This window comes from Channa argus, chromosome 4 (assembly GCF_033026475.1).
Source record: "Channa argus isolate prfri chromosome 4, Channa argus male v1.0, whole genome shotgun sequence".
NCBI classification, from domain to species: Eukaryota; Metazoa; Chordata; class Actinopteri; order Anabantiformes; family Channidae; genus Channa; species Channa argus.
In genome coordinates this window covers 3611551-3755729 of record NC_090200.1, presented here as the reverse complement: position 1 = coordinate 3755729, position 144179 = coordinate 3611551, and positions in this window count along the sequence as shown.

The following is a 144179-nucleotide window of genomic DNA, read 5'->3' as shown; positions in this document are numbered from 1 at the left end:
ACCCTGCATTTCGTTGCCCCTCTCCCCCACCGTCATCAGGATGCTATCAATAGCCAGACACCTGTTTCCTGCCAACGCTAGCTAGGCCCTCTATGGCTGCACCTGTATGTGCTTACACAAGACCCTCAAGAGGAGTATTTATGTGGATGGGACTGCAGGGCTGATATCAGGCTCTGCTAATGCAATCACAGGAAGGACAGGGAACACTTGACGAGTGTGAAGCAAGCCAACGGTGGGGTGAATTCACTCAAATCAAGTCAGGATGTGGATTTTCAAAAGAAGCTCAAACGGGAAATCTTTTGACCCTAAAATGACTATTCAGATGATTAAAATGATTGGTATGCGTGCATCTAATCTTAGATGAAAAGGGACAATGAACACAACTACAAGCATCCAAGGATTTGTCCAGATGTTGAGATTTCTGGCACATTCACAATATTCATTCAAAAGTAGCCTGCTCTGTTTTCCTGTTCACCACCAACCTATCCCAGCACTGTCGACTAAAACCACTCACCTAAAGGGATATTCATTTGCACACAATTGTTGAAGATGTCAAAATGGCAAATTATTTGGCATTATATAATTTTAGACTATTGCAGGTGCAACTTACTCTCGTAGATCAGTACATTATTTTTCGTGAAAACGCCTGAAATGCATTACATTTTACATCAGAACAACAACAACAGTTACTTTCTGTTTCTGCAGGCAACTACTAGTTTAGTGTATGCTGTTCTTGCCAGAGTCAGCCAGCTTGGCAACCGGTCAACCATTTGCTATATTAAACTAGCAGGAGCCATTCACTGAGGAAAACCATGGTAGAAACTAGTACAAAAAGCCTATGCCTGCATCAGGCCTGTCCGCTAACCCTAATATCAACTTACAGTCTCCTTAAGATGGTTATGGCTCAACAGTTTGTGTTGAGAGCGCCAGTGCAGAATTAGTGTGTGTGCATATGCAGAGAGTTGAAGAGCTTTACTTCGTTAACACCTGCTTTTATGCTGTTTATGTGCAAATAAACTATTTTAAAAATGTTTTTCATGCTTAACAAATTGCCATGTGCTGTATCTTTACTCTTAATTAACTCATTTGTAATGTTATATTGTTATGTAGTAGTTAACAATAGTTAAATTACTTCAGTGGCAGCATAGCGGATGAGCGCCACTGCTGCAGAGTCACTGTTACAATCCATTTCATTCTGCTGACATGATGTGAACGCAGCCTAAGACATAAGTTCAAAACTAAAGAAAATGTTCTCAAACTTATCAGGGGTTTTGCCAAATTGATCAACGAGTTTCAACTGCCAGTGATTTTGCAAGATCGTTGTTGTTTGGTTTCTCAGTGCTCGGATTCATATTCATTCTGCTTGTGGCACTAGTCTGGCTAACCTTAGACGATGGGTCGCTCTTCTGTTCATCCAGCAACAGTTTTTCTACTCTATTTTTAATCCGGATCACATGTTCTTCATGAAAAGCCTCCTGCCTCAGACTTCTTATTATGGGCTACTTGACTTGACTTAACAGTTAACCTCTCACTCTGGATGGCCATTAAGCCTGTCATTTGCTTTGAACAGAACTGAGAGCGGCTCATTAAGACACAAACTCTGCAATGTCAACAATAGGTGATGACTGCCTGCCTCAACTCAAAGTACAGGCAGCTGTTCAACCAGTCTCCCACTCAGCCAGCCATCCATTACCTCTAAACCAAACAGAGTTCCAGGAATCGAGGAACAAACTGCAGAGTCAAGCATGGAAGAGCAGGTGATTAATGCCAACACAGTGTTTCCCTGTTTGTGGCCAAAGTGTTATTGATTTGATTTTGGAAGGGCGAGAAAAGGTTAGCGTTTGCAGGTCGTGGTTGGGAGGAGAAATGACCCCTCCCTTCTCAGTAGGAGCTTCTGAAGCGGTCAACCAGGAAATGGAGACAATCCCCAGCCAGCCACCAAGCGACGTTCTGTCCTTTACACCGTCAATATGTGTGAAGAGGACATTCACCGGGTATCGAGTGCCACGTACTGTTTACACCTAAGAGCCATTATAAGTTTTAAATGTCCAAATTGCCAAGACGGGGTGCGAGGTGGAGGACGCAGGTTAATGTAGCTGTGGGTTTTAGCTGTGACCCATTTTCCAGCAAGTATGTCGTATATGTTTAAACCAGTGCAAACTGAGTTCACTGAGTGAAATCAGTTCACAGCAGGAGAAGCAGCACCAGTGGCCACATTAGTGACACACCACTAAGATTTAGGGTTGGAGCAATTTTATTACTATATTATTAGTTTGATGGAAGATAATGGTTTTTCTTTCTCTTATAAAAGCAGCTTTGCTAAAATCACACTCAGCCTATTCTGTCTTAAATAAATACTTAGTTGATAAGTCCGTTTCCTCATGCTGTACTTGAGTACAATTTTCATGTACTTTCACTTATTTTAAGTTGTACTTTAGAGCATTTCAGTGGGGAATATAATATCTTTTACTTCATTATACGTATTTAACAGCTTTGCAAAAGCTGATTAAAAAAGAAAGACTGCACCTAAAGTAACAAAGGTTTTTGGTCTAATTGCAAGAAAAAAAAACTGCTTGCTCTCTTTTTCACTCCAAGTTACAGCACAAATGTGAAGTTGGTTTACTTTTATAAAGCTGAGTATCACTGCTGTTTAGCCCCAAGGGTTTCCTTTTATTCTGCCACTAACTAAAAGGTCTATTAGTAAATAGAGCAACTGAAATGAATAATGAAATCAGGTTTTTGCAGCGGTTCCCTTGTTGAATCTGTACAGGAATCAAACTAAAGAACACCTGAACATGCTCTGCAGAAACTTCATTAACGAGGCACACGTGGAACACATCTGGACTCGACTTCATGGAGTTCAATTGTGTTAAATACTTTTCCAAGTACTGTTTGCACTTAAAGTTTTAGTGCATGTGCTTCAACTTGAGTAAAAGACTTAGAAGTGGTACTTGTACTTATAGTGGGTTACTTTTTTAGGCACATGTTTGGCACTTTAACTTTAGCATTGAGCTTGTGTACTTCAGCTGCATCTGAATAAAAGTAGTGGAAAGGAAAATCAGGTTTGCAGCATGGAATGTGTAACCTCAAATGTAGCCTTTGTAACAGAAATAAGAGAAATTAAAAAGCTCCAAAGCATAAAAACATTACTAAATGAGATTCATCCAAAGCAGGGTAAGACATGTTCCCTTATACATCAGGTACATGACACGTTCACACTCCCAGAGTGGAGTTAATTTTCATACCCTCTCTGCCCTCCATCCTTTCCCCCCTCTCCATTCTCTGTCATTTTCAGGGGAAAAGGTGCCATAGCCATATGACAGTAATTAACAACTGACAAAAATATCCCCTCCCTTAACATGAGGTGGGAAATCACAAAGGCCTGAGTTATTTTCTCATTAATTTATCAGCCCTGCTCTTTTACGCTCTGAGACAGCAACGCGAACCTGAGGTACGAGCTTAATAAGGCTCCATACTGTTTGTTTGTGTGGGCGGAGAAGTATTGCTGTCGCCGTACAGTGTCATCCCTCTGGTTAACTTGACTGTAGATCACCTCGTCAGTATTCAGCATCATAACTGTCAGTAGAGATACTATTACTCTTGGTTATACTGCAAGATGTATGGATCTTGCCTGTGCCACCTTCACTAGGTCTAAATTTGCAATACATTTGTGCTTAATTAATCTTTAAAATATTAAAAGTTAGTTTGTGTGTGTGTGTATATATATATATATATGTATGTATATATATATATATATATATATATATATATATATATATATATATATATATATATATATATATATATATATATATAGTCCTGTATATTTCATGGGTCTGTGAATACAAGTTGCGTTTTGTGGTACAATGAACCATAAGTTATTTATAATGCATTTTTATGCTGTAAGTTAAGACTTGACCAATCACATGTTTACTCAAAATGCCTATTCATCAGGTCATATCTATTAGTGTTGCTAGAACTGGAAACACATTAATCCTAAATGACATTGAAAGTATGATTTTAATGATGGTGTTCAAAGGGTGACGTCACCAAAAACACGACACAAAAGAACTTCCATATGCCTTTCGTATAATAAATGACCTCTCTTTTTGTAGTTGTAAAAAACATCCAGATGACATGATCTGGAGGAGTTCTCAGTTCAGAGGATGTCATCTCATTGCTCATATCACATAGATAGTCTTGGTCCACCTGCTTATCTAGAAGTCCTCCAGATGACAGCATCTTAACTCCTGAGGATTAAAAAACTCCTCCAAATGATGTCACACTTTTTTTGTAAACCCAATCTGATCCCATCATGATCTCCGTGAGCCAATCATCTTATTGCTTTTAGCTCTTTAATTCTGCTTCTTCCTCTGCTGCTGTCAGCTCGGAGTTCTCTTCGCGTTTTTAGGAATTAGCCCTGTGTGGTTGCCGCCCTTCACATGCGCCAGTTTTATGTAACGTTTTGGTTGAAACATTACACTTGTCGTTCCCAAAAAATGACCTTGTTTTTTTTATGTATAGTATCAGAGTTGTGGTCGTGTTTCCTTTTTTCTTGGGTTCAGTGTGTTGTCCATGATGCTTCTCTCGTAACGTTTGTAACTTTAGGTAGATTTCTTGTCCTCTATTTCTCTGCAAAAAGGGAGACCAAGAAGTGGGCGAAGTGCAGGCTTACCAAACCACTCAAATGTCGCCATTTGTTAGCGTCTGTCATTTAAAATTTGTGCAAGTTAGTAATTTGTGGAATATGTACACACTCAGGGACAGACAGATGGTTTGACATTCACAGATAACAGGCTTTCTTCCCTCACTCTGTCTATTTGGCTACCTTTGTTCCCCTAAACCTTCCTTCTGTCTTAGTCAATGATCAGATTTGACTGATTTTTGAGTTCAGTTAGCACATTTAAACAGCATTTGAACATAAATTTGCAGGATGGCACCTCATATTGTAGAAAATCGGACACACACCAAGCGTCAACCTGATAATTTGAGTCCAAAGCCTTTTCTCCCTCATAACTCTGTTGTATTCTTTCTCTCGCACTCTTCTGCCATTCTGGCTACATCTCTCTCACTGCCGGAGAGCCAGACAAAGCCTCATCACAGCCATAACTACACACACACAGTAAGAAACACACATCCTGGATGCCTCAGGGAAGCCAGAGTTTGTCATTCATATGTTTATTTAACAAGAGCTTCACTGGCACATGAATATCAGCTTTAAGTCAAGGTAAAAAGGCCGATATTTGCACTAAACATTACCCCACTGCCCCGCCATCCCCTCGCTTGCATCTGAGGTGTGTGGCATGAGACTGGGAGGATAGATGACATTACGCCTGCATATTTAAAGCCACCTAAATGTGTGGAGCAGGTGGCGCACAATGCACTCTTGTTGTTATTTGGTTCGCACAGTCAAGATGGCAGATTTCATAATGCTTTCGAATGGCACATAACAGGGAGAAGCCTCACAGGACTGCCAAGAACAATTTCACCAGGAGCCAAAGAGGAGCAGCAGGCTGCAGCCCGTACCTTTTTCAACAAAGAGAAAGAGGACGGAGGGATGTCTCGAAATGCACAGTGTGGGATAGTAAATCACCTTTTAACTATCAAGTTTGCTGAATTCGAGTAAGCTTGTTAGTAACAGGAAAACTGCAAGTGAATGAGTCATATCTCTCTCAGCAAAGTGAAATATTTAAATATCCAATTAGAAATATGAATAAATTATCTTCACATGAAAACGATTGAAGCAATGTCAACAAAGTGGAGATTTGACGATTTAAAATTTTGCAAACGGTAAATTGTTTTCCACAAAAATGTCAATGAAAGCAACATATAAACCAGCTCTCGCATGTATTTTAGATCAAGTTTGAAGTGAGGAGTTGAGTGCAAATATTAAAATTTTAAAGGAAACACATGAGATAAGAAGTGTATGAAATGAACCAACAACTTAAATGATCTTTACGTAATTAAAAGACAAACTCAAACACTACATGTGACTCTCCAGACTTACAGAAAAACCACCACCTTTTTCCTATAGCCCTCAAAATGAATGTTTAAAAAATAAGTTTGTCTCAAACTGACAGTCTCCTTCCTGACGGTCTCTTGGCAAAGTCTCCTTGCTCCACGGAGGAACTCGGCAGGGACTCGTGTCTCATCCGCCCGTTCAAATAAGCCCACAGATGTCAAGAGGACTCCCCCACCAACACCACCGCACACACACACACACTCGACCCACCTCCAACACTGTTTGTAATGAAATCTAACACTTGGAAGAGGAGAAGTGGACCGACCACCTGTGCATCCAATTGTTCAGCATTCGCAGACACACAGGAGAGAAAAGAGAGAAGAGGAAGAGGGGGAGAATGGGTAGAGGAATCAAAGCTGCACACAAACAAACAGGCGAGCAGGAAGACGAAGAAACGAAGGCAGAGCATTTAGGACGTTTCAAGAAACCAAATGAGTTCACAGATTGTTTCAAAGTTCGTGCACAAACTCGACAAATATGCGACAAGAACAAGGCAGCAACTCCTTGTGAGGATGTCGTTAACACTGTCCCATTCATTATTACGAGCAGTTTAAAAACAAAGTACAACCAGTACAACAAAACTGTAAAAAAACACTTTTAAACTCAAAGGTGTATTATTATTATTATACAGTATTAGATATATTGTAGCCTCAGAGTATAAGTTATAGTTCTGGATACTCTAAACATTAACATGTCTGCTGGAATGCAGTTTCAAACACTTTATGTGTTGCTTTGAGGGTGTTTTTGTTTTGTTCAGCATTGCCTAGAAACTGCAAAGTGCTAAGCTAAGTAAGTTAAACCTGCTTAAAGACGAACTCTTTGCACTTAAGTGTAATTGTAATGTTTCTGCCCATTGCTAGTTCTTTTGTTTTTTCTTACATTAACTATAAGTCCACTTATTTTAATTTTTTATTTACATTTTTATATTTGCTATTTTGTTAGTTTTGAAACAAGGCCTAATTTTATTTTAAATCTTATTCTTTATAGTGAATTTCATTTTGATTTTATTTTCATTTATTTGTTTCATTTCAGTTTAAGTTCCTGTTTTTTTACTATAATAACCTTGTTGAGCTGCATATAAATACACACTCTCTTACTCTTTCTTTGCAGTGAACTGTGATTACAGACAATTGTGTGCTGACTCTGTGGATAAACCTCTGGATAATCTGGTTTAGATAATCCGGCTAATGTGCTGATTAGTTTAACACTGCCTGACTTGCTGCCCGGTGGTATTTGTCGCGGCACTGTTATGTCAGATCTCAGCAGTTAACTTAACAAGAGTGAAGTGCTTTATAACTGTTGGAAAGTAAGAGAATGACACCCACTGAAATTATAATGTATGAATGAATGTTGCAACAAGGATAAAATGAGGCAGAAAGACACTATAGACTGAGATGAGATGCATTCATGAGCACTGCACCTTGTAAACACACACAGTGTACACACACACACACACACACACACTTACACACAAAAAGGGAACAATAGTTTCTTTGAAACAAAGCTATAAAGAGACAGAGAATGGCTATAGAAAGATGCCAGTGAGCGCACATGCAAACACACAAAGCAACACACTTGCAATCACACACCCACACAAACACACCTACTCAGACTCTCTCCCTGTTTCTCACACACGCAAACAAGAAAGGAACAGCAACTACTTAGAAATGAGCCCTGACATTGCTTGTCACAGTCAGAGGCCTTGATCAGGATTTGCTCACAGGACCTCCTACTCAGCACACACAAACAGGCACAAGATTCAGGGAGGGAGAGGGGGGTAAAAAGCTGAGGGCCATGTTGGAGGAAAAGAGGGAACCCAGCAACATCTGCAGTCTCCGTTGTTGATAGCGTTGCTGCCAGCTTGGAGTCAGATCACAGGGCCGGGGATGCTGCAGTCTGGGCTCTACCTCTTGGCCAACCTCCCCCCTCCTCAGATCCATACTTCCAAACCTCCTAGCTACCACCTGTTAGTTAATTTGCAGCGACGAAAAGGACACCGTGATACTCTGAAGTCAAACTTCTCCTCTGTTTTTCTTTGTTTGCATCGCTCTGCATCTTCTCTCTTGCTTTGACTCGGAAGTGTGGTACACCCACAACAGTTTTTCTAGACTTGGAAAGGTTCAGGGCTATGTTTTTCCCTATCTTTCCCCTGAGTTGAGGCTTTGATGTGAGAAGACTGGAGTCACAAATCCTTGTCCATTTACCATCAGAGAGCATCCCCTAACTCAGGGCTTGGCACAACCCCACATGGCTAACGATTTGAGATACTTTAATTAGGCCAAAATGTGTCTAAAGATGCAGTTGCGCCCCCAGACTTCCACGTCGTTCCCGTGCTAAAGAGATAAATCGACTAAATTTCTACGTAGCAGAGCTTTTAGAGGACTATTTTCTCTCGTTTCATGTCTTTCAGCGATTGGTAATTCCCTGCTGGAGGGCCTCATGTGGGTGTGGCTCACATTTTTGGAGAAATGCTATTGGATCTGATGCATCACAGCGGCTCAGCTGATGATTTGGTAAAAATCAAAAGCTCTGTATGTGTTCTTTTGATTTTCAAGATCTATATATAAATGCAGCAAAGCAAAGATATCCTGAAGATGTGCTCTCTACCCCAAACAGACCATCTACTGCGAAATAACAGAGCTTTTAATTTCCTGCTTCTAGTTTTAAAGTGTTGGTCAGATGGTTGTTGTTTACAGACATGATCACTTGAGTTCTAACCTAAACATGGGGTGTTAATGTAAATAACATGAGGGACACTTTGTTTAACCTTTCCACTTAAGTTATGTTGATTCCACTTTAATAGCCACAGGCAATCTCAGTACACTATTAAGTATAGGGTTACTTGTTACAGTGCTGACAGTTTTAATTTGGTTTTTAAAGTAGGCCTTAACAGAAAAGTTAGAAGACAACAAAGTATGATCACCAACCTGAATTATCCTGGTCTCTTAAGAGGTTTAAATAATTAAAGCAGCATGGCAAACTGTGTTTTTTTGTGTTTTATAACCCAAAAAATGGAGAAAAGCTTTGAACTTTTGGATCCTGCAGAATCTCAGCTCTGGGATAACACATAGTCTGATTGCTGGAGTTGTTGCAGGTGAATGGAAAGACTGAAGTAGCAGAGCGACTGACCAAAGCAGCTAAACTCACACACCTCACACAAACCTTAAAGTCCAAACCTGCGGTTCCCTTTTTCTTGCAACAAACATCAAGTTCACAAAGTTATATGTCGACGCTGTGAGTTACAATCTTACGTCCGTGTGGATTTCCAGCAATACATAGCATGCTTTTTTGTGTCAACATAGATTTTTCTCTCCCCCTCCACCCCACTCCCGTTTTAATAGAGGAGTGGATGCTTCAAAGCCCCTGTTTGCCCAAAGCAAGCTTGAAATTCTTGTCTTTCAAAGCGCCATACCTTCTTTGTAGCTCCGATCCCCTGTCTGATCGGGTAAGGGCGAAGTAGAGACGGAAACTTCTGAAGGTACCGAAGGTAGCACATGAAATCCCACCCCCCAACGTAGGTGTGTGAAGTTCTGATAGTCGTGTCAGACTTGCAATCGATACGATACCCCCCCTTAAGCCTGAAAAGTATGTGTTTGTACAGCCAAAGACAAGGTATTTCCAGACCTTAAATCAAAGGCCTCTTCTTTACAGATCGGGCGCCAGACAACTTTCTCCAAGCCAGGCCAAACAACAGTGCAACAACTTCTGAAAAGTGTTCACAGAAGCCTCGAGTTGTTGTTACATCCCGTCTTCTGCTGTCTGCTCAATTACAAGTTGTTGTTTCTTTCTCTGTGTCTGGCTGTCGCCCTTTCTGTCTATCTCTCGCTGTCTCACTCTCCTCTCAGACTACTGTGAGGTGTTAAAAAGGAACCAACGGGGGATCTGTGCTCCATTATGCAGGTCTGTTCCTGCACTGTCTGTTGCTGCCTCTTCGCACCTCATATTGCATTTTTGCCCGTCGAGACACACACAGTTTTTGACACACATACACACACACAGACACCACACTTAATGCAGAGAGAATCGAACTTTGTCTGCCTCTGTGTATCTTGTGCCAGGTGTAAGGCTAAAAGGTGCCTAACTCCTTCTCCACCCCCTTAGGCCATATAGGCATGTTGGAAAAGAAAAGAAAAGTGGTTGTATGATCCAGGCAGCCATTACACGCTGTGTGGGCGATGCTGCTGCCTGTTTTTTTGTTTGTCTCTGGCCTGCTTTTGCAGAAATGGATGGAGTCTAACTGTTAGAGTAAAGGTGCTACATGTAGCCTGGCATTTGAAACAATCAATATATCATTGTCAGATTAATTGTGATACCTTGGTGTGATTGCACCATCAGAGAAATAAGACCAAGGTGGAGATGACTCGTAAGGGGGTCTTGTATTTCAAACTGTGATAATGTGACTCGTAGTGTTTTACAAAAGTCAAGATATAAAACTTGATTTGCTTTTTTTTTTTCATCCAATTTTCTTTTCTGCTGTGTGGTAATAGTAAAAATGTTATTCTAGTCCAAACCTAACGATTATCATTTTATTATATAGTCATAGAATTATTATTACATGTGCTATTATAGCCTTGAAATATATTGAGAAAATACTTAATGTCGCCTTTTTCTAATAAATCAAATATATGGACCAGCTTGTTGGAGTAGTCATACATAAAGTTTCAGGCTTTTGATGCTGATCGTGTTCATAATGTTATAGTACATTAGGTTCAATAATATGCAATTTTTAGGTTGTTGTTTATGGTTTTGTGACAGTATTGCCTCTTTTTGGCATTCTTGCACAGCTCTTTCCTGTCATTTTGTGTCTTTTAACTGAGGTCTTTCAAACAAGATGAACAGTGATTTCAGAGGCTCCAGCCCAGGGGCCACCTTACTTCTCATTGCCCAGTAGACCCAGTCACTAGTCCATCGATCCCTATGACTGAGCTGCACTGCCAGGAAATAAGAGTTGACATTAACCACCATGGCCACATCCAAACCTACTTGTTCAACTCAACAGGAGCCGCCGTACCCTTCCATGCCTTGTATGAATAATATATAGTGCCCCCAATACCTGTTTGTATGTGTGCATACAAGGTCTTGCAGGCCAAGCTCTCACACACATTAAAACACACTCGGAGTCGATGAAGGAAAGCAGCCAGCGAGCCTGGCCTCTGAGGCCTGACCCTGCACATATTTGTACACGCACAAACTTCATATGAACACACGTGTGCGCACACACACACCCACACACACATACACAAGGCTTTACAACCATAGACATGCATGCACTTTTACACACAACACACCTACATTCTCGCACAGGCACACAACCCTAAATACGGATAGAAGCATAGAAAACTTACACTTACACAGAAATCCAGTAGAGACACGTTGCACATAAACACAACAAAAGCACACACAAATACACACTGGCGAACAAAGCCCACACACATCCACTGTGTACCTTGGAGGCAAGGTTGGGGGTTGAAGTGAGCACTGCTGGCAATAAGGTGAGCAGCTGTGCAGTGCCGTGGATGAAAGACGAGCATCAGGAGGCCTGCACTGTGTGTCCGTGTGTGTGTGGATGTGTAAGGAGAATGTGTGTGTTTAAGAGTGAATCTGTGTGAGTTCAGTGTATTTTACAGTGGAGAGAGAAGATGTGCAGGGCTGTACAGTGTCAGTGAATGTGTGTGCGCTTTTATGGAGTCCGTGTTGCAAATGCTCTTTGTTTTTCAGAAAATCTTTTTTTTTTCTGTGTGTTTGTTGGACTATGTGCACTGTGCATCAGTGATTATCTCAACTTTTACTCAGGTTCTCGAGTGCAGTTTCATAGCTGCCGGTGTTATTTGAGTATTACAACAACATTGTGAATGCATAACTTTGCATATTTGAGGTACAGGTTTAATTATGTGGTTATGTAAGGAAGCTAAGTACATCCTCCAATTTATTTAGTGTTGGAGACCCCTTTCACTGAAGCATGTGTAATGTTTTTCTTCATTTTTCTTCATTTCTAGACCAGTCTGCATTTGTGTATGTACGTGTGCTTTGTGTGGTGCAGGGTTGGGGGGAGTGGTGCGCCACGCCTGGAGCCATTCCCTCCTTCCATGCAACCTGAATCCTTTTGGAAAAGGGAAGTGGAGTGTGTACAAGTGAGATGATCAAATAAAGCAGCTGGATTTGTCTCCCCTGTCTGTAACATGAATATTAAGCACATTAGGATCATGGGAGGAAGTAAATATGTCACACCCTTAATCCCCAGTCATCTGCTGGTCAGTTTGGGTTTGTCACAACTGAAAAGATGTGTATTTACTCAAACATGTGAGGCGTTTAGGTGAAGCTTTCATCCAGAGTGACTCTGTGATTGTAACAGTAAAGGAAGGCAACGGTGTCCCACCCCCACACATCTTCTAGCCAATGCAGGCTTCCTAAAGGCCAATCAGTAACAAAAATGTCAGTTTGTGCTGAAGTGTAATTGTGGCCTTGTCCCTTGACAAGACATGTAATCTCCAAAATGCAGAAATCCTTCTTTTGTCTAATAAGGGTTTTTTGAAATAAAACTAAGCAGATAATTAGTAAGTTAATACTATAGGATAAATGAATGAATTGAATAAGCCCCAAATAAGAAACCTTTAAACCTACGTTTGTAACATTACAAAGCAGCCAGAATCAGTGCTCAGTTGCTGCGCCTCTGCATGTATTTCCATCCATGATTGTGTTTCCTCTGTGCCCCTTTGTGTTGTTAGTTTCTGTCTTTGCACACACGTGAATTTCAACCGCACAGATGGGTTAGTGTTGTAGGTGTGAAGAGCAGAGACAGAGAGGAGAAAGGTGAGGCCACGAAGGACGGCCGCATGTTGGCGTTCGGCACTGATTAGCATTAACTTCCACGTTTCCCTCCTGCCTCCGACTGCTTTGAATCACTTCGGTCCTCTAAAAATAGACAATCAAAACCAGAGATCAACAAGAAAGTTGAAGGAAGTGGAATTAAGAGGACAGTTCAGCTTTAATGGGTTTGTGAAGGCAACACAGCGCTGCTGATAGGCAGCATTTTACTTACATGGTGTGAAATTCTCTGAAGCGGCCTTTAGGTCACCATGTGAAACTAAAAGTCTCCAATGAAAGTCTGTGATATTTGCTAACACAGGGAAGCATGGCAGAAGACAGAAGACTAGCCGCCCTCATATTGCAGGTTGACATGGCTAATATCTCTCTCTTAATGGAGAATATCATTGCCAATATGTTGATTAGATACACAGAAACACAGATCAGATGTTCACACAGAAATAAAGTCTTGAACAACAAAGCAGAAATGCTACCCTCCTGAGCGTTTGCTTCCTCTCGGCGTCTATTTTCTCCTGCTCCCAGCCTCTCCTGGCTGGTGCGTACGCCACACAGCAAGACGACCTGTGCAACACCTTCCCCAGGCCAGATGGCGGTGTCGAAGGCGACAGGAGCAGCAGAAATCTGCCAGAGCAATCTGCTGCGAGCAGGTGTCGGCTAATTGTCTCTGAGAGCCGAGGCAGCGGCGGGCGCGTGCCAGCGCTACCTGAGTGGAAACAAATATCTTCATTTACCCACGCTTTGTTGAGGGAGCGCGCTTCCAAGCTCTGAAACATAATAGGCCGAGCCCAAAAGAGAGGGGAGAATGGCGGGCTGGAGCAGACGGCCACAGAAGTGTACCTTTTGTCAAACAGAAAAGAAGCCACAATAAGTCTCGGGGCAAAACAGCCTTGACTATCAGAATCATGCTTATGTGGATACAGGAGGAAGAGGAAGACTTTTATTCAGAGTTTGATTTAAGGAAATAATTTTTTACAACTGTTTTTTTCTTCTTATTTAAGAGCTTAACTGTATGTTATAATTACACAGTTTCAAGTTTGTGTGGCGTCTCCCTTATTATACCCACAAAGCCCTCAGCCAGTTCACACATGGGTAAGGAGAGCGAATTCCACATCCACTCTGTGTTTTATTCAGGTGCCGGCTCGCTGCTTCATAGACTGACATTCCCATTGTGTATTTAGAGGGAAGGAGGGGCTCCGGGATGGGATGTTCACTCTGACAACAGAGTTTCTGTTCCTTGTCAAGAGATCTTTCAGACGGAGCCGTCTGACCATAGACAGGGAAGCAAAGTGCCTCTAATTTAAGTGGTTCTCTTTTCACAGACTTGTCAGAGATCTCTGTAAATGTTCTGATCATTTCTGGAAACTTTTATATGTTTATTTTGATTATTTAGGATTTTATTTCCTTCTTTGGGTCACATGTAGATGCTGTGAGCTTAATTTTGCACCAGCTCCAGACTGAAACTATACCAAAACACCCTATAGCCTGCAATAAGTGACTGGGTAATTGCTGTCTGTCCCACTTTTACTCCCTCCACCTGCAAAGAAAACCTATAGCTGATGGAATAAGTTTATAGCCCTTGAAATGTAGGAAATAACTCCAAAAAAGTTAATTACAGCAGTGAATTTATGAAACCCCACCAGGGGTTCACTGGACATCATGGTTTGACGACATGTCATGGTGGAAGAACATCAGTGAGTGGGAATTTCTTTTTGAGCTATGGGACTGCTGCTCCTGCTGCTGCCGCCGCCCATTGCATCAGTCCAGATGCGTCCTACAGAGCGCTCCCTGCTATGGGAGAAGCGAGACCAGCTCTATTTTTAAATCTCAAATAGGAGTCGAGTCCTTAAAAGCTTCCCACGATACTGATTGATCCCCTGACCCAGCTCTCCTCAGGCTTTCCCCTGGTCCATTAAGAGCTCTGTCACCAGAGGAGTTATTACATTACCATGTGTGGCCTCTGTTGTTTCTGAAGCAGGAAGTGCCCAGTCAGGTTTAAGTGTGCTGTTTCCCTAGAAGCCCCCGTTGAGATCGGAGTTTAACCCCACTTCCTGCCTGTTTGCAGCTTGTACACTTAAACGTCGTGGTTCAAACTTCTACAACTTTAGTCCAGTCATGTGTCTTGCTTCTTTTTAAACCGAACTGCATGATTCAGCTGAGTGTCATGTAAAAAGAGAACAAAAATAGCCGGTACTTTATACAAAGCACAAATTTCCCGTGATAAGACCAAGTCTGCAGGGACAGTTGCTATTAAGAGTATAGATACAGCACATTCATACTGTTTAACTATTCTAATTGTTTACTCTTCTCCTTCAAGTTGGATGTCCATCATTATCGAAACTACGGGACATAACTTTTCACTGACATTTTCTAACAGAAAAATGTTTCAAAACATATCCTACTGTAAAGAGATGATATGGAGGTGTGACCTTCTCACCAATCAGAGACTTAAAATTAAAATTAAAAATTAAAATTAAAATTTTTATATATATATATATATATATATATATATATATATATATATATATATATATGAATGTGTGTGAAGAAGCTGGTTGCAGTGGTGTGTGAAGCAAATATATATATATTATATATATTTATTATACTATACTGCAACCAGCTTCAGCACACACATATAGAGCAGAGCATAGAGAATCACACATTTTGTTAGGGAGCACATAGAAAAACATTTGGGTAAACCCTGTCTCCCATCCAGTCATTTACAACAGTTTTTACTCCTTCTCTTTGTACATTTGAGTGTCACTTTACTAGGGGCCCCTAAAATACAGTGTTGATTCAGTTATTTTACACCAGTTTTTATGTGACAGGCTTTATTGTGCGTTATGTTGTAGCTCATTCCTCAGCACCCTACAACAGCTAACTGGTGTGTAATTACAGCTTGTAGTGAGCAGCCAGACGGAGCGATATGTGAATGAGAATCTGCAGGAGCGTTTGATTTATGTAGCCTTACCGTGCTGTATGCTGGGTATCAAAGTTCCTGCTCACCTTACTCCTCTCTACATGAAGGTGATCCGTGAGCTCGGGATCATGGTTCGGCTCATGTCGGACCAGGATGAGAAAGACATTCCCATTTGTGTTCCACTCCCTTTCTCCTCTCCCATGCTGAGTAATGGGAATAAATTCTGAATCTGTCCCAAAAATGCAATAATATCTAGCACCAATAGCTCTTGACCCAGAAGAGACAGAAAAATGTATAAAACAAACCATCCATGCAGAAAAAATGCGGCTTTAAGAGAGTGAATACTTGAAGGTGACCCCTGGCTCAGTGAAATGCGGTAGATCACTTGTGATGGAGCTTTTACTTGTCAGATGATAAGTGCATCAGAACAGGGTTAAATACACAGACAGCTTTTGCAGTTATTAATACTTGTTGCATGCAAACTGAGCCAAATATTAGATTAAACAACTCAGACTAACAATTTAACAATCTACTTTGGAAACTTTGTTGCTATATTTGGACATTAAGCAAAATAAACTAATGTATTATCAAATTGGGGCTCTGCTGTGTGCACTTGATCTACTGTCCCTGTTACCTGATAATCAACAGTAATCAGTTATAGTAAATAAATAGTAAGTATCAGAATACTGCTAAGTGTAACAACTCAAAAACCTGCAACTTGGCCTAATCTTTGGTGGTAAACCCGCATGATAAACCTACTGACCTACTTACAAAGTACTGTGCAGACATGATTTGACCTCAGACACAAAGACAGGCAGTGTCCGCTTGACCAGCTCCCTGAAACTGCTCCTTTATTTCTTCAATTGCTGGATCAGCAGAGCCAGCGACTCCTCAAAGACATGTTAAGCAGCCCCGGCACCAAGCAGTGAAGCCTTCCATGTTTCCTCCGTCTTCTCAGTACAGGATGCACCCATTCTTCTACTAAACCATTAGCTCCAGGTGCTTGCATGTTTGTGTCACACTTAATGCTTCGCCTTCTACCTATAGTTTATTTGCACTGTTTTGAGGAAAGTGAAAATGTAGATCTTACGATGTATTTATTTATTTTTTTGATAACCTTGGAAACACACCCATGTAACATCAAAAATATATTCCACCTGCATACTACAGACATTTTGAGTCTACCTTTGCTGCACCTTTACTAATTTCTAAACAAATACACATTAAGTTGGTCCAAAAAGTTGACAATCCAACCAGACACCTGCTTCACATCCTCTGGCAGTTGTTTTTATTTTCAGTTTAATGTATTTTACATTTTCTAATATGCTTCTTTTCATAATCGAAGTATGATGACGGTGCCATAAGCTCGCCGAACGGCACAGCTGTGTGTGCCAGCGCGCTCGGCTGGAGATGAATCAGTGTGTTTAACTGTTTGTCCTCACAGTACCTTCGCTGCATCAGAACAAGTCAAGTGCACAGATCCAGTATGGCGTCATCTGCCCGGCGCTCGGCGCAGGTGCTGCACGAGAAATGCAGCAGTTTATAGTGGTAAATCCGCTTAAATGTAAGGAATGCGGAGCAAAACCATCGCTGTTTAGTCGCTGATAAAGGCTGAACCATCATTTCAAATTACTTGAATGTATTTTTTATTCTAAATTGAGGGGTAAAACGATTCTATCATGTATTTATGCCTTGAGTATGTTGTTCAACACACGTTTGTAATTTCCAGTTCCAGCTTGGCATTAGTTTTTGCTCTCTTTCCGAAAGCAAAGATGTTGTGGTTCTTCGGTGATCTTAAATTAGGACAAAACTCCTCGGTCATTTCCAGCGAAGGTTTATAGACCGAGTCATCATGGGGGAATGAACTTTCTGAAAAATGTTTTTTTCCCTTAAGTGTAGTGGGTTGAAGTGGTGCAGTAAGTTATGAAGAAACAGACAGTTCCCTGGAACATAAAGTCTCCCAAAAGTACTTTTCTCTCTAAGTACTTTTATGGATATAACCTAACACTTAGTGGTGGAAGAAGCATGCAGATCACACTTAAGGAAAAGCCTCCATATTACAGTATAGAAGTGCCCTTGTTACAAGTAGTAATTTAAATATAGCTCAGGACTTTGATATTTCGTGAACTAATACAAAAGCTTAATGAGTCTCTTTTTTGTTTGTTTTTTTTCTTTTGTTGTTTTGCTCAGGACACAAGCCACAACCAATCACTTTCTGGACACTGCCCACTGATGAGCAGTAGCAGCGAAACCACTGATGAATTTTCATCTGCTAATTGCTGATGCGTCGGCACTGTCGTCGTCACCATTTGCTCTTGTGAAAATAGAGAATAAAATGTATTCATGTCGCCCGCTTTGCCCTTTGCGTCAGCCTTCGTTTTACCAATCGCTTGTGGCCGAGAGACCTTAACAGGCCGCGCGTTGGACATCAAACACAGCCTTTGGTGTGACCTTTGGTTGCCCCCGAGGGCACTTTTGACCAGACGGGCTGTTTAAAACCGGTACTTCATACACAGATGGAGTTACCTCATCTATAAAAACGTCTAACACTATTATTGTAAAAGCTAATAACAGGTTTAATACAGGTGCTAGAGCAGAGAAGGGGTCGAGCTTTAATTGTCCATGTTGTAGAAGGTTTGTGTGACCTTTTCAGCTGAGGATGGATGACTTCATGATTGAAAATTGCCTCTCAGCTTGTTTGATGCATGAGGAAAACCCTTAGGTGCTGCTCTTGTGCGCAAATTTCATTTGGCGATCACCAGTAAGCTGTTGTATTAGCACGTGTTGTAAACTTTATTAGACCATTGTTACTTTGAAATGCCTGCATTCAATTTGTGAATAAATTCAAAGTACACAACTCATTTATTGAGACCTGACAGTTATCATCATGCCCTCCAACACATCCTGACAAATAAAGCTAATTTCTGTCCTGTCCAGCATCTGTTTTCTAGTCTTTACTCAAATAGCTTTTGATAGAAAGTAAAAATGTTTGATTCCTTTCCACTCTGAAAATGCAAAAAACTGTGTGCTCTGTACAGTGCTCTGTACTGGGCTAAATTGACTAGCATAGCTCAGTAGTCTCTTTTGGATAAGACAGTTAACTACTGGATCACATCTGCAACATTTGTCTAAAACCCAGCCTCCAAACATTGTGTGTTCCTTTTATTTACCGACTTTTACATAGGATCTCCCCATTTTTGTGAGTCTTCATAATAACCTTTGTATCAGAAAGTTAAACCTGTGCTTCTCTGCCTTTTACATTAATTTTGCTCCCTTGTTCTAAGCCCTTGTTCACACTCTGGCTTGTTAACGCTGCCTTAAAAAGACACAAGACTTGAGCTTTTCTCCTCAGCGTACAGTGCTGGTTAACTGATGGCTCTACAGTCCACCCCTACTCAATTTGACTCCCACTGTGCCTCCGAACATACACACTAACTCTCTGTACTTCCTTCCACAACGATTTCCTTCCCTGGCCTCTTAAGAGCTACATGGCGATTATACAATACCTCACAGTTGGCTGGAAGCCGCTGCGCTTTGTGTGACTTAAGAGGGAAGGATGGAATAGAGTCAAACAGTCATTTCACTCTCCGCTGACTCTTTGGCCTACAGATGAAATGTGCTCCCTCAGTAGAGCTGGCTGCTTTCTTTTCCAGCTCACTTTCTCTACATCGCTCACACTCCGAGAAAAGTTCAGCAGTATTGAGGTGCTTGGGATAATCAACAAAAATCTAGAAATTAGGACTCACAGATTTTTCTGGTTCTAGTTGCACCTGGACTGGATTATTATCAACCACAACACTTGTCAGCAGGGTGATCCCTGATCCTCATCGCCTGCACTTCTGTCTGCTTTGGCTCTTAGTGATGTCTGTACTTGTTTGAGTCCTGCTAAAACCGCTCTGGCTTTCTACTGTACTGTACACTCTGCACACATTGGTACAAAGCTACAAATACACACTTTTCCAACTGCAACAATTAAAGTTGCACCTGTGTTTCCTCACCTGACACCGCATTCCCCATAAAAATAAGTCCCCGTCGATTTGTAATGGTCTTTTCTGTATGAGCACCATTAAAAACCAGAGCCCCGTTACCCGACTGTATCACCCATTGACCCTATAGCACTACGGGGAATTTGTGTGACTCAATTGTTTAGAGAAAGGTGAAATGTTTATTCCTATTAGCCGCCTTCCACACGAGATACAGTATTGAACCAGTAGAATGTATGATCGGCTATCACAAATTACAGCTGCTGTGTCTACGTGGCTCTGCTCCAGTGCTGCCGAGGCATCAGCGAGCGGTGCGGGGACATGCAAACACAGCCTAGGAAGAACAAAAATCAATGCAGTCTAGTCAGATGTTAGGTAAGTTGTCCCCGACGTTTGCTTTAGGGACATGAACAGTTGTTTAATAAGACCCCGAGCATCTCCAATCAATAGGAGCCTTTCATTTCTCCGTTTTGAAATCAATGGGGCTGCTTGATGCAACATTGCTAAGTTCTTGAGAGGTGTCTTCATCGCTGGACCACACAACCATTGCTGCTGCACTTTACTTGGATTTTGATTTTTTTCTTTTTTTACTCCAATACTTTTTGAAGTATTGGAGTACATGTAGCCCCTGTGTTCATCAGTGGCATAAAGAGGTTACACTCCAAGAGGAACCTGCAGTAAGTGCAACACTGGAGTCAACTGAGATTCATAAATCTGTCAGTGCAGGAAATTAATGAGTGAATGTGTCAAACCTAACAACAAGTGTATTAGATGTGTTTCCTGTCTAAGAATTTGTGACTGAAATATATATATGGAAGGTGAGTTTATGTTTCAGTCTTTTGTTTCCAGTACTGGTGCAGCATCTTAGACAGAAGTGGAAATGAAGCAAAAATGCCTCGTTCAAAGTAATTGAAATACTAAATAAATAACAATAGTGGAAGTGTGAGTATCCTTTTAGTAGAATAGATATCAGAAAAAAAGGAAATTACATGTGTACTGTATTCTTGTTTCTTGTTTGTTGGTGTCATCAAAACTGCAAGATCAAGTGCTTTTCAAAGACCATTTAAATCCTCTGAACTGTGTGTTTGTGCACACATCACCTCCACTCACACAGAGAAAGGATGAAAAAAGCACGTCATCAGAAGCATAACCTGCTCTGAATGTCACAAAATCTGCCATTTACTGTATTTTAATTTGTCTCTTGGCCTCTGCCTTATCCACCTTCCTTCCTCCCCTGCCCTCCCCCTCTTCCGCCCTCATATTGATGTGAGCCCCCCTGTCGAGTCCCTTGCACTACCAGGTATGACTAACTGCTATCTTGTTCCCGCGAATCTTTTGTCATTTATCTTGCTCCGCTATGCTGGCCGACTGACTGCACAGCACGACAGCGTGGGGTGACAATAATTTGCACTGATCGGACCCCTCTGCCTACCCTGCTGTTACAAATGGCAATCGATTATCATGCGGTAGTACTATCGACTGTCCAACACTCGTTTGTGTGTGTGTGTGTGTTGGGACTAGGTGTGTGTTTGTACTTGGTGAAGTGTAGCGACTTCTGCAACTGCAGATTCATCTTTTGCTGTTACACATGAACAGACAGCGACGAATTGAAATATAACATTTTCAATATGTCTATTGAATTGTGAGTGCTCACATTGAAAGAAACACTACTGCATTTGATGTGTTCCATCAAAACACAGGCAGAGCTGGTGATCTCACAGGCCAAAGAGTGCTAGTTTCTGCACTTTTACTTATTTTCGATTGCTAAGGAAGTGCTTGTCATTTTGCAGGGCTCACTTCAGATAGCGTGGAGAAGGGAGTTTAGTGTGTGTTTGTGGATTTATCGGTTAATATTGTGACAAAGCTAGAAATTGCATCAACATCAGGCTTTGATCGTATCCTAATAGGAGCTGGAATACAATTCAGACCCATTCATGTGGTGCTTTTTTTCAGCACATTCAACCAGGACATTCAAATGTAAAGGATGTCCAACTCGACACCTTTTCGTTTTTCTCTGATCTGCCAAAGTCTGTGCAGGAGCTACAGAAGTGATAAAAACTGAAACTTCAGTGTGATAAGCTGTAAAATTAGTTTCAACTGATGAGTTTGTCACACTCTTTATATCTCAGTTTACAACCTTCCCAGTAGACTGTGTGGCACCACATGTGCCTTTTGATTAGCTATTGTATGACTTCGTCTGACAGAGATTTTTCGATTGCAGTAAATCTTTTTAGCTTCACTGCTTTAAAGTTAACTAAGCTCTCAGGTATTTTCCCTTCTCATCACAGAGTGGCTAAACCGGCCCCGTTTCTTCTGGGCATCAAACTTTGGAATATATATGTAAAGGTACCATCAGGACCCTGTGCAGCTGCACCACACTGTCTATATTCCGGCTGTATCTACTACCTCGCCAGCAGTGTGACTTGAACATTGGCGTCCCGCAAATAGAGTGTGTATAATATTGATGACTGGGATATGTGTGGTTTAATCAGCACTATCGACCCACTCGGCACCGTTGCCTTGTGCAGCCAGGGTGGAGGAGCGCTTAAAACAAGAGGGAGCGTTTGATTCCCCTGTCGGAGCTACATTAACGGCGCCCGGGCCCTCCCCACTCGGCACTACTCTCTCCACCTCTCCTGTAACTGCATTGTGCTTTCGCCCAATCAATACTTGCAGCAATTGCTCAAATTAAAAGGAAAAAATAGGTTTGCTGAATCCTCACCCGGTGGCTTCCAGCGGACTCCTGGCGGCCACTGTGGATGGCAGAGCACTTACAGGAAGTGGGGGGGAAAGGTGTTCGAAGGGCTGATTGATGGGCTGTCTCAGCATGGTGCTCACCCACTCAGACATTGAGGCTGCCAACTCCCTCTTTGTGCAAGACTGCTGATGCACAGTTCCTCCATCAGTGAAAACATCCAGTAGCTCCTTATTTGCACATGTACAAAGTGTCCATTTGAATATTGGCCATTTTCAGAGGCTTATATTTATTCTATCACGCAGCATTTTATAACTTTTATAATAGTTGTACTTGTCATACTTCTTCTCTGTCTGCAGGTTTACAGGCAACAGTGGATGTTTCAAACGCATCAACATGCAAAATCTATATTGATACAGGTAATTTGAGGTATAGTTGTCGTCTGTTTCCCTTTCTCCACCTTTTTTTTTTTTTTTTTTTTACTCAGACGATAATCACTCAGTCAACACCTTTTGAAGTCAGGAGAAGTTCAAAGCAGGTGTCAGCGAGGTTGTGGAAGACAACCCCTTCGTGTTCCAGTCGTAATGTAATTGGTGCTGTCTACTGTCGGGCATGAGCTGAAGGAACGTGTATCGCAGTAATGTGTTCCAGGCACCACAAATACACATTTATGTGCATACACGCACACGCACGGCGCATCAAACAGACGGTGTCGAATCACCGATGGGTGGGTGTTTGGCTCAGGAATGCAATTACTGTGGTATGAAGAGAGCAGCATACATGGAAAACACATTTGGTGCAGTAGGGTGAGCTGGTTTACTTTGCTGTAGGTCTTACAAGGTGGTACAGGCAACTTTTTTTTCATACGCTGTGAGAGGGAACAAATGTCCAAGTGTAACTATATCAGCCTGGATGTACACACACTGTTTACTGTACGGTATAGCGTTACTGCAGTGTTTTTAACTTTTGTAGCCGGCAATGGATGGTTTTATGTGTCTTAGTGGAATTTAGTGCAGTTTAGTCTGTTGTGTCAGTTTTTTGAGTATAATTTATTGCATCACCGTCTTCTTGTTACAGCAGCACAACTTGCAGAGCTGTGTGTCCTTCTGCCGCTACTTTGTACAAATATACACTTCACACATCAGTGTTTATTTAGTTTTTTTTCCTGATTACTGATTTTCTTATTTTTGTTTTTCTTGGAAAACACCTCGTACATTTCTCTCATGTGTAAATGTGAAGTGCCGATTGTGTGATGTGAAAAATAGGAGAAATCATAGTTGTCATATTTGCTCTGAGGATGACAAATTAACATGTAGTTGTAACATGTTTTAAAACTTAAAAGATAACCTGAAGGGAAATGAAACACTTTAGTTTAACATTTCTTTGTCCCTCTATACATGTGTGGTATATGTGTCCTCCTTTAGTCCTATAACAATGCTTGCTCTCAACCCCTTCAGACCAGCATCCGGTGGGAAAAAAACAACTCGAGTCAAAAGGCCCATTCCCTAACCCTGATAAATTGCATGTAACCTGATTACAATGAGACGATTATACCTTATTAGCAAGGATATTATGGCGTCTTCTTACTGGGCCTCATTATATAGACTCACATCTGTGACTGAACGTTAGCACTTCCTTTCTTCCAATGTGCATGTGTGACCTGCCATTACTTCAGCCGGAGGAAGAGGTTGGAGGGTGGGGGGTGGGGGGTAGAAGGCTGATCAAGATTCATATGGTTTAGTCTTTTGCAGGCAATTAAGTCCAGAGTCTCTATGATTCGACTTTAACACTTATATTTTATGCATTCTTCTGAAACTCTTATTCTGAGCTGCTCACTGTGAACAGGAAACCTTAGAAAGCTTGGAATCACGGGCAAATAATCAGGGTGTAGAGGTAGTGCACTATTTCTGTGATCAGCTGTGATCAATGAATTTGATAGGAGAGGGATTTAAAAAGGACTAGAAAGAAAGGATATTTTATATTTTAGTGTCAAAAATCAAAGCGCATTTGAGAATTGTAGAAACCCAGCATGGTCCAGCACAAGTCCAGCATAAAGTTTGAGTGAAAATTGCTAAGGTTCTAAGAATCTAAAATATTACAGTTCAGGTTTTAGGGACATCACACGCATTGTTTGGTAGTTTTGAGTCCGCTTCTGGAAATTTTAAATGTGTTCTTGTCATTTTGTGTGTTTTTGGTCATTCTATCTAAATATTTCTTTCGGTTATTTTACATCAGTTTCTATCTGTTTCAGGTCATTTGTGTCCAGTGTGTGTCATTTTGTCAATTTGAAATCTTTTAGTGGTCATGGTGCATTTCCTTCTGGCCATTTTTTAATTGAGCTCTCAAGAAATACAAACAACTAATTCAGACAAGGGCTCACGGGCCCCATGACCTCTCATGCCCCATAGCTTTGTCACTCTGTCTTTGTTTAAATGCCCTAACATTTACATGTGCTTGAATTGTTATCTGTAGCCCAAAAGCATCCTGGGAAATGCTGGAAAATGAACCAAAGTGGATGTAGTTGAAACATCTTGAAAGATTTAAAAAAAGCGAATCAGTAGGTCTCCACAAATTGACCAACTAACTAACTGTGTATCTGTTGCAGTTTTATTGTAACTACTCGTGTAGCACCTGCTGAGGTTCGGTGTTTAGCACGTCCCATTGCACTGGGCAGCTTGCAAGTCTAAATGTGTGTAATCATCTGAATGCAAAGCAGGACACTGCTGCAGAAGAATGTGCGTGCTCAGCAAACCTTCCTCGGATAAATAAAGGTTTAAAAAAACATCTAGATAATAGCCGTCCATGATTACAGAGGCGTTTTGCAGCAGCACAGCCCTTAGATGGGTGCATGTGTGTTGTGCAACTGCTTCACCACCGACAACATTTTCTTCCGTGTCAGCCGCCAAAATGAGAGCAACTGCCATATAATCTGTTTTTAATAGATGCTAATGCAGGAACACCTGTCATAGCAGCGACAGCATTTTCCCCCCAATATAATCCTAAGAAGATTACACATGTTGGGAGCAGGTATTCCTGGATTAATTATTGACAGACTGTGAATTATGTGCTATACCCAAATGTATTTTGGTAATGTGTTTGTATACAGTACGCCTGCGGTTGTAGTCTTAGTTAATGCTATCCTCAGCCATAATAGGCTTCTCAGGAGATAGCAGACTCACCTCATTTGACTTTAATTTACAAGTGTGGAGCCAGTTGTGATGAGGCTGCTCGTACCATCTGCACCGAAAAGCTTTTTGATTCACTGTGACTGAAACTTTGGTCAGGCTAAAAAGTTCCCGATCACAGTTTGATAATGTCATTCAGCAAACACAAGATGTCAAGTGGTATTTTGTGGGATTTTCTTCCCGTTTTTGAAAATCAGTCCAATATCTTGCACATCCGAGTGTCTTGTGTTTTTACTATTTAGCAGTGGTTGTGCCATGCTTAGATTTTGAACGAGAATTTGTAGCTGTAATTTAGTAAGAGAGGCTTTTCACTGTGATCCTTCCATCGTGTCATGTTAAGATGTTTTTGTCAAAGTTAACCAAGCAGTAGAACATTATACAGCAAACCAGTGTTGCCAAGTTAAATGTAAACTTTAGCCTTCACTTTAGTTACTGTCACAGTATTTCACAGTACCGTTTTACATATTCAAAGTCCAAGATGCATAACTGGGAAAAGACGTAGCAGCAGGTATGGAAATATTATTAATATTATAATAATAATCTCGTTTTTTCCCGCTCTTTTCCCGGCACACTGCTGTTAGGATATTACCTTCTTTAAAGTTATAACTTTTCTGCTTTAGCTCCACCCCTTTCACCACTTTCACTCTGCTTCACTTCCTCCCTCCCGGCTGTTCAAGCACCCCCCCTTTCCCCGGATGACAGCCGGAGCTGCAAATTAGGCTCCACCTGACAAGCCACTCGGGGGGGGGGGGGTATAGGTACAGCAGAATTGGGGGTGAATGGGGAGGATGGAGGGGATCTGCTATTTTAAACCTTCTAAGAAGCTCATTAAGCAAAGGTGTGATCAGCACGCCTCCGCTTAGGTGATGCTACCAGCTTCCACACCTTTGCTTGCCACACCGCAAGCAAGTCAATTTTATTCACTGTTAAAGGAAGAGGAGGAGGAGGAGGAAGAGGAGAGAGCATGTGTGTAGCAGGTGGGAGAGAGCAAACTTAGCCAACAGGCCCTTTCGTTTCTCCCCTCTATCTCCCAGAAGGCTCACCTCCACTTTCAATTGTCAGACTTGTTAGTGAGGCTGTCTGACATCGGGGCCGTCAAGTTAGCGGCTGGATTGCACTTCATGACGTGTGGTATGATAATAATTTTACCTTTTCACTGAGAGGGGAGGGGGTTGATTTTCTCTTCATAATCCCCCTCAGCCCAAAGCCCCCTCCCACCCCCCCACCCCTTTTTTTTTTACCTCTGCTGGTGAATTATTATTTTTTTCTTTTTCATTCTGACTTGCCTTGTAGCGGCATCCTTATTCCCAGCAGCACAGGAATCACGCGCCAAGGAGACGTTGACGGATGTCTCCTTCCATCCGGCGGAGAGCTGTCGCCCCGGACAACACCAGCAATGACGAGGAGACTCTGACACGCTCTACTCCAACTCCCGTCTCTTGACGCGAGCCTCCTGCCGCCATTTCAAGAGTGCACCGCCACCGGGGAGGATACTGGGATACGCTGCAGTGATTCACCTATTACAACTGGCTTTGGAAATGTGTCAAACACACACAGACACACACACACACCTTGACTGAGGCGTACACACATACACGCACCTCCTGGATAAGCTGCTGCCAGGAACAGCAGAGGGGAGAGGCCTCGTGTGCACAGAGCAGATGTACGAGACAGGAGGGAAAGAAATGAAAAACAGACAGCAAGTGTGTGTTATTCCACAGACAGCTGAGAAATACACACGGATGTCTAAATCTACCTTCTTCCCACGAACACAATGGAGAGATTACTCGCAAACTGCCAGGTAGACAACAAGACGTGAGCTGTCAAACCTCTCGTAGCTCACTGCCGTGAGAGCTAATCAGGTTTGAAGCACACCCAGGTACACTATCTTTTGCTTTTGAGTGTGCACGTTTCCCGACATTAATCCCCCCTAAGCCTTTGCAGCTAATGTAATCTAATTAATGACTGTTTTCCTGAGCCTGCTGCAAACTTGAACTTCACAGACTGTGCATCCACGTTGCATTTAACTGAGGTGTCCGCCCACAGAGGCAACAAATATTCTAATTTCAACACAGTTTGTCCAGCTATTCGCAACTGAGTCGGTTATTTATTGACCCATTTAATATTTAATGCCATCATATAGAAGAAAATGTTTCTCAAATTTCCTGAAAACTTCATCTGGCACGTGTAGCATGAAGTCCATCTGAAAGTGCAATGAGGGATTTGTTGCAGGCAGATTTTGGCACATCATGGCCAAGTAGGCCATATTTCATTTTCCTAAGTTGCAAACGGAAGCATGGTGTGCCGGTTGTGTTAATTAGTGTAATTTGTGCTGGCTGTTGTCCGGTCTTTCAAACCACTCCTGGAAACAAGCAAAGAAGCAAACAAGGATCTAAAGTTTATTAGGAATTAGACAATGCGCTCCACCGTTGGACACCCGGATGTGATTTACCTTTACAAAACCTGTTTCTCGGCATCAGGAGAGCAACGTAATAGTTAAAGTGGAAACATATTGTCTTTGCACAGAACGACACTTCAAAACGTCTCGATGTCTGACAGCAAAGAGAGAGCACCTGTGTGTGTACATTTGGAAAACCCCATTCCTCCAGCTCTCTGTCACAATGCATGGAAGCATCAGTCTGTGCTAAACTGCAATTTTCACGAGAAGTTGGTAATTGCTAGTTATTTCCAGCATATTTGGAGGAATAATAAGTAGTGTTAATTTAGAGCCACAGAGCCAGAGGGGCTCCTTGTGCTGCAAGTAGCAGGCACCAGTTGTGCTGTAAATATAAATAATTTAACACATTCAGATTAGGTTCTGTACCTTAAGCATGGGGTCTCTGAATATTTTATTAAAACTTTCATATGTCATAAAACAACACCAGGTTGTTACACTTGACTTTTTTGCAGCTTGCTGCACTACTTTCTGGATGTTTGGAAAGTGTTTGGGATGAAATTCAAGATTAGATTAACTTTGCCTTACAAACGCATAGAAAGCAGGAATGTATCAGATTTTACTTTAGTTAGAAGCAGTTTACTCCATCCTTAAAGTAAAAGCACAAACCTGACCTAAACTTTTCCCTTTATGATGATGAGATGTAACTTTTTTCCTTCCTGCTCTGCCTTTCCACTCTGACCTTTGTAGCCAGCACTGTATACTTTTTTATTCTATGACAGGAACTGTCACCATGGATTGAAGTGGCACACCACTGTGGAGCAAAATAGATTTTCCGTTCACACAAACACTATTATCCACGGCAGGTCTCTCCTCCCTGGCTCATCCTGTGAGCCCCTTCTCCCTCCCTTAGCAATTTCCACAAACAAACATTTTTTCCTCGCTCTGTACAAAATAGATCAAGAAAACACACAATTATCTCTAAAAACTGGAACAGATTTTTATTAAATTAACCTTATTAGTGCATTACGGTAAGCAAATGCCAAAAAAAGGAGTTCCTCATTTGCATTAAGATAGATTTTTCAGGTTGGCTGCACAATTTAATTAAAGAAAAGATTAAGAATCATTAACCAAGCTGCTCTACCTTGCAGTAGCGACAGCCTCACATCTGACTCAGGTTAACAGAAACCCAGATGGTGGCTCTCTAACTGTTGAATCTCCGTAACCGAGTCAGAATGATCCCATTAGTTTCCAGGGGTGGGGAGGGGGAGGAAAAGTGAGGGAATTCTGGAAATTTGCGATACTTGCACATGGTGCAGTAGCCAGCCAAGTTTCATATGAGGTCCCCGGTTGACTTTCTGATTTCTGTGTGGCTGGGGAAAGAGGGGGGTCAGGGGTGACTCAGGTGGCCAGGGTTTATTTCAGGTCTTCAAATCCAAATGGAACTGGTGTACAAATGAAAAACTGATTGGTAACGCTTTGCATCCATTTTGGGGAGTTCATGAAGCGATATTTCCACCAAATCAGGGGTCATATATGTAAACATGGCTGCAAATCCAAACTAAAGTGACCTCCAAGCCTGTCAGAGATGCATTTTCTTTATTAAAGTGGCTACAAATGGCTAGATATTTATAAAAATATTATTATTCTGAGTATGTCTGAGCATTTAAATACACACATATCATTATTAAGTGGGTGATTCCAGACTTCCCTTAGTCATATTGTGGACATATATTTCCTGTCTGCTTGTTACTTAAAATGTACATGTGCTACTACACTGTGTGGTATATTATTCCAGAATTAAACACTATTCTCATAAATTCTTTGTTTGTGTGTGTGTGTTGGGGGGGTTAACAGCTAAACAGGATTTGTCATATATGAAGAGGGAATACCTAAGAAAAGAACAAGAAGCAGAGAGAAAAGCTAGTTCAGTATTACCTCTTTCATGTTGGACTTTTTTTCTATATCTACTGTAATGGAACTAAGTCAGCGGTCACAGGTCTTATGCACACACACAGCAAGCCAAGTGCAGAGAGGATTTGACAGTCCTCTCTGACCACCGTAGGGTTAAAGAATTTGGTATGCAAATTATTCGGGAAGGATGTTGTTAAAAGTGTGTGAGAGAAAGAGACAGAGAGAGGGAGAGAGGAGGGGAAAAATAAGGGAGGTACACATCCAAACCCCTAATCCTCTTGCTTTCGCCAAAATGACAAATGCAGGAACTGAGGCATAAAAGAATCATTCATGTATGGCGCACTTGAGTATTACTGCGAGGCACCTGCATTGGAATGAACAGATACAAATAAATACAAAATAATGCAGGGGGGTTGTGGTGGGGAGAGGGGGGAGGGAGGGGGAATCACTAAGAAGCTTAAAAGAGTCTTTGGCGTTTGAATGCAATCAAGCGCCATTGAAATGATACCAGGTGCCTGGCAGGTGGAGGGAAACAGATGCGCTGGGGTTGGCAGCCTCAGCCGTGTACAGGTGTGAAAAAACGTGCCTGCTCCCTAATTACTGATTTAAATGCTTAATTTCTGTGTTTCAATATTGATTGCTACCTTTCTGCTCCTATTTCCCCATGGAGCGGACTGAGTATTTGTAGGGAGGCCCCGTCAGTGTGTTTTCTTTCCTTTCTTCTCTCTCTTCTCTTTTCTCTCTCTCTCTTTCGCTCTATCTCTCTTTTTTTTTTTTTTAATACCCCCAAACAAATCTCGGCTTTTCTCCCGAGCGTTGCTCTGTGTTCATGTTTGGATTCCTTCCCAAATCATTCCTGAGTGATTAAAGAGGGTGTGTGTGTGTGTGTGTGTGTGTGTGTGTGTGTGTGTGTGTGTGTTGGGGGGGCATATCTTCGTTATTTGATGGCAGGGCAGCAAGAAAGGCCCGCTCGCAGCATCGCTCCTCTTCTCTCTTTTTAGATTGGATCATATACTGGTAATGGGACGCACAATCAATGGCCACGCATTGATGCCAAAAGATGCCCCCCTCCTCCTCCCCCTCCTCTACTTTTCAGTGGATCCAGATGGATCTTTATCTGGCGATGTATTGATGAAAATCGCTCCTCTCATTTGCTGGCCCTCCTTCCTTCCTCCACAGGCAAATGATAGACTCACGTACCTGCTGTAATTTGTACTTCAGTTTGAGATTTATAACCTGCTGTGCTGCAGATTGTGAGTGCAGGAGGATGACGGCAGTGAGGAGGAAAGTATCGGTGACACTAATGATAGCTGATGAATCTGAATAGTTATGTGGGCTAATGCACTTAGTGTGTGTGTGTGAAGCAGCATGGGTATGACTTCTTTCTGTCAACGCAAACAGGAACAACTCTCTAAACGTCCCGAAGCAATTGGTTTGTGGAACATGGGATATCCAGAATAACCAAATGACGGGCAACGCCTCCAGTTAGGTAACCTCCCTCCACGACCTTCATGACACTCGTCTTTGTAACATCCTCTTTTCTCAAAGGACCATTAGAAGAACAACACGTGGCAAAGACGACTTCTCTAAAAATGACTTTTGGCAAAAATATTAGGAAACTACCTAAAGTAGTTTTCTGTCACAATTTTTTACATCTAACATGTGTCAAACATGACGTTTATTACAAACCCCTGTTTCCAGTAAAGATAGCACATTGTGTAATTTGCAAATCATTTGAAACTTATTTTTGAATATAAACATTTGAACCTTAGATTTCTTTATTTTCTTATTTATTTATTTTTTTTACATTTGCACATTTTAAGGAGATACATCAAAAGACTAGAACATCGTCCTTGACCCAATTTTTTAAAGACTCACTACAGTACCTGTTCAGAATTATCGTATGTATTTTTTTATAAACAATATATTTTCTCAGCTTTACATTTATTATTTTGTCCTTAATATGATTTCAATAGGTTGAGAATCAATCGTTTTCTTTGCGGTCTATGCAGTGTCCCAACTTTTTCAAAACTCAACCTGAAATTATCAAACAAAAATTAGGCTCAGCAGCCAACGATCATCAAAAACTACATCAAACAATGCCCTTAAAAAAACGGCTTGTGGGCTAATGATCCTGTAGCCAGTTTGTCTCTGCAGGTTTTTTTGGGGGCTCTTGAGGCTCCTGGTTCCTTCAGGAAATATGAAGGCTTACAGTAAAGTATGTAATGACACGCATGCTGTAGTTTAGCTACAGTTTACGGACTAGTTTTATATAATCCTCAACTAGTTTTTATTAAATTGGACATTATTTTTCGTTTTTTCACCTTCCATTTGATGGGAATCTGTTTGATTTCCTGGAGGTGGCATGTCAGGAACACGGTGGGGCATGCTGGGACCGGTCCAGGCCCGCCGTGGCGGCTCTCGTTGCAGGCCGACAGCTGCCTTTCCCAGGTGGCCTGACATTTGAGTCGCAGCCGGCCAGATTAGATGGAAGGTGTACGAAGAGGGACAGAAGGCAGGAGGATGATGAAGGGCGGGAGAGAGGGGGCAGGGGAGGCAGGACGATTCACTTAGTGCCAGGTCCTTGTGCGTACAGGGTTGGAAGGCGGGGGGGGGGGGGAGCCCATGGGACAACCTGAGCCCCTGGATTTCAGTCCAGATGGCTGGCCAGGGCACCCCAAAGGACCCCCTCTTATTGATTTAGGAGGGAAAACAGAGAACCTGGCTTTGCTTTGGGCCCCGGCAAGCACCAACTGTACCATACAAGACCTGCATGACTGCTTCTTCCTCTCTTTCCTTTTCACCCTCATCTCAGGTTATCTGCGTCAACCCGAGGGAAAGTGAGCCGGGGGTGTGCGGAGAAGTGGGGAGCGAGGGCGAGATATGAATATAAGTCAACTGATTTAGACGGTGGGATGTAAAACGGGTCACACTTTTGCAGGTCTAATCCCCTTTTCTTCGCGGTCAAATTGTGCGCTGATATGAGACGGTGTCGGCTCTGTGGAACCAAATAGAGCCTAAACTGTGCAGGTCTCTGTTATTACAAAGGCCTTCTCAGCTAGTGTGCAGCTGAGAGGAGATGTGCAAGATAAGATTTGTAGAAACACATGAAAGGGGACATGGGTATAAATATGTATGCGCCCCTTGGAGTGGAGCCCTTTTTGTCTGCCCATTAGTACAGTTTGTGTGATACTGTCGGTCTATTGTCATTGTGGTAACATGTAAGGTTTCACCACCCAGTCAAATATATTATCTGCATTACAATAAGTAATGTAACAGAACACACAGTCATTACCGCACGGCATATGAATCTCGTGCTAAAATTTGAGGTATACTTCAGAATAATTTACAAAATATTACATGATTGAAATATCTAAATGTTGGATTATTTACAGAACAGGTGGTTCATTAATTATTATAAAAATATCCTAGAGATACTAGATTGCTATTCAGAAGACTGTCATCATGTTGGTTATTGTTATAAATTTAAGCTTAACAAGTTCTCAGTGCATGTGAATCGTAAGCCTTCCTGAGCACCTTCTAAGATTTCAGACCTTTCAAAGAGTTAATAACAGCTCCGCGTATAAGGATGTCATAGCATATGATATTTGTCAATATTGTCGATTAGTTATGAAACAGATTCCCTTCATCGAGGGACCAGAAGCGAGGAGGTATCTGTAACCAGACGCCCACACACCGCAAAGACTATTGACCGACAAGGTGGACCTCTTTGTGTTCTTTGGAAGATGACTGCATCCAGTGTTTTTGTTTGGCGGGTCCCGTTTTGTGCTAATGAGCCTAATGAGCAACTGTTTACATGATTGTGGTTGTGTGATGCAGACACCTTAGGCATGAAGAGGTTTTGGTGTGAGTTGTGTAGACACATAGTAATAATAATGGTTAAGTAGATTGATGCATTCATATTTGGATGCATTTATGTTGGCTTGTGTCAGAGCCTGTGGATGTATGCGGTGTGTTTGTTCTTAATATCCACATCCTAGTCTCAGTAAGGTCATCCCGCTCAATGCTGCCCACATTAGATTTCTTTAGATATAGTGCACCAATTTGCACCACTGAGAGCATATAGAGTAAAAATAACAAAACAAATTGTATTTTAAAAAAAACTCAATATCTGACCTTGGTACGGCAAAGATAAATTATGCAACTTAAGCTAATGCTAGCACTTACAAGCAATCCACTGTGCTCGGCCCAGCCCTGCCTCTCCCTGCTCTGATTTGCTCTTCTACAGTCTGCTACACCCTCCCACACTCTGCACAGCCTTTCAGGTATTAGTTGTTATCAAATGACATAACACGAGAAGCTGCACAAGTTAATAAAAAGCAGAAATAGTTTAAACTGTAGTTATGATTGTTATAATTATCACCAGAGGTCACATCATGGATGTTGGTCAGGTAAGTAAAACAGGAGGCAAATATCTGTTCTGTCATCCTTATCTCTCTATTGGGGCTGCAACACAAATAGCAACCGGATGAAGCTGAAATGCCATGTAGAATTGTCAGGCTCATATTGTGTAGCTGTGGTATTTGTCTAGTGTCATGTTGCAAAAATGACTTCTCGAGTAACATGTGACAGTAGTTCATATTAGACCTAATACTAAATGTTCCTCCTCTGAGGTTTATTAGCTTGTAAAAGATGATATGCCACTTTTTTTTATATGTTTCATTCTGTGTAGCGCATGTTTCCCATCATCTGCTGCAGCATGTTTCTTGAAGGTTTGACTAAATTGAGGGATTTTCCCAAATGCCAGTAGAGACAGCTATTTGGCTTTCTTTCCTTTTGTTGTCTCTTGTTTTCCTTCCTGTTAACACAGGCTCAAGATACGGACATTTTCGACAACTGTCTCTGTTGAATGAGCACCCAGATTGACGTCAGACACAGTGAGATGTGTGCCACGGGATCCAGTTTTGTTCCAAATACAACAAATAAAATTGTGTTTCACACAAGAACAGAAAAATGTGACCATTCACTTTCATTAGAATAAAACTCTAAATGTCATGTGAGAGACACGGTCTGATTTAGGACATTTTTGCCCCCTTAAATACTTGCTCATTGGTGTCAATAGCTGTGAGAAGTGTGTGCTCTGTGTGTGTGTGTGTGTGGTGATAATTGAAGCCCACTTGCTCCCGTGGGACTTTACTGATGCAAGCCTCTGGTTGCAGTGCTGTTTGAAGCTTAAAAGGTGTGTATTGTTTTATCACTCAAAAGTGTTGCTGTGGAAAAGGGGGGTGTTAAAAGCGGAACCCAGTGCAGACCAGTTTGTGGACCTCTCGAGGAAATGTTTAATGCTTCACATTATGTACTAGGTTTAAAGCGTCAGCTAGAGACGGGACAAATGTCAGTGATTCAGTGCCTTCAGCTTCCACTGTTGTTAGGATTTAACGTAGCAAGCACTGGGTCAAACCACAGGGTAGTCTTTGAATTTCAAATTTGGAAACATTTAGGAGTTGGACTTGTTGACTCTCATTCACACTCGTTTGGCCTTTTTACAAAGATTAAAACACTGTACATATTATATTTAAAGAAAAGAATAAAACCAAAGCATGTTGTTACATGTTGTTTTTGTAATTTTTGGGGGGTTTCATTTAAACAATTTAAAAATAAAGCGAGCTAATAACATTTTAGCCAAACAAATAGATGAAAAGTCTATTTAAGGTGGAATAGGAATAACTTTTAATGATCATGCATGAAACTAAAATCTTTCTGTAGCCAACAACATGTGCTGGATAAACTCAGGTGTTGCATATCAGAGACATGCCCTTCGTTCTTCTGCCGTCCAGACCAACCGCCTCTCTCCAACTACTGAAACTGGAAACACAATAGTCTATAAACGTAACTCGTAGGAAGCTACTAAGTAGTTGACTGATTTACAAAAGAGACGCAAAAAAGTATGACACAAGGTCACCTTCTAATCCTGAATGTGTTGTCCCCCTTTCCATCTATTATGGCTATTTTGTGCTATGTGGCTGTAAAATTGCTGCTTATTGCCTCTGTAATGCTTCTCGATGCCTCCCTTCCTCCGTCCTTGTGCACTGTAAAGCTAATGCCTACACGACACTGTGCTCAGATATGGGACTTATAGGTCACAGCTGCAAACACAGCTCGGGGCAATATACTATTGTTCTTCATGCCTCAGTACAAGGTGTATTAAACACACATATGCTCCTAAATGAATATTTAGATTACTAGCCTTTATTATTAGTCTGTCCTGGAAACATTTGAATATCACCTCAAGCATTGTTTTGCTTATCTACCCCAGCACCACCAGCACAACCCGCCTATATCCCTGTTTTTTCTGGGGGAAACGCCACAGTGTGCTCAGTGATGTATAATCACCTTGAAATTAATTAATCGTAACACAACAACGGCGGCGATAGCATCAGTGCCCGTGTGGTTCCCTCCTTTGTCTGGCCACTAGCTTTTCCTCCAGGTTGCTGAGGTTGCTGTCCTGCATGGCATCGAGCTAAAATGGCTGCTATCTCCGAGCTGTATGTGTGAGGTCTCTGTGAGTAATTAATCTCAATGAAGCCCATAGCTGAGCTAGGTATGACGGCCTGGAATTCAATTACCCCCCCTCACATTCCCACCCCACCGCCATCAGTGTTGCCACCGTGCACCCACACTTTAACAGGAGGAAATATGCCGCCTCTATTTTCCCAGGTTAATATGAGCCACCTGAGCCTTATCATCATTTAACCAGCATAGGGATATTGTCATAACACATGCAGGCTCCTGGTTTTACACTTTTTGTCATTAGTGGCCCTCAACGCATTTTCAATTATTGCTTTGTGTCTGCTTTTTGATTCTGCAGAATTTGAACACTTTGCAGGAACATATGCAAAGTTTACTGTTTTCCTTCCTGCATGTAAAACTATGCTTTGCCCTGTTTCCGCTTTGCTTCCTGCCATTGCTGTCCGTTCCTCTGTTGCTTTGTGACCACTGGCCTCAGCGTGTCATGCAATTCAGGGCCACAGGAAATGATATGTATCTACCAACATCACAGAAAGACCATTTTCAGTCAGTGGGGGTTGTCAGAAGATTGAAAGGTTATCCGTGATGTGCTTTTAACGTCACCAGGCACAGCTATTAGGTGATCAAAACATCCACTCAGTAGTTATTTGTTTAAATGATGAAGGCTGTGGTACTGGGAGTGATGGCACTTCCCTCAGTTTTGCCTGCACAATAAGCTGACTCTGGCTTTTGGAAGGGACACTATTGGATATTGACCAATTTTCTCATCCTTATTGATTTCTGGTTGACAATACTTAATTATTTGGATGGCTGCTTTTTGCACAGATGGACATCAATATCGCAGAAAATGGTGAAAGCTACCGACATCAAAAGGGAGCTCCTGTAACCGTGGTCTCTGGAAAAGAAAGAGGATTCTGCATATGTTAAAAAGAAATTTGAATATAATCTGTGTTGGTAGTTTTTGTAAAAGAGCTTTGATCATACACATTTCTGGATTGAGTGTGCATACAGCCTGCAACGCTCACTGTGATATGTACATTTAAAAATAGTCAAGACTTTGTTGTCAAGTTGTAAACCATCCCAAGGGTGTTTTCTTATGCAGAGATTGCTTTTATTACATAAAAAAAAATGTATGGTTGGATTCACTACAGTGCCTTCAAATGGGTTTACTGATAATGCACACATGAGAAGTGATTTCTTTGTTGCCACAGGAGTCGTTGACTCTTGCAGAAGAAAAGCAGCGCATTCTTCATCGCACCTTACATTCTTGCAGTGCAGTCATAGGCCAATCAGGTTGTGGAGCTGAGGAAACATATCGTAGGACGGCAGCCAAACACCTACGCAGGGGTCAGCGACAAGAATTTAGGCCCTGTAATGCTCTGATTTTAACCTCTAAAATCCCAGCTCCTTTTCTGCATAAATAAGGCAAATCGAAAGCAGGGAGGTTGTTTCAGCGCCGTGTCGATGTGTGTGTTCATGTGTGTGGGTGGGATGTGCGGGGGTCACATGATGTGTTCCATGCAAAACAAAAAAGGCATTAATACACGCAGCAAGCATGACGACGGGCAGCACACCTTCCCATAAATCACTGTGGTTTTAATCATACCTGTCTTGTTGTTTCTTTGCCGCCATCCCTGGAGAAATTGTTTCGCTTTCCTCTCTCTCTCTCTCTCTCTCTCTCTCTCTCTCTCTCTCTTTCTCTCTCTCTCTCTCTGTCTGTCTTTCTTTCTCACTTGTGCTCAATTATCTAGAAGCTCTTTCTGTGTTTATTTATTTATCCAAAGTTCATGTACAGTATGCATGCACAAATTTTCTCCTAGGGGAGCGAGAGCAGCTCAGCAGAGCGTGGCGGCTAACCACACCGGCAGCAGGGAGGGAGGTGGAGGAGGAGAAGGAAAGGGAGAGGAGGGCAGGAGCAGATTAAAGGTTTAGTTGAAAATTTTCTTAGAGGCAGACCTAGAGATTGCTGGTTTGGTTCTCCAACCGTTTTGGGAACAGATCCTTCCTCTTTAAGCAATTAGTGATTAGTTGCCTTTGAGCAAGGAAAAACTTTCCAACTTCCCCCTAGTATCTGTGTCTCGCAGCTGCCACTGGCTCCTACGGAGTGACGGAAGTGACTTGCTACCATGTAAAATTGTTTTTAAACAGACTCAGTTATTTCCTGGAAATGACTATTTGCAGCAGCCGATTAACACATATAGTATTCTATTCTCCCTGTGCATGTGTTCATAAATGTGAAGGAGCAATATCTGTAATTTAATGTAGCTTGGATTGCCTCGCATGGTCATCCATGTAAAGCTGTCGCTGCACGGGTTTCATCAAATCATAAGTGTTCACGCATCCCTTCCTGTGTGCTTAGCGCTCCCTCTGACACAAAGAGGTAAATAAACCAACTGTAAAAGCTTATACGAGTAGAAACTGATGGAATGGCCGCCGTGAAATCGTCAGCATCACATCGGTCTTTACGTAAGAATGTTCGAGAACGATACATACTGTGAAAACTAAGTGAATGTTCCACAAACGAATCTTCAGCAATAAAAAAGTCAGGAGGATGAAAAGTGTGCAACACAGGGCTTTAGTTAAAGACTAGAAGGAGAAAAGAGGGACTAGCGGGGGGGGGCTTCTTTTTTTGTTATGGACATTGAAAAAACACAAGGGAGTTGATGGTTTCCACTGAGGGAGATGCAGGTAAAGGCTGCCTGGAAGCTAATTAGAGGCTGTATCACAACAGCAGCAGGGCCTGAGCCACTTTCACTCAGCACCGAGGTAAACAAAGTGCTCAGCCGCTTGTTGCTGTGACAGGCCAGATAAAGTGGTATTTACCTTTCAGTTGTTGGTTTCTTTTACAGCCCATACTGCACATATGTACAGTGTGTTTGCCACAGTTTATTTTGCACAACTGAATGTCAAAAGAGAGACAGAGAGCGGGGGGTGAGGCGGGGGGTGAGCAGCACAGAAAAGTGGATGCACAGTGCAATTATAGACTTAGCTGGAATGGAAATGAGGTAGACAGCAAGCAGGGTGGGAGAGGAGTACAAGCAGAGCAGGACATTAAAATCTAAAGCCTTATTTACACAGGCCTAATATTACCTGGGGATGCTCAGCCATTTGTAAAAACTGCAAAGATAGTAGGGGATCCCATGCAAATCAGCCTAATCTCCTAAGGAAGATTCAACCTCTGTTTATTATCTGGGAACTGCAGTCTGTAAATCCGGCAAACATCAGCTTCCATCTTATATCAAATGAACACAGACACACACACACACACACACACACACACATATACATATATGGAATCTAGAGAGTTTTGATGTGATTCTGGCACAAGTGGTCTCTAGGAACTCACTGCAGATGTCCAACACATTAGTCCTGTCAAAGCAGACTAATGAAATGAAGTTTATGAAGTGACTTTTGGAGTTCTTGGTTTGTGGTTTGTTTCTTAGATTTTGACACAGCCAAAGCCCTATTTCCAGTCTTCATGGTAAGCTAAGCTAAATGTCTCCTGGCTCAAGTTTCATGTTTAACTCCTCTGAAATGCTTCTGGTAACAAAAGCACGATTGATGTCTTTTTGGTTATGTTTAGGCGATTCATAGTACTTCTTAAACTTAAAAACCATCCCCTTTGAAATGTGTTGGACCAGCCACATTTATAGCTCATTATTCAACCAGACGTGCTGGAAGTTTTTGTATTGTTAAATTCATGCAAGTGAATCTGACACCTTGTTGCTTTTCTCTTGAGCCTCTTTTACGTTAAGACGCAGAATTGTCTTAAGCACGACTTAAATGTCAGAGATTCTCCTTTGCAGTAACGTCAGGATGTATACATTTTACCTGTCAACTTTATCAGTGTCAGTGTATTAATTACCTCCTCCTTGGCCTTGTCTCTTAATGGTCTTGAAAAAGGCTCTTGAGCCTCTCTGCACGGCTTCTCTGCGACATCTGTCTTCCATGTTTTTAACTTTAAAGAATAGCACTGTCAACCGTTCACATAAACCATGTCAGAGCCACCCGTGGCACCTATCTCCTCAACAAAACAAAGGCTGTCTGCAATTAAGGAGGCCTTTTCTCATCGTCGACAGCTCCCCTCCTTTCTCTCTCTCCTTTTTTTTTTTTTTTTTTTTTTTTGCTTTATTCCAACAATTTCCAGCAACACCAGCAGACACCTTAAGTGGCGCTAAGTGATCAAAGAGGGGAGTGCATATTGGATAACGCAATTAGGCTACCACTGAGAGAGGAGAGTAACAAAGAGAGGGACTCTGAACAGATAATGGCTTGTAAACAGAGGACATTACTTTACACAGAGATTATTCAGATCCCGACCTGACACCGGATGCACCAAGGTCTATTAGTGGAGTCATACCCAGTGGGAGAAATAAGACTGGATCACTTTAGTTAGGAAATGGGAGAAAATGGGAGCGTGAGGCTTCGTTCTGAAAAGTTCTCAGGCTCCTCTAATTGCCAGTATTCAAACAAAATGGTGATGGTTAAAAGGGAACGTGAGGAAATCTCGTCAAAGAGAGAATTTCTTTCCTCACATTTTTTTCCTCTCTGCTTGTCACTGGTGTACTTAACACACAGCGTAAGTGGCTCCTCTTGTAATGGAAAGATCAGAGAATATAAGGAATGGGTGTGTGTGGTCGTGGCAGTGAGGCAGTGTTGTGGCGAAGAAAGGAAGTGGGGGTTTTCTCCAGCACTACCCGCCCCATCCCCTTAGTGCTAAATGGTCTCAGGTCAAAAGGAGAAAACGTAATTATCACCGAGGACGGCAGCGGTCGCCAGTCAACCCGCTTACCTGATATTAACCCCGGTCTGAACTAACAGGAGGCCCTGGCTGCTCCAGGGAACCAGATGCTAATTTGTAGCAGACTTTGCAGTTTGGTTGGGGTGGAGGGGCTTGGGTGGGGTAATTGTGGAGATCTAAGGGGGATCAGTGCTGTGGGAGCTCTCTATACATCTGCCGTCTGGCTGACACCCACCGCACCTGAGACTCACCGGATTGGCTGTGGTCACACACCCCTGTATGCCTTGAAGCTTGATGGTTGCAGCATGGCGCCACTGCTGGCACAAGTGAAGTGTGTGAGTGTGTGTGGGTGTGAGTTTTGTGGTTTGAATTCAAAGTGTAGTTGAGTGGAAGACAGTTGCACCAAGGCTGTACTTACCACACAACTGAGATTGTCCTAAGGCTGATGCTATTTCTTTTGTTGTTTTTTTAATCATGAAGCTTGAGTGAATTCATACTTTTACCTCATCATTTCACCTCCAATATGTCAAATGAAGAGGACAGCGTTCTTCCGAAAAGATGCCTGTCTTCTCATTTTAACTGTTTTCCAAATGGCTTTCTGTATAAAGACACAGAAACAGGAGGACTTTGACTTCAGAGCAACTTCACAAACAGAGGAAAGAAACTACTGTAAACTGTTCCTTTAACTAAATTATCTATTTTATTTAATATTCACGTGAAATGCATTTTTGCAGTGGTGGACAGAGTAAAAAAAAAACATGTTACATAAAACACAAACATGATTTTTACCAAGTAAAAAAAAAACTTTTTTTTTTGCAGACCATGTACAGGACTTTGTATGAGTCCTTATTTACATGTTCCACATTTTAGTGCAGATACTGTAAGTAATATAGGTTTTTGAATTACTATGAGGATCGGATTTAAATTTTAGACAGATATTAATGGTTTTTAACAAGATGATTGCTCATGACTTTGGTGATCTAGTTCCTATTCCAGCACTACCAAGAGGTTGACATTGCCACAATATTTGATAACCAAATGCCTACCCACCATAGCTTTTCTTTAAATGCCCACAGTAAACATGTTCAGGTTAATCACGCCCCTGCAAATATTATTTGCAGTCTCCATGTAAAACGTTGGACAGCAAAAGACAATAGAGTCCACTGAATAGTTGTGCACATTGGCATTCTCAGCCAATACAGAAAAGACTAGATTACATAAATTGATGTGAGGGGCAACTGAAGGCCTTGACCCTCTTGTAACGCAGATCACCTCTTCACTTGACTCCTGCTCGCTCATTGTGTCGGTGTGATGAGGAAAAGGGCCCAGAGAAGCAGCCTCCTGGTCATCTTTAATTCATGCGATTAAATATGCAGCAGAAGCCCTCCTTGTACCAGCTGTTATACACCGTTAGCAAGCCATAATTCAAGTGTTCAAATCCGAGCAAATTGAGGGCGAGGTCGGACAGAGCTCCGGCCGGAGAGGCATTATCCTCCAGCTGAGGGGCGAGAGGCAAGTTCAGTCAGGTGCAGCGCGAAGCCGAGGCTTGTTAATCCTCACACTGGTAAAAGATAAGGCAATGCACTGCCCTTAATAGTGTACATACCACAGAAAAAGACAGTGGCAGTCTCAGAGGTGAACTTAATGGCAAACTGAGGCAAATGCTGGTTATTTCTTCTCTCCAGACCTTCCTGTCACGCAGCGGTACAGAGGTGTTTATCACGTCCACTGTTGCAGATTTGACCTTTGACCTCTCATCACATTACTCTTAATATTTGTCTCCATTTCACATATTTCAACATCTTGTTAGCCGTGAACTCCTGTTACTGGAAATTCTTGTAATCCAGTGAAGAAGTAAATGAAAACTCGTTCAAAATTCCCTTTGACATTTGTGCAAATTATTATAATCTTTTGAACGTGCACATATGACAATCCGCATATGTAGATGGATACATTTGTGGGTGTAAAAAAGCTCCTCAAGGACACGGTGCACCTGCATGTGTATAGTGAGTGTGTATGATTATATAATATATGCATGTAGGAATTTGTGCCTGCATGTGGATCGGTATATGTGTGTGTGGGGGGGAGGGTATGCGTGTCCACAGAGGAAATCACCATTTCAATATAGCTCTGATTAAACTTCCCATTTACCGTTCTGAAAGTACACAGGAACCTTTTCTTGGCAGGTTGCCTCTCGCAGCCGACCGGTGCCAAGCTCTTTGAAACCCAATCAGTTTTCAGTTCTCAGATCACTATCCGCTCCTTAGTCTCTCCTCGCCTCTCTCCTCCTAGATCGGCAGCTCGCGTTGCAGGCTTGGAATAAAAAGAAAAAAAAAGAGAAAAAAAAAAGAAAGAGGCCGGTGGTTGGTCATCCATCAACAGAGCCAGCTGGCGTTGGATCAACACCCACCAAGTCCAGCAGGCACCTGTTGTGAGTCTGCAAGGTGCAGCACATTGCAAAAAATAGACAACCTCACAAGGGATCGTTTCATATGGAACCTTGAGAGCTTTGAAGCTGAAAAGAAATGAAAAATATGCCAGTTCAAAAGATAATTAAACTTCCTTTCAGTGTAGTTTATGTGCGTAGTATTATTTCCACACGGGATCAGCGTACTAGAATTGAATATTTGTCTAAATCTAAATGTTATCGCATATGCATAGTAACACAACCACACCCTGGTGTTCTTTACGTTTCTGCTGTAACAGCCGATGATACTACATGACTACAATGTTCTTTTTTTTAGTCTCTTTTTGGTCCTTCTCATCCATCTTTTCTGGTTGTTTTGTTTCTCTTTGGTCAATTTGGGTCCCTGGACATTTTCTTGAGACGCTTGGCTTTGGTTGTTTTGGGGCTTTTTGATTGAGCTCTGTGACTTTTAAACAACAAATGTTAACAGTCACTTCATTGAGAAGCCCCCTGACTTTCCGGGCCCCTGGACCTGGGTTTTGTAGGCCTGTAGAATAATTTGCCAATGCTTACCGCTGTCCACCAAAACCAGGTGGTGTTAATGCTGTGGATGATCAGCCTACAGTAGCAGATAAAATTACCAGTGAAAAGTAGCATTACTCAGGCCTGGTCCTCTCTTTCATAAGAACCAGAAAGTAGTTGCTTTAACCAAATACATTTAGCTTGTGTCGGAGCAAGCAGAGTGAGGGACATCATGTGCAGGTTGCAAAAAATCTTAAACCAAACTAAATTATCCAAACGGCAATTTAGGACTATACTAAATAGGCTCAACAGGTGCCCATTGTTGTGGCTAGGAGGAGGACTCCCCAGGCCATAACAGGCCCAACCGGAATGATAGGAAGCAAGTAGAAATTTAGTGACGTTACCCTTTAAGCAAAGCTCCCATAATGTTAACCAAACTGTGTGATACTTGAAGTGTAGGGTTACTACTGTGCTTAAAGGTATTAAAATATACTAAATACACCAATAGAGTGAACATATTTCAAGCTTCCAAATAACAAATGTTTCAGAATATAAAATGGAAAAATACATAACATAACATACGTAGACGCATTGGCAGTAAACACTGACGCAGAGTTAGATGGTAGAGAAAGAGAGAGAGTGAGAGTTTGACTGCAGTGACCAGAGGAATTAGAGAAAGAGCTTATCCCTACATCAGTATCAACATGTATAAGCCCAATACTCCATTTCAACCCCAGAAACCTGCCGTCCAATCCATCTAAACACGGCTCCCATCGACATAAAACCTCCCTCTCTGCCTGTATTTGTCTTCCTAATTAATTACTTGACATGCCACAGTATGTTTTTCAAATGATAGATGATGGAAAATTATAGCCGCGGTATCCCAGGCACAGCCGGTGGTAGATTTGTGCAGTCAGCTTCCAGCCTGCATTACCTGAGTAGATCTGGCAGAATGCCTGAGCTCTCAGACAGGACAGGACAGATTTGGTTTTTGGCGTATAAGAGGCTTTTTTTTTTTCTTTTTTCTTTTTAAATGTTTCTAATGCCGGATTTAGTAGGTAAGCACAATCTGTCGTGTTCACCTACATGATATTATCCAACAAGGACACTGTGACACAAACAGCAACGGAAATGCACCGTTTAGTGTGCAGGGATGGGGTCCAAGGGTATTTAAAGTCAGGAATTGTCAGCAGGAATCACTTGGTTCACCTCCTTCATGTTGTTTGGGAGAAAGTATCAGAAAATAAAATTAGTTCATTGTGTGGAGACAACACAAAAATCTTCTAGAAATTTAGATTTTTTTTTTTTAAATTTACAAACATACAGCCGGTATGTTTTATCTAGTCGATTAAACTCACTCAAGTGCCAGTAAACAACTTTATCTACCCACTAACACAAAGGGTTATTGATTTGTCAAAGGACAGGTTGTAAGAAAAATTGGTCCTCTGGGCACAGCAAGGAGAAAGCCCCCCTTACCCCTCCTACATAACACCCCCAGATTGAAAAACAAAACCACTACAAATGAGGCTGTTACGTGTTTTTTGTTTTGGTAATTTTGCGTCAGTTTTATTTATTTTTGTGGGGGTGGGGGGTGGTAAGGCTCTTGGTCTTTTTTTAATGTCATTGATTTACATTATTTTCTATTCTGGTCAATTTTGTCTCATTTATGTTATTTAACATCTATTTTTGTCAACTTCAAATCTTAACTCCTACTTCATACATGGGGTCTGAGCAAGGGGCCCCTTGACCTCTGAAGACCCTGGATATGTCCCCTGTTGGGCTATTCATTAATCCATCCGTGCCAAAAAGTGCATTAATTTTCACGTGCAAGTGTTACAAGATTGTTTAATCCTTGTGCAATGAAGTGGGACAGAGACAGTGGCGTTGTTGAGTTTAGTATCTATATTATTCAGAAAAAACGAACTAACCAAAAAAGTAAAACAATTTCCCAAGGCCTGGGGTGACATTTTCAATTGTAATTTACTAACAAAATAGAAGCTTTGCCTGATTAAAGTTGATTTAAAATTATTATTGCTACATAGATTACTTGTTTTATGGTTTTAGCTTAAAAAGTTGAGTATATTTTTGCATGTTTTAGATGTTTTTCTCCTTCAGATGATGGAATTTCAAACTTTGAACAAAGATTATTCCACGTAGGTTGGTTTTGGCACCAGAGTGATCCCCCCACAGCACAGAAATGTTACAGGAGTAATAAACAAACAAATTGACAGGAGCTTCACTCTATTTTTTATTTTTTATCAGTCATACTGCCTGAGGCCAGGTTTTTAATCCAGATTCCAGGCCTTTGATTCACAGGGCTGTCCGGTTTTAATAATGCAGACGTGTTCACGGGCGGTTTACCCCCCGCCTTGGGGTCCGTCTCCCCGCCCCTGCTTTTCGAGGAGGGGAGCTTCCTCGCGGCAATGTCGAAACGGCCGAGGCCGGACAGGAAACGCTCACCGTGAGAGAAAGTTAAGACGGGAAGACTGGGAGCAGTGGGGGTGTGAGAGAAACAGCGAGAGAGGAAATGGAAAAAGAGGCAAAAGTTTCTTTTCTTCGTGCTTGGAGCACAAAAGAGCATATTAAACACTAAAGTTTATCATTCTAAATTAAGTCTTGAACTCACAGCTTCTTTAATCTTTTCACATCTGAAACCATTTCCTCTCTCCCCACCCCTCCCGCCTCCACATTTCCCCCTGCTATAACGGTGGAATGAAATCCAGCTCGTGCCGTTGAGTCTCCCCATGTCGAAAACACCGAGACACATCATAAAAAATTAATTACTCCCCCCACCCACCCCCCACCTCCTCCTTTCCACAAGATTCCTTTAAAAAATGTAAAATTCATTTAAAGTAAGTGGTGACGTTGTCTTTGAAGATCACGACAACTAACATGGATCAAAGCGGAGGTTGTGTGCGGATGAGAGCCTGATTAGCATAATGAAATTAACTTAGAGACAAGAATCTCTAATAGGTGCAACAAAAAATTGCATTAACAATATTTGAGGAAAGTGCTGTTTGTGCTTGTAATACAACAATTATAGAACTTGTATTCAATTAGCACTTTGTTCATTAACTTATTTTTTGATCCAGCTCATATCAAGACCCCTTTTAAAGTTGGAAGCATCGTTTTATTTGCTTTTTTCTCTCTTTTCTTGCCTTTTACTTTTCAACTTGACACACATGACGATTCTTTGCTGTATTGTTTTTTTTTTTTTTTAAATCGGGCCATGAAATCAATCTGAATTTGCATATTCACAGTGATAATTGCAAAGCTGGCAGATAGTTGTGCTATAATTGCAAACTAATGACTGCAAAATTATTTGTTAGCTCCCGAGATATTGAGGTTTTCTTTTTTCAACAGCAACTAATTTGAGTGACAGCTCCAGCAGGTTAAAAAAGGGTTTATTGGGAAATTTCCCTTTGAAATGACTATTAACCAGAGTCACGGTATCTTCACTGTCACAGCAGGTGATCTGTGTACTACAACATCCTGTATGAGCTGTTGAGCCTTTAGTTTCTGCCTGGGGGGCTTTATTGCATCCTCCTTTTCCTGCAAAAGAAAAGACTTGCTCAGAGACACTGTTATGCAGTTTTTAATCACAGCTGCAAAACTACCTGAGAACAATAAAACCCCAGCTTCAATATTAGGAAGCTTAGTAAATTAGGAAATTAGATTTGTTTTCAGGATGTTTAATATTCATAAGAGTATGAGGCAGTACCTGCGCTCCCTGCCAAATAGTACATGCAGAATGCATCTTTTCCTGCATCCAGTGAGTTAAAAGGTTTTCTGTTTGCTGTCAGAAACACATCCTGATTTAATCCAAAAGTCCACAAACAGTGCGAGATTGTTTATCCCGTAATCTGTTAGTTAGGGCTGTTCGGAAATTTCATCAGCAATCTATGTTGAATACAAATGTAAGGCCGTAGATTGCAGTCATTTTTCATATGTTTTTGCTAGATATACACTTACTGGCCACTTTATTATGTGTACCTGTGCAATCGAATACAATCCAAGACAGCACCTCTACCATGAAATCTACTTTGAAACTGTGAGAAAGCTACCACATGTTTATGTTGAGGTCACAGTGGGTGGTGGAGTCGCACTGGTGTGCATTACACTACAGTAAGAGGTGGTTGTAATGTTTTGGCCAACCTATTTAAGATAAATGACGGGTCCAAACATTAGAACTTAGATCGGCTGTTGCATCGCCTGTCTGGGCCCAAATGTGGACCTGGTTACTCCGAGAAGACTACAGCCAACTAGCTCAAAGAAATGGCCTGACATTGACCGATGGCAGTGGTATAAATGTCAGTATGTCAAATTTGACCTGATTTATTTTTATTAATCTTTACTTTCAGCATTTGTACAGCATGGTTTTCACAGTTATAAACTTGTAAAGTTGTGGTGTATGTGAGAAAACTATATGATGTGTTTGGATCACGCTAAGGAGTCGCCTAAAGTCTGCCATGGTTCAGTGTTTAGGTTTAAAGGGGGACTATTTGAACAGGACCCTGGATTTAGGAACTGTGTGGTAGCTCGTGTCTCTGATGTCTGTTAGGCCTGTGGTTTGTTTGTTTAGGATAAAAAGAAAAAAAAAAGAAAAGCTCCAGTAGATACCAGGAAGCAGGAGACCACCTACAAATAGTCAAGAGGAAAAGGACAGAGAGGAAAATGATTGCAAAGGGTGACGAAAAAAATAAAAAAAGATTCCCTTATTTCACAGTTTACTACCTCAGAGAATTGGAATCGTGTACAAACTGACTGTGATCATGTTGATAAATAGAATCCATGCATTTAGTCTTAGTCCTAGTGTTTAGTGTGCAATCTGACCAGCACTCCTCTTAGTGGGAGTTGGGTGTATCCCCCTCTCACTGATAGAGAGGGGAGCGCTGTCCTCTTTAGCCCTGGTTGTAATTGAAATAAATTACAAGAGCACAGCATTGTTGTTATCTGTGGTTAGTTAACAGCACCTCCCTCCCTCCCTCCCTCCCTCCCTCCCTCTCAGAGAACGGAGGGATTCAAGGAGGAGGAGGAGGAGGACGGCAACGAGGTTCCAGTGACCCAGATTTAGTCTCAAAACATAAATAAATTATCACCCCCTTTCTCTCAAACACACACACACACACACACATGTATAAACTCACTTGTACAAACCAGACACTTCCCTTCATGTTCTGATTATACCTTCAAAGTTGTATGTGGAATTTAATCACTGCTAAGTGGAAAGTTACTCACACACTCCCCTGCATGCACACAAACATGGACTTAAAGTACCTGATGCTTAAAGCACTTTAAATGTTCACCTCTACGTATTTCTGTTTTTTGTTTTAATGCAGTTTTATGTCTGTGTCCCAAATGTCTGGCCTAACAGAAAAAAGACCAACATCAGGGGCTCAACTGACGCCAGCAAATAATCCTCTTTATTCACACTTCATTTGTTTGGAGAACATCTTGAGAAAACAAGGTTCTTGTCCTCAGAAAACAAAGTCATAAAAACACAAGAATCTGAGCCTTTGCAGGAGTGACAGTGTTTTTAAGCAGGCCTCTCTGTCGTGGCGGCGCTTTAAGAGCGTTCTCTGGCGACTGCTGTGACACTGCCATTCCCATGCCCTGCCGAATTCTTTCCTCCGATCCCAGGCATTTAAACAGCTCCCTCCCACCCCTGCGCCACTCAGGATGTAGCCAAAAGTCCACTGACCTATGTGGGAGTGGATATTTTGGAAGACGGCCCTGGCTCTTTCACTCTCTATTCCTGTCCTAGCACGTTCATTAGCCTGGCCTCGAGAGCCAGAGTGTTTACATGTTGTTATCATTCCTCTCCTATCATTTTTCTTCCCTGTTTTTTCTCTGTTTTCCCTCTACTGAGGGATGATTTTTTTTCTAGGTGGGGTCATCTGCTGTAATAAATTCATGTATGTTACACTAGAATTACCATAATCACCAAGTAGATTAAATATACATGTGTTTATGCCGGTGAGGATGTCGGAGAGGCTCCTTCAAAAACCTGCAAAGATGCTTTAGAATATACGGCAGCACATGGTGTGGAAGAAAGCAGGATGTGAGCATTTCTTCACTGCAGATTTGTGAATTATTTAGTTCAGAAAATGGGGCATTATTAGTTGTGACTGTGTACATCCTGTACAGTGTGTGTGTGTGTGTGTGTGTGTGTGTGTGTGTGTGTGCGTGATCTCTAACACTTTGTCAAAGTTGTGCAATGACAGACCTTGTGAACTCGTTTTTATTCACTTTGACTGACACTTTCACGTGCATGTGAACAGCCAGTGTATTTACTGCATGTGTGGATTAGGAAGAAAAGTAAATCTGCACCCAATTATGACGGCCAGTTTTATTTTTGTGGACACATCTGAACAAATCAACTTCTATAATGGACTTTATGGCAGAAGCCTGTATAATCAGACCCATTGCTGACTTATTTCTAGAGGTCAAGGTAGAGGAATAAGTCTCTTTCTGACCAAGTCATTATTTACTGTTGATTCAACAGAGGAAGTTTTCCCGACCGGGGCTCAGTACTTTCACATTACAGCCCAGCAGAGGAAATAATGACCTGTAGGTGCTCAGCTGTTGGTAGGAAATTGGCCTTTCTTTTCTTTTTGTATTATTATACTTCGAAGCTGCCCCCTCCACACACACACACCATGATAGCCACAGCATCCCTTCTCCCACCCTCCACTCTTGTCTCCCACACGGCAAACCACCACTGCAAATGTTTGCTGCTGTCTTTCTTTCGGAACTTTCTCACCTTTACCTCGTCTTTGCATATGTCGTTACAGATTTTGGAGAAACCTTATCACTGAAATTACTGCAAGCTCACTATTTTTGCTCCCCTGCATATAGAGTCAGCGCACACTGAGTAGCCTAGTCTTATATTTGTGAATGAGCTCACAATGTGACAATCTCATAATTTTGACTGTAATAAACAATACATCAAGTTCTGTTAGCGTGTTCACATTTTTCAGGTATTTTCATGATTGTGATGCGGCAATTTGCATTATTCTTTCTCATTTTCATGGTTGTACTGTACAGGGAACATTCTTGAAACAAGTTGTGTAGACGAGTCCTCACTGTCCTCACTGTGGTGTGACGAGAACAAGGTTGTTGCACAAAAGTCGAGTGAAACATCACATCACTTTTTAATATGACCTGTCGTTTAAAATATTTTTTAAGGTTTTAACCTGTCAGGAAATTGCGGTTACTACTTCTCTCTTTCCCTCCACTTCTCCCTGTGGCATTCCTCCAGTGGCGGGTAGATTCAGAGGGGAGGCTCATGAGAAGAAAGAAGCCGAGGAGTTGTTAGAAGAATTCCGAGCCCAAGGCAACTAATCAACACGTTACTTGTGTCACACGGACTTAAATCAACTTTTCTTAAGCCCATATATATATATATATATATATATATATATATATATATATATATTTATTCTTTCATCGTCTTTGAATATTTTCCTGCGAGACACGTAAAATATTTAACTGTTTCAGTTACCTGCTGTTTTAGTTGCTATAGAGCAGAAGAAAGTAGAATGTGTCTTTCGTGTGTTTCTGATGGACTCGTCACTCGCTCAGTGCCACAAATGTCCATACACCAGGCGCTCGGCCGACGTGACTTTTCATTGCCGTTAATCAAAATGAATAAACATGCATAATTGCACAGAGCAGGGAGAAGTTAGGGAAATTCAGAGGGAATTTTCAATGCCCCATGAAGTATTAAAATGAAGCTTGGCCTAATTTTTTTTTTTTCCTATTTTTTCTATTTTTCACCTCACCGTACTTCCCCACCTAGCTCTCTGCCGAACGCACTGACATGTATATCTCTGCTTTTCATCACATGTGCTTTTCTCAAACACACAAACCATTAGGACAAAATATTTACTTTTTCACAGACGTATTCCCGTACTTCTCCTGACTTTGATATTCTCTTTGATTTCCAGCACCCCCCCCCCCTCCTCTTTTTAGACATGTAGAAGTTTAAGAAATCTGTGGGTTTGATATGATTTTTCCTGCCTTTGTACATCATAGGCAAACATGAAAAAAAGTGTGTTAACAGACAGGCAATGAGCTCGGGCAACAGTGGGGAGCTAAGATTGACATGTTTTTTTATTTTGACAGGGCTCACCCTCCCTGCCCTTAGTTTATGATCATAAATAGTGCATGCTGCTTATTAGGAGGCTGCTGCCACGATCGTAGCTAGTGAGTGTGTTGCTCGCCGGTGTTAGCAGACAATTTGCCAGTACACATGTGAGATATTATTAGTGTTTCCCTTTCATCCTGTGCCCCTCTCTCCCCTCTCTGTCTCTGTTTCCAGTCCTGTGCCATCCATGCAAAGCACTCTGGGATAGGTTGTGCTCACTCCACGCTGCTCGTCATGCAGCTAAATTTGATGGGAAAAGCGCATAATTTCCCTCTTCTTAGATTAAATCTAACTAATGTGATTATGTGGCACAGACACAGGAGTATATGCAACCGCACAAGCACACAAAAGCCGGTATGATGACAGAATTTCAAGATGTTTCGCGTAGCTGAGAGGGGGGGGGGGGGGTGGGGGGCATGGTGGAAGAAAGGCCGGCACTTTTAATGCTGCATGGAGCAACATCTGGCTCCAATTACCCACTGTGAGGTAGGTGCTCTATTATAAAAGGAAACTCAAAGGATTTCCTCTCTTAAAATACACGTTATCCCTTAATTCCTGCCTAAATTACCACTTACGCAAGGCCTGTAATTCATAAACCCCAGTAGTCCAGGTCTGTGTCCATTCTGGCTGCAGGAAAAAGTAAACTCTGTGTCACCTTGGCTGTGGAGGTAGCCGTCCTTGGAGAGCTGTGGCAGAGTGACATGCACAGGGCAAAGAGAGTCAGAGAAAGAGATTAGTAGCGTGGTAGCACCTCTCTTCCCCTCAGATAGCGCCCCGCTGGAGTGGCGAGAGAGGTGAGGAGGGACATAATGGCCGATGGACCCTCACTAAAAGGATGTTTTGTGAGAGGTGGGAGAGGAGGGGTGGTGGTGTGAGGGCTCCCGGTTCTCGGGGGACAGATTTGCAAGTGGAGATAGTCCGATTCACCTCTCCCTGACACTGACGCCAGGGGCCCGGGGCGAGCAGTCAGCCTATGGTCAAGGCTGGTACGACCCCAACCCTCAAACACACATGCAGAAAGTGCAGGTCTGGCAAGAGAGGTATTTTGATGGTAGGTTCTCTCCTGAGGTTTGCTGTTGTGGTGCGAGTGCCGGTGTCACGGGGTCAGAGGTAAAGTTTTCTGCTGTAGCTTTCAGAGTCGATTGATGGGGAACGGCGGCCTAGTCGGCACGGCACAGCCGTAGGTGGGAGACACCTCTTTTCAAGCACAGGATTAAATGCCTAGAGCTAGAAGAAAACGCAGCCACACGCTGCACAAAAACAATAAACGGTCCCGTCTACGCTCTTACATGATCATAACAACCAGTTTTGCATTTTGTGTTGGGTTCATCTAAAAAGTGTTTCTATTATTTTATTCACCTCCAGTTCTGCTTCAGTTTCATGGATTTGGTTTCCATTAGTAATAGTAGAACTGTACCCACCAAGTTTAAGTGTTTACGTATTTACAGACCGACCTACTCCACGTACCACAGGGATGAGTGTGGCTTAGATAAGATGACCAAGCTTTTGGCTCGTTTCCATTCTGCCTGATTGTCCTTCGTCCAGTTCCTTCATCTGACGCACACACTTTGGGGCATGCAGTGCCACAACTAACAAATGGTGCCTAAAATAGGGCCCAGATTGTGATAAATGAGAATTTTCCTTTGGTAATGGTTAAATTTAGCAAAACAACTTTATGGCTGCTTCCCAATGAACCAAATGTGAAGTAGCAATAGCCAGCTGTGCACATGCTCAACTGGGCCCCAACTAAGACCCATGAATGAAACCGAATACATATGCCCGACCAGAATTATAACATGCAAGTATGAGATGTAAAATATGCCACAATATACAGTATGTAATTAGCACACATTTAGAGGTATTTACTCCAAACTTTGACCTTTTTTTTTTTTTTACACCATCCTGCAAAATGGGAACACAGCTTCTGTAACTACATTTGAAGAGCTTAACTCCCTGAGAAACAGAGACCGTGGGTGACATAACTTATTTTTCCTAAATAACTGTATTTCTCAGAGGGAGGAAAATTATCGGTAACTCTCAAACTATGAATTTTCTTTAAAGCCATAAAGTGTCAAAGACTCTGTTAACTTTTTTCCGACCTGGAATTTTACTGCCCCAGGAGTCCTGACGGTGCAGGTATTGGTGCACCGCAGGCTGATTTCACAAGGTTTCGGGTGGATTTTTAATTTGTGGAAACATTGGTCTGAACCTATAGTCCAGCAACCACAAGGGAACACCGTCTCCAGCAATCTGCCCCAACCCTGTTATTAGGTGGTAATTCAAACAACTCATTTATTTCATTGGGAACCATCCAGAAAACACCAGATCCTTGGAGTGTCTGTTCTTAAAGTACGACTTCCTTCAGGGTTACACAACCTGCAGTTCTTTTTGAAGAGTGCACATTAGGTGGAAGGAGGTTCACTGCAAAGTTAGGCACAGTTGTTTCAAAGTACAAAGAATGGCTAAACATACCTACGAAGTAGTTAATGGCGCAAATTACCTGACAAGTCTAGCAATTAATCAAGTTACCCAAAACCAGTTGAGAGTATTTAAGGGGAATTTGGGGCCCCTTGGTGATCAGGTGCAGTTGCTTGCTTTTCCCAGCAGTTAAACGAGTCCTGTACTATATTTAGGATGTTACAAAGTTGTGGGAATTCTGTGTTTTCAGTGTAATAATTTAGTAATTCTGGTTTGTGTCCTGCTGTTTTTCTGACGTCTGCAGGCTGGTAAATAAAACACAGAGTTATTTGTTCTCCGTCATAGCTTCTGAGCTTTGCTACAACCTGAACAGTGAAGTTTGTTAGACCAAATCATCTTTTAAATCACTTCTGAATCTCACTTTTATACACTGGTTTTAATGTGTTAATGTTTTATTAATTTTCTTTTTCTTTTTATGTGAAGCTTTTATGTTTCTTCATTTGCTTTTATGTTTCTTTCTTTGCTCATATTACACTTTGGTAAAGTTTTTTTACTACTTGTTTATTGAAGTGCTGCTGCGCTTGTACTCCATCTCGAATCCAACCAGCAGTCTTTGGAAATAAATCACAGCTTGTCTTCCCCAGCACATTATTACAGACTTTCATGCTACTGCCTAATGTGCTCCGAGCATTTGGTCACATCAGCTATGAAACTTTACTGTTATTCTGTCAGAAAATGTATGGAAAAATGGCATATTCAGTGACACGAAGGGAGATTGTTTACATTAACTTACACTCAAATACAATGTTTTCATACTGATTAGAGTAAATGTTTAAACGTAAAGACTAAGGATTGAAGCTGTTGGCGCAACTAAACATCACACCATTTTAGGAATTATTGTCTTTATTGTTAATAATATTATTACATAAAGAAGGGCCTTTACACTGGCTTCCATGTTAGAATCATTGATTCTGATTCGCTGTGAAGTTATATTCAGCCAGCATTAAAGCTACATCATGAACTTTCCACAGCTCTGCATAGACATGCATTACCTTCCACACTGATTAATCTATGCGTTCACTATTTGTGTTGAGCACAGCGTGTTGCTGCGTCTGTGAAACACCCCAAATGTGAGGATATCCTTCTTTAACAAGGAGAAAAGACAGCCCAGTTGTCTGAGAGTCTTTTGGGGTAATTTAACACAAATACAGCGAGGGAAAGAGACTATTTCTGAAGGTAGTCATCCATAAAACACTGAGGAGAATGTCCAGTTGGTGGCTCCAGCAGGCTTAGAATAGCCTTTTGTTCAAACACCTTTAATAATTAAACACCTACTCAGGCCCTCAGGCGTCACAAGATTGAAGACTTTCGCATGGGGGGGAAAAAAAAAATCGCCTTCCCTTCCCTGTACTGTTGTAACCTGGGGAGTTTGTCGGAGATGAGGTGCGCCGTATCACCTAATGCCTTTTCCTTACACTGAACAAACCCCCTCTGATTCCTTTAGTACACTCTTGAAAGAGAAATACTTGAAATACATCTGTCTCTCTAGCTTTGCAACACACCTTTGTGGCACTTGTCGTTGCAGTTTTTCATTTACAATGCATTCAGAAAAGCACTAAGGACGTCTTTTGAAGGAGGGCGGTTTATGAAGGACTAGAATGGTTTATTTTTACTTAAAACTTGGAGATAAGTTCTGTCCAAGCATGACGTTGCCCTTTCTTTGTGTTTCATTATGTATATTTTATTAAAACATTCTATGTTTCTTCTAATGAACACATAAAAAATATAAAAAATAAATAAACAAAACACCTTATGGTTTAGCCATTAGTGTGCTCCTAGTTCCTCATGGGAAATGTTGCCAAAAAAAAGTTTCTTTTAGATCTTATTATTAGTCAGATACTGTAAATGTATTCTCACCTCATGCGAATCATTTCCTCACAACTATTAACTATTACTGTGTGTACTGGATAAATAGCTCAAGGAAAGTTTGATTAAACGTGCACTAAGTTTGTGAATCAGCTTTGTGCTTAGCCGGATGGGTCACAAGCTTTTGTAAGAGTGTAGTTTTGCTTCCTGCCACATTAAACACTCAGCCCGGCCTGTTCCTGCTCCCGCGGGACCAAATAATGACTAACGCAAAAAAAATGGCTGCAGATATGCTGAGAACAAGCACCTGAGAGAGAACAGCTGTCTTGTAAAAGGTCAGTCTCCCACTGTTCCTCAGTCTCTCACTCCATTTCCGGCCTCGAGACTGCGAGGCCCCCCTTCCCTGCCTTTTCCCAGCCCCACCGCTTTGACTCCAGTGTCACGTATTTTGGCTTTTTTCTCATACACGTTGCTCTAACTCCCTCTGCGCTGCACCTAGAGGATTCTTGGCAGAGGCTGACCACCTTGTAATCCCATGTAGGAAAAAAAATGGAGTGGGTGGATAAATGTACTGCACTCTGGTTTATAAAACTTCCCTGTGAGTGGATATATATGACTCTCTTGAGGTGTTTGTTTTTCCCTGAGTGTGGTGTAGCTATCATTGTTACGCACATGTGGACCCCCCCACCCCCTCACCCACTGACATGCACACACACACACACACACACACACACACACACACACACACACACACACACACATTCACTTCTAAACATTGACAAACAGTCTCGAAAAGGAAAAAAACAAACACCAATCAAATTGGTTACATTTGGCCTGTTTTGGACAGAAATTTCTCATAACCCGCTCAACGAAAAGAGGCTGCAGCAATTTTGCAGACAAACAAACAATGTTTGGAGTGATCACTTTCAATAAATGCCCTACTCACATATTTGAGCACTAATATTTATCATGAAATCGATGCAGCCGCCAGACCGCCTAAACAAACAGTGAGCTCCCATGTCTCCTATACCAACATACATGCAAAAACCAACAGTAAACAAACGCTGCTACAGTATGTCACTGGAAGAAGCCACAAACACAGAGAGAGGCAGAGGCGTTGTTGTGCAGAACCTGTACTCGAAGCTGTAAGATGAAGATCAGCCTGTGCGTTTAGGTTGAAACTCGCAAATGGACCGTTCAATGTTACGGAGGACATTTTGGGGCGTTGGCCATTTCCTGTGGGTGGGTCACATGGGCATGGTCAGCAGGGAGCTTGTTAGGGTCATCGAGGTTATGCTAGGGAGGGCAACAACATTGTTGAACGAAGGGAGGAATGTGAGCATACAGTGATATATGTGTGATACAATAATCCAGAAGATCCAATTTAATTCTTACCATAGTAATTTGTTGCTTTAACAGCTTCCTCTCCGAACTCGATGTCAGAGAATTGTGCTTATTAAACCACAAGAGCGTTAGAGAGGTTCAACGCCGATGCCGGTTGATAAGATGTGGCTCACGGTTGGTAACAACTTTCATCCCAAAGGTGTTGAATAAAGTTGAGGATAGGGCTCGGTGCAGACTTGTGAAGTACATCCACTTCAAACTGGGAAGACCAATTGTTGATGGCGTTGTGCATGAAGGCAGTGACATTGCAACTGGCAATTAAAAGATTTAGAATCACGATTTTGTTTTTCCTGCAGTATCCTGCAGCATAGCACCCACATAGAAAGCACGGTTCACATGGTTCCTTAGAAATTGTATTTCATTCTTTATTGGGACACATCAGTGCTCTCAATCAGTCCTTTGGTTGGACATTGTTTGTTGGATCCTTTAATACATTCGAGGCATTTAATTCAGCAGTTACGTGCCGTAGATCTCTGTATTTGTTGCCTCTTTGTCTTTTTCCTTTCATGCCCCACCAGTGTTTATGTGTATGTGCGTGACACGTTTGTCATTTGACCTGCAAGCTGGATCACTAACCACGTCATTAAAAGTTCTTCGGACGCCTTCTACTTACTTTGATGTCTTGTGTATATACTATGTTGTGAATATCAAAAGCACTCGTGTGAGAGCAGGTCTCAGCGCTCTGACTCAATGAGGGACTCTATAAGTCTCTTTGCTGTGATGACTTCTCCTTCTTCTATTTCCTTATCATCTGCATGCAGGAGTGGATATGCGAGGGAGTGGTGGTGATGGTGGGATCATGCAGACAGGGTCAGGCATGGAAGCCACAAGGGGATGACCAGGGTTATGTTAAGGTCAGCACCACAATCTGTGTGGGAGCTTTTAATTGTATTTTCAGCTATTTCAGAGTAATAGGGCTTCTGTCTTGAGCTCTGAGATGAGCTTTAAAAAGGAAGGAAAGAAAGGAAGAGAGGAAAATGTAATAAATCAGAATAAAAAATAAGTAGGTAATGATGGTAGTGGAACGGAGGAGGGAGCAGGACGATGGGTCTCGGTGGGTATTTCAACCAACTGCTTGTCAAAACCGAGGCGGCGGCAGAGTGCATGACAGCTCTGACAAGAGTTAGCGGAGGTCCTTCAGCGTTTCTCTTTTGTGTGACAAGGGGAGGCAGGCAGGGAGGGCTGTTCAGCAGCTGAAGACAGCCGAGGTCGCAGGAGTGGTTTCCGGTGGGTCACATTAACGCCAACCTGCCTGTCATGACTCATGAAGTTTCCCTGCAAGAAGAAAGAACACGGTCGAAGAAGATAAAAAGCCTTGTTTTAGTGGTTACGGTAGGTAAAGCAGGTGAAAGGTGCATTGTTTCTACATGTGACCCGACATGTACATGTGAAGGATGTGAATCCTATTACCTGCTGTGTGTAGTTCTGAGCTGCTGTGTGAAGGATGGAGATTCAGGGGAGGCTGACTTGCAGAGTAGATGGGCCGCAGCCAACAGCAGCTGGCTCGAAGCTGATGCATCCTTTATCCATTTATCAGCCTGTAAGCACACGGTAACTTATCCCTCTCCCCCTAAAGTGACATTATAGGTAGAAGGAAAAGATGGCGAAGGAAAAAAAGATATATCTATTATAAAAAAATGGGCCCCTTTTGTCATAGATGAAGCGTTAGTAAGTAGAGGAATCATTAGACATATTTTAAAGCCACTAATCACACATGCTTTATGGCTGTGCCCTGTTCCGTCGTGCTATTCTATTTTTTTGAACTGTGCAGTATAGTATGAAAATGTCTCAGCAGGTTTGGGAATTTTGTTTTATTTCCTTAATCCACTGTTTTTAAACCTCATATAAGAAAAGTGGTTTCCTGCCAAAACTCTTTCAGCTGTAATAAAACAATTTAAACTTGTCAAATACATCCTTATTTAATTTTGTACCAACAGCAGACGTGATGATGTGCCTGGCCAAGCATTACAGTTTTTTGGTAGTATATGAAGGTACAATTAGATGTTGGCCAGTAATCAAAGAGTTTGGTTTGATTTGACAGGTACTTTATTTTCAAATAATTTCCTAAAGTCTAAAAGGTATGTGTGATTGAAGAACAGGAAAAGTGGAAAAATGCTACAATTATGGATTAGCGGCTTATTGTATAAAAGGCTTTATTTTTCATAATAAAAAAAAATGTCATTAAAGTCACATTATTTTATAAGTAAAGTTTGTGGAAATCGTGTAGAAGTATGTACGTACACATCTGATAGGTGAGTTTATTTTGTATTTATTTAACCATGATTTACCAGGAAAACCTCCTGGAGATTTGAGATCTCTCTTCAAGAGAGTTGCTGGCCAAGACAGGCAGCAACACATTCAACTAGTTAAAATAAAACAAACATTCAAGTAATACTTTAAAACAAGTAAACAAGGCAATTGATAATTGGTCTCAAATCATAAAACCATAAAAGGGTCGGTCAGGCAAAGCATCTGCAGCCAGATGAGTCACCTTCCAAGACAGTTAACAGTCTCTTAAACACGTCCAATGAAACCAGTTTGGTTCAGTTTCAGCTTTGTTTGCGACTCATTCCAAAAACAAGGCGCAGCAAAACTGAACACTGTGTTTAGCCCTATTTGGTTCTAACTATTGGGACAGACAACAAAAAAAAGACAGGGAGACCTGAGACTGAGTTAGTTCACCCAGTGAGTGAAATTAAAAAGTGCATAAATAATCCATAAATGGAAAAACAAACACAATAGTATGCATTTGAAGACGGTCATCAAACACGTAAAGAACTCCTAATCTGCTATGAAGAAACTAAAACTCCAATAGCCAGTATCGCTAGCTTGCTCAAATGTCTTTGGGTTTTGTTTTTTTTTTTAATATTTCATTTTGTCTTATTGCTCAGTGAAACATTTGTTTCTCTCCTTGCTCCCCATTTGCTATTGTCTTGCTGCAGCCTTTTGAGGCCAGCCTCACCAACGCATTCTCTAAAGCAATTGTCATTAATAGGAGTTCAACAGATTCAGCCATGAATATGCATATTAATCTCTCACCACAGCACGTTGCCATAAGAGTCCACCACCAAAAAAAAAACTTTTCATCCAATTATACTTCTAAATCAGCAATAATTACAACCCTATACATCATCTGCATATTTCAATTAATATTCAAATCTTGTATAGGGTTTTGCATGCAAATGTATAATATATTCAGGATTAGGTATATTGCAGTTAAATCTATCTCCATCCAGCCTCTACCTTGCTGCTCCTTAATAAGCTGTGTTCTCTGGTAATGTTCCTGAACTTATTATAATGCAATATGCTCAGGCATAAGAATCACACATCCTTAATATTATTTCTCGCTATTAACATGGAGCCGAAAAATACAGAGGGCCTCCTTCGTTAATTTGCACAGGCACTCACATAAAATGCAAATCACGGGGGGAGTAAACAGGTCTCTGTCTGACTTCTCCTCACACGCGGGAGTCAGTCAAGTGTTGCAAATCTAATTTAAATATATGAATGTTTTGCTTTGTCCATTTCTCTGACTCGGCCGCATCACATCCCCTAGAATGGGAAATGATGCTGCTTAGTGTTGCTGCCAAGGAGTCCGAGAGATGGTGAAAAAAGACATTGTATTGATGTTTGTCAATACTTTGTGCATTCGCTATCTGTCCAATTTATGTGTTCTATATCCTCAAAGCTCAGGGGACATCAATTAGACAAGTACCTGTATCCGCCGTTCTGCTCTACAGCTCCCAGGAGCCCTTGTGCTCTCATATTGAATCATGGAGAGACATCTAATATTCGAGCGGAAGGAAGGATCTATAAAGTCGCCCCCATAAACTAGAGAGAGGCCTTTTGTACCATCCAAATAATAGCAGTAAATAAAGAGCTTACACCTGTACGACGAAGGCCAGGTCTGCGGGCGGTGCATTCTGCCGGCCTGCGGACAGCCGTAAAGGCTCAGAGTGAAGAACAGTGAGCACTGTTAATGGATAGGTTTATTTTAAAGCATGCCATCTGCCATCAATCACCCAGAAGTATTGGACGGTAGAGAAGTGAGTTAGCTTAAAGTCCCCTCTTTGTTCTTATTCTCGTCTTCTTTCGCCAGGAGCCCGATAAAGATGGCACGGAGGTGGGGAAGAGATGTCAGGGAGGGTGACTGTGCTGGTGCACAGGATCCCTGCGAGAATAAAGCATCAAACCCACTCAGCAGCACCACTAACAATAATAAAAATGCCTCGGCTTAAAGGTGACATTCCCAATTTACGATTATTTGTGTCTATAAAGTGTATTCCTCGGCTCCTGACTCATTCACACCCCTCTCCTACAAGAACAATGCATTAAGGATGGAGGTGCCGAGGGTAAATGGAAATTCTATCCATTTTATTAAACCGACAGGCCCCACTATACCTGAGACTTTCAATTTTGCCGGCGTGACCTCCAAGGAGACATTTCTGTCTCCTCTCTGTCTACCTTCTCCTCATTCAATTCCCCGTTTGCCCTGACCAGCCCTCCGAACACCCGGGGGCCCGCAAAGCCGTTATGGATGAGCTCCGAGGCAATTCTGAAATAGAGAGAGGAGAGCAGCATAGATCCCCGCTTCCCCCTGAAAAGATTTACTTCAGGGTATAAGATGGATGAAATCAGCCTTTGTATCTCTTTTAGTGATTGTTTTTCCCCCCTGTTCTTTCTGGCTTTTTTGTGTAAAAGGTGGATGTTCAATAGGATGGGAAATATGGTGCTTGAAGGGGGCTAGATTGGAGCAAAACTAACAGCAGAGGTGGAGATTTGGTGTTAACCTGAGTAATGTTGTGGCCAGGAGCAGCTGACAAGACTAACATGTCCTTTCCAAATGCTTAAACTGTACTAAGACTGTGAGAAAGTCACTGGAGAAAAAATAGTTAATTGCATCATATGCAAACGCAGCCAAGTTGTAATTGATGATGTAGGTTCCACCAGTTTGAGTACAGCTGAAAGCATTTCCCGAATGTCCTTCCCCTTCCTTTTCTGTCCAATAAAATATTATCAATGCAAGTTAGAAAAAGAAAATCGTACTTCACAGTTTCAAGTAAATGTACTTAGTGCTAAGTTGCAGTATGACTTGCAGAAAACAATTTCAGCACTTTTTTTTTTCTCTTTTTTTTTTTTTTTTTTCTTTCAGAATCCAGCAACTCAAAGACGGGAAACGGGGGCGAGAATCAAAAACAGTGCGTTAGTTTGAAAGGACCCATTACTGCAAAAAAGGCCGGTTGTGGCTATGTTCAGTGACATGCTTAATTGACAAAAAGCTATTAAGGTCTACCACGGTATTCATCATTAAATTTGTCATAGAAATCAACACGAGCTCAAATGACTCAAATTCAATGTTCTGCCAATAATGCAACCTGGCAAAGCTACAAAAACAAGGTCCAGAGAGAGCGAATTGAGCCCATCAGCTGCACAACTTTTATCAGTACACAGATTTGCAGCGGGAGAAAAGTCCGGGCTGCTGAAGGGAATCTCCTGGACAGGAAACAGACATTACTTTTGCTTCACTCCCCATTGTAGGGAGGTGATGGCACATAAAGTATATTCCTGTGAAGGATGGTGGGAGAAAGGAAGCGGCCTGAGACGCAGCCAAGTTTCTATTGAGTTATGGACATTTTCAGCAAAGAGCCTTCAAGTGCGGCAGTTCTCAAAGTGAACTGACACTTTGCACAAATAATATAAATGGAATTGTCGACGTTAGTATTCCCTCATTCATCTTTTTTCTTGCTGTTAAGTCCTATTCTTTTTAATGCGTCTGAGAAGCACGGCTAGAAAGTACGCGTAGTGTATCACATGTGGATGTGCGGCCGGAGAGCACAGAATAAGGTAGAAATGAAATGAAGCTTATTTAAGTGTCTGTCATGATTGGACCACTGGGATCACAAGTGATTTCCTGTGACAAGCATGTCACAATGTAGCAGATGAATTAAGATAAGTCACAACATGTCAGAGGACTGAACATAATAGTTGTTTGGTAGTTTGAAACCCAACTTTGATCTATCGTTTTTGAACCCGAGAGGAAGGATTTATGATGGGCAATGTTAGGAGATAAACAGGATGTTGATTTTGCCTCTGAAAGTCGCTAACCGCTGCATCAGTGGTGATGCTATGACCGTGGCTAATTGTATGTCTAAACCCTCTTTGGGATGAGCGGCACGTCGGGAATAGAGTGGCGCTGGGTTTGACAGTGATGGTTCATGGGATGACAAACAAACGCCACAGAGGATCAATGTGAAGAGGTCCATCTTCAAAACACAAGAGAGACGGAAAACGACAAAACTGATCTTGCGTGACAAGTGCCCATGTCTTATCAGACAATTCAGCTGGGGTGCTGCTGTGTTTAGGGGATATGGAGAGTTTGTACTCCCAAATAAAGCACAAAGTATTAAGAAGTGGCTATGGTTAACTTTTGACAGTATATGGTATTTTATCACAACTTAAAGATCCTCAGTTGCTGCAGCAAAAACTTTACTTGTGTATTTTAGATGGAGAAAAAAATTAATGCAAAGTGTACTGGAATACTCTGAATTTCGCTTTACACTATTTCTGTATGTGAGGAAGGAGCAGGATACTTTGAAGCAAAGAGAAAGAGAAATGAGACATTTGCTTCCAAATATAACCTATAAGAACAAGAAAAAATCTAATTCCATATTTGTTCTGATGCTATAAAAAAGCCTGCACATTCACAAATAGTTCAGAGTATACAAGGGAGGATTGGTTGGCCTTACGTAAATTTGAGGCCTGCTTTCTGGCTAACCTGGTTTAACCGGGTTCTTCGAGTGATTGTCAAGCCAGGGTGGATAGAACGTTAGCAGAACAGGTCTCAGTGAAACATATGTGGCCACCTCATGACCCTGCAGACCTGTCTGTACTCTCAGTTAGTACTTCCATCAGAAAGGTTGCTATTGGCATTGATTCATTAGTTTGTTTTGCTTTAAAGTTAAGTTTGGTATTGAGGGTACTGTTGTGCTACAGTATCAATGATGTTTTATGTGAGGTTGGGGCCAAAGAATGGCCTCGACTATTTTAGGGAGCCGTAGATTTATGTTCATATGTGTATGACGACAAAACCTAATTCTCCCGTTGGCTCAAAGCACCAGTTACTATTATTATCGGGCCATAAAATGAGTTCTCATCCATTTATGGTCTATAGTTAACTAAATAATATCTTTTACAGCATAAAACCACAATGTCTCAATGAGAGAAATAGTAATGTTGGCAACACGAGTGATTTAAATCAGTGATTTCACAGGAAAATCAACAGAAAGGTTGAACAGAATGTGTAGATTCATCATCCATCACAGCCAACAAACACACCACCTACATGTCAACGCAGGCTATTAATGGAACTAGCAAACAGCAAATACAGGAAGAAGGAAAAGAGCAAAATAAGAAATAAGTGGGCAAAAATATGTGTAAATATATCTTCAAAAGGATAAGAAATGATGTCCTGGAATAGTAAAATAACAAGGAAAAACAAAATCTACTGTGCAAAGCTTGCATGAGTGTGCAACCATTTATAGTTTTACTTCCAGTTTAAATACAGACAATTTTCAATGAGTGTTAGACATAAAGCCCAAATGATCAGTTGCACTACAACTGAAACATATTGTTCTAAAAATAAAAAACTCAAACACGCTTTCCTCGAGACAATCAGCGTGAACCTGTTTGATGTGCTTACAAATGGACAGTTTTTAAGTTACAATTGCAAGTTACAAAGACTAATCACTGGGCAAATGAGCAACTGTAACACAAAGTCCAATTACTGGGGGAAAAAATGGCTGCTTTGTGCCATTCACTGATTACATCAATAAGATTCTCCTCGGTAGGGGCCATCATTACATCAGCTCAAACGGTAATTTTACTTATTTATATGGATTTCATAATGTAATATTCCCAGCAAAGTAAACATTTAGATCTGAAGGGACGGGGAAAAAAACACAAGCAAACATATGCATATGAAAGTAAAGAAAATATGAAGTTTTTCACAGAACCAAATTGGCAATCACCATCCTTCTACCCCATGGTCATAATGAAATTGCACTGGCAATGGTTGAAATAAATGACATAATTTTATGTACACACAATTAAAGGAGAAAGCTACAATCCCACATTCAGCTCAGAGTTAGTTTATGATAGCACAAAGAAAAACCAAACCTATAAATAATGAATATGTGCATAATTATTCTGTCTCAGATTTGCATAATTATTGTTTTTTTTTTTCTCTTCATGGAAGCATCTGGTAACACAGCAATCGTTTCTTTGTTTTAAATAGGAGCGACCATACCTTCCTGCAAAAGTACACACATGATTGGGAATAAATTGGCATTATACGGAAATGCTCTTCATTTATAATTAATCGGGTGGTCACAGTCACACAATGATATTGCTGCAAATGCACCGCCATTACTCTAAATGAGTGTTCCCGTTGCATTACTGAGCAGCAGTGGATACCAGTCTTTGTATTGGTTTGCTAAAGGACTTCAATTGTTTTGTTTTTTGTTTTTTTCCACATTGAAAAATGAGGAATTTAAGCAAAGTGTGCAGCAGAAGTGAACTGGCCTCACTTTTACTCTTTTGCTTTTGCATAGCATTTCATCTATAGATAGAATTTTACCTGAGAAAAGGAAACAGAGACAAGAAAATTGGATCATTATATGAGAATATGTTTTAAATCATCAACTCAGGATCAAGACTTGTGCGGAGTTCATTAAGCAAATATTGGCTTACCTAATTTCTCTAGGGGGAACTGGTGCTGCCGCTAACAGTTTTGATGTGCCGTTGTTTGGTTTTTGATTTATTTTGTTTAACTTTACCTAAAAATAGTTTTTAAAAAAACATACCAAGATTGCGAGGTGATGTCTGAGCAGTAGGCCCAACACTCAATTATAGCCAGAGAAAAGAGGCATAAGTGAACTGCGGATGGTGGACATTTTTTGTGGGTAGGTGTCACTCTTCACATCTCGGTTCATTTACCGTTTGTACCTGGTGATTGACCAATCCTAGTCCGCCTGTTTGCCCCTCTGCGCCGACGCTCGAGCTGTGTATAAGCAAATAAAAATTAGCCAGGTGACTTATCATGGAAGTCTGTGGCTGACCTTTTAATGCGCCTGTCATTGATTGCATAGCGTGGAACACTCTGTCCATCCTAAGGTGATAGATTATTCAATTAACTATTGACCTTTCCCGCAGACTCATTTGTCGATGGAAATGCTTTTATGACAGCAGTGCATTTAGAAACCAAAGGATGCTGAGTTTTGATTTTAGGATTTACAGTGCACATTATGATTTCACTCCCTCCCTCTCCTCCTCTCTTGTTCCTGTTGACTTTTTGATTTACATTGTAATGTTATGAAATTTGGCTCTGGTGTTGCTCCTGTTGCCAGATGAGAGGAAGCTTTTCCACGGGCCAACGCTGCCCACTGGATTTATCCTGTGTCCTTTACTCAGACATATTTCAAGACTGAATGCAGGTTGTTAATGTTGCCGTGAGCTATTTGTTGAAGCTGAGAGATGTACATTTGTATTTGTTGGAGCAGTATTAATGCATAGCTATGAATCAGCAGCTATGAGGTGCCCATCTGGCACCGGTAGTGTTGTCTCCATCTCAGTTGTCTGCTGTGGCTCAGATGACAGCATTCACGGAACTTTTTAGATCCAGCTGGTGGGCCATGTTGCCAGAAACCTGCTTATAAGTAATGCAGGGCACAGATACAGTTGTATCACTAAAAATGTTCTTTTAATATTTATTTTGCAGAAATACCTGCCGGGCAATTGGCAAATTTGGTTTAAAGAATAGGGCAAGTTGTGCTACAGAGTTTATTAGCAAAAAGTGACCGTTTGAGACATGTGCAGTTTGGTCTGTAACATCTGTTCAGTCCTGTTTGCCTAAAGAAGTTGCCCCGATTATGAGCCACTTACTTTTCACTGAGATGAGACTGTTTGGGCCACATTCCAGGCCAATTGCATCCAGGACTTTAAGGAGCTGAAGTGAGAGACATACAACAGAATTGTGTCTGTTTGTAATTATGTTTATTGCCACATTTCTGTCACTTTAATGTACAATATGATTCACTTGTAATCAAAGTGTTTCAAAGTTGACACGACTCACTTGGAGGTACGTGACCGATCAATGTCTGTCAGCACTAAAAGCAAATGATAAAATACAGACCAGAAATGATCTGAGCGTGAGGTTGCCATGGAATCACTGCATCATGTGTTGAAACATTTGTTGGGGTAATGTCGTCCTACAGTGTTGCCTGAAAAGTTGTTCAATTAGCCGCCACCTTGTTACCCATTTCTGTCAAAAAACTTTCACTCGTGTTATTTCCCGTGTAGTTTGATTAGGAATTTAAGATAGATTTTTTTTTTAATTAAATAAGAACATAAATCAGTATGATGCTACTGAGAATAATCTTGAAGCACAAAAGTAATTTGTGTTTACCTTTAATTCATATTTGCATGTTTTGTCTTAGATGCTTTTAGATTTTGCCTCCTCTTTCTCATTATCGCTCTAACCTTTTCAGTGGTCTGAAAGCAACAGTCAGATGCACATGCAGCATTTTTGGTGTAAATATGTTGATTTTGAGCATTTTGGGGGGAGGGGGGGGTATTTTTTTATAAAATATCTTGATCAAGTGTCTGGCTGATTTGTTTCTTAATGGGTTTGCACAACAATGGAGGCCTATGGCACTGGTGAAAAAGTTTACCCAGCTGCAGACTGACAGGCATTACCCATGAGGGGATTGTTGAAAATGGCAAAAGTTATCCGGCGAGATTATAAGGGGCCAAGAAGAGTGTGTCATCGTACAATCATTCTCAGGCGTGTGCTTTCCTGGCCTGACAGACTTCACGTTTTCATCTCAACCAGAAGGCTGCAGCTGCTAATTTCCCTGGTTGAAGATGTGCTAATCACTAAAATCAACTGCTGTTGTGTTAAGTTGCAGTAAAAACCACAGACATGTACTGTGTTCTGCCTCTGACTGTTTTCTCCTCCTGGGCAGGGAGGCCCCACCCATCTGCCTCTCCACCCAGGTTAAAACAAACGGTACAACTTAGCGGCACATCAACCTTGCCTCAGGTTAAATACTCGTGACTTGATGCTGCGTGACACATCTAGCCAGCGCCAGTTTAAGGACCCACCTCCTCCTCCTCTGCCCGTCCTCATTGTTGTTAAAGAGGATGTGACAAAGAGGGATATCGGTAGAATTAATATTTAATACCCCCCTCCGCTGACTTATTCATGTTCCCCGGGCATATCTGCATCGCACATCCATGCTCTCTACCTGTCACAGTCCCTCTCACGGAAGAGCCATGGTGGAGTAATAACTTTCAGCCAGAAAGTAGTAGAGAAAAGACATCTTGATCAAGCATTACTTCAGAAATGATTTAAGCTAGCAGAGAGGTGATAGATATCTGTTATCCAGTACACCTCTTAAATATCATCCTCCCCTTGAACCATTTTGACAGCAACTGCTTCCCCCCTTGTCAGAGCCAATTGGCTAAGGGATCGAGGGATTGAACATCTACTGGAGGACAGACAGACCACAATTACCAACAACGGCGGGAAAGGAAGAGGATCTGTTAGTGATGTTTGATGTGATTTATCCGACAGCGCCGGGAGTGCATTTAAACTGTAGGCCAGTGACGCCATGACATTGACGGAGTCGCGCAATCAATTGGACTCGTCCGAGCAAGAACGAGTGAGAAAGCTGCTGTCAGCGTCTGAGTGGCAGTTCATCATAACTACCTCATTCGCCTGCAGCCCCCTCCTTCTTCCTCCTGTGGTGGGAAAAAGGAGAGAGGAAGACCTCAAAGGAGAGGGGCAGATAAATCACCTCAGCTTAGAGAGAACCGGGATTCCACTCAGCTGGAGGAGTCTCACAAATTTCTGCCTGTTCAAAACTTGGAAAAATTGGTCTTTTTAATCTAAAATGCCTCACGTCTTTACATTTATGGGAATCTTTCTTTTAAGTGGACTACATCCTGTTGCTGTTTATCAAAATCTAATGAAGCTTACATTGGAGAGTTGACAGCTGCTTTTGAAGTTCAGCAGACAAAATGTCCTCCCGTGACTTTTTGCATTATCATGCAGGAGCATTATATACCTTGAAGATTCTGGACTGGTTAGAGTTGATTTAGGAGTGAATGGTGTACAGTAGTGTTTCAGTTGTATAACAAATATTTCCGTCATTTGTTTTTCCCTTTGCCTTAGAATAGAGCATTTAACAACAAGAAGCAGGTAGCGAACAACAAGATGAAGCAAGAACAAATCACATACAACATGGAGCCCTTAGTCATTGTGTTCCATTGTGACAAGCTCAATAAAAAACATACTGTAGCGTCATCATGAGGCAGCATTTGCGCGCTAGTCAATAATTCACAAATCTCAGACAGTGTTTCAGTCTAAGTTTTGAAAACAAGGATAGGTTGCACTTAACTCGACCTGGAGTCATGAGAAGGGTTATGGAGCCTCGTTAACAATGCATGAGAGCTACATTTTGTATCCCCGCCACTCTTCATGCATTTTTTAAGGAAAAATACTTTGTGTGTGTGTGGGGGGGGTCTGGGGTGGTGGTGACTCACTGTGTTTTGTCTAAAAATAACACCCTATACAGTAGATCTCCTTACTGTTGATGTGGCGCAGCCTCGTAAAACTGATACAGACGTGGGCGAGCTCGGTGTGAGGTAGAGCGAGCAGTAACTTCTTTGCCCTCGTGTTTTCTTCCTTTGCTCTCTAACCTTTGTGATCGTTTTAAAAACGTGCAGGAATTAAAGCAAATGTGACACTTGGATGCACATGATCCTGTCATCAATTAGTCTAAAATGGAAATAAAATATATGATGTGCCAACTTGTGTTAAGTAAATGCATGCATTTATGTATTTGTGCATACATTTACTTCCCCAACACATATGCGGGCAGTTCAAAATTTAGAGGGCAGTTGCAGTGGACGATGTCTCAGTGAAGTACAGGGTAGTCTAATTAGTGGTCGAGTTGGCCCATAGTGGCTCAGTCGCACCGGCTCTCGACTAACCCTTCATCTGACCATTTGACGCAATGTTGTTGTACGCTGTGTATGTATATGCATAATGACAAATAAAGCACTTCACTCAATGAAGCATCTGGTGGGTGTCTGTGCTAGGAATAATTTCATCATTTGGAGAAAACAGTAACTGTGTTTAATGAATGTCTCTAAGTTATAGCACTCAAAGCTATAATATGCAATGAAGCTGGCGTGAGATTTGAAATCTCTCCACGTGCACTTTGGTTGTATTCCTCGTGCATTTGTCGGGTCCACAGCTGACACGTTTATATCACATGTAAAAACAATATTTTTGTGTCCGTCACATATTGGTATAACACAGAAACTTTGACTAATATTCAGGCACAACCACAATAGCTTTGTGACGATAGAGTGGTTTTACGTTTTTAAACCAATTTCACGCAAACATATTTTGTCAACGACCTGACTCCGACTCCTTGGGCCTCTGGACTTGTGCCTGGCAGGTCTGCTTGGGAAGGCATCCTCTTGCTGCAACGTGTTGACATTTAAGTAAATCCTACACTGCACTGAAGTTCTGTAAAACCAGCCAGTGTAAATGTTGCGTTTGGCAAAAGAGTCAGTAATAAAACCTAATATGCTGTTAATTCTGGCAGTTTCTGGATGTTATAGGAATAGAATTTACACAAAATATGATACCAAAGTAAAGTTTGGGCTCATTGAACTGTAGGAAGGAGAAACAGGTGATGACAAGACCCTGGTCCCTGCTTAAAATCATCATATTTTGTAGCGGGTATCCACTTGAATCCCTTACAAATTAACAATCTGTGTGTCAGCTGTACTAAAATTCCTTTTCAGCGAATCTTTATTTTGGGATATAGGCCACAGGGAGACGGGGACCATCAGACAAATCGCCAAAACAAAACCAGGAGTTCTTTGAAGCTGCAGGATCTTCACAAAGAAACCAGTATCCACTTTCCTAAAAAGCTGTGATCTACTCTCCCAGCACTAAATGTGCTACTCCTCCAGTTATTCAGATTTATTAAACTATATCTCACGACTGTTTGACTTTGTGTCAACACTCCAAACTCTGTGGCAGTGCTCGAGCTGTTATGTTGCCGTTCCTGGTTTTAATCATTTTTGGCCAGTTTCCACTTCCTGCCTGAAAAGTGAAACAGCTTAGGAATGTCATTCTTTGAAAAGAAAACAGAGAGGATCCACAGAGGAAGTCCTCCCACAGTCCTCTGGTCTCCATGCACTCCTAAACACACACACTACTCTGTCTCTCTCTCTCTCTCTCACACACACACACACACACACACACACACACACTCATCTACTCCGATGCAGGCACACAGGCATCTACACACACATTCTCACACCCACGTACAACTCTCCCACACTGTCAAACAGGCTCATGTGCGCACACACTACAAACACACACACACACACACACACCCACATAAACATTCTCACTTAGAGACACACACTGATTCACTCTCTCTTACACACAAACACAGAGAGGGCTGCAGCAGGGCTTGCTGGGAAACATCAGACACCCCGGGAGGAAGGAGGACAGGCTTTTCCCACATTTAGACTCCGTGGATACTTCAGAAGTGAGGCTAAAAATAGAGCCAATGTTAACCAAACCAACACTGAATCAACTGCAGCAACAAGCATGTCTGCTCTGCACTGCCGCACTTTGGCCCCGCGTTTAAACCCTGAGACACAGCACAGTTGTTTTACCGTAACTGCGGCGATCAAATTCATGCGTGTTTTGATAAATGCTTCTAATGATCCTAATGTGGAAACAAACTTCAAGTTATCATGTTAGATTGTCAAAAAAATGCTTAATTCTGATAAACTATCATTCAAGTGCATGATGGAAATGATGGGGACACTTTCTTCATTTTGTAACCTGTGTAAATAATCTGTTAAGGCCCAAGTATGTCTGTGTTTGAGTTTCTAAGTGCACATGTTCATCATGCCCTTGCACACTCATACCATGGCCAAATGGCAGCATTTATGCCACGCAAGCCCTTACAGCTATGCAGAAATTAAAAAGTATAATTTAGCCTGAAAGAGTTTCACTTTCAACCATCTATTTTCATCTGCCCATACACCAGTAGAACTAAAAATATTAGTCACGGTCTTTAATTTGCAGCTTTAAGTCTGACTTGATGACAGCTCATCCTTACAAAGAGAGAGAAAAGTTAGTGCGTAATTCCAATCACAATTAGCTGACACAGTCAACACTGCAGCCTGACGTTTCATATCTGTAAATGAACAGTAATTGTTTAGACCCTCTAGATTCCTCAGTCATCAGTATAATAACTGTTTAAAGACGGAGCAGACATGAATGTTTTTAGCAGACGTTTTCAGCATTAAAACTCTGTCCCCAGTCGTCTTTTCTGCACACTTGCTTTGTTTGTGGCAAATTTCTAATCTATATTGTGCATTTATCCCAGAATAGGTTTCCCATAAGCCATTTGGTGTTAATATCACCTTAAAAAAATCAAGCACACACATTTTCATTGTCTTGTGTATTTCTTATAGTTATTTACCTCCACTGGTTTGGTGAGAAGGCAGGATGCACACAGTGATTCATTCCTGTTTTCACACTTTTTTTTAATGGACAAAGAAACTAGCTACTTTGCAGCACACTGCTTCATATTCATATCATGTTTACATATTTTTTACCACTGACCTGCTCAATGCAACCTTTTGCAGTCGTGCAAAGTGCCTCGCCCCGGGGCACATTGACAGGAAAGTTTGAGCAAGATTTTCTCAGGAGGCATTTCAAACTGTTGACCCTTCCAATCACAGGCCTGTCTCTGCAGCTTTCAGCCACTTTCACCAGTGGTGATGCCTTTATGCAAAATAATCTCATTTCACATTTGCTCACTTCTCCAGCGCGCACCAATTGTCCGACCCGGTCACGGTCTCCAAATAAAAACGCGTCTGGCCTTTTTACATGTTCTCCCTGTTGCCTAACTTGCTCCTGTTCCTGGCACCCAGTCCCGTTTAATTTAGTTCAAGTCTGTACTGTCCTATAAGGGCGAAATCCTGTTTAAAAAGAAAAAAACAAAACACATACATGGCTACCAGATATTCACAACAAAAGCTGAACACATGCAGCAAGTGGACAAGCTGATTAAAAGAGCAGAGCTTTTGCGCAGGGGCATGGCAATGTGATGCTGCCGCCACTTTCGAGCAATAACATCAGGCAGCAAGCACGGAGAGGTTGTAGAACTTCATCAGCGTCATCATTTACAGTCGTCCCTGGATGTTGGTGGATGTGGATCTTCTCATCGTATAACTGCGATGGTGTCCGATTCTTTAAGTTCAGCTGCTTGGTTGATTTGTGGTTGTTAGGTGATTTATGTTCACCTAACAATAAAACTGCATGACTAGTTGACCATTAAGAAGGTTTTTAGGGGAGAAGGTTTGTAGTCTTTGAATTTCAGGAATTACAGCGATTGTCTTTATTTGCAATGTGCCTTGGCAATTATTCATCTTTTATATTCCTTAATTCGTCCAAGAAATTCCATCTATTTTTGTTTTCTCTGTCCTCTAGCCTTATTTTCTTCCTTCCTCCTTTCCCAGAGCAACATTTTTAAATAAAATATATACAAATCTACAATCAAACTGGCCTAAAAGGTTTAAATGTGATCTCAGATCTTTAGTTTAAAAAACAAAAAACGTTTTAATTGTGAGGCATGCAGCCTAAATATCTGATTAGTTAGATATTAAATTAAATAATAGAAATAAAAGTACTGTATAACATGTAAATGAATGCAATATTAAAAGTGTTTATCTGAATTCCTCAGTTTTCATGCATCCATGAGACAGATCCTATTTCTGTTTCTAATCAACACCTCCAAATTCCCATTATTCCTTACATTTTCTACAAACCTAAACTAAAAAAAGCAGCTCCACAATTTTTTTTTCCCGTGACCACTTTCCTTGATTTTTTCTGGTAGGAACCACCTTCCCCCTCATCCTCCTACTCCTTGATGTGAGGTGATGCTGTGCTCATGCATTTGCTTATTCAGTGTGCAAACCCTGTAAATCAGATTTGTGTAGTTTCAGATGTCACCTCCGTGCACCGAGCAAAGAAACACCAGAGCACATTAGGACCCTCCCCGGGGGGATGATGTGCTGCCCTCATGGGTCAGTGAAGATTATTGTAGGAATGATCATTTACGTTTTGTTTTATTCTAGGTCTAAATGTATTAACGTGATGGTAACAATAATAGTTTTGTGCTTCCTGTTTTGCCCTAAACCGTAGATATAAGAAATGCTCTGCAGAAATTAAAGGAAAAGGAGCTAAATTTTAATGGAATACTGTCTTTAAAAGTTTTAAATTGAAGAAAAAGTAACGCATTTCACAAATCACTCATAATCACAGTATGTTATTCTGCTTTTAATTTGAAATTCTATAAAAATAATCACCACCTTTATCTTCACGTGTGTCAGGGGCCTAAATTGATGGTGTGACAGTACAATCTGAAGCTGAAAACGAAGATGCTGCTACTCTTAAAAAACAGATGATAAATTTAGCTTCCCATATGGCACCGGCATCTGGCATTATCTGAGTGTTCAAGTACATGGCGGCCGACTCAGCGAAGAGGCCTGCTGCACGATGACGCGTTTGTGCCTCTGTGTTTGAAATGCCAAAGATTATCTCTGGCTTCATGTTGAGATATGTACCTCATTCATGTAACGTTTTACAGATGGTGTAGTAGCTGCTGTGTGTTCAGCACAGACAGAGAGTGAGAGAGAGCAAAGCGCCGTAATCTCCTGATGTGCGATGACAGGTAGTCTCAAAGCAAAGCCTTTCCACGCCGTACCTGCAGCGCTGCTCGGTTTGACGGGAGATCAGTGGGCTGTCGACTCTGCTAACAGCCGGGGTGTGCAACAAATCCATCGAAAGGCACAAGAGACAAACACAAATCTCACACGCAGACACATGAAAGCGCGTGGAGTACATGAAATCACGGCATCTCTAAAACTGACTGACACAGGTACACAAGCCTGCAAATGTAATAACACCGCTACAGTTAGGATTCAGTTTGATCTTATTTTCTCAGTCTGAATACAGAATCAAATGCATTGACACAAACACTTATCAGATCCAAATCTGAATAGGTTTAGCTTTCTGCGCATTCTTCCGTGGCACCAACATCACCCACAGTGAGACTTGCCCATCAACAGTTCAGCCAGAGCTTTAGGTGACTAATGTGAGTAAAGGTCTAACGTTGCCACATTTCACAATCCTCATGTAGGGACACATCTCCCTCTGTATCTACAACATTGTTGGCATACAGTATGTTTTGCTCCTTAGTACCAAGGGACTCACTTTAAGGTGTAAAATAGATTGTGTTTCCCTTTAAGAGCTCCGCGAGCTTTCAGAGTGAAAAATTAATACTACTGTAAACACAGGTTCAGCTGTTGCAGCACTTGTTTGCATAGTTAATTTTAAAACCTCTGTCTGTGAAGGTTTATTTCCTTTCATCGGGACAAACTTACATTTAAATTAACCAAACTTATAAGATAGTTTTAGCCTTGGATTCAAATATGGTAAATATTTTAGAGCTTTTATTTATTTAAGCTGCAGTTCTACTTCTCATGAAATACATTCAAATGTCTCTGCGTGACATTGTCTCTCACAGAGACAAATGTCTATCAACAAATGTGTTCTGGGAAACAGGTGGCAGAGGCTACAAACATGTTCTACTTACTGTGGTACAAGTAGAAGAGAAACCCACTGGTAGGCCCCATGTAAGTTTCAGCAGAGTTTGGCGATTCTGGAGACTGCAGCTTTGATTGATTTGTAGGAAAACACTCCATTCAATTTGGGGTTTTCTGTTCCCAAGAAGGAAAAGAAAACCTTTAAATAAGGTCATTGTTAGAAGCAGAAACTACAACCAGTCTACAAGCTGTACCTCACAAATTACACATATGAGTTGAAGGTTTTGTACATTTTTGTACATATTTTACACTATTAAAAGCACAGACGTTAGGGTATTTTCCCCAACATGGATGCAAACTGGAATCAGCTACGGGAGCCAAGCTAAACATAGAGGCAGTTTGCTACTTGAAGAACAAATGCACAAAAATGTGTGTGCAAATTCACAGTTCACACGGAAAAACTAGTGCACGCATTTATTTGATGCAAGACCATGCACACATTCTCAGGGACATCTCTGCTACCGCAGTTAGCAGCTTCTCTGTCGTCTGTGTTTCACACACACTGAACCAGCCTGAGCCTGCACACACACACACACACACACACACACACACACACACACACACACACACAAAATCACCGGTATCACTCCTTCAGCGCTGTGAATGATTTTGCTCTCAGCTGAGCCACATCACAGGCGAGGAAGGAGTGCACCCCTCCATCAAAGAGTTCTTTAAATGAAATCATGTCCTCTGATGATTCAAAGCAAACATTTCCCTGAATGTGCTCCTCTGAAGAGCAGATCTTCAAGTGAGTGAGGACGCTACTTTTACGCTCCAAGCGAAGCTCTGCGGGGGTGACACCAGGGGAGGTGGGTAGTAAAATGGTGTCAAAATGAAAATGGATCTCTATTGCACCCAGAATAGATGCAGTATATGAAGTTAGTATTGATCTTGAAAGCCTATTTTTTAGGAAGTTTGTGTCCCTCAAAAATTCTGTGTCCAGCAAGTAATCAACTAGAATCAGGACTTAATTCTATTGAAAGCATAAACTGTGCAAACAGTTCATTTAATACTGGTAGAAAGACGCTGTGAGCCTTTCTGTATTTTAATAGCTCCACCAGGGAAGCAGTGAAATGGGTCAGAACTTTTAAAATAAGCCAACTCCTGCAGCTACAGTATCATAGTGGGGCTCCGGTAATCACAGACTTTCAGGCCATTTGTGTACACTCATCTTAGAACAGAGCTAAATTTACTTGACATGTGAACGAGGTTTGGTTGCTACGATTGTATCATCAGCTTTGTGAATTCAACTACACTCGTAAAAAATAGATTTTCTTCAGTATAGCAAAACTGAATTTGTTTAGTTGTTTAAATCAGTCTAACATGTCAGTATGTGAATACACAAACTTCCAGGAATTAATAAAAAGTAAATATACACAAAAAACTATTAAAAACTATTTGCCAACTAATGCATTTCCAAACTAAAAATCCGGAACAGTCTCACTTTTTGTCTTATGTCTAAACGTGTGGCTGCAGGCAGCGACACCAGCGATGAGGTGTTGTTGGTTTTCAGCGAAAATACCATGATCTGGGTTAGACCCATGTGGTTTTGTGGGATTCAGCCCATTCCTTCATCAGCAGCAAACCCAAAGTGTCACATCATTTCCATCAGCTGAGTCTGTTGTGACACTTCCCAATTTGTGATGAAATGCCTCAACACCGCCTTCTCTGTCAATGTAGCAATCTGCTAATAATTTCATTTTCTGCTTGGATATGTTCAAATTGAATTAGCCCAATGTTGAGGTGCGGTTTCCACCTTACACCTCTCTCGGGTTTGAAGGACACATTCCCCCCCCCCCACCTTCCTCCTTTGAGCAACAGATTGTAAAATCTGTTGACAGCTTTGACAGGCTCGCTAAGAAAGCAGAGTTCATTATCGAAGTCATCGCCCGGTTCGTAAAGGTTATTCACTGGTCCTTCTCAGAAACAGAGCCCCGTCCACAAAGTGACATGGTTATGGTTAATGTTGCACGCCATACCGTGGAGAAGTGGGGAGTTTGGGGGAGAAGGGGAAGAAGCGTGGCTGCAAAAGATGTGGTGTGAAATAATTCCGGACATGTTTGGGAAATCTCGTCGCCTAATGACACCAGCAGGAGAGGCGGGGAAGGGAGTGGATAGTGGAGTGGATAGATAACATCGGATGCCTCCTGTCAGATGTGTCACTTGTGCCTTTGTGTGTCCTGCAATTCAATTTTCCTTTTAACTCCCACATGTGCATCACACTGTTTGTTTCTTATTAAAGCAGGCATCTGGAAAACCAGACTGGGGTAAATGTGGAGAAAAGGTGTGTGCTGAAATTAATCGGCAAAAGCATGTGGCCAATTTAAAAGTCTCCATCACAACTTCTTCTGTTTTTGCAAGAAGTAAATTTGACATCCTGAGCACATGAGGCAGCTTTAAACACTAGAAAATGGCCTCTTTTAGTGCCGTTAGGGCAGTTTTTCCAACTTTCACGTGAGAAAAGTGAGAGGACTAAACTTCCTCATAATGAATGAACGCCTCACATCCACTTTAGAGGAACATCCTTTTCTCATTATATTGCAATAAATTCAACTAGATGTGGCCTATATTTAGTGTGCTGCTGATCTCGTCCCAGAGATATGCGCCTTCTAACTTATGATTTCTCCCTCATCTTCGTTTTGGCACAGCACCACATTCGCCCTAAGACAAATCTTTTCCTAAGTGTAAATGAAAATTCTTCTACTCCAAATCACGGTATCAGACAGTGGGGGATGTTGGCTTATGCAGAAGATAAGCTTAGGTGAAAGAATGGACATTTTGACTCAGTTTCTGGGTTGGACTTGATACAAAACAGCATTTGGGATGATTTCCCAATAATGGCAGCTGCATTTAACTGTGCCTGCACAAACAAGATGGCAGCGGATGGGTGATGAAACTGGAAAGCCTAAACACTGCATTCGAATACTGAAAGAACACAAAAGCACACAATCCTTTGGCCAAGATAGAAAAGTAGAGAGAAGGGGAGCCGACAAAAACACCAAGAATTCTGTCTTGTTCCAAGAACTTGCAAGGACGCACACCTTTGTTTTTGCACATCTCACTTTAGCATTTGATGAAGTGTCTCTGAGCTGTGTTATCAGATCAGCTTGGATGTTATTGAACTTGAAGGACCAGCTGATTCAGCTCAGCCTCCCTCAGAATTCAGGAAGCTAGTGACATCCACGTCCTCCTCTGTGTGAGGTTACCTCGACCTTAATTAACCATCCTTATTCACTCATGTACCATCATTTGGCTCCTAAAGTCCGGATGGGCTGCCGTATCAACATGCACCAATTCCTCACGTGATTCCTTAAGGGTTCAGTAACCTAGTGCTCCTCTGTAGAAGAAATCAAGTCGGTTTTATCAGTTTTGTTGTTTAACTTCAGTTCAAACGAACTTTGTTAATTTGCTAAACTAAATGTGTTATTCTCAGAGTCACCGCACAGAGGTTTAAAGCAACGTGGAATCTCTATTCGCCTTAGCCTGCGGCTTGGATTAGCTTGTTCGTCAATGGCCTAGACCCCTGTTGTTGCATCAACCAAAGATGCTGTATTCACGTGAAATTATTTAATTCCAGAACACAAACATCATATTCATTACAAATGTTGCTCCACATGCTCCTCATCAATTTATGTGGGACCAGGAACTTTTATCTTTTTTTGTTTTTTTCTTTTTTTTTGTCATATTTTAGAACACGACTACCTGTATTTCTACTGGATGAACCATCGGTTCTGGTTCATGGGTGGAGGTAGTACTTTTTGAAGTTCTACAAACTTCAGGGTGTGGCTGATTCAGCTGAACACCACTAAATGTATTTTACACACCTGGCATTTCCAAAAACTTACCACGCATGTAAAAAGGAATTTTTACATGTTGATTTTTCATTGTGATGTTAATGCTTCAAGGTGATGATCAATTGATGACTTTTACCCCAATAAATGTTAGTTGCTGGTAAAGAAGAGTAGGAGGAATATTCTGGTGGGAATGGGAATTACTGTATGTTAGTTGGGCCCTCAGTAATTTCTGACGTTCTTGACATGTGTCCTGTCCTCCTGCATTTTAGTCTTTGTATCTTTTGTTAAGAAAGGCTCAACAACCATTTCTCCAACAGGAGAAAAGGTGCATTTACATAGACTATTTTTACCCACAGTTTTGTGCTCTAATGTGTATTTCTGCAGCTAAGCTACAGAGTGTGTAATGAAGGAACAGGTCACAGTGCAACATTGTGGTTCAATGATGTGTTTTTCATATTTTTTTGGAAAGAACAATGGAGGTTGACAGAGGAATGAGATACACCACGGTCTGGATACGACCGCAAGGTTCTGGCCTTTTAAAAGGGGGTTTGTTGACAGTAAAAAAAAGTAGAAAATGACCACACTTATCCTTTTAAAAAACAACACGTGAAATTCATAAAGTAAATTGAAACCATTTGATAATTTAACTTAATTTGAATTTGCAAGGGACCTATGGTTTCACTGCCAGTGACCTCTTTAGTGTCTTTAAGCTGCAGTTTCATGCAAAAAGAGACACTTTCCCGGGTGGAAAATCCTTTAAAACTGCTTCTGCACTAATAAACTTCTTTGATGGTTAGGAACTCTTTTTAAAGCAGCATTCAGGGCAGATTTTGAAAACTGACACTGATGACGTTAGCTGAGTAAAGTCATTTAATCACCTCCATTATATCAGTGAACATCATTCGCTGGCAAATATTCGATTTTGATTAAAAAGCCAATATTGGCAAACCCAAACAGAGGAGAAGAGAGTGATGTCCCTGCTGAGACACAAAAACAATCTTCACATATGCAGCTCCACAAAAGGAGACCAAAACAATATTTTGTTCCCACAGCTTTTATTCATCCTGTTATACATCAGAAAGTTGTCATCAACATTTCCTAGATATAAATCAGTGCCAGGATCAGAGAGGAGAGGAGGAGGAGAGGCTTAGAGGCAGAGTGCTCTTAAATCTAACAAAATCTAACACTTGAATCATGGTTGTTCTGGCAGCCTGGGGGCACAGCGGCGGGCTCCAGGCGTCAAGGCGCCACCTCAAATTCTCTGCTGTGGTCGGGTACAGTCTCTCCCCACATGGCACTCATTTCTGGCTGCAGAGTTTCAGCGTGAGAGCCTTCTGCCTTTCCAGCGGTAAGGAGATGCCTGAACAATTACGCTGGTAATTAGGGGAGGGTGGATCTCCGCTCTGGCACGGCCAAACCGAACGAGGACCCACGCCAGTGATCAAATGACGTGCATTTCGGAGTTGTGAGGACAGGCCCCTGCCACGGATGAAATGAATAATTTACAGTTGGGGCAGAATTTGTGTTAACTGCTGCACACTTCTGTAGAATTGCTGGGGAAAAGCAGTCCAAACAACTTGAAAGGGAAAAGAAGAAAAGAATAGTGCGGCGCCAAAGATCATCAAAAGCTGAGATAGAAGTGACACGACTCACACCCACTCCCATTGTGGGGTTCAAAAAGATTTTTGTCTTTGCTCGGAGCTTTTTTCTTTTTTCTTTTTTTTTTGTCTTTTATTTGTTTCTTAGTTAGGGAGGCAAAATCTTGTCATTAAAGCAATTTTTCTGCGGCTTTGGCTTAAGCGTCGGCGTCAGGCAGACAGAAAGCTTTGGTGATAAGTTAGCTTAAACGACAGATTGTGACTTGATCGTGCACATTTCATTATTAGTTCATATTTTCTCTGCAGTTGCATGAAGAGGTCGAGCCCGATGCTGTAACCCAGATGGGCTGAAGGCCTCTTATGCTGCAAAAAATGAGTCTCTGTTGACTCCTCCTGCCCATCTAACATCACAAAAGCAAACCTCCCTGCTGAAACACTTCCTGTTCCCCATATCTCCCGCTTCTACTTGCTATTATTTTCTCGTAGACATCAAAAATCTGTAAAGTTTACACTGAGGTGGTTTCAAGCAGATAATTTGATGCATCATGAGCCCATCCTCACTGCTCTCAGTGAGTGAAAGGGAAATGATTTGATGTTAAATATAATGAAATTCTCAGATGTTTGCTTGGAGATTACGTTTTAAGGAAGCTTCTTTGTTCCCATTGGCTTCTAATCTGCCTGTAATTCACGCACGTGAAACAAAATCCCCTCTAACTCTCTGCAGCACTTGTGTTTATTTCTCCTCCTGCCACTTCCAGTTACTTTTAATGTAATATTCACTTCTAATGGAGCTGATCTGGAAGCTTATTCTCGTGTTTCTTTCAGGGTATGTGGACAGAGAGTGTCAGCTAAATGCCTGAAATGTAAATGAAAAATGAAACAATTTTGCTCCCTTTTCACCCTTCATCCCTTTGATCCCCTTCACAACTTTGGAGACGAGCAACTTTGATCTTGACCCATTTCCTGCTAACAGCTTCTTTTGTGAGCGCTCGGCTGCAGCTCCGAGACGTGTCACCATGCAGACATTTACAGCCATTTCAGAAATGCACTGGACAATGCGATGTGCGCTGCGTGACCGCAGAAGCCACGGACTGCCCAATTATTTTGGCCTCGCTCACAGTTTTACCTAGAGTAAACAAGACACTGACGCCTGTCTCTGCATTAGAGCGATGTTCCTCTAATGCCTCCTTTGTCAAACCTCAAATGTATCTGCCTTAATTGACAGGATAAGAGGTGATTTCTTTGATAACACGACTTTCTTGCTGGATGTTGGCATTGAGCCCTGCACGTGGTGAGGTTCGCTGGCTGCAGTCGGGCATTTTCCTCATTTCAAGCTTGCAGTTCTGTTGGTTAGGAATCCACTCACATCACTGTAAGCACCTGTCATACAGCACATGTGACCTGTAGCGTGTCGGCCCTTGAAGACATCTTTTATTTTTCACATTCATCTTCCAGCGGATGAAGAGGGAATTATGGCCTATTTCTTTTGAGAATAACCTCTTTATTTGCAATTAATCCACACTCCTCAGAGCTCTGCCTTCAATTTAGTCGAAGAAGACATAGAAGGCTAGAGTTACTTAACCTCCGGGCCTTAAAAAAAAAAAAGCCACGCACGCTCGAGCTCAACCTAGATTTTTTTTTCTTTTTTGCTGTTACACAGATAGCAATTTTCTAAGTTTGATGTAATAAAACGGTACAATTAAGCCATTGATGTCTTTTCTAATAAGTGTTGACGTTTGGATGTTTAAACATTAATACGTGAGCCTCTGTCTACCGTTACACATCGTGCAGCTTGATCACACTTTAAGCATTGCACTGAAGAGGTGTGCGGAGTGTGACTGCACCTTGTTAGTGCAAGAAAAATGTGAGGATCCAATACACATTACTGCGTTTAAACTCACAGAAACATCAATCAGTTTGATATATTGTGTCACACCTTCTATAGAGCTCAGTGCTGTTTAATGGATTTAACAGGTGACTGACGAACAGTGGTGGGAAGAGCCTTCATCTGAGTACAAGTTTTAAATATTTCTTCTTGAGTATTTCTAGTATTTCAGAGGCAAATTTAATACTTTTGCTGCACTGCATTTATTTTGCAACTACATGTACTTCCCAGAATCAGATTAATAAAATGAAATACAGTATAAACATCAGGGTTATTGATCCCCAGTGTGAAATTCACAAACTGCCCATCAAAGTAATTGAAATTATAATTACAATATCTGAAACATATGATCATCTAAACCACACACAAGATTTATGGATGTGTAACAAACTATTCTGCAGGAAAGTCACTTTAACTTGTGGTACTTTAAGCATTTTTTGAGCTAATACTTCTGCACTTAGGATTTTAAAAGCAGGACTATTAGTTGTGAGAGAGTATTTCCTTCTCTGCTGATAAATATGACTGATAAGAGAAAATCAGGAGACTAATGTACTCAAAGTTAAAAGAAAGGGATGGAACAAAACAAATAAAGCAAATAAAAGATGCAGAGAACACAGCGAGAATACTGGTCATATGCATTCAGGCCAATAATGTGACACAAAATGAGTTAGTAGAATTAAGTATTAAGTTAAGAATTAAGTATTTTCTTTTTCAGTTGAACATTGTGACTAAATGCTCTTGTTAATTATATAAACAGGCATCACACAGCTGCTTAATACACTATACATCACTAATTGATGTTACATTCTGAAGATTATCCAATCAGGAGAAAGCACACGTGTTGGGTCAACTGATGCACAAAAGAAAGATGTCAAAGATGCAAATTGCACAGAAACATCGATCTAGATTATAAATTATTATTTTGTTTTTTGTTTTTTGTTTTTTTTTGCATAAATAAAAGAAGTCGCCTCGGAATCAATAACATCGGCCATAACTGAAAAATGTAATTCTTGGTGTGGTTTCACTTTTCTTACTTCTTAACATCACGTTACAGTAACCATGTATGTGTTAATTAAACATGACTAATTCAGTAATAGAGAGTGGTTTTAAGTGGCAGGTGTTTCCCTCAGTCCTGTGTGATGTGATCAGAAGTGTGTGTGTGTTTGTTGGTGTATTGGAAGAACGCCTCCCCCTGGAGATATTCAAATTCCTCTGAGAGTGCAGTAGACTGATGGGTGGCGATGACAGTTTAAACAATCCGGGCAGTTCTCCAAATTGATTAACATCAGTCTTGTGTGTGTGTGTGTGCGTGTGTGTGTGTGTGTGTGCGTGTGTGTGTGTGCTTTGGTGCTGGGGGTGGAGTAATATAAACAGCTACTGAAGTAATAAACCACCAATTGTACTTCAGTGCAGCGATAATTACAATAACCTATAAATTAAATTTAATTGACTTGGTGTTGCTTAAAAAAATGCGGCTGATTGGACACAGTGTGCAGCCTCATGGAAACCTGCTGGACGGAGAGACGGCAGTAAGTTGCACAGCTTCAGGCAAAACAAACACTTGTTTTTTTTCCTGAAGTAAACACACTGTTTTCATATAATCTGTGAGGGACCAGTGGTGCTGGTTTTGGCATATAATCACAAAACGAGGCAGTTTTCCTCTCGGATTTCTTGAAGGAACCTCGCTTATGCATCTCACTTTGCCACATTTTCTCCCAGCCCCCCCACCCCACCCCACCCTTTCTTTTTTTTTCTTTTCTTTTTCAGAGCGCCTCAGAAATTCCACTAAAATATTCAGGAGCATCCTCCACCCGCCATATTTTCACTTTTATTGTGCACAATATAAAGAGGAGCAATTATTTGATTTCAGAGTTATGAAAACATGTATGTTATGAGAAAACAAGCAAGTTAAGCTTTAATTGGTGCCATTTTTCATGGTGCTGGCAAGGTACTTACAGTACCTCTTCGGCACCTTTTTTTCCTCATAAACATGCACATTCATATTCGTGAATGAAGATGAGAATTTCATTTTGCTTTATTCTGCCATAATTGGGATGCATGGTGTGTACCTGCAAACTGGAAGACATTCCATAAACATCCCTGACTCATTTATTCGACTCTAATGCAACTTTATTGCTCTCAGTAATAGCACTCATAATGTGGAAAAATCCTTTCAATTAACACTGTAAATTTTGAACTTAATACAGTTTATTCTGGGTTGTTGTTTTTTGTTTTTTGTTTTTTGCTTTAGAAGATACACTGCATGTAAAGGTGTAATATGCTGCTAAAGAATTCCTAACCGTGCATATAAACACACACACACACACACACAGATCATGTTTCAGACAATTGTTTGATTTCTGGCAAAAATCTTCATCATTGCTGTGGTTCACACACACATACACACGCACACACACAGTTTAACTTGTTTTTCTTTCTCCCAAAACAAGTCAACATTAGGACCAAATCCAGTCAAACTGAGTCTTGAGTCGAAACAAAAACCAGAGCAAATAAAGTCATACTGAAGACCAAATTTGGCAATAGAGGCATACATGTTTTCCAAGTGGAGAATTAAAGCTCGAGTAAATTAAGGATAAGGCTCATTTGTCTGTGGTGGTGCAATAAACTCTTTCTCAACACTGTATTGAAACGTCATGGCAACAATTTGGGGAAACTGCTGTGGGATCTATGAATCAAACTTTATTGATGCTTTGAAGGCGCTAATAACACCCTAGAGTTGATTAGATGTCCAATTTATTGACCTTGGAATTCAGATAAATACATTCTTAAAGAACCACAGTGGATGCATTTGACTGTCTTGAAGACAATTTGTATATAGACCCTTCAATTAAAAGCCTCAATAGGACTTGATGAATAAATGAATCATAGCCTTACATTTGTAATAAATGTCGCCATAACAGTCCTAAATATTTACCCAAGACGACATAAAAGTTTAATTGTGATTTAATTATAAATTTCTCTCAAATGTGGTATCAAGATATTTGTTTGATCCTCCTGAATATGTCATGCTTTTATTATTATTTGCCCCTTTATTTGCACAAAGTATTTATTATTTCATTTATTTTTTGATATTTGAATATGTATGAACATAGAAATCCTTCCTTAAAGACAGCATTCTGTCATCAGATCTCTCTTTCAGGTGCGTACCCTCCCTTTTTGTTATTTGTGTTAGAAAAATGTCTGCTTTGCTGAGTTCATTTCCTTTTTAGAAGATGTCAGGGCCAAAATAGCTCCGCGTATCTTTGTGATGGCTGATGGAGAAGCCACCATGGAGCGATTTCATTATTTTCCAAATAATGTTTTAGCTTCCACTGATAAACTATTGGTCCTAAATGCAGCCCCATTATGAAGAGAAGTTCAGTCTCACCCTTAGCACCATTTTCAAAAAGAAAAATCCCCAGCAGAATACGTGTTGGTGTGTGTGTGTGTGTGTTTTAGATACTGCAACATTATTGTTTCGTCTCAAAACCTTTTTGAGCAAATGACTGCTGGGCTGCACTGAGAGCAGCACAGATATGCTTTTAGAGGAATGAATATCAACTGCACTCTGATTCATTTCCGTGGAGAATTCCCTCGGAGAGGAGATCCCGTTCTTGCAGGAACTCCGAACATTCCCAGAGGATTTCCTGGGTGAAATGCGGCCGCTTCGTCCTGACGTTTTCCCTCTGGACTCCTGCAGCTCCACAATCAGGGAGTCAGTTTGTACACACAGAGGGAGATAGTGCTTGTTTGCATGTGTTTAGGCAGAGACACACACACATGTGCAATCAATCACGCACACGCATACATTCTCATATGCACATGCAGGAATACAGATGTGAGCATGGTAAAAAAGAGCATGCACATAAACAATGATTTTTAGCAGATCTCCATGATGCTGTACATCTTTTTCAGTCAGTTTAGATGCCATCTATCTTAGGCAGTGCTTTGCTCTTGGCGCTGATTAGAGATCTCAGTCTTTTGTGTGAGTGGAAAGAAAAAGCTGATTTCGGAAACTTTCACTTTGTTCCATGAAGTGGTTACAACAAACATGAGGTGTGTGATAGCTGCATGTCACAATCGCTGAAAGCCCCCCTCCCTTTTTTTTTTTTCGAGCAGCAAAGTAAACCATTTAGGGTAAAATATCTCTGTGCTCTTTCCTTTGATTAGCAAGTCTTTGTAATGGTATAACGCTGTGATTATGCGAAAGGCTCTGCAAGCATGTGGTTGGAGCTGAATATTTTCTCTGGGACACAGGGGGAAATGAAGAAAATGGCAGAGAGAATGAGAGAGATAAAGTCAGGGAAAGAGAAGGAGGAGGACTATTACAAGAAGAGAGCAAGCCCTCTTTGTACAGACATTGCGACGCCAGATGGCTTCTTCTAATAAATATTCAACCTTAACTCAGTTCCCATGTAACTTCTCTTTCTCTCTGCCTCTCGTTTTTGTACCACTGCCAGCACACCCACACGTTTCTGGGCCAGCGAAATGATTACAGTAAAGCAAACAAAAAGAAAAAAAGGAGGGGAGGCTGGGGGTGTTTGACAGAGGAAACGGGCCGACAGGGTCCTGTATACAGAGAGATAGGGTGGTAGTGTGTGCTGAAAGCTGGCGAGTTTTTTCTTTATCTTTTGAGCGGGGGGGTCTATGTTGTAGAGGGAAGGAAAGAAGGTAGGAGAGGAGGCGAAGAGGGGGGGAGAAGTCCTCTGTGGTTGGAGTTGGTGTGATTGTTGGAGACGGAGAAGAGAGAGAGAGTCTGTTCTCAGGCCTGATTGTTTACCTAGTGGGGAGAAGCTTTTCCAACGTTCTCTGAAGTGGCTTTCTTTGGAGAAAATTGTTGCGCTTGTGTTGTACGATTACAGCGAACACGAATTCTTTGGCAGTGATAAAAATGGGCGAACTGCTGCGTCACTGTCACATTTGATTTTGGAGTTTATATTTTAACGCATTGAGATGTTAACTCCTGAGTGACCAGGACCGCTCGGAGAATGGCAGCAGAAACTCGAGTGTGGAAACACGTCTATCACTGTCACAGTTTTTATAATCAGCAGGAATCACTTACCAGTTAGCTGTGAAGTTTAATGAATCATGTTTACTGCATGATTGATCAATACACTGCATAACCCACATGCTTAGGTCTTCCCTGGTCATAAAGCTCATTTGAGAACATAGAGGTTAAAAAATGTACCTCGTTTTACTAGTGTCAGATTAGCAAACACTGAAATGTGATTACTAAACTAAAAAACAAAAAATAGAGTGACGTGGTTGTCTCTAAAGGTATATCGACATTTGGTTGATAATTCTATTCTAAGCAACTTAAACGTGTAGTACAAAACAAGCCGGAACCAAACCTTTAGCCAAACCCCATCCTGCTCTGCCTGTGCAGTGATTTCCCAGCTCTGGCCCAGCTCAGGTTGCCCTTCCGCCAGCGCCGTCCTTCCTCTGTGTTTCTTCTCCTGTGGAAAGAGAGTGTGAGACCTGTGGCAGCGAAGGCAAATAAAGTGGAATTAGAAACTGAATTCTTCAGGCCTCTCAGCCTAGCAACAGGCCTCATCACCATCTGTTCACCTAGACCGGCTGCGCTGCCATGACCCGCCGTCATTGTGTGTACTCCATCACCTGCAAGGAGAAAGGCAAGATGGAGAGAGCCTGACAACTGTCTTAATTTTATTTTTTGTCAACACAAGACAAACTGTCCTTATTAAAAACCCCAGCCTGCCCACCCACCCTCCGTCACCCCCATTTTTATAAGAATATTCATCGTGCAATATTGCGAGATTAGTCTGCGGAGAGTTTGACAAATATGGCCGGCTTTCGCGGGAAAATATTTTGGCACGTTTTTCTGATGTGAAAATGATTGCATTAGGAAGGGACGCCTTTTTTTTCCTTCCTCCACGAATGGCGGCATTAGCAGGAAGAGTGAACATGTTGCTCAGGCAAACCACAAGTATGATTTCTCTTTTTGGTGATAGACAAGTTGAAATGTGGCTCATTAGCTTCTCCACTGTATAATGACCTTGTAATCACTTCAAATGGCACTTTGGCTCTTGAGGTGTGTGTCACAGTGCCACCGTGCCACAAAGATCCCCACCCTTAATTCTTCACAGCAACAATCATTACTTAATTTCAGCTGCCAAACAGCTCTCTCCCGACAATGTCAGCTCATATTGAGGCTGTAATCACTAGACCCAGGCCGTGGTGGCTGCTGCCGCCCCATCCCTGCGGTTCTATCATGGGAAAAGGCAAAACCAGGGCTTATCTCTCAGCGCGCGGATATGACAGGAGAGGAAGAGGGGGACTTACCGAGAGCTTTGTCTCATATCCTGATTGAGTTCATGCTCCCTCAGTCACCGGGGGTGAACATGTACCTGAAACCAAACAGGTTGGAGCGAGGGGGTCCAGCGGCGTGGAGCGAGGGAGGGGGGAGTCTGGATAAACTCAACTTCCACACGGACAAAGAGGAAGTGTAGAGAAAAAAACATTTGAGGCCAGATAATGCCAGCGCTGAGCCCCATTAGGACTGAGGTATTATCCCCTGGTTGACTTTGGCTATGAGAAAATGTACCCCCTCCCCCCTCCTCCTTTGCTTTGCTGTTTCCCACTCATAACAGACCTGTTGGCCATCGAGGTTTATCAAGCTCACGAATCTAAACAGGACAGGGGCCCTGACCGGGAGAGGGCCTTGTACACAGGAAGGGCCCTAATTCTTTCTGGATTAGAAAGCAAGTTGCAATTTAGACAGCTGCTTGTTTTTAAAACCCCCGTTTGCCATGATCATGATGGTTTTTATTTTGTCGAATAATGCTTCATTTTTCTTATGTGCACAGCCTTCGTTAAGAGCTCAGTGTGGCCGGTCAGCACTTCGCGGTTTAGGGAGACTGCTTCGTTTTGTTAACTTTGACTCGGTTTACCTTGCTGGCAATATTTAATTTGTATTTTTATTTTGTTTTTGTTTTTTGTTTTTTTATATTAAAGTATTGGCTAAAATCAGTACAGTAAGTGTCTTGCACATGATCAGATTAACAAACAGCAGTATGAGTTGTTTACTGACCAGAGTGTTGTGTCTGATTTTAGAACGTCTCTGTCAATGTCACACATTCTTTGAAACATCCAGTTGGGATTTTGAGCGCTTCACTTGCTTCATTAAGCACTGAAATTAGAGAACATACTGCATTTATGTTAGAGCAGTGGTTCCCAGACCGGGGTCAGAGCTGAGGGTCCCAAGATAAGTCTCATAAATTGTGAGAAATATAGAAAGCATCTGAAAATCAGTGGATTACAACAGCTGTTTGACAGTGGTAGACAGTGCATCATTTTAAGAAGTGCTGAGGCAAACCGTTGTGTTAAGGTAATGCCGAAATGGCTTGATTAAATAAACGTCACCATATTAGCACAGGAACACTTGTTTAAAAAAGGGTTAGAATTTGCTTTGGTAACCTATATTCATGTAGTGTGTCCTGCCTGTCAGCAGTAACTTGCATTATTACATGCATGTGTAGATTTTGGAATTATATTTCTGCTGGTTTTGGTACATTTTTGTGTATTTTGGGGGGCTTTTTATGTATATTTCTTTATACTTACCTGTTTTTTTTTATCTATTTATACTTATACTTTTTTTTTATACTTTTTTATCTATTTATCTTTATACTTATCTATTTTTTTTATCCTTCTTTGTTCCCCCTGAGCAGATTGATGTTCATCAATCAACAACTTCTTCTAACCTCTGTGCTTCTTACAAGGAATGGGATTTAAAGAATTGCCAAATAAGGTCTGAAACATCTATTTGGGAGATTCCATAATCCTGGAATTGATTCAGGCATTGTAGATAATAAGAAAGACTAGATGTCTACAGGGTCATGTAATAAGAATGACTTCAGGTATACAAATGACACACAAAGAAAACTTGGTTATATTTCTTCCTATAGCAGTAGCAATGTTAACTGAGACCTGTCAGCCATCAGTGAGAAGCTGCAGTGATTAAAGAGGCCACAATAGCTGAAAGGTTGTGAGTCCTCCAGCTGAAGGATCCTTCAGTAAGTCTATGACCCACTCCAGCATCATTGTGTGTTGCTCTGGAGAACAGGAGCATGCTTCGTCCCGTGTGTGTGAGCGTTCGAAAAAGTAATCCAGGTGTATAAGGAGCAGCGAGACAGAGCATCTAAACCTCCTTCTAAATGGAAAACATACAACTGCTTTTGCTCCCAGTCCTGACATCTTATAATATAATGTGCCATTTGCCAAGAAAATGGAAATTATATTACTGCTAAGGTGCTTTGTCTGCAGTAAAAAATGAAATAAAACATCTCTGGTGGTTATTGTTCTCAGTATTTATAGTTGAAGAAGGCTGGCAACTGTGTTTCCTTTCGAGATAAATCAAACGATGCAGATGTAATCATGCAATAAACACATGCAGACATGCACACACATACTATATGAACCCATGCTGGTTGTTTCCGCTGGTGTCATTGTGTTAATATCCCCCTCTGATGGAAATGAGCAACGGTTGTATCAACCTGAATGATTAACCTTCCTCACGTGTTGCAGAGGATTGCAGCAGTCACTCTGTAATTGCAAGGGCAGGACAAAACACAGAATGCAGATGTCTGTTTCTATCAGCTGCTAACGAGGGGAGCCCCACCTAATGTCAAGGTAAGCAGGCTTTGATGGCTGAATTAATTCTTAATCTGCTGGCAATGCACTGCCAACACGGACCGAGACGTGTTGGGTGGAGTGAGTGGGCGGGGGGGGAGGGGGGGGTTACTTCCTTGGACTTCTGAGAGATTTCCTGAAGGCATGCAAAACACACTCAGGACTTCTGTTGCTGATCCAAATCAGCCTTTTTTTTCCCCACTCTCAGACGTTGTGCCTCACAGCTACGTATGGGCGACTTCTTTCAATTGATTAATTCTGCTGCAAATTGGTCATAATGTGTGACTATCTCAAAAAGCTTATTGCATGGGGGAGAAAAGGCTGCCAACCACAGCAGTGTGGACGCAAGTTTAGGCGTAAATCTGAGTAAAAGCTGAAGCTTATACTTTAAACTCAGTTATTGCGTAACTTTTGTACTGGCTGGAAGGCCTCTAGTGGCTTTGGCATCGAAGTTTTTCCATAGCCATCATCTTTGGTTTAATATTAGATGGGCATGCACATTTCTGCAAAGATTGAAGTTCTACATGCTGTAGCTATAATTACTTGTTAGTTTCCAGATGATTTTGCATTATAAACATGATGCATTTATACCATGAGGGAGTAAATAAAGTAGATAAATCTGTCTGAACTAGGTTGCAGTTCAACCTAAGACATCCCATTGCAACCTTAAAACCTCATAATTACTTTGAATTTAATATTTAACATAACTAAACTGTGTGTGACCATTTGACCTACCTTGTCAGTGTTGCATGTCCCACAGAGCTGCTTGGACTTTTGGACCAGACAGGTAAAAGAAAAAAAAAAACTCTTTACCTAGGTTAGACGGGATTGGCAACAGGCAGGGAGTTGGGGAAGGCATGCAAAGCAGGGAGGAAGACAAATCCCTATGTACAGTATGCCGGGTCAGTTTGAGGGCTGAACAGTTTGAGAGCCCAGTTCTTCCCCAGAAAACATTTTAGGAGAACTGGTTCCACAGTGGCACCAACACTTTGCTGGTCTACAGAACCTGGAAACACCATCACTGGGGGTTAAACCTAGTTTGCTTTAAAAAAACAAAAACAAAAGGGGTAAGACTGATGTCGACTTACCTTATCAAACACTGCATTTGCACAAAACCCCACACTTCAGTGTGCTGAAGTAAGTGAGGCTGCATATTCCACTGTAGCTAATGACAAACAAATCTCTGTGAATTACAAACATTTTCATCAGTGCAGCCATCTACATTACGGGTTCCTGCTTATAATCGTATGATTCAGTAACTGCACACTTTAAATCCCTTTATCTACTGGACAATGTTGTAGTTTGTTCCACAGAATGAGCTCAGTAATGTCTGTGTTCCTTGTGTAGAGCAGAATAAACCAGAACAACTTACGGGGAGCCATCACGCAGAGGTCATGCTTAATGCCACATTGTTAGCAGTAGCTTGTTAGCAGCCTGATCCAGTTAGAGCTGCAACAAAGCTGCACACATTTCCCAAAGAAGAGGAATTACAACCATAATCGTTCTTGTCATTTGCACAGCAATTTTACTCCTGAATGCCTCGTTTTAGGGAGGAATTAATAATAAAAAAATCTCATGAGCTCCAGGTGCCGCAGAGTTCACCCTTTTTTCCACTCATCCTTGCCTAGAGCCCTGCGACACACTCTCTCTCCCTTGGTTTCTTATTATCAGTTAATAATTCTTTCTCATTCAAGCAAATTAGAGAAACTTGACTGTGTTAGAGTGAGTCCAGCATGGAGCTGCAGGCAGAGAGGAGGCTAAATGGCAGAAATTCCCCCCAGAGCAAAGAGCGCATGAAGCACAACATTGTGTCCACCACAAAAGCCGCTCTGTAGTTTTGATCCCCTCTAATTTAATTAGCCCAAGAGGTAGTGCATTAATTTGCCAGGAATTCTTCTGATGCAGAAAGCCGCCCCCGGTGCATGGAGGGAGACAGGGGAAGAAGAAACCTCCTTATTGCTTTTGTGCAACTGAAGAGGATATTTTCTTCCATCCAGCGTGCCATGGTGCAAGCGCTTTGATAGGACTGATCTCTATCAGCATTTCTCTGTAATTCCAGGGACTTTTTCTGTCATTACAAGGCAAAGCTCATAATAATCTGATGTTATACCATTTCTAAGAGAATCGCAACTTTCTCTGTCCTCTGACATCAAAAATGACGGACTCGCTTTCAAGAATTAAAGGTCAACTAAATCTCACAGTACAAATATGCTGGTCAGATTGCTTCATCTTCCCTTCCACCTCCTGCCTTTTACCAAGTGGTAAAGACATTATTGCTAACTATAGTGCAAAATACATTCTCATAAAGATGTGCAATCAGATTAATATTTCTACTAACAGTATAAAATGACCTACAGTTTTTACTTCATTTGGTTTTGTTTTGTTTTTTTACCATTGTGTGGCTTTGCAAGTTTGGGGCTGCTGTAATGCAACGTTTCCCTTAACCACCATATTTTCCCTAACTTTATCTTCAACTTAAGCTGGAGTGTTTCAGTTGCAAAAACTTACCATACCCTAACAAGTGTTTACAAATGGAGCAGTAGCTTTCAATTACATTGCAATACATTGCTGTCAGGGAGGTTTTACAGTCGTCAAATGTTGTTCTTTGTCTGTGATTTTGATCTATTTCCACCGTACAGTCCCCTACTTCTTTAGCCTGCTCTAAGATTTAATGCCAGAAGAATTATTTTACCTTCATGTATGAGTGGTTTGCCCCGGCCAGTTTAAGACAAACCATGTCTTGGGACTAACAGGTTAACAAGCCCTCATTCAGGTGTTAATATTGGATGTTCTTGTGAGGACATTGCTCCCTTAAACTGCCAGTGGTCAACAAATCCACAGGTCACCTGTAAGTGTTGTAGAAATGGTTGCACACCACTGAGGATCCAATTCTAGGTGTTAAATTGTTTAAATCTCGGAAGCCTTTAGAAATACAAAACAAGCTATTCTTGTTAAATTATTTAAATACAGATACAGCCCAATATCACATTTTCCTCAGTCCTGTGCATGATGGTCAGATTAATAATTAACAGTCTAATGTTTAAAACTTAGATTACAATCCTTCCAGTTGTCGCAGGAGAGGAGATGTTTCAATTAGGTTATCCATAACTATCAGTTATTTTAATTTGTAAGGGGGGAAAGTGAAAACTTTTTTAGATCTAATTACCATGCAATGTTCTTGATAAGTGAAGATTGGGGCTATTTGATAATTTTTTGGAGCTATCGCACATGGCTCCTTTGATAATCTTTCATCTTGAGACACTCTCTTGTGTGATTATACTAAATTGAAGAGGCCTACACCATAGTCATTAAAGAATCACTTCTCATTTTGTAATTAGTGCTTCCAGTGGTCCACTAAAAGAAACCACTCTGCGACACACTATCTTATAAACTGTTATACATGAATTATGTGCGTCCCATGTTTTTCAAGACACCTTTTCACCCGCAGATGTAGTTTTATGTCTTGTTCTCATGCGTTCTTAGTTGTATTTTGGTTTTGCACTTATTGAAAGACACACCCTACTTACCACCGGCCACTATCAGAGGTAAGTAAGTTAACCACAACTGTGCTGATATTTTTTTTTAAATCAAAGTTTATTTGCAAAATCCCAACCCACCTGAAACTTTCCACTCTTAGACGTCCTCATGTCTTCATCACAGTGGAAGGTACACAGCAACACGTAGATGTTGTACTGATCCACTTTGAGAGTTCATCTATAATTCAGAGTCGAGTGCAACCCTTGACTCACAACTCAGGTTAACCAGCAAGCGTTGCATTTGTTTTGCCGCGAGCAGCGTTGTTCTCCCCTCCCTCCCCGAGGCAGAAATCCCTGCTCTGATGTGTCCCCTTTTTGTCAGCCCTGCCCAACACTAAGGTGCATTTTCACCGTGGAGAGGTAAAAGCACGGGTGAGACGTTTTATACTTGCAGTACAAGCGCACAGTTGGATAAATAATTCACTGGAGCATGTTTGAACAGGTACGAAAATAATCCTTCAGCAAAGCAAAGCCAGAGTGGATACACTACCCCTCTTCTGCCTCTCTGTGCCGGCTTCAGAGCATCTTTGGAAGTGTAGAGAGGTCTCTAAACATATCACCCCAGCCAGATGAAATATTAAAGGTTATTGGTTAGCGTGAGAGCATGCTCCTGGAACGTCTCCTGCGCAGAGACGAGCAGGTAAACTTAACTTCCCTCTCAGAGTAGACAGGTTGAGATATCTGACACTGGTAAATATTACATGGAAGTGTGTGGTAGCCAAGGGGCAGGTAAGCTGGTTTCACACACCCAAAGTCTTGGCTATTTTAAACTTTTATTTGATCAAGGATGATTTCCTGTGTGTGCACATTTTCTCAGCTTGATACAAGCTTGGCTTGGCAGTGTGACTGCTCACCATCCTGTAGTATCCACTGAGGACCTTACATCATACGGACAGTTTTAAAAGTACGAATAGAGTCAGGGACATACAGGTTTTAGCAAATCCAACTTTTTATAGTTTTAAATATACTGATGTATCCTGAATTATCACAGCTCCTAAAGTAGCAGCTACATAATAGAGTTCAGCTTTGTCTTCCGTGTCTCCCCAAAGTGGTTTGAGGCACATGATGCACAGGTTGGTGTATGACAGCAAAAAACTGGAGACAACCGTTAGCCAACAGGCCAACTTAGAGTTTTAAAAAGTTGGAAACCAGAGTTTTGGACAAGCAAATGCACATGTGTATATTTCAATGCTTTTATTAAAAGGACCCATTATTGATGTTGCAATACAAGTACAAACTGCAGAGAGAAATGTGTATTTGTTCAACAATTTTATTTATAGTTTATGTTTAGTTCTAAAAAACGATTTTATTTATTTTAGTTTATATAAATGTTGTTTTTATTGTAATTTTTACTTTTATTTTTAAATGGGTATAATGATACTGCAAACGCTTGTTAAACGGGCACACACAACGTACTCCACTTCAGTTCCCAGTTTTGCTTCTTCCAGGCGTTTTTTAGTCTAAAACTTTAATGTATTTTTTTACTTTTATTGACAGGCTACAAATATATTTGCTCGAGTTTACCATAAGGCTTTGCTTTAGGACCAGTGCATTGATTTTTACTGTTAGTCAGTTGGTAGAGCAGTTGTCCAAGAAGCACAGGGTCAGTGGTTTGAGTCCCGGTTCTCCTGGCTACATGTCCAAGTGTCCTTGGGCAGGGAGCTGAACCATGTTGCCTTGTGGCTTAAACACATTGTGGACAACAAGTCAAAGCATCAAGTGTCATTTAAAAAAAGGAAAAAAACTGATAAATCACATTAGTGCTTGTGCCCTGAAACGTTGCACTATGTGACCTACAGATTTTACACACAAATCCTTTTTCCCAAAAGTAACATTAAAACTGTTCAAGAATACACATGTGGAAATCTGCAGATGAGATTTGCCCTCACATTGTGAATGCTCATTACAGTTTTTTTATTGATTTAGCAGTTATTGATTTGATAGTGTCACTTACTTTCAGCATGACTGGACACAGTCCCTTTGGTACCTTTAGTATTGGAGGTAACGTGCAGGACATGATGTCAGTTAACATTGTGGGTGACATCAATGTAGAATTGCAAAACATGAGTGTAAATATCATGTGTGAGTACTTTGAGTAAAGAGGGGACGACTAAACTCACTCACCCGTTTTAACCTCTTTGTTTTTTGCCCTGAGCACCATTACAGACTTTAGGAAAGGCCAGAAACGCCGGTGAAGGGGTGTGGAGGGGGGGTAGAGGCAGCAGCCTCATGGCGGCCGCACGCTGAAGGGGTGAGGACAGGGGGAGGATGAGATGGGGTGAGGGGATAATTAAGCGAGCACGGTGACAGCTGCAGCAGGTCCCGAGCAAAAGGCCCGAGCTTCACTGAGCTGAATTAATGACATCAGTGGAGCCCGGCAGCAGCGCCGCCGTCGCTGACGTTTGATCATTAATTATTTGCCTTTCGACAGAGCCAGGCTGCGTGACCCCTCACCTGCCTGCAGGCGAGGCCTCACCTGTACTGCACTCATCTCACATACAGTCCACAGATACATCCACTTTCTGAATTACAGCTGGTTAATGTCTCACAGAGTTCCCAGGTGAGTGATGTCCACACAACTTTGCAATGGTGATGCAACAGTCTGCACATTGGCAGAGAATTAGCCTTTTTCCAGAATACTAATAACAGCCTTTAACTCACTCATACACAATGGTCTGTCTATGCAGAAAGAAAGAAAATGCCACCTTTCACTGCGCAAGCTGTGTCACAATGATTAAACCCAGTCTGAGAGCCAGAAAACGTTTTGACTGCCTGGTTTACGCTCACCAGACGAGATCTCCCCTTTACCACGTGAGCGGTCTGTTTCATCATTCCCAGGGGTCCTTCCATGCATCCTCCGTGCTCTCCTGCCTCCGTACCTAGTTCAGATCTGAACGCAGGCATGGTGCGCGGCGGATGAGGTAACACCAGGCAATCTCAACATGGTGCCGCTTACATCAACCCGCTGGTTCAGATGAGCTGCCAGACCATCGCTGTTAGTCAGAATTTCTGCTCTTATAATTGACCTTCCTGATTAAATAAAAATTAAATAAAATTAAAATAGAAGACGCTGGTGTCGATCCACGGCAGTGCTGGCTCACTCACAAAGCTGGCAATTAACGCTAATCGCGGACAGGTCGTCCGCTGATTTAGGTGAGGGTGTCTCAAGTCCGGAGAAAACCGGAGTGTGCCAAGCGAGCCTGTTAGGGAGAAACTCAGAGGGGCCCTTTTAAAGATTGAAGCCCTGGCATGTTGCAGTGGTGTTTTGATTGCACTCCACTGACTGAGAGCCCTGGCTTGGAGGAAATTTACATGTCACAGCCACTGCGGAGCAGAAACAGGTTATCACATCCAAAACAGCAACCACATCATAGTCTTATCCCCTTTTACTTAGGTAGATATTTATGCATGTAGTCTATTTCACACACACACACACACACACACACACACATGCAAGTTTTTACTTTATTTGTTTGGTTAAAATTATTCTGGGTCTTATGATTGCAACATCTGATCAAGTAGAAATGTTTGAGGACAGTTACATTTGATGGTTTAACAACCACTTTATTAACTTTTCCAACTTATATCTGGATGTTTTGAACCAACTATAGTGATAGTAGTGCAACAGCCGGCTTAATCTTTTCTTGCTTGTTTTTGTAATAACAGACAAAAGCTGATAATGGGTCTCTTACAGTACTTGACCTGAAAACATTATGTGTTGCTGAGATGGACACTATTTGCAGTGCAGACCTGTAATTATACCTAAACACGCAGATGCATGTATGCAATAGAATAGAGACAGGGAACACACGGTGTTATTTTCCTAAAGGTTTCCCGAGCTCATGTCGTGACCTGCATGGAGGATCCCGGCCCCCGGGTTGAGAACCTCTGCCTTACTTAATGCGTTCATTTACCTTTTGAGCTGTATTTATCCCGATCACAAAGAGAGTCTCTTAAGACTCCACTTCCACTCTCTCTATTGAGTCTCCTCACAAACGGCGTTCACAATGAGAAGTAGGGAGCATTCAGTGTAACAAATGGGAAGATGTGTTCACAGCGTAATGGCCTGCGGGCCCTAATTGCGCCGATTGATTCGAGTTGCCGAGTTCGACCATAGAATTTTTATCTGAGGAAGCCATCATGAAAGAGAGGCCAATGATGACATTTATTTTTCACAGTTAACATCTTTACCCCCCCTTTTACACTCACCACGTTTACATTAGAGATGGAGATCACAAGATGTGCCTACTGTATGTATGAGTGTGTGTGTGAGTGGGTGTGTGTGGGTGTGTGTGTGTCTTCCATAGAGGCCCTTTCAAAGCACTTTAGATGCTATTCAATTGATATGGCCATTACTGCGTGGAAGGGGAACCATTTCGGCGTGACTCTTGATGTGTCTGCATTTCACTGCCACTTTTTTTTTTGTTCTTTCTATAGAGAGCCACTATAGAAAGCTTTCTTTCTCTCACTGTTCCACGGCATTAGTAATTATCACGAGGATGCCTCTTAGGCCCACTGCAGAAAAAAAATGTCTTTAGTCGTCACTTGTTACTGTTTTTAATTCAAAACCCTGCTCCCCCTGTTAGCGCAGGGTTTTGAATTAAAAACATCCTTCACAGGTCATCGCTTTGTAGGAAGCTGTGCAACAGCAGCAGCAGCAGCAGGTTTGGAAAACTTCAATTATTTTCCATTAACAGGGATACGATTGATCTAAACATGTGGCGAATGGGCCAATAGCAGCACCTTAAATGGAGGCAGTTTTAAGGGAGTGAAGTTGCACAGGCTCAGCTCCCCTATGGATCAGCCCTGCGGATCTATACAATCCAGAGGCCCTCCTGCTTCAACCTGATTGAATACCACACAGAGGGCCTGTGGAGAGACTCTAGTAACCGTATGGCATTGTCCAGATGCTCACCTACAGTCACTGAGTGGGGGTAAAGAGAGCACAGTAGGGGGTGATGGCACTATGATGGGTCACTGTGGTGACTGAAAGCCCGTTCAGATCTCTAAAAGAGGAGCGATGCTTTTGGCCAAGTGGATGTTGACAATGTAGATGATTGTTTCTGCAGGTTCTGAGCTAAGGTGATTTCAGTGTAAGTCACCTGTATAGTGTGTTATGCTATACCACAGGAAAAATGCTGCTCAGGTAAGAGAAGCTGTCATCGAAAGCAAAAGGCAGTAGTGGATCGTACATCTTTTTAATTTTTAAATTTATTTTGTTTGTTGTAACCTAAATAATAATAACCCGGGAATACAAAGAAATTATGCAAATAAACATAAGTTTGATAAATTAAGCCCAATTTTTTTTTCACAAGTTCTAACCTTGTGCAATTATGAATGCTTTTATCAGAAGTGTTTGGACGATAGTAGGCTGTGATTGTGGGCATACGTATTGTATGAGTATGAAGCAAACACACCAGGAAGCTGAAGACAACTGCACTAAGCTTCAAGCAAGTAGCACAAATCAAGTCAGACATCAACAACCCAGGTGTCTTTTGCAAAAACCTGTCTGCAGCGGAAAAGTGCGGAATAATTTGTCGGTGAAAGGCGGCTGTGTGTAAGCATATTCATGACACACCTGATCTTCAGCTTTTTTCATGTCACCTCTGTCTGAGAGCGTCTGTGTGCCGATGCACATGAAAATATGAAAGAGATTCAAACATCAAACCAGGATAAAAGGTGCAGCGTCAAAAGTTGACTGTGAAAATCCTTAATCGCTGGGAAAGAGGTGGTGTTGTTGTGGAAACAGGTTTCTACAGACACCTTGTCAGAGCTACAGAGGAGCAGAATACTGAGCCGTGTAATTTCACAGACTGCCAAATTCCTGGTCATCCCACCTTCAAAACGTAAACATCGACGCGTCTCCAATCGCATTAGATTGTGAAGCCATCGGTGCTTCTTTTTGAAAGGGCCACAACTGGAGCCGACGCCAGCAAAAGCTTTATGCACAAAGGCTCTTTTTTTTTTCAGTGTCTCTTCTCACCCTGGAGCTGTTTGCCAATCTAGCTCTGAATACACCCTTCACTGGCTTGAGCACCTTGAGGTGTGCTCATGTCTAATCACTATTTGATGACAGAAATCTGCAGGCAAAAAACCAGGAGACACGCAGTTCCTTAGCAACGGGCGCCGGTAGTCCAAACAATTTCATTAAAGCGTGGCACCTCTTAGCAGGTGGGTGAGTGTTAGAGGAGATAAACATTCATGAGCAGATTGGCTGTGGTATTTGCCAACATCACAATTGATGATATCAATTTGTTTGTGAAGCAGCTCAAATATTGTAAGTGGATTAAGCAAAGGTGTCGGGGATGGCGAAGGAGTGTATCAGGATGTCTTTTTTCATTTAATTGATGGTGAGAAAATGCAGGCAAATATGATTCCTCGTTTGTTTTGAAGAGAATTAGAAGTAATCCACAAGCAAAACTAATACGCGGCATATACATTATTGATAAACATAATGCAGTAGCAGCAGGATAAATCCAGGATGATTTAATTTTTAACTTGTGCACACAGTTGAACAAATATACATCCTTGAACAATGTTGGCAACATTTAAGGATAGGTTGAGGCAATTTATAACAGATTAAATTGGGTTACGTAATACAGTTGCTACTGTATATTGAACATGATGCTGTCACACGTGTTGTATTTCATCAGGGAGGCAAAGATCTTAAGCCAAACCAAAACATTGTTGTTATTTTTTGCCTGGATAAACCTAACTTCTGTGTCTTTGTGTCCAAACCAAACCGCCAAATTTGCAGAGTTGTGACCCAGCTCTTTGACTGCTTACGAAGGAAAATGGCGTTACGTCAGCTTGCATTTCACTGCCTGAGACCAAAAGGGAGCTGTAATGGTGGCACTATTTCACCTGGTGCCTCTGTGGTTCATACGAGGGGTTAAGGACAGATGTTGGATGTGTTGGCGTGTTGGGATAGAGGTGCAAAACAGACGAGTCAGACAAAATCAGCTGCAAACCTGCTGCTCAAACTCTGCCTCACTCACACTAATAAGCTACAACTATAAACACAAAATGAATGTCTGCTCTCGGCGCTTAGCTCACCCCATAGCTCTGTGTTCATTAAAGGCGATGATACCTGAACCTCTCTGTGATGTAACAGTTTAACAACAACAAATTAACCTGATGTTTTTCTCCAAAATACACACTAATAATTAACTTTTTCCCAGCATCTCCTCTAACCTTTATACATCCCCGTCTTACTAACAGGTGTGTTCCACCTGGCCTTCGTGTTGAAAAAGGTAACCGATGCTTGACTTTGTCCTGGTCAGTAACAGGTGATGTGCAATCATTAACACAATGTGTTCGAAGAGTAGTCAGGTGTAGAAAAGGTCTGATTTGTTTTCCATAGGATGATGACACCTTGAAGACTCAGCATGTGGTGTTAATCAGTGTGTTCTGGACCAAAAAAAAAAAAGTGTAACACAGCAAAAATTCTACAGTACAGATTAACAGTAACAGTAGTTTTATTAGACTGCAGGTAGGTGTATGTAATAAGCAGGCAAACGAAGGTATTTAGAAAATGTTCTCACTCTTTTTCTACACCAGCGAGACACACATTCAGAGATAAACCTGCCTTTCATGGTGTTAAAGGCACCTTGACTGAAGCTTTTTTAGTTCATTATTAGTTTGACCAAGGGCTGCAGACAAGAATGGCTCTTTTGGAATCCACACCACCAGTGATCTGATGTGTGGTGCCATACTGTACATTGCCTGGAGGTGCTACATTGACCATGAGTAAGATGAAAGAGACTTGGGAATGTAGAATGTGTGATATGATGCTTTTACATCCGAATGCTCTTTAACTCCTCATCACGAGATCAACTGGGAGCCGGCAAATGTGCCCTCGTGTGGAAATGTATTCTTGTTGCCCTCAGGTTTCAAATCAGCTGTCAGTTCAGTGGCTGTATTGCCGGTAGAGGTGCACAACAAAGACCGCTTGTTTGTTTTTTAGTAATAAGCAATGACATGTTCAAACTTATGAAGGCTCTAGACCAGCATTCAAAGACTCAAATAGCTCTTAGGTGTGTGTGTGACATAATGTAGGTTTGTCTCATGCTGAATGTTTTTTTACGTATTTGTAGTGAATATTTCATCCATTTAGTTTTGTCCACCTCAGATCAAAGCTGTAGAGGAACAGTCTGGAGATGATATGACATAGTGACGGCCTTATCGTTTTGAGTCCCTACGATGATGTCACCTGGAGGACTTCTTAATTCATATATGTATATATATCTAATTGCTTTAAGTAAAGAGTTTGTAGCATCGGGCAACTTTCCCCACCAGAACTCCTCCAGATTAAATAATTTCCTTTCTTATACTGTACTGTACTGTAAATGTACCGGCCAAACAAGAACCATATGAAGCAACTTTAAAATTATTGAAATTGCCCTGTGAGATCAGTCTAAATATGGGAAAATTACCAAACTTGGAGTATCTCATTCTGCAGCAACAGTGTTATCTAATCCAGTCAGCCACTAAATCAACAACCAAAATGTTTGCTTTGTTAGTCTTCTATCATGATTCAGCATTCAGTGCTGATTTAGTTGGAATGTAAATGAGTCATTTGGGATTTTTGAACTCCTCACAAGACCAGAGCACCCAAAAGCTCCAGGGTTTCTTTGTCTTAATTGCTTTGTGTTCATTTAATTTGTTTGGCAGTGTTCACCAACATAGTGCAAAAGCAAGCAGGTTTTCCTTTAGCACCTAATATTGCTTTCATATTGCATATTCCTAACTTTGCATTTAATGTAATTCATATTCCAGAAGTGAAACACTGTAAATATTGAGTGGGAGTGGACTCACGGGAGCTAAGCAGATCGTCTTTATTGGATCATGACACAGTAACACACCTTTAGCAGTCAGTGTGACTCTACACCTGCACCTGCAGGACTAACTCCTGCACGTTTACTAGACCTGGTCAAAGATGTAGAGAGTCGGACTTGCAGGGTGTAAATTTGACCCAACGACACTCAATCTAAATTTTTATGCTCCCGACCAGAGTGACCTGCGGCTCCGTGTGTGTTAACCTATGAATTGACGAGCGCCATCTCCATCCAGGACTGACATAAATGAACTGGCGCTGCTTCCTGCTCGTGACCCCCTCCTCCCTCTGCTGCGTTTCTCCTTGTCATCTTCTCGACACCTCCAAAAGATGACATGGAAATACATGTGTCGGCAAGCCTGACAATGAGGAGCCATAAAGCAATAAAGCAAGAAAAAAAGAGGAAGCCGGGGACCTCAGAGTGTTTGTCACTGTCATGTCTATTGATTGATGACAAAGAAAACGATTGAGAGGTCCTCGACAGAGGGGCACGAGGAAACAGACAGAGGGAATTTCATTTGTTGAGTCAAATATTCAGAAAGGAGACGTGAGCGGGCATTTTAGCCTCCCATTTCTCTTATTGTATTACATTAATCAAAGGGCTTCCGGGACGTTGAGCCAAACTGAGTGTCAGCGCGGCGTTCTGGAAGCAGGGAGTAAAAACAACAAAAAGAAGCATCCTTCAGAGATGTCTCTTTCCTGACAACGGTATCAATTGCCTTGTCTTAAATGATCGTGGCCACTGCATTACTTGAAAATTAACAGCTAGAATTCATGTGAGTGCCTCTCTCCTCGCTTCCTGCCGCGGCTGAGTCGCAGAAACAAATAATTGAATTGGTACAAGTACATAAAGCATCCCAGCGGCTAATGTAACAGGCCTAACTCAGTTAACGAAGGCAGGGCCACAGACAAGAGTGGGGTTATAAAGAAAAAAAAAGAACATGCAGATCAAAACCTTTTTCCTCTTGTACCAGTTTTTCTTCCTCCTGTACGTTTTAGCTCTCATCACCTTCATCCGTGTCACTCCGCATTTCTCCCTCCCACTTTTAATTGCAGTCCCCGCCTCAGTTGTGTATCACCTAAGATGCTGCAGAAACCTAAGCTGTCACAAAGTGTGCTTATTAAAATGGACGGGGAAAGATAAAAGCCTAAACTCCCCCTCTTGTGTTTTTTTTTTTTCCTTTTTTAACAAGGCGACTGCAACTGTCTGAGTGGATCAGTGAAGGCTGAACGAAATACTGCAACCCTGAAGCAGTGTTTTTGTTTTTTTTTAAATGAAGTGAATTGTCCCTTTTATAATCAGACCCCAAATCACTTAATGCACCGTGTAGCATAAAGGCACAGGAATTTGTCTGCGAGGCAGACAGACAAAGACATACTGACAACATATACAGAAACACAAAGCATACTTGAGGCACATGATACCTTTAACTGCCAGTAGCTAATTTTGTGCTGACATCAGCGGCAGATATAAGTACTGCATTGTTTTCATACCAGATAAAGAAGTACAACATTCTTATGGAAGAGAATAGTCTTCCTACATGTTCTTTAAGGCAGAGTGACGGTGATATGATTTACTACAGGCGTGAATGTTTGCTTTAATAATCGTGAGAAATGATTCATCTACGTATCTTGTATATGCATCATCCATCACCACAGTGACGCGGATAAAAAGGCGTTTTATGGCTGAGTATCACACAGTTTGCCGGAATGGTGGGTTGTTCCTTCGTCTGTCGATTGCTTTTCACTTTTTCCTCTACGCTGTGCAAATACTTTAGTGTCGTTAGAGGTAGAAAGAGTACTAAATGATTTTACTTTATTTTAAGTAAAAGTGCTGTTACTATTAAGTGAAAATAGAATTGCTTGTGTAAAATCTACTCACGCAATTAAGTAACTTGTTTATTTTTTACTTTGGGAAAACTTTTACTTTTGTGTTTGTTCTCTGTGACCAGATTATGTAGATGCTTTTTAATTTCACATAACCACTATAAAGTGCAGTCATATTTGTAAACTGATGTAAGCAGTGTAAAGCCACCTCAACTGACAGCCAAGCTGACAGATTTCTGTAGCAAAGATAAGAAGTTACCTTTGATTGATCACTTTACCCACTCAAATTTATTCTACAAGTCCAGACATGTCACCAGTATTTCAAGACGTAGTCATAGTTGCACTCCTGACTAAAAATTCCCACAAAGAAAAATGTACTTTGGGATATTTGTCATGTCAAAGCCGCTAAATAAGAACATGACGTTGCAGGAAATACTTATACTGCACCGGGAATGAGCTCTCCGTTCATTTGACTTCATGTTTACGCATCTTTGTTACAGCAAGTAACAAAGTATGATTAATTATGAGAACTTGTATGTATGCATTTCATGTATTGTTTTGGGTTTAAACCGAGGTGTAAAAGTGATTTTGAAAAATACCAGTAGCAATTTAAATTATATTTTATGACACTGGAAGCCAACTGAGAAAATTCAGAGTTGGTGTTTTCACTGTTCTTGCACTACAGTAGCACTTTAATACTTTTGATTTCTTCAATATTATTATTATTTCTTCCTAGATGTGACCTCAAACATGATGAAATTATAATCAAATCCTAAATCTTGACCATTGGAACCCAAATTAAAAACATTTAAAAACCCAGATTAAAAACTAATTTCTGTGTTTATTATGGAAAATGATCAAATGTTAAATATTTGTGTGTCATCCTCCAGCGTCACAACGGTGGCAGTGTCGTGATCTGTTGCTGCTGTTCCAGGCAAAAGGGCCTGGAGCTCAAAGAACAGAGTGCCACACAAACAACCACACTTTAAATTAGAATTGACATAAAACATACCTGTCCCACAGACAGATAGTCATGTGATATTTGGGAAGTCACAAAGTTGTGATGCATTAGATTTGGTTTTTTTTTTTAAATTAAATATAGTTTTTAAACTTTTCATTCATACATGCATGTTTCTATCAGTCTCAATTATAAGAATTCTGAATGGTTCACGAAGAGTCAAATTCTGACTATGTGCACCTTTTCCACATCAAACGGGAGAAGTTACATCAGCTGTTTTTCTACTGTATTTAAAAAAAAACGTAGTTCAAACATTACATATTTTGCATATAATAATAAAGAATCAATATCATATATTGCTGTGCATCAGCGTGGTGACCCATTTGGAAAACCTCAAGCTACATCATATCGGAGTTCCCTGAATGCCATTCCCCATCCATTTTCCCCAACTGCTGTCAATGTTTAGCTCCTGAACAGATTCTGTTTGTTGCTGATATATATATATTTTTTTTTTATGTATTTTTTTTTTTTTTTTGGGTGCTGTGTATTTTGCTGAAGCTTTAGACTCTCATTAAATCAACTGAGCAACTGCAAGCCTCTATAAACATCAAATCTATAAATTGCACGGATGGTCTTACGCTAGGTCTCAGACAGTGCTATCCTTTGATGAAAACTTCTGGGACAAAAACAGAAAAATAACTAGAGATTCTAAGGCAAGAAGAGAAAGTCTTGTTTTGACACTAAGATTAATTTACAAGTTTTCCCTCACTGGCAAAAAAGAAGGGGTGTGTATGTGTGTGTGAGGGGGTGAGTAGAGACAGAGCAGAGAGATGAGAGGAGCTTTTGATATTTATTAGGCCTGGACCTCACCAAAGACCTCTCCCAGGACTGCCGATGTGACAATTAAGCCAGGTTGTGCTTTGACACTGTTTCCATAGGCAAGTGGCCAAAGTATATCTCCAGTCAAAATATCCATGCCAGCTAACAAGCTTGTTCCCTCTCCATAGAGCCAAGAAGAAAGGGAGGCTACAGCCTTGAGACATGAACAGAAGCAGAAAGAGAAAAGGGGACGAGGGGGTTGGTGGTGAGGTTGGGTGTTAGAGGAGAAGGGTGTAAGACAATATAATAATAAAATAAAAAGAACAAGCTTCCCCCCCCTCCCAAAACAAGCCGCCGGAGTTTGCTGAAGAAAACGGCGTCAGCGACTGGATGTGATCAAGGTGTTGTGTGCAACTCGAAAATGTCCAAGGCGGTTGAGGCCCGACACAATGCACAGCCAGAGAGGAACCGGGCCCCTGGGTATGCACTCGCTCGCTTTTGTTCCGCCTTAATAACCCTGCCTTGATTCCATCCATAACGCTTGCAGCTCTCGCTACACCTTGCCTATTTAGCCCACAGTCATGTCAGCTCGCCTCTCCCATTGCTCAATCTTCGCCCTCATTTTACTTCTTTTTTTTTAAATGGGTGTGTGTGTGTGTGTGTGTGTGTGTGTGTCCGTGATTGTGTGTGTGTGTTTGGCTGAAAATGCTCTTGTCTTAGAGGAGCTCCCTGCCACACAATGGCCATCTAAACTCATTAAGAAAATTCCGTAAAGAGCCATTAACAAACGGGTTCTCTTTGGCCAGAGATATCAGGTCTAATTAGGTGACCGTTCTTGACAGGGTTGCAAAAACAAAAGGCGCGCTCACATTTGAAAAGGTTCAGGTCCCGCAAAGGGCCTCACGTTTTTCTCCCCCCTTCTCTTCCCTCTTCTTCGTCTCCCCCAACCGTAGCCGACTAATGACTGTGGGTTTAACAACATAAAAAGAAGGGGGAAAAAATACCTCTCGTCCCTGGGAAGGCGACGGGGAAAGGTTCACCCTCCGCAAAACAAAAGCCTTTCCACTTCGGGACCTTTTCCCCCCTCGCCAGGTGATTCCCTGTCCTCATTTACGAGACAATGAAGCCACAGACAGACTTATTGTAAACACTTTGCATGGGCTGCTAAATGGACTGCCATGCCAAGCCAGCAACCCAGTCTCCAGTGGCCCCCGCCCTCCTTGCATCCCTCCTGAGTAATCCGCTTCCAGTTTCAAGTAGACAGTGGGCCGCTGCTGTTTTTGTTGTACAGGAATTCGTTGTAGTGACAATGGAGAGGAACACAGTGCATCCTGGCAAATCATGTAACCAGCAGCTGATTGTACATAATCAGGGTAAATTATGTACATACTTTAACAATGGAACTTTCTGCTTTAGAATAAATCAAAGAAAAATAGGATTCTATTAGGATTTGGGAGGCTACATAGCCACAACATTAAAACCACCTGCCTATTGCTGTCAAAGGCCTCCGCAATAACAGCTCTGAGCCAGTCGTCTTTTAGGTCATAGATCGTACACCTGTAGTACTTCCAGGTGCCATCTCTTCTCCAGGTAGATGGTTGTAGATGTAGAAGGAAACATGAGTCATCTGACCAGGCCACCTTCTTCTGTTGCCCCATGTTCCCATCCCGAAGCTCACGCTCAACGATTTGTGCCACAGGAGATCTTCTGCGGGATCAGACCAACGTTCAGGAGATGCTCTGTCCCAGTCTTCACACAGTTTGGCTCTTGTCAGAGTCGCTGAAACCCTTAACTTTTGCCCATTTTTCCCACTTCCCATACTCATCAAGTTCAGGAACTTACTGATCTCTTGCTTCCCCCCATTTAACAAGTGCGTCAGTGTGATTCACTTCACCTGTTAGTGTCCTGAATGTTAAATGAGGCTGATTGGTGTAAACTAACACCATGAATTGTACATACATGACATGCAGTGGGATTTAATCTGGCTCCACCTTAGTTAAGTCTTTAAAATGGGAGGAGAGGGTCGCAGCAGATTGTAAAGTGGCATTTTCATTGTGCTTATTTCATTTGGGGAACAGAACACAAGCAACAAAAACTTTTGCTTGGTGTAAGATGCCAATCATGTTATCAAGAGACATCCAGGTGACTTTCCTTTAGCTCACAAAACAGAGCCTTGTTTCCTCATGTGCACTCAGCACGCTGGGCTATTGTGATCGTGGGTGAGCTAGAGTAGAGACCTTTTAAATCTGATTTGGTAATGCCAAAGAATTTTACCTGTTTGGCCGGCCGGTCTGTCCTATCTCCCATCCCATTGGCTGTCATTGTCTCGTTTCTCAGTACGTCTTCCAATGAGGCCGGACACCGTGTGTCTTTCCTTTTGTCGGCCACATCCCAAATCTATTTACAGTTGAGACCTTTGCAGCCTGAGTAATCCATCCACGTTTGAATGAAAAGATCTTTCACCGTAATGTGTTGCATTCCAAAGACAGATGACCGTGACCTTTGTTCAGCTTTATATCGTATGTGGCTGCGTGAAATATATCGCCTCTGTTTTCAGTGAGTAGCTCAGCATAAATAAGGAACAAAAACTTTGACGTGGTCTTTTACTTACCCAGACATTAATGGCTTTTTTTTGTCGTGCCGTGCTATGATATACTGTATGCGCCATGGGGGAAAAAAAAGGTCTGGTATCTCTCACGGTGTTTGGGTGTTTTTCAAGGAATTGCTGCAAACACTGTAAAGAGAGCTCCACTAACACTGGGTTTATAAAGTATACCACTCTGGGAAATTACATTTACTCTGTTATGCTGAGTGTGTGTGTGTGTGTGTGTGTGTGTGTGTGTGTTTGTGTGTGTGTGTGTGTGTGCTTGCCCCTGTGTGATTTTATACCAAGCAGCAGTGCTTTGGCTTTGTATATTGTTCATAATAACACCTATTTTTTTTACCTTTTCCACGATTCCTGTTTCTCACCAAACTACTTTAGATCAGTATCTTTTGTTTTTGTTTTTTATTTTCAGACTAAAGATTTTTCCCATGTTTAAAGCTGAATCCACGCAGCAGTAACACAATTAAGGAAATGGCTCGTGAAAAACGTCAACTATTCCAGTGCCGTTTTGCTCTTATCTTAAATAAAGCTACAATCACACCTACAGTTTGTTTTCCTTGGTCAAAACCAGAGTGGAAAATTTAATATGAGTTTAGTTTGACGCGGTCTGATAAAAAGGTGATGTAAATAAAATTCATGCAGGGTAGAGATTTTTGCAGCAGAGAGGGCAGAGCTGCTTCTGTCTCCTTCCACCCTCAATGCCTCAAGTTGTTTCCTGTAGTTGGATTGATTACGTTTTAACATCATACTTCTATTTTTAGTGGACTGAGAATTCTGCAGCTATCATTAAAACCACTGCAGGCTTTATAAGCTGCTGTTAAACTCAACTTTGCATTAGTTTATGTTTTCAAAGATACTGTTGTTACTGGTGATGTGGGCTGCAGCTCCAGCTTTTGCTGCTTCACACCTTCCTGCTGCCTCATGGGGACGTTTGTCTGTAGGTGTCAAGCAGGCGACTCTACAAGTGGACCACAATGTGTTTTCGGAAATTAGCTCACATTACAGTAAATAGCATTAGTTACTAAAAAAAAAATGTAGTGGGCTACTACATAAAGTAACTTTAACAATATGAATATACTTAAAGTAGTCCATTATATTACTACGGGGAGCAATACTATTATGTAACATGTTACCAAAATAACATGCTGCCCCTAACAGTGTACACATCCTGAATACACACCTTCAACTGTCACCCACCTTTTCAGCCCGGTGCATTATACTGTTCTTTTGTTGTGCAAACCATAATTCAAGTCATACATAAAACATCGATTACAGCGCACAGCACAGGATAACACTGCCACTGTGGAGGAGCGCACTGTGGAAATGAGAGGAAAAGGGTCTATTGTCGAGTGTGATGTCAGTGTGATGGCACGCTGCTTGGAATACGAGATGAAAACGAGTGTCAAATCTGTCCAGACAGTGACAGTGACCCGGCCACCCCCACCCACATCCATTCTATACAACAACACACACTATCCCTTACTCTTTCTGCAGAGACACTTGCTCATACATTTTTTAGCAATTTCTTTATCTGGAGTTTATTGTTGAAGCTAAATTCTGGCTTTAGTATTTTTGTTATTTGTATCATTTCTATTATTGATGTGGTCCTATTTAAAATGGAAACCATGGGCAAAGGGGCAGACAAACTTACCAGTGGACACAATTATTCTTTCTCAGTGACATGATCCAGATAGTTGCTCTCTACTTTGTGTTACTTTGAGTTCAGTGTCATCATCATAGTCATATCTGATAAATATAATACATATACTTTTTCCATACTATAGTTATGTTTCCAGCCTCAACATGGACCTCAGATTCCTGATTGCTCTACAGTTCTACTTTCCTGTTCAGCAGGTGCATTAAACCCTTATTAAAAAGAAAAAATAAACAACCAGCTATGTCTGGAGACCCATATGATGATGATTCACACCAGATTTCTTTATACTGGCTTTGACTGACGGCTGCGCTTGCAGCTCTGACCAGCAGCAGGAGCGTCTCTCTGGCGTGTCCTGTGTTGGCTCGACAGGTGCCAGGTGAAAGCTTCACAGCTGTCTCCTGGGTATTTCCTCTCCCTTAGCTCTTGTTTGCCAGGAATCCGTGGTCTGTCTCAGATGTCCTGGGGCTTCATTCCTCCCCACCACAGGAGCCACGTGCTCTTCTCCCCTACCTTAGCAGGAGAGGTTAATGGCCAACAGGTGCTGGTTTATGTGCTGTTGGCTCAGCTTATTCTTTCAGCGTGTTGTGAGCAACTGACCACACATTAAACACGTACAGCATTTGTTAATAAAGTTAATAAAATGTGTTATCTACATTGTGGGTGAACAAAAGAATCAACACAATTGGAAGTTTGCACCTTTTTTTTTTACAACATTAATAAGTTATTGCATACAGGTTTGCTCCCTTTACCGTAAGTCTCCTATATCATCAGTGGTGCAGCCATTGTTTTGTTGAGGCGCCTAACATCTTTGTGATTATATGATCCTTGATGATGAAAATATCTCAAATAAACTTTATTCCACACTTGAGACACTCCACAAATGTATACATTTCGCTCAGTGAAGCTGTTGCCCTCTGCACCCTTCACTGTTTGATCTAATGTTGACAGTTGAGGCGTTAATCTTCATCGCTCTGCGTGAACACTTCGAATGAACGCCTCCAATGTAAATGTATAACCTGCTGCTCTGTGTTTGGGTGAACCTGCAGCCAACATGTAGCATTCACGCTGCGTGTGTGGCATAATCCATCTACTCTCACTCCACACACACACTCTTATTTAGACATATACACACCCACCGTTATTCTACCATTTATAACTCTTCTGGACTCCTGAAACTCTGTTTGCAATTTAAGGCTGCAAATTAGAAGCGTAAGTCATCTGTTTCCCATAATCCTCCTGTCAGACCAGGAGCTGGCTGCCCCCCCCCCCCCCCCCCCCCCCCCCCACACACACACACACACACACACACACACACACACACATACACACACACAGACACACTGGGTCTGGGGACAGTGTGCACATGCACACACTCATATCAGATGCACATAGCCACACATAGATTTACATGGATATTCATGCATATGCATATGCTTTTCTAAGAATACCTGCAGCTTGAAGTTTCTACAGGCTCTTCTCCTCGGAAAGTGAAATTTCAAAGTAACTCACTTTCTCAAGAGCCCAGAACATGAAAACAGTTTCATGGTGTTTAGAAAAGACCAATAAAACAATATTTATAATGTACAAAGTAGTAAAAACGCAATATAAATAGACATTGGTACAGCTGGATTCCTACAGTAGTGAAATCCACGTCCCTGCTTAGTTTCCCCTGCAGACCCTACTCCAATGCTAGGACAATACTGGTCCTCAGTTCTGTCGGTGAGTTTGAATGTGTTTATTTAGTAGTAATAGGTAAAAATATAGCACCAGCTGCTTTTTGTGCAAATATTGTCTTTTGCGAGGGACTGTGGCTCGTGGGCCCTGGGACCAGTTGCCCATCCAGCCTTGGACCAGAGGTGTGCGTGAATGTGCTTAAACTGCTTATTAATTTTTTGTTTTTGGTGACCTGAACGTATCATTTTGCGACACACAACGACAGAGGGTTAATTCACTCCAGCCGCCACCCCTCCATTGCCCCTCCTCTACTGTGGTTCCCTCAATGTGCATGCTGAAGTTCAAGGGCTATAGGTGGGTTTATAGTTGCTGTTCGAAAGCTGAATGGTCAGACAAATGAATGTGAACTAGCTCATTTTAATCTGTGTGAACTGAACTTTGAACTAGTGCTGATATTGTTTGAACTTGCACAGCACTGCTCTGGACATTAGGGGCTTAAAAAAGCTTTCAACAGTTACCTCAAAAAGTGTGTACAGAGTGGAAAGTCTTAGCATCAGAAGAGAGGACAAGCATTAAATTGGTTACAGATTCAAGCAGACCAATCATTGTCACGTTGGTTGTACTTGTACTTACTAGGTTTCACATAAATAAATATCAGTGATTATTACACCTGAGACAAGGATCAGCTTTATTGTATACGCCTTTTGTTTCTTACCTTTCATGTGAAACAGCAAAGTTAACGTTCATAATCCAAGTCAAGCTCTATGTCTGTTCTTTGAATGAAACAAAACAAAAAAGAAAGAAAGGTGCTATTTAATTTCCAGCTATAGCAGCAGTAGATGTGCAGGAAGAAGCAGAAGAAAAGCAGGCTCATCGTTGATTCATCTGTCTGGGTATTTTCTCCCTGACATAATGTCCGATAGCTGCAGTGTGTAAACACTCGTGATTCTTAATACACTGAATGACTCTCTAAACTGTCGAGCTTCCAATTTAACGTATTACAAGCGACCTCAGTAATCTGCAGAGATTATTACTATGTGTTTATCTGGAACTCTCTGCAATGTGTGAATCTTATGTGTGTGTGTGTGTGTATGTGCTTTTAAATGCACTGCAGTGGAAATGCGTGTGTGTGGATCTCTGTGAGCTTCTTTTGTTTATCTTGTGTGTTGCATACCTTTGTACATGTGTAACAGCGACTTTGTTCAGCCTGTGTGATAATGCAGCGGCTCCCCATCTGCATGTGTGTGTGTGTGAGAAACCCCGGCAAAGGTGACGTGTCCTACATGTGCACTGACAGTTTTATGAGCTCTGTGGCTCAGCCAGGGGAACAAGATTATGGGAAAGGAAACACACACACACACACAGAGCGACACACTCAAACTGGCTATTGTCCCAGATAGTATGGTCAGGTGAGGTCCAAAGTTCAGCGCTCATATTATTAACAGGAACAAGCTGGAGGCCAGTAAACACACCTACAACTTACTCAAGTGGAAAGCTGAGTTGTTGGGGGTTGAGGGAGGTCAAAGTGGTCGATGGAGTCGCTGTAATTATCTGAGTGGACACAAGGCAGATCCACAGGGTCGTGATAGCCAGAGTGTGCTCGGAAAAGAGTGTTCATGGTCTGTTTCAGAGTGACTTTAAAGCTGTTGGTTTGATTCACTTCTCCACACGTCAAAAGTTTCATTCCCACCAGTTTTGTCCTTTGTTTTAGTGCAAGCCTTCACCTAAGTTAGATGTTTAGCAGTTTATTTACATTCGTCTCCAAGTGTTAATGCACTGGCAGTATGTGCACTGTTTTTATGTGCACACATATACATGCTACGTGCGACCGTTCGTGTTGTCCTTGTAGGTTGTCTTCAGGGTGGTGGACGTGCACACCTGTCATGCATTAACAATGAGTTTGTGTGCAATCAAAGAAGCTGATTGTTTGCTTTGACTTGTTAGGATGTAATTATGTCCATGCCTATTCCGTTTCTTCTTCTTTATGTCCTTTCTGTTTCAATTCCACCTTCTGACTTTGTGATGTTGACCAGTCAGCTCACTCCACTCTTCCATCCAGACACCCTTCTCTGCATAAGTAGATTTGTACGTGTACCTTTATAGAAGCATAATTCAACACAACTTTATTTTCTAAGTCTTTCGATATATTTTTTTCATTGTTTTCTCTTTGTTTTCTGCACGATCTGCAAATTTAACATGCAGATGTTTAGAAAAAGGGGTTACAAGCATTTTCTTTTTTCACTTCAGTCAGGTCCACGTTCAAACTTCTCAAACTGGGAATTACCACCTGCTTCCCATTTTCTGCTCGGCATCCAAGGGACTCCAACAGGGAGTGTGTGTGGAAGATTCCTGACCAGGTGCTCAATACAAATGGGAAGACAATTAAACGGACACACTGTGGATCTGTGGTCCTCGGTGGAATATTTAGGAACATTTGGGTCTCAGCTGTTCTTCCCACAGTGTACTAGAAGAGAAGAACAGGTTTCCTTGTGTTTTTATCGTTGTAAGTTTCAGTTTAAGTCCCAGATCTGCAGATGTAAGTTGATCTGAGGGATACAAAGCAAAAAAAGTCTCACATTATCTGACAAACAACATCCTCGCCATGAGTGGAGTGACTTCACACCGCACAGCTCTGAACACTGTAGGCCATTACGGTGAGACTTGGACATCAGTGATCTCTGTCACAGATGCAACATAATGGTATTGGTCTTGTGGAAATCTACATCTCACCGCTGTTAACCCCATAAGAAACAAGAAAAGCACTTGATTGGGGCGGTTGGAACTCCTAATTAGGTTGAAGTAGGTCTCTTTGAACCGACGGTGTAACAGAAAAAGCAAAATGTGAAACATTTTCGACCTCATTATAAGTTATCTAAAAGGCAAGGGCTCGTGATAATGAGGGCCATCCAGTGGGATGCGATGCAGTGGGAAGAGAGCGCCTAATTGTGTCAAATGGCTGGAAGTATTTCACTTTGAATTATGGGAGAAAAGGGGGGAAAAGAAAGCAGGGACGCACAACACGGACACAACATGCAGCCTTAATGTTAGGAAATAAATGAGGTACTATAGAAACGATAAGAGTGCACATTTATTCCGGACAGGGTGATATTAAAGCTGCTGTGTGTCTTACACTTTTTCAGAGTCACACCTCTAAGTTGTGTCTCTGTATTTCCAAACAACATACATCTACTTTAGTTTCCACGGGCAACGTTAGGTGTCAGTGCTTTTAACTGAAAACAACAACTTTCTTCAGTTACTTTGTATGTCGTTTCTTCTTTGCCCATTAATGCTCCATACATGCTCAAATATGCTCAGTACATTAAGATGTGAATGAAATGTGGTTTTGCAATTTGAGGGATATTTCTGGGGGGGGTGGGGGTGATGCTATCTCACCCCCGGTACATTGGCTTCTCGGTGTGGGTACCAACCTCCTGCTGATGCAAAGCAGGTAGAAAATTCAAAAGGTGATGGAAAATAGTGTTTCCTGTATAAGCGAACTTAAAACGGTGCCAACTTCTTACAACGCACACAGCTTTCTTAGCTCGTTCAAACAATCTGGTGTTGCCACTGCGAGTGTGAAAATGTGGTTGTTATATGAATTGAAATACTTCAGTTTCTTACTTTTTCTGCAGCACTAATTGGTCCTGTATGTGCTGCATTCCAGATGGCATTTGTGGTGTAAAAACATGCAAACACCATATTAAAATGCATCATCGTACATATCAGATGAATGTTAAGTAAGTGTCCCTTACAGTTCAAACCTCTAAACAATACTGTTTAACCTAATCATATTTTATGTAGTAACATGTTGCAGTATTGCAGTGAAGATTGCAGCATCATAACAAAGAAAACATTTGCAGACAAACACAGTAATGATCGCTCACACGGTATCAGTCTGTGCACTGGCTGCTGTTTCTCTCCTTATTGCCAGTAGCACAATGCAAATGTAAACCTTGTCACTGGATAGTAATTCTAAATCAAGACAAGAGGTTAAGAGAGGAGGGTAAGGAAGGGGGGGGGGGATTGGGTGTGCGATTGGTGAGATGACAGAGAGGAGACGTACCTCCGACAAAAGATGAATACCTCTTTCCCAGGAGCGGACAGCCACAATAAGCCAATCATCACCAATCTGCTTTGTCGGCCGATACGGCTCGTAATGCGCCTCTTGAAAAGGCTCATTTCAGCGACAGGTCTTAAAGAGCTTCCTACAGGTGACAGTCGCCAGGTCTCGCCATCTGCATTTCAGAGCTTCCCTGCCTTGACAGATGCTCAGTGCACAGAGATCCCCGGTCCTGATGAAGCTGGCCACCAATTCTGTATTTTTAGTTTTTTATCAAAGAGCCTTTGTCAAACATAACTGCTAAGTGTTCTTGTTCATTCTCTTTATCACCAAAGTGTCCTCATACTTTTGGGCTTATAGTTCTATCTCATGCTTTGTTTAAATAAAACAGGTGGTGTCATTTGTCTCTCTGATCTGTGCATCTGTGCACTGTAAAATCCCAAACTGCAGCATTGATGATGGTCTTACAAATAGAAGAAGGAGGTCTTTCAAAAATATTTGATTCAGTAGCTCAGGTTTGGAAAGGTTTGGCAGCAATTCATGGATAAAATGTGTTGCCCATGCTTTGTTTTTCTGTGTGCACAACATACCTACGTCCGACTCCTCTTATCACTCACCTGTTGTCCAATCGTTACGCTTGCTATCGACAAAACGTGCAAAGTCAAAGTGCTCCACAGTTGTTGCTTTCGCTCAAGTGAGCGCCTGAAGTATGCATTTGCATGTACAGTGTGGCCTGAGCAGGTTGTTAGACCTAATCAAGGCAGGAATACATCAGTTAAACGGCGGAGCACCAAACAAAAAACTCTTCTGACATAGTTTCTTCATTTGTGACCCGCCTATGCTGTTGTGCTCAAGTTTAACCCCCTTATTTCTCTTTTAAACATATCTGAGCTAATATATTTGACCGTCAGTCCCTCGGCTGATAACTCTCAGTGGGAATACCTGCATGATTCATAGATCATGGTCTTGCTGTTTTACCTTGTCTGTAATCACAAATGCTGCGTTGATGTAACTGATACAGTCCCACCTCCACGAATTCCCAAGAGTATGAAATGAATCCAGCTCTATGTAAATATTCCTTTTATTTTCGTCTTTATTGGGAGTCATTTTGCTCATGGAATATATATTTTTTGGACAAGCTATCAGCCTGTATAGTCTGTGTTAAATCTAAAGGAGCTTTCTATGGCCAATCCAAACACATTTGGTCATGGCTTTGAATAACATTACCTCTTGCAGATATATAGTATTCCAGAGCAGTGGGGAATATGGGTAAACATTAGGCTGTGTAGCTCTGAGAGGAAGAGTGCAGCAGTGCCAGAGATGCTCTCATGGAATTACCCCTGTATCCATGCAATGCTCCTGAGGTTTTAGGATATTATGCTTCACTCACTGTTTCACACTCCCAGGTACTTGTCAGGTGAAACGCAAGCCGCTAGAATGTCACAACTGCAGTGAAATGTTCATGACGTGTAGCACGTTGCATGATTTGCACCTTTCATTTCATGATTATTTTGGGAGGATTCCACAAAACCGGGCAACAAAACCATTTTGGGTGTCACCTCTTTTTAGTTGGAACCGTGGTGCTTCAAAATGTAACGGAAAGCTCAGAGTTTTGGACATATACCATATCTTATTCTAACACTAGAAGTTTCAATGTAAATTGCCTGCCTCAAACAATAATGTGGAAATAAATCAGAGACTTATGAGACATCACCTCCACTTTACAACTCAGAGGAAAAACAAATCATCCCAGTTTGGCCGGCAGCGATGAGTTGGGATGTGTCCAAGCAGAAAAGACGCCCAACAACCATGTAAACCTTCAGTCACACAACAGTCTTGACAGCAATAAAAATAGTTAGCTTTTCTGACTGTCGTGATCCAGCTTTAAGTGCTTCTCGTTTGGGAGCAAACATGGAAAAAAAAAAGAAAAAAGCTCATTTGGGTCCCCTGTCCGTCCTCCACCTGCAGCCCACAGCACTGACATCATGGATTAGCTCACCATGACAGCATGTTCACCAGGGACGTGGCCTACATGCCGACACCGGACTCCGTCCCAGGTCACCCTGGATGGATGCAGCTTGTCGCGTCTCAATCCCTCCTGCAGGAAACTCCGTTGCACGGCGGACGTAAATCAGGTGGGGTAAGTGGACTCACCATCACGAGGCGCTTTCACACAGAAAACAGCCAGGAAATGCTGTTCTCCTGAGCCGTGTTAACTCACAGCCAGGAGAGTTTTTACAGCCTCCTTGTAAATGTAGCAAACTGATGTTTTCAATTAAAGTGGACTCGGAGGTGAGTTCCTGCCCTTGATGCACAAACCGACCTTAATAAGTTTTCATCGAGTCGTATCTCCCGAGTCGTTGCGGAGAAAAGCGCTCTGTGAGGCGACGCCGCCGTGCTTGGCCACACAAGAACAGGTCCAGCTGTGAGAGGAGGTGAAGGTTTGATGTTAGCTTTGGGAGGATGTACTCCTGCACATGTGAGATGAACTCACAAGCATGCTGCTGTCGTCCAAGTCTCTCTGCTAATCAGTGAAGAGACAGATCTACTTTTGTTAGTTCAGGAGTATCTCAGGGAATGTGTCCAGTCTTTTTTTTTTACCTCTATCATGTTCAGCTTCACCAGTCTGACTCCTGCACAGTTTTTCTGCTTTCCATGTCAGTGAAGAGGGGATGTAAAGCTGGGAAGAGAAGCAACCCTGAGCTCCAGGGTGCAGTTTTCTCTGCAGCTTGTCCCTGATTCTCATGACCTCAGAGTGACTGAAGGAGCTGGTGTTCGTCTAGGAAAAGTTAAAGTCACTTGGAAATGTCAGACACCACAGAAACACACAGCTCGGCTTTCTCTATTCTATGCAGAGCTGCAGTAGTTTGATTCTTAACATTAAAATCAATGATACCGTGCAGCAGTTAGATTGTATTTATGTTCAAGTTTCTGCAAAATACATCTCAACATCACTCCTTGTTTGTTTTCTGAATATCTCACCTCTCTGCAGCTGCTTCCTGGTTCTCACCCGGGGTCTAACAAAATCAACTTGGGCCAAATGTTTCCATTTTTGACCCAGTCCCAGCTTTCTAACTCAGCTCTGGCTTTGGCACATGTGGTTGAAGGGTGTCTCAATTGCCTTTAAACTGAAGGTTTTCAGAGGCAAAATCAAAACTCTTCTTCTATCTATTTAATGCTGTTTCTGTGCATCTATAGCACAAACATAACAATAAATTGCCAGTAACAGTTCCCCTGATTTGTGCAGTCCAGCTGGCTAACATTAACTTACAAAAATTATTTTATCCTTTTGGCACACAACATTGCTGATTCAAGAGCAAGTACTGCGATTGCAAGCAGCATTCCACCAAATGGGACAGCTTGGGTAGTTCTGATGAAGCATACTGTTGGGGTCTAGGAGAGCTTTTTTATTTCTTTATGCAGGGTATTCCAGCCACTACCCCCTCGAAACTCTGATTTGAACGGTCGGGATTAAAACCTGGACTGGAACTGGGCCTTATATTTCCCGTTTGTCTCCATGTGTGACCCGAGACACATGTACTCAAAACATAGACCCATAATCAGACTATAGTGAAGTTTTAGCAAATATTCCCCCATGAAACATTTCTGTATTTTGTTTAAAGACAAAGCGCTGTTGGTTGATTTTGATTTTCTTCTAAAACTTAATAAAAAGTGAAAGCAATAGAAAGCATTTGTGGTACGTTTCCTATAAAGATCCAAATTGGGTCAGTTTGCATACATTTCATATCATCTCACTAAAATAATAATAATCGCATGCTCTTCTGTGGCTTTACAGATGTTTGACACAGTAAAAAACTTGTAATAATAATATCATCACAGCCACCAGAAAAAGGCAAATCTCCGACATTTTCATCCTAGGGTAGGTTTCCCGCTGACAGCGAGGCTGATGTCCAAACTGACAACAACAAACGCAGCCGGCCTGTTTTTTCCTGCATTCATCCCCCTGAAAGCACGTCGCCACCATCCTGCAGTCAGCTTTCACGTCTTCAGCCCGAGTCAAGACTGATGTTATTACCTTATCAAAGGTGGAGGTGTCTGCAGCTACGGGGGAAAAAAGAGACCAGGAGTGAGGAGGAGGGAGGGGTGCATGGATTCCTTTGACTGGCTGGCAGCCGACACGGCACTGGGCGTATTTATCCCTCGCTTCTTGGCTTATCAGCACGGCCTGTAAATCTACCTGACAGGTCTTTACAGGTGCCGTTAATCCCGCTGATTCAATTCATTTCACTAACTGCTCGGATGCGGCCCCCTCTCCGCGGGGAAGATCAAACCCTTGCTCCGTTCTCGGCGCGTTAGTTTGTGTTATGTCCTTGTGATGGAAAGCCGAATCCACTCTCTCTAACGTGGAGATGAAAGGTGTAATGCAGCCTCCGTGGCAGTCAGATTATTCCTCTGAACTGGTTTGTGCTTCTTTATTTGCTGCACACTGAGTGAGGCTTTTTTTTTTTTTACTCCTATTTACACGGGGCAGATTTGCTGTGCAGGTAGGCAGTTTTTCAGCTGCACCCTGCTACACGCTCCCCTTGTTCAATCTTGTGCTTTGCAATTCTAAAGGTGCTTTATTTGTCGTTTGTTATTTACGTCTAAACAATCTATATGTAGTCTACACGCGGATGTTTTGAGGACTCAAAATGACCTTTTTCTGTGCTGAGATCACTTGACATAACATGCGAGCAGCTACTGCTTTTAGTGGGCCGCTTGTTGGATCGCTCGCTGAGGTTTGAGCTTCGAAATTCAGACACAATTCCTGTGCCTGTCTGTGCTGTTTATGCGAAATTGCTTTTTTTTTTTTTCTTTTCCTGATTCACTATCAGTGGTCTGTCAGACAGTGCACTGCAGTGTCTCAGTCTGTGTTCTCACTGCGAGCAATAACATCCACGAATCAGTGGAATCAGGGAAACTGAAAAGACAAACAAACAAACGTTCGAGAAGGTCTTGAACAGTTGGACTTTTTTTAATTTTTTTTTTTTTTATTGTCCTTCTGGTTCCTGCGACTCCTCGTTTCATCAACAAATTCTCCATGTGTCAAACAAAAGCTGACCCAGAGGCTGATTCCTGCTTTTGGTACAGAATCTCCCCTCACGTGTTGCACTTGATGGAAGGACAAGAGAGCAGCCCTGCAGCTGTCTCGGTCAAGGACAGCTGGAGACGTACCTCGTTTCGTCCTTAAAGGTTTGCTGAGCTCACTTGATTTGAGCCAAGCCTTGTCCAATCAGTTTTACATTGAAGCAATGACCTCTGTCAGCCCATCACACCGTTTAGTCTCTTCCTTCCTAAATGCAGCTTAAAGCTTCCAGTCAGTTATTCCTCAACCCCCCGCCCCTCACTGATGCGGAGAAGGCCACTTCTGAGGAAAAACATGAGGAGATTGGATCTTGGCAGGTTTGCATGTTTAAACGGAGCAGTCACCTCCGCCTGGCTTCCTGCTGCAAACATCAAGCGCCGACCTTATCGTTTCCTCGCCGTGATTAGGCCGCTTCCTGGTGACTCAATCACAGGTTCGAGTTCATTTATGTTCACTGCGGTCTGCGAGCCACTTTTCTCAACCTTTGTTGAGTCACACAGCGATGACCACTTTGAAAGAAACATGATGACCTTTAAAAGTAAACACGACTATAATTGGCTCTTTCCCTCTAACGGTTTGTAATCTGTTACATCTGTCTGTAAAGCCATAAGTTAAGTGAACCTGGGATTTTTCAGCTCCATATGTTCGTGTTTAATTTGATTATTTTTACAGCTTTTTCTCACTACTTTGTACCTCCACTGTTTGTTACCTATCCACCATCACTCTCCTCATCTCATTTTATTGCTCAAATTCCCCTGAAGCTTTAATTAAGCTTTAGTCTATCACGAGGTTTCAAATTCAATCCTAAATGTCGGTACATATGCCAAGTATTGATTTTCGCAGTCCAGATTATTTTTCAACCTCCCTGATAGAGTCTGCCAGTCACTGTATTGATACAGTTACCACAGGCAAGGGAACGAGTTTTTGAGTCTGTCTGTGGTAGTTTTTTTTTTTGATGTTTTACAGTAGATCTATTGTTGGTCACCTTGTGTCTGTTTTCAGAGGTTTTATGTTTGTGCTAATTCTAGGTCTGCTTTTTGTCATCTTATATCTGTCTGTGTTCTTGCACATGTCATGTCTGTTTGTGATCATTTTAGGTCTATTTTTGGACATTTTGAGTCGTTCTGAGATAGTCTTGTATCAGTTTTTGTTTTGCTTTTTATGTCCATTTTTGGTCATGTTGTCTCTATTTTTGGATGTTTATGTCTGTTTTCTGTAATTTTAAGTCTGTAGTTTTAAGTTTTTGGACATTTCAGGTCTATTTTTGGACATTTTGAGTCAGTCAGGGGTAGTTCTGTGTCTAGTTTTGATGCTTTATGTCCACTTCTCGAGGTTTTATCTGTGTTTGTGATAACTTTATGTCTGTTTGTGGTCATTTAAGGTCTATTTTTGGACAGTTTGGACAGTAGTTATTCTCTATTGCTTTTTGGCCATTTGCCTCTTTGGATGAAAAAAGACATGAATAGTACTATTCGAAACTCTGCCCCATGGTCCTGCACTTGATAGGCCTACGGCACCTAAAACCTAAAGTGAAGAATAAAAAGTGCTTCTCAATGTCATTATTATTATTTATATTATATTATTTATAATAGCTACAAACATGTATTGTGATCCTAATGTAACCTTTTTGGAATATAGTTTAAAGGACATATTGGTTTGCTGATAAAGACACATCAGAAATAGTGTTAATAACGTTAATAATAATGGAAGAATAAGAGCACCGCTCAGCACTGGGATTTCCACCATCAACCTTCCGTTCACAGGCCCATGAGCCTAACCTCCCGTCCTTCGCTGCCCCCTCAGCGAGCCGTTTTTCTGTGCTCTCTGTCTGTCTCTCTGTCTCTGATGGGACGTCCTCTCGCCGCCTCAGAGCTGCGAGGGGTGTTTATCTCTGACCCGCAGGTTGGGAGCCGCTGTCTCAGCTGCCAAAACAGTCCCATTCAACATTGTGCTGAGTTCATCAATGCTCTGCTCACACACACACACACACATACACACACACACAGGGAAATGCATGCACACACAGGCACACTGCAAAAAATGCTAACCTGTGCAATTTTTATAAATTCATTTAAATAATTTCAGTTCATTTTTTTTTTTTTAGCTGCTCTTGTCAAATTGCGTCGACCACAAGCACTTGTGCTAATGAAGTTTCACAGTTGCTCAGAATTTATAATTCAAACTGACATTTTAAAGATAAAGTTTTTTTTGCTCGTTTTGTTTTTTAAAGCAGTTAAAATTGTCAAAAATCACATGTTATGGCATTTAAGCATACTGATCATAAAAATCTGATCTTTTTCTTTAGCCTCACTTATTTATTATGTCAGGACTAGTTGGAACGTGAGACTTGTCCACTTTCGGATAAAAATTACGATTATGACATAGGTTTCTTTTTATAGTGTACATGTAACACACACATCCACACACAAAAACCACAAATCCCCGGCAGGAAAGAACCAGACAACCTCAGTCCTCTTTTGCTCCATATCTGGGGACCCCCTCCATCGCCTAGTGCCTATCAACCTCCGACAGGTCAGGTCCACACACACACACACACACACGCAGACACACACAGAGGTCCCCAACCCGCGCCCTCTCCCCTGTCACAACTGTCACTTGACTTCAGCGAGCAGGACCCCCTTTTATCAGAAAACCTGAAGCGTGGCTCTGACAAAGCTGAGGAACTGCCAGAGACTGACCCCTGTGTATATTTAGCAGCAGCTTGGCAGTCACCCATCCCAACTGTCGAGGCTGTCAGAGCCTCGCATGCACACAAGCCCCCCCCCCAGTTTGATTATGCAGAGAGGGAGTCACATAGGATGCTTTCATTGTTCAGTTAATTGTACACATTCAGGTAAAGTCCAAACAGGTTTGTCTCTGGAATGACGACTCTTTTAGCTTTAATACCTGAAAGCACAATACCCCTGTCTTGCAGACTGATTGTTTGCTGCAGTTATGGATTTGTGCTTTTGTCATAGTGTGTGAAATGAGCTATAGCCTCCATGCAGTTAAAGTTTCCTTGATAACGTTTACATACGTTTTTAAAATCAGTTCCAAATTTTTAAATCAATTGTTCATTCAATTCAATGAGGCTGAACTAACTTTATTATTATTATTATTTAATCTCTAAGAATTTAAATGCTGAGGATGCCAGGTGACTGACGGGAGCTGAGCATCAGCACAAATTGAAAACAACAATATTAATTTAAAGGTTTATGGGCAATAAAGATCTCTGAGGCGAATCAGACCATGGGAGCTTTGAAAAGCTGCCGATGCTTCAAATGTTTTAAGCATTTCCAGATTTCTCTGTGGTGATCTAATCGTTGCTCAGAATCAGATGAGTTTTATAATGAAAAATAATTTTAAAAAAATCCTCAGTCCTTTTCCATAGATGTGTTTTGAGATCTTCGCCAAGTATCTCCGAGCCTGGAGGAAATCAGCAAATGCCTTTTGAAATTAACGAATTTCGTTGTTTGCAAAGACTCACTGATGATTTGAAACAAGCGCTGCAGATGCCACTCCTTTTCACACTGTGGATATCTGACCGTTTCATCTTTTATAACCCTCATAACCCCATAACCGTCAAGTCTTTTGATGAAGTAGGCCAGAGATGGTGTCGACATTAGACATTCAGCATCAATGCAAAATGAACGAGGGACCCTGTGCGCTGCGTAGCATCGACAGACTTGTAAAGATGTGATATCAAAAAGTTTGCCTGCACTTTGTACTTCTTGCACATCTTTCTAGAGCAGAATGCGAGGCCACACTTCACCATGGAGAAATTTCTCGTCTTTTTGAGGTTTCAGACAGCACAGAAGCACATTTTTCCTCCACCTTTGGATCAACCTTATTCGCCTGCTGGCAAATGACCTAATCAGTTGTTTAGGCAAATGCAAAATTAGGATGATTTAAAAAATTTTACAACAAACAGTGAGTTTCTTTCAACTTTGTTTTTTTTTAAAAATCCCTACACAGCTCTGTGAGAGACTCAGAACTCTGCGTCATCTACCAGGCTTCTGACTCACAGTGGTTTGTTACGAAAAGAGCTCAACAGGCTGCGGTGTATTAGCATATGAGCCTACCTTTGTTTGCCCTCTTGCATTTTTTCGTTGTCACATCGATGCCATGCGACGCGCGGTTATTGTACTGTAAGACAATGCATGAGGTCTCCCTCGCTTACCTTCGTCTCTGTAACCTTAATGCAATGAGCAGCAGCAGTGCAATGGTGCAAACTTTGAGCTTTAGATGATGTTTGAACCCTTCATCCTTCAGCAAGAAGGATGTGTGTGAATAATTACGCATGAGATCTTCTTTTTCTTCTTCCACTGACATCAATTTATCTTTATTTTTCATCATTCATCCTCTTGTTGTTTCCTCTTTTTTTTTCCTCCTTCTTACTTGATTTAGACCCAGAATAAGATCTAAAGTCTATCAAAAAGTCAGAAAGACAAACTGTAGTTTTTCCCTGCATTGGAATTTATTCTACAAATGCTTGCTCACAATAAAACACACTGTTAATTTGTCACATATATATGCAGAAAATATGCAGAATATTCCTACATTCTACAAAAAAAAAAAAAGATTATTATTACAGAACCAAAAGACACCGGATCCTCGGTATTTTAACATATTGCAGAAAACCACAACTTCTGAGAAATAATGTGCAAGTACATGCATACAGTACCTCTGTAATGTGCTGCTGTGCTCCTACTGCTCACCGTCTTCCTGATGAATTATTGTTCCTGAATTCCACTATATCTCAGCGCTGGCCCTGGCCTAGCGCCACGCACTGCTTAGCGGGAATCTCAAATTGGACCTAATCGGTTCTCCAGTCAGCCTGCGCTCCACATCCAAAGTGGTCCAGACAATCGCAATGAGCTCCAAGTCAAGTGTGATTAACCCGCTGACCCGTCCGCAGCCATCGCGTCTCTGCTGGGTCTCAGCTCAAATGGAACTGTGTGCAAGTCAAGTCAGATTTACTTATTAGGATGAAAACAGGGATGTGGCAAAACAAAGAGAACTTAGAGCAACAGATTAAAAGATCCTAGGTGTCCGGGATACATCTTGTGTGTATGAGTGTGTGTGAGGAGTTACAGTAGCATACAATAGCATTCATCTTGAGCTTGGACCAGCCCTCTGCAGCCCTTAATGGATTTAAAAGCAGAGTCTTCTGTGTTGCAACACTGCTATTTTCAGACTTTCATAAAGTTGTACTGGAGGCAATTAATGAGATCTGGGCAAAAGGCGGCATAGCTAAAAATTTGTCAGCAGTGGCACGAAAAATGAGCAATCAGGTCATCATGCAGGTTGTTCAACAGACATTCATGTGAAATGATTAGCCAGGAATCAAAGTCTAAACACAGACTTCCTAATTCAGCTTTACCACATACCACAGTTTGACCACAGCCACAATTTTAGAATTGTTATAGTCACGACAAAAAAACAAAAATAACCAAAACCAGAGAAGTCTGTAAAAGGTTTTATTTGGATTTCTAGTATGGTGTTGTTCAAGCATGCTTTATCCTTCAACTTTCATCTTTGAAATCCTGCTTCAAAGCCTAGTGAAACACTACATACGTTGTTTGTCCCTAACCTCTCATAAATCCCCCCACCCCTCAGACAGAAATACTGGCATCAGCCTAATTACACCTACTTTTTTTTAGTTTAGAGCAAACAAGTATTAAAAGTGGCTGAAACAAACTCCAGTGTGTCTCCAGCTGTGTCCACTGTGATCCTACTTTTGTGTGAAACTTTTGTGAAATTGCTCCCGACGTTTCAGGTGCAGTAACTGTAAGGTGCTGTAACTCTTGTGGAGCTTACAGCCTGTCGCACTTTCTTTCAGCACACATCCACAAGTGAAGACTTAAGTCGTTCGAGATCATTTTCCATTTTCTTTACTTTTTTCCCACAAAGGCTGTGAACTCACACCAGCAGTCCTCAAAACAACCTCAACGTCCAGCTTTATATTTACCTTATTTATGTTTCTCTTTTGTTGGTAATATTTGCCCACACGGCAGCTGTAACAACTTTATCTTGTTGCTTAACACATAGCGTGGCGTCTAACTAGCCAACCTTGATAATGGAGTGAATTGTTCCGCATCGATCCACGCATCGCCACGGTGATAATCATCCGTTTGTGTGGGTCAGTGTCTGTAATGATTTCTTTCTACTTCTGCCCTCCGACCTTCACGCTGTGTGTGTGTGTGTGTGTGTGTGTGTGTGTGTGTGTGTGTGTGTGTGTGTGTGTGTGTGTGTGTGTGTGTGTGTGTGTGTGTGTGTGTGTGTATGTGGTGTACTTTTGATGAGCATTAGCCAGTGAACCGTTTTTTCACATGTCAGGGAGGCAGAAATGAATGGTGTTATCACCTCTGATGGTTTTCTCCAACTGAGTGTTCACTTTTTCATGACTTGGTTTGTCACTGAGGCTTTGCTGCTTCTGCATGTATGTGAGCAGTTTTTTTTACCTTTATTTATCTGGTGAAGACTTGTATTGTACATTAAGATACATCCTGAAAGTTCCAAAATACTTTATGTAAGGGATTAGCAATTGTAGTGTAGTACTTTAGTTACTTTAAAGTACTTCTGAAATGATCAAAAGGCAGCTTGGTTTGACTTTAAGCAACTCTCCACTGTACTTGCAACATGACTACACCCAACAAGACCCTAAAGCTTCAAAGTGTTTACAGTAGAAGACCGAGTTGTAGGTCTGTGTGTAACCCTTCAACCTTTGGTGGACTCCACACTTACTTTGAGGAAGTTGGACTGGACCACAGTGAGGAAACACTCCTTTATTCTTGTCTGCTATGGTCCACAGCTGCAGAAACCATTGTAAACCATTGTGTTAACTACATATCTGTAACGGCTTTGCATCCTGGTCCATTCGTACCAGCAGCAGTTACGCTGGGAGATATCAGATGGTATCTGTAAACTCAAAGCGTGTGAAAAATTGTGTCAGCCAAAGACTTAAGACACACCTACTGTCCATGGAGAAGTGCCATCATGTGTTCTAATTTATGACTGTATGATGTGGCTTCACTTGTCAGGGGATATCTCGTTTGGGAGGAAATCTTCACATGTTCACTTCAAATGCTCCAGGCAAAGGATTTCTCCTCCCTGTTTGTCGAAAGTAGCTTGCTGTAGAAATTAGGATTGATTCTGTGACAGCTACATCACACACGCGAGAACTGGGTCACATAGTATTTAGAATACTTACCAGCGCTTAAAGAAGTTGCTGAGCCCACCTAGTGCGGGGATGACTTACCTCAGGAGACTGTTTTAAAGGCATCTCAGTTAGTCTGTCAAATCTATCTGAATGGCTTTACTCCAAAGTCTATGTAGAAACAAACATTTTGTCACCGTTTTTTAGTCCATTTTAGTCATATGGGGTTTTTGGTCATGTTGCCTCCTCTAGTTGTTTTGTGTCAATTATTAGTTGGCTTGTGGTCATTTTGTTTCAGCTTTTACTCATTTTTTATCTATTAGGTGTTTTGATTCTGTGTTTTATCTGCTGTTTTGTTTTTTGTTTTTGTTTTTGGGTTTTTTTTGTCATTTCGTCTCTGCTTTCAGCTTTTTCATGTGTATTTTTAATAATTTGAATCTGTTTTTGGCCATTTTGTCCTTATTTGTGACGCTTTTCTTCTGCTTCTTTAGCAGAATTTTGTGCTACGTCTGCACATCTTTGTGGTCATTTGGTGCCTTTGAACAAGAAATATGAACAGTAACTAAATAAATCCCTTCCATGGGCCCCCTGACCTCTTGGGCCCCCAGGCCTGTGCCCATTAGGCCTTGTCAGTGATTTTTATTTGTTGTTTTGAGAATATTCAACACATTAGCATATTTTTGCTCTGCTTACGTTATTCAATTGTCATGATTGTTTACTGTGTATTGGTTTCATAAGCAAAATGCAACTCTTAGCTAGTTTATATAAAATCTTTAGCACAGTAAAATATGCAAAATTTCACAGGTTTGAAGACTTTCTAAAACAAATGCATCAGTTTTGGTGATCTCCCTTTTTCTGGGCATTTTACCATTGGACATGTTTTTTTGAGTTTCTGTCATATTGTTTTGCGTTCATGTGCTTGTGGGAAATGCCTCCATCCAGGACTCCCAAGTTAAGGCGGTGCTGGATGTTTGTGCTCCTGCCTTCTACTGTAATTCTGGAAACTATTTAACTCTGTACAGCTGAAATCATCCAGGCGGGATAAATATTGAAACGGATTTCAGCCAAGTCTGCTGTATTCAGTTACTAATGTATGTTTAACTGTCGTGGCTCGGAGCAGGTGACATAATATTTGACATGAGATGCCAAGTGTGAGAAACTCAGTGCTTAAGTGTGTGTGTGTGAGTTGTTCTTCTCAGGGTGTGAAGGTATTAAACCAACTGGCAGGACTGGTTGAGATCATGTCGACTGATGGGCCAGAACAGATGTACAGGTATACACACACACACAAAACGACACACTCTGTCAGGAGTGTCCAACTGCACATAATGACGCCGTTTGTTAGCTTTCTCGCTTCATCACAAGGCTTTGGAGGGGTTTATTTCGTGCTCTTGATTTCACTTATATGAAACGTGTAAAAGAAAAGGTAATTTTCTCGGTTACGCTACATGACGCCTATAAAAAAGCCTTTAAGCCTAAGTGATAACATTTGCTTTGCTTGCTTCTCCTTGTCTTGTTGCATCATCACAGTGACGGGTTATGGAAAAAGCACACACGGCCAAAAGTACACACAGAACAGTCAAAAAAATTGACTCAAAAGAACTAAAAACAGACATAAAATGACTAAAGTGAACACATTAAACAACTGAGAATAGACAGAAACATCTAAAAACAGACACAAAATAACCAAAACAGACACTAGTATAGACATTTTCATTTATAAATATTTGCTGAATTAAAACAATAGTAATTATGCAGTTGTCAAAGGAAGAAACAGCTGTTATTTAACCATTTTAATGGATATAAATGCACTTGTAATACTATAACAGCAGCGACTAATTGATGGCAAATATTCTGTAACTCAAGCCAAAAGTCACAGCCTGAAGTGCGAATGAGCCAAATTGTCATCACTTACACCGATTGTCCTTAAAAATTCCTGTGAGGAAATTGTGAGGGCACAAAACCAAGAGCACACACAATATTCCACCCAGCAGACACCATTTTCCAACAGGTGCAGATCAAGATCAAGTTGCAACACTTTTCTTCCCCCACCCCCCCTTACTCTTCTCCTTCCCGCCTCTCTCTTTTTCAAATTAATGCCTGTGAGACCGGCTTTAGAGACATTTCGAATGTGTGTGTGTGTGTGTGTGCGTTGAAGGGAGGGGTCGCTAATAACCAGGCAAGGTACACTAATCTCAGATGGCAACATTTGGTTTACCTTAAGCTGGAGGGACAGCTGTATAAAAGCAGGAATTATCCTAATCAGTTCAAACTCCATCCTCCTCCCACCCCTTCTCCCTGCTTCACCTCTTTGCATATAAAACTTCCACATTAGGCTTAAGAGTACAACAGCTTAGCTGCTGCTCGCCCTACATCTGTCTTCCCTCTGCAAAGACAAATCGGAAAGGTGGATGGAGATGGATGAAGGGAAGGAGACGCCGGTGGAGGTAGGGGAAAGACGGGAAGAGAGTAGGAGGAGAAAGGAGGAACTGTTGAGATAAAGGGGGAAGACGATTGAGGGGAAATGGCTGAAGTGATGAGATGTGAAAGTCAGTCAGCAGATATTTTACTATATTTTAGGGTTAATACCGTACTTTGTACTACTTTAACTCATTTAATTTACATTGTACGTACAACATGGCTCTGCTTATAATCTGTGCTTCGTTCTTTCAGATCGAACTACATAACATATAAAAGCTGCTAACACATGCCCCTCCGACTGTGTTAATTGGACATCATTTACTGCACGTGTGCAATATAGACTACGTATACTTCACTACAGTATTGGTGCATCACAGTTACAGTGGTGCATGTTCAGGTTATCATGAAGTAATCATTAAAACTGTTCCTATTCCAGGGCAGGTTTAATGTGCTGCAGGTCTGCATATTGTTTGCAGAAATGTCTGTCGGTGCACATGCAGTATTAGCTTCACATTTAGAGCTTTCCAGGTGCAATTCATTTCCCAGGAAGCATTAAAACCTTCACACAATGACACTTTTTGTGTTTTCATTTAAAACACAAAAAGTGTTTTTCCATGTATGCTGCATGTGTATTTGAGACATATTGTGGCTGCATTGCAAACAGCTTCTATCAGCCTTTTTTTTTTTTTTTTTTTTTTTTTGCCTCTCTCCGAGGCCCTCAGCACCATAAATCCGACTGATTACTCTGCACCCCTTTTGCTTGACTGAACTTTCACAATCAGCCATGGCCGCCATCAATGAGGCCCTGATGAATCAAACATCCATGGCATTAGTTTCACCTTGCTGCCCCTTTCCCATACGCCACCGCCTCTTTGTCAGGCCCCGGTTTGATGAGAAGGACTACTGACACTGGCTGCACCTATTGATAGACAATTCTGTTCCTAGCAAACCCCAAATGCTCCTCCCTATTCTTCCACACTTAGCCTCCCAAAAATAGGCAACAAAACCTGATTGGAGCATGCCGCTAAAACCCCTGGTTTGCAGGAGGCTTTGTGTAGAGTTTTTGGCTTTAGGGTGAATTACTGCAGCATTTCAATATTTGCCAAAAAGACCTACAAAGCCCCCCCCACCCCCACCCCACCCCAATAAACACATGGAAAAACATCTTTAAATGCTATATCAGATCCCATGATGCCTTTAAAGGAGCACGGGATCTATGTCTATATGAGCTGGTGGCCGGTCCAACAAACCAACAGCACGGGTTCATTTTTAAGTTCACAAGTTATTTCTATTGATCTGAGTTTTTGAAGTTTACAGAAATCTCCATAATGAAAACCTCATATTAAACAGCTGTTCTTTATTATCCTGTGCAGTTTCCCCCGGGGTGACTTTCCAGGCAGCTTTAAGTGGTCTTCTGTATGCGTCCATACTGTCTTCTCGACCGTGCTGCGCCATCGTACGACCACAAGAAGATCAAACCCTAAATGTACTGTGAAACTGTTTGGGGCCACTAACAACTAGCACGGAGCTTGGCAAACATGAGTGTGTGTGGGGAAGGAGAGAGAGAGAGTTGCTACAATGCTGTAGGCTGCTTATAATGAGAGAAAGAGAGAGAAGAGAGAGAGTAACCAAAACATTGCACACTCTGAGCAGTGAAAGCTCATCCAACGTGCTACCCACAATGTTTTATTCATTGAGATATATTTGATTATGTTTGAATTTAATTGGCATTTGGAGATAAATGAAGAGTTTCATTCCAAAATGAGACAACCACTATTTAACAAAATTCACACCTCTCCTTAGAAAGTGATGACTGGTGTGAACGTACAACCACATTTAAGCTTCTTGTTGAAGAAACTGAAAGTTTTAAGGATAAAATATTTGAATGTTTGGGCTGTTAACCGGGTATTTTATTTAGTACATGCAGTAATTGCTGGTCATTTTAATTCTGTATGAATTTGCAAGGTTGAGTCAGAAATCCAGCTCAGAGTAACTTCTGCATCACGGTTAAGGATTTAAAGGAGTAGTTCAACATTTTGCTCTCTTTCATACGTCAGATGATTTTGTGCTCTGAGTGCAGAGCTGGATTCAGAGGATGGTCAGCCAAGCTTTGCATAAATAGTGGATGCAGAGGGAAGTGGCAAACCTTTTGGCACCATGGGCCGATTAAGAGAAAATGGGCCCATGGGCACAGACAGAGAAAAGCCCCCCCGCCTCCTTTTCATTTGGTAATTTTGAGCCTGTCCTGGTCATTTTGTGTCTATTTGTGGACATTTTGTGGTTGTGTTGTCATTGCTCATCATGTTTAAGTTGCTTTGCATAGTTTTGTAGTTGTTGTCCATCTCTGTGGTCTGAGCTATTTCAGAAAGAAGTGCAATATGAACAGCACAGAGTCTCCATGGCTCCCTGGCCTCTCAGGCCCCTGTACTGTTATCCATGTTTGAGATGCTGGAACTGCTTCTTCAAGCAAAACAAATGACACACCTACCCAGTGATTGTGTGCAGCATTTTGGGTTAGAGCATAGGGTTTTATTTTGGTTTCTTTTGCCTCATTGTCTGTTGATCAAGCAAGTAACTCCACCTAAAAAACAAATCAGTTAAACAAACAAGATACCACTCACAAGTCATTGATTTTTACAGATGTTGGTAGGTGCCTTTGGTTCCTTGCCCTGACATTGATTTTCTCAATTTCTCTCTTGGAAACAAAGCTAGTAGGTTAGTTTCCCCAAATTGTAAACTGTTCCTTTAAGAAAGAGGTCTGTGCACATTTCTTTACATGCAAATTGTAGCTGGTATCTATTACTAAGACAGAAGGTCAACAGGTACACTTGCACTTACATTTCAGGACATCTAAAGTGGCCGTGGAGGAAGTGATTTTCTACCACTCATCAGGTGAATCGTGTCCAGGCGACATCATTATTTATTTGTCAGTATTTCCCAATTTATTTGCCATTTCATTCACTGTTTATTGTACCAAAGTTAAAATTGTTTTTGCAGTATTGCAAATTTCTCATGTGTTCCTATCTGGCTTCTCTAACTGGGGGTGGCATAATTTGAAAAAAGGCGAAAAAGCAGAAAATGTCTGCATTAATTTCCTGCACCTCTCTGCCGTGTATGTGTGTGTGTCTGTGTGTGTGAGTGAGCGACAGCGAGGTGAAGGATAAATCAGTCATGTCTGTCTCTAGCTCAGTAATATCTGCTTCCTTTCCTCCTGTGGAGGTGCTCAGCAGGTCTCTTCTCATCTCTGTGGCTCCGGATGGAAAGGAGATAAAACACAGGTAAATGTGCTCGGATGTGTTTGCCTGTGTGTGCGTGTATGTGTGTGTGTGTGTGTGCGGGGGTTAGGGCCAGGAACTCATTAGGAGGGTGTGTGCATATCTCGGTGTACAATATAAAGAAGAGCGTAGGTGAGTTAGTTATACTAATAGTACAACTACTTCTAATAATAACGAAAATAATGCGTATTTATCATTGGGATTTTAAAATTTTATGTACAGAATATGAGTTAATTCATTGTAAAACAGAGTGGTATAGTACAAATTACTAAAGTGTGGCAGTCTTATGCGGCCATGAAACGGTTAAACAGCCTCCCATGATACTTATTTAGTTTGGTAAAGAACTTGCAGTTATGTAACTTAAAATGTTGCTGTGAGCACTGGCAACAGTGGAAAAAGAAACTTTCCCTCTGTAGAATGTGACTGTAGGCTGTTTGTACCAGGTGATACGAACGGCGTTATGTGCAATATGTGATGGATCCTGGATGGAAAATAATATTACGTTAGCCGCCATTTTGGTGCTTGTTGGAGGAAACATTCATCAGCTACAATTGGATCATTTTCAAACTCTATGTTGTTGTTCATCATCAGATCAGATCATTTTACCAACTGTGGCTTTTTGCTGCAGCATTTTTTTATTTAGCTGGAGTCTTTTTCACTCTTCTGAACAGATGGGAGTGAATTCCCAGTAATGAATAAGAATGTAAATATTTTGAAACATAATAAAATATAGTAAATACAATATGATCTGGTTAAATGATCCAGATGACCATAGCCTTTTGCATTGAGGAGCACTGTGTGTCATACAAAAGTTTTAATTTATATTAGAAACGTAGAAAATGTTTTCACAGAATTGTGCTGAACTTTAATTAGAAAATGCTGCAAATGTATCTACAAATGAAGCCACATATTTCACTGAACTTGAACAATAAGATGGTTCATTCCAGCTTAAAAAACGATGGGATTTTAATCATTGTGTCACTGAGTGGCATTATGTGATATGGAGAACCTTTCACCAAGCTAACATGGTTCTGTGGGGAACATTTTGGGCATCTTGTGTAGAACCATTTGACGGCCTTTGTACCATGGTGGTTTCCAGCAGCACGTGGATTGTCCAGGCTTACATGCAATAGAACTGTTGTTTCTGCACATGCACAGACATTTGGAGTATTTCCATGACATAAAAAAAAAATCCCTCTTTGTTCGGGATGATGGCTTCTCTTCAGTCTCAACATGTGTCCGGCCCAGTGAGGTTTAAATCTGCCCACCTGTCCACACACTAATCCTCCCAGCTTTATTACAAAACTGTGCAATTAATTAAAGGCTCAATCACTGGGATTAGTAACCTACATATAAACTGATACTAATATCAGTTACTCCAAATTTTTGCATTTAAGGCAAAAAAAAATGTTGCGTTAAAAGGCCTCGCACCAGGATATGAGGAACCTCCCAAAATGATGAAACAAAAACACAACAACCAGGTGGTTTTAGTGCAACAGCAGTGCTTTTCTCATTTACAGTGGCATTACAGAGATTAAGATAATCTCCGCTGTATGTTTACTGCATAATGAACCAGGCCCTGATATAATGACCATCAAATCTGGATTAGGTCATTCACAGCAGAGGGGGAATTTATTCCAATGATTATTGTGAGCAGGCTGAGCCACATGACAATCCATGGCTGGGCGGACACATTCCTGATCACCTCACACACACACACACACACACATCTACACAGACACAAAAATGGGCTTTTGCACTTTTTTTAATACCTTCTTTTTTGTTCTGCTATTATAGTGCATTGTTTTAAACAAGAAGTAGTATAAATAAGTCCTACTGTGTGCCTGTGTGTGTGTGTGTTTGTTTGTATGTTGTGTGTTTTGATGTGTGTACAGGGCCGTTACAAAAGCAGGTTACAGCAGCACAGAAATGACACGGTGCAACAGATGATGGGCATTATCCCATCAACCTGCTGTTTCTCTACACACTCTGTCCCCTCTGTGTTCTCTTTGAAAGGACAGCAGGAATGTGTGTGTGTGTGTGTGTGTGTGTGTGTGTGTGTGTGTGTGTGTGTGTGTGTGTGTGTGTGTGAGTGAGGGGGGGGCAGTCCTTTCACACACCAAACACTTTCATACACACACACACACACTCTGCACCTGTCACAAACAGCCTGTCAGAACAGGAGAAAAGAAACTTCAGCCATGAGGAAGAGATGATGGGGGGGAGGGGGGGTTAAGGCCACAGCCCATTAAACTGAACTGATTAAAGAGGATATTTTATGCCACAATTTGTTTTTTGTAATGCTGCTGGGGCTTTTGTCACTAATTTCTAAAAGCCTAGATGGTGGAATCAAAGTCTGCAAACCAGACAGACCAAGCTTACTTTTTACTTTTAGGTTTTAGTTTGGGAAAGGGGAAGATGGAGCAGTTAATGAGCTGGTTTGATACTGGACTGACTCACTGCCTCTTTGGAGGAAAACATCCAACTAAGGTTGAGCTGTTTGTTGCTGCCATTCAGTGATGTTGGTGGTGATATTTTAACTCCTGAGCATTAATTTATTTATTTCTATAAAACACCAACACCCAATAAGTATCATTGCTATGAAAAGCAAATAACACAAATTCCAGTAGCCTAATTTATGCCTGATAATTTCACTGCCTGGCCATTTTTTGGTGGAGTTAAATTTCCCTAATCCCTAAACTTGTTATTGATGAATATTTTTATGTATTGGATCACACGATGTTCATTCTAACAAAGAGAAATGTCAGACATGCTTAACATTCATAATGTTGGGTTTGCATACAGGCTATAGTGCGGGCGTGGCACCGAGGACACTTGCGTTCGAGCCTCGTGAACAAATTAACAGCACAGATTCTGTAGCGCACACACCAGAGATGCGTGATGGATGACAATAGGTTGGAGAGAAGTGGACGCATGGACCCTCCAAACTTTAACAGTGACTTGTGCAGACGTGCATGATGAACGACCTGATTGGTTAATGTCATAAATTTGCAAATTAAAGAAAGTTCGACAAAGCAGCTGGACCATTGCTGAGGTTCGAAAATATATATTTGCTCTCACTCTCTCTTTTCTTTTCTCTTGCAACAGTTGAGTGCAGTGATTTATTTGCACCGGGCTCATTTTGCTATATGCTAAAGTACCACACACTTGGAGTTGTAGTTAGGAATATGAAGCCTGCTTGAAACAAAGGGGGACATCCGACTAGAGGACAGAACCATGGGGGGGGGTTAAAGTCGGACAGCAACGTGGCTCCATAACAACCTGCCTGACAACTATCCAGGTTTTGATAAAAGAACAATATCGTGCCACTGTGTCAGTAAACACTACAAGATGTGCATACATACGGCTGTAAACCTCATGTGTAATGTACCTTGCCAGAAGGTTAACTTCACTGCCCCCCCCCCCCCCCCCCCCACACACACACACACACACACACACACACACACACACACACACACACACACACCTCTCACCCCCCGCCGGACAATAGGCTCAGCAGTGGCCCGGTGATTGCTTCTTTTCAAATGGAAATGCTGATCGCCTCTCTTCTGCCAGGTTCCTCTAAGCAGTGTACAAATTACAGTTTACAAGGCATGGAGGAATAAAAAAAAAGATAGAAAAATTGAAGGTGGGAGGGAGAATGAACAGAAGCCGAATATCTTTTCTCTCTCTCTCTCTCTCTCTCTTTTTTTTTTTTTTTTTTAATTCTGCAAAGTGACATGTAAATTAGACTTTAAGTGCTCCACTCAGGGACTGTGATCGTGCCCTAATTGTCACAGTCAATTGTGGCCAACAGTCTCTTCAATCCGGGCAGCTTTTGACAACAAGCACACCAGGATCAAAAGACAAATCACCGGCTCCCCTCCCAACACACACACACTTGTCTGTGTTTTTAGCTGGGTACAAAGAAAAATGGTCAAAAGTGAAAGGTGAGAGTGATAGCTTCACTCAGTGAGGATAGAACGATGGCAGGAAGTAGTGAACACAACAGCAATTTGCTTCCTACGCCGGCTTATATCAACATTCCCCAAAAATCCTTTTGAGTGTCAAGATAACAAACGCCACGGATGACAATGCAGGAAAGGATGGTATGTCTAAAATGAGCGGTGGAGGTAAATACAGTGCATCCGGCAGACCGTGAACTGACTTTCTCCAAGTCCTACAGGACCATAAACTTTAGTGGAGGATGAAACAGATATGTTTGTCTGAGCTGGCACTGAAAAATAATGCAAACATTTGAAACCGCAAACGAGCAAACTGCAAACTCTGGAGTCTTATCGAAGAGGCCAAAGGGTTCAAAGCTGACTTCTCTGCAAAGTTCTGCCACAGTTGGTGAAAAAAAAAAAAAAACATTAGTTTGCTGCAGTCTAGTTATAGTTAGAGATCTTTTGGGCAAACACACTTGTTTTAGCCATGTTTGGAGGCAGTTCATTGAGTGATAGCAAGTCGGAACAATCGTAGGCGAAGGCTTGGAAGTCAGTGTGATTTACTGTACTGTGTGCTAATCATTTGTGTGGCATAATGCTTTTAGATTATTAGGACACATAGATAACATGAGTGAAAAGCACAGTGGCTGAATTTGAAGCCAGGACTTTATAGCACACACCGTACATTTCACCATGAACCCGCTGTGGAATCCTTCACATACATGCCTGAATTTTGTATTTGAAAGCTAACATTTCTAGTTCCTCCTATTATAACATTATTTGTTCTGACTTGAAATTAGAAGTTGAAAGAATGAAATTCTGCAAGTTCACTCAACTCATTAAATTTTTATCATTAAGTTTAGAATCATAACTAATAATGCGTTGTTTAAGACTTAAACCCCTTGAAAGGCTCCATTTTTTAGTGTGAAACTGGTTCCCAGCTTCTTTGCACAATAAGAAGAAGAAGAAGAAGAAAGTTGGGAATTAACTGCAGTTGACTCTTTAAAGGACTTCATTCATTTTCTAAATGATTCTTATTTTCACCAACCCCCTTACAGAAACTGTAAACTCTGTCAGTCTCCAGCCCGGATTTGCCTCCTGGCCTGTGCCGTAGACCTGCATTGCTGTCCGAAAACCGCTCCACTGGGTGCCACGGTAAACTTGTGAAGCTGTTAAAAAATGTTGCTTCAAATCGCCAGAACTTTTTACAACAGTTCAACGCAAACATCAACTGTGGCTGCTGGACCACTGTTAGAGATTTATGCCAATTTGGTTTATAAATATTAATGACTAATATTAGATTTGTCTGCTGCATCCAATTACACTTTTATGTTAAAACACCTTGTTTAGTTTTATCTTGTGTCAACTAATTTGGTTTTTAAGTGTTTCCGTTATTCAGGAAGCTCCTTCAGGTCTCTGTTAATTTTTTTAAACATTTAATTCCCATCACCAGCTCTATTTTGCAGGAAATGTAATGCTGTAAAGAGCGTTACATATTCATATGCTGTACCAACAATAGGGCCAACGCTGTAAGTTTACCTTTGTTTTCCTGTCATTTATTTGATCTTAAGTGAGAAGTTTGTTGCTGTTGTTTGTGAGTTTTTGTATGTGGCTGGCAAGCATGTTGTTGTGTTGCAGTGTTACATGTGATTGCAGTTCTTGTTTTTCTACTCCCATCAAAATACCACAAGTTTCCCTCTCCCAACAGCCCATCGCACCAGCTGATGCACCGTTGATGTGGAGAGATCTGACTGAGTGGAAAATCTCTGCGAGCCCGACAAGGTTTCTGCAGATGTAAGTTAGATCTTTTAATTCTATCTTTGTGTCCTGAGAGGATGCAAAACTCATATACAGAAGCAGATATTAAGAGCATGCCAATATGCAAATGTCTGTCGAGATTAGAGCTACAACAATTATTCAAATGTTTGATTAATTATTCATCGGAGACTCCGTCAATTATTCATTTCAGCGAGTGATAAGTAGTGAGGTTTTTTTTTCCCCTCTCAGAGTAAAAAGTTTTCTTTTGGGATCTATCAGAATCCCAATCAAAACCATTTTATTTGTGGAGTACAGTAAATGAGCAGGATTTGTTTTGGTGGCACTGGTGCAGAAACTGCAACTGGATCATGCAGCAGACAGTTAGACTTTGCGCATCACATTACATAAATGTACAGTGTCCCTTTGCGTCTGGTTCCAAGACACTCAGACCATTTCTGCTAATGGTTAATACAGTGCAGCCTCTAATATAATCATGCAGTTGAGCTTTGTCCAGTTGTACCTAATAAAGTGGCACCTTAATGCATGCAGCCAGCAGGAAACAGGCTAAAACAGGCCTAATTTCACCTCTTTTGATGTAAGTTACTACAGATACATTTATGATACACTTAATTTTAGTGTCATGCAGATATGTTCTTAAATAGCTGGTGCATGGGGAATAGAAGCCGGTGATATAATAACTTTTCTCATCACGGTAGATGCATAAAGTGTTCAAGAGCAGAAATTCCAGGAATAAAAGGTAAAATCCAAGGAGTGACTTGTGTGTCTGGTAGAAAAAGAAAAGTTTTATAGCTTTTGGAAGCCATGAGGCGTCTGACCTCTTTCCACAGGGAAAAAATAAATAAATAAAAATGCCCAACACATGATATGTTTGTCTTTTTCTTGTACGTGTCTCAGTTGAATAAGTGGTCATTTGTAGAAGCCTGCGCTCAGTTTTCAGCTAACAAGAACAACATAAAAAAAATCAATACTTTTTTGGTGTAAGCATTTGTTTCTGCAGCAATCTGCTATGCTGCGATCTTGTTCTCTCTGCGAGCTTTCTTGTCCAACTGAGAAAGATCAGAAATGCTTAGAAAAGAGGACCCCCACCCCCCACCCCCCCGTGCTCTCTCCCTCGCTCGTGGCAAATGTAAACTAAATTCATTTTGCATGTTTGAGGAGTTCTCGCAGATCACACGCCCGAGCCTTCGCCTCTCATTCTTTAATTGTCCGTCAATCTGCGGAGTAGTTGGTGTTGAGGCTCTCGCGGTGGCTATCACACAGCCGAACCCCGTCGAGAGATGTTGAGTTTGATGTTGCAGAGCTGGAAAAGCCACAAACAAGCGCAGAAGAGAGGAGCCAGAGAGGGGAGATGTGATCTAGGATGCTTCTCTGTCGTGCGTTCAAAACCTCTGAATGGCAACAACCACCGTTATTTTAATTAAAAAGAGGCGAAACTCGCTTTCAGGACGAAAGCACAAACTGCCTGCTGAGGGTTTAACACTCGAGAGGCCGAGCTTCAGTCACTTGACAGCTGTTTTGAATTGTTGAAGTGAATTTTCAAAATGTCTGCACAGGCTTTTTTTTTTTCTAGACCCACTTTCTGGTCAAACCAGCTTAGTTTGATTTTCTACAGATGAAGTGTTTCTAATTGTATTTACACAAACTCCTTCAACCCTGGGCAGATTGTTACGGCTCGCACCAAACATTCATCTTTCAGCTACTTGACTCAACATCTACTGGATTAATAGTACACAGAGATATTGTTTTGGGTGGTGATAAGTGCAAAAGTATTGCTGTGGGCAAATGTGAATCATCCCGATGATGTGTTTCACTCCAAAATAATAAGAAAGTCTTACTTCATGTCTGAGAGATGTCATGTGTCATTTTCACAGATGATGCAACAGCAGAGAAAAGCATCACCGCCCAACA